The 131,894-nt window shown below is 37.6% G+C and overlaps 1 protein-coding gene and 1 long non-coding RNA gene across 2 annotated transcripts; one reads left to right on the top strand and one right to left on the bottom strand.

The window, feature by feature from the left end:
• Positions 1 to 13,453: 13,453 nt before the first annotated feature.
• Positions 13,454 to 124,222, bottom strand: SCEL (sciellin). The gene is made up of 34 exons (XM_007960628.3): positions 124,119 to 124,222; positions 104,314 to 104,375; positions 103,512 to 103,629; positions 100,397 to 100,456; positions 96,466 to 96,534; positions 92,587 to 92,655; positions 91,973 to 92,011; positions 90,879 to 90,959; positions 88,280 to 88,345; positions 71,065 to 71,145; positions 68,834 to 68,899; positions 66,723 to 66,782; positions 62,672 to 62,716; positions 60,871 to 60,930; positions 60,513 to 60,572; positions 58,104 to 58,163; positions 57,509 to 57,568; positions 57,083 to 57,142; positions 55,785 to 55,844; positions 51,401 to 51,460; positions 50,392 to 50,451; positions 49,379 to 49,438; positions 46,593 to 46,643; positions 45,579 to 45,638; positions 42,104 to 42,163; positions 41,900 to 41,959; positions 41,699 to 41,758; positions 31,800 to 31,862; positions 24,824 to 24,916; positions 24,059 to 24,130; positions 21,324 to 21,398; positions 17,929 to 18,037; positions 15,918 to 16,020; positions 13,454 to 14,468 (listed from the first exon to the last, which is right to left on the bottom strand). The coding sequence occupies exons 2-34, from the start codon at positions 104,354 to 104,356 to the stop codon at positions 14,452 to 14,454; spliced, it is 2,160 nt and encodes a 719-aa protein (XP_007958819.2). The 5' UTR covers positions 104,357 to 104,375; positions 124,119 to 124,222; the 3' UTR covers positions 13,454 to 14,451.
• On the top strand, positions 52,910 to 60,506 carry LOC119627544 (uncharacterized). Its single transcript, XR_005243721.2, has 4 exons — positions 52,910 to 53,014; positions 55,810 to 55,929; positions 57,977 to 58,086; positions 60,241 to 60,506. It is a non-coding gene; the product is annotated as an uncharacterized lncRNA (long non-coding RNA).
• Positions 124,223 to 131,894: the final 7,672 nt, after the last annotated feature.

Raw genomic sequence — 131,894 nt, 5'->3', positions numbered from 1 at the left:
GCCTTGCCCTAGAGCCCTGGGAGATAACTTCTAAGTCCTTGGAATGTCCCGTCTGCTAAATGTGGCTGTTTACCTGGGAGAGTCAGGTCCCCAACTCTCTTCATCTCCAGATCCTGTAAATTGAGGACATCAGGCCAGAATCATACTAAAATCACCACACAGATCTTAAATCCTTTCTTCAACAGGAAAAGACATTATTAAAAATCGTTGGGAGGATTGAATCACAGTATCTTTGTATGCAAAGAGATGTTTCACAGGAGGCTGTGGGCTACTGCCTGCTGATGAGCTATCACAGGGGCCAGGTCAGAGGCCCTGGCTCACAGGAATCTATAGCTGAGACTATTACCAGCTTCCATAGTCTTTCTTTAGTTATAAGACCCTCATTTTACTAGGCATGTAGTTAGAAGCTACATTTCACAACCTCCCTTGGAGTTAGGTGTGAAATGGGATATAAGTGGCCAATTGGATATGAGTGAAAGGAATAGGGCAGCTTCTTCATCACATCCATTATTTTTCTCTTCTCATTGGGGCAATTACAGAGCTAGTGAGCCGGGGTTATTTTGTTTTGTTTTGTTTTGTTTCCTTTTTTGAGACAGGGTCTCATTCTGTCTCCCAGGCTGCAGTGCAGTGGTGCGATCTTGTCTCACTGCAACCTCTGACTCTGGAGTTCAAGTGATCCTCCCACCTCAGCCTGCTAAGTAGCCAAGACTACAGGCATGCACCACCACGCCCTGCTAATTTTTGTATTTTTTGTAGAGATGAGGTTTCGCTATGTCGTTCAGGCTGGTCTTCAACTCCTGTCCTCAAACAGTCTGCCCGCCTTAGCCTCCCAAAGTGCTGGGATTAGGCATGAGCCACCACACTAGGCCTTCAGCTTTGATCATGAGATACTAGCGGACGGCAGTGTAACATGTGCTTGGGACACTTTCCTGGGCAGAGCCTACTTTTGTTTTCAAGTGAGAAATATGTATTTTTTAAAAAAATTCTATCTTGTTTGAGCCACTGTATTTTAGAGGTTTTTGCTACATCACTTAGCTCTGCCCTAATTTATATACAGATTGCTCCTAGGAATCATGTGCTATCAAACAGGAGCATAAAACACATGCTATTAGTTAATTGTTTTTGTAATATGAATGAAGAAATAAATGTTGAAAACTAAAAGTTTATTGACTCTTGTTATGCTGTGGCAAAATATTTGGCAAAATTCTCACTTGCCTTAGCTACCTACAAAGCCCATGCTAGAAAAAGAGACTGGGAAAACCTAGAATATTTGTATATTTTAGCTGTTTCTTACTGAATGGTATGAATCAAATGTTTGTATCCTTCCAAAGTTCGTATGTTGAAAACCTGTTATCCAGTGTGATGGTATTTGGAGGTGGGGCTTTTGGGAGGTAATTAGATGATGAATGTGGGACCCTCATGAATGAGATGGTACCCTCAGGAAAGAGGTTGCAGAGAACTTCTTTGTTTTTCTATCGTTTGAAGGCAGAGCAAGAAGTTTCCATCTTTGAACCAGAAAGTAGGACTGCAGTAGAAACCAAACCTGCCGGCACCTTGATCTTAGACTTCGCAGCTTTCAAAACTGTGAGAAATAATGCTTTGCTGTTGATAAGCTACCCAGTTTATTGTATTTTGCTATCACAGCTCAAATGGACAAAGATGCTGCATTTACCATGAGAGAGATGAAATAAAGCAGAATTTAGTCAGTTCACAAGCACAGATGCCTACATGTTGCAGTTCAGTCCTGTCTGAGACCTGTAATCAAAATTGACATTTACAGAGCATTTCATTCAAATGTTATAGAATACACAATCTTTTCATCAGCACATGGAACATTCTCCAGAATAGACGCTATCTATATCTAAAACCATATTATTTCAATAAGTTCTGAAAAATATTCCATAAAATTCAACATCCCATTATGATCAAAATCCTAAAAAACTGGTTATAGAAGGGAAGATATCTCAAGATATCTCTTGTCAGCCCACAGCTAACATTATCCTGAATGGGAAAAAAGTTAAAAGCCTTTTCTCTAAGATCTAGAACAAGAAAAAGATACCTACTTTTACTACTTTTATTAAGCATAGTACTAGAAGCCCTGGACAGAGCAATCAGGCAAAAAAAAAAAAAAAAAAGAAAGAAAGAAAAAAAGGAAGGAAGGAAGGAAGGAAAGAAGGAAGAAAGAAAGAAAGAAAGAAAAGAAAAGAAAAGAAAAGAAAAGAAAACAAAAGAAAAGAAAACAAAAGAAAAGAAAACAAAAGAAAAGAAAAGAAAGGGCATCCAAATTGAAAAGGAAGAAGTAAAATTAGCCTTGTCCACAGATTACAAGATCTTATATTTTAAAAATCCTAATGATTTAACCAAAAACTGGGTAGAACTGATAAATGAATTCAGTAAAATTGCAGGATGCAAAATCAACATACAAAAAACCAGTGACATTTATATACACCAACAGCAAACAATATGAAAAAGAAATCAAGAAAATAATTCCAATTACAGTAATGACAAAGAATGTAAAATACCTAGGAATTAACCAAAGAAGTGAAAGAGCTCTACAAGGAAAACTATAAAACATTGGTAAAAGAAATTGAAAAGGACACAAAATTTGGAAAGCTCTTCCATGATCAGGGATTCGAAGAATTAATACTGCTAAATTTGTATGTCAATACTACTCAAAGCAGTTTATAGATTCAATGTAATCCCTATCAAAATACCAAGGCCATTATTCACAGAAATAGAGAAAACAATCCTAAAATGTATATGGAACCACAAAAGACCCCAACTAACCCAGGAATAGCCAAAGCAATCCTGAGCAAAAGGAACAAAGCTGTAGGCATCACACTTCCTGACTTCAAAATATATTACAAAGCTATAATAACCAAATCAACTGGCATATAAACAGGCATATAGACCAATGGGACAGAATACAGAACCCAGCTATAAATCCACACATTTACAGCTAGTTCATTTTCAACAAAGGCACCAAGAACAATGGGAAAGAACAGTCTCTTCAATAAATGGTGCTGGGAAAACTGAATATCCATATGAGGAAGAATGTAAGTAGATACCTATCTCTCACCATATACAAAATCGAATCAAAATAGATTAAAGACTTAAATCTAAGACATGAAATTATGAGATCACAAGAAGAAAACATTGGGGAAATTCTCTGTAACATCGGTTGGGGCAAACATTTTTTGTGTAGGAACTCAAAAGCACAGGTGACATAAGCATAGTTAGATAAACGGGAGTAAACCAAGCTAAAAAGCTTCTGCACAGCAAAGGAAAGAGAACAAAGTGAAGAGACAACCCACAGAATGGGAGAAAGTATTTGCAAACTATCCAGCTGACAAGAGATTAATAACTAGACTATATAAGGAGCTCAAACAACTTAACAGGAAAAAAAACTAATAATCTGACTTAAAAATGGACTAAAGATCTGACAAATTTTCAAAAAAAGACATACTAATGGTCAATAGGTATATGAAAAAATGTACAACATCACTAATCTTCAGAGAAATGCAAATTAAAACCACAATGTGATATCATCTCACCCCAGTTAAAGTGGCTTTTATAAAAAAAGACAGGGACCAATTGATTCTGCGGAGGATGTGGAGAAAGGGGAACCCTCTTACATTGTTGATGGGAATGTAAATTAGTACAGCCACTCTGGAAAACAGTATGGAGGTTCCTTAAAAATTTAAAAATAGAACTACTACATAATTCAGCAATTCCACTATTGGGTACATAGCCAAAAGTAAGGGCATCAATATATTGAAGAGATATCTGCACTACCATGTTTACTGCAGCACTATTCAAAATAGCAAAAATATAGAATCAGCCTAAAAGCCTATCAATGAATGAATGGATAATGAAAATTATATATATATATATGATATTATTCAGATATAAAAAAGAATCAGATCTCGTCACTTGCAACAACATGAATAGACCTGGAGGTCATTATATTAAGTGAAATAAGCCAAGCGTGGAAAGACAAATATCACATGCTCTTACTCATAAGTGGGAGCTTAAAAAGTGGTTCTCATGAAGATAGATTGTATATTGGTGGTTACCAGAGGCCAGGAAAGGGTGGGCAGAAGGGGAGGATGAAGAGAGGTTGTTTAATGGGTACAAATATACAGTTAGATAGAAGAAATGGTGTTTAATAGATCAGTAGGGTGACTATAATTAACAATAATCGGTCTTTGTACATTTCAAAAAGCTAGAAGAGAATAATCCAAATTTTCCTCACATACACAAAAGATAAATATTTATGATCAATACCCCAATTACCCTAATTTGATCTTTATAGGTTATATGAATATATCAAATTATCACATGTACCCTGAAAACATGTATATCTATTATCTATCAGATATAGATAGATATAGATATAGATATAGATATAGATATAGATATAGATATAGATATAGATAGACTGGGAGTCCAGTGATTGAGGATTTAACCAAGCTAGATTATATGGTTTTGATCTGTGCCCCCACCAAATCTCATGTTGAAATGTAACTCCCAGTGTTGGAGGTAGGGCCTGGTGGGAGGTGATTGGATCATGGGGGCAGTTTCTCATGAATGATTTAGCACCATCCCCCTTGGTGTTGCCTTCAAGATAGTGAGTTCTCATGAGATCTGGTTGTTTAAAAGTGTGTAGTACCTCCCCACTTTCTCTTTCTTGCTCCTGCTCCCACCATGTGAGCTGCCTCACTCCCTACTTACCTTCCTCTGTAATTGTAAGTTTCCTGAGGCCTTCCCAGAAGCTGAGCAGATGTAAGCATTATGCTTCCTGAATAGCCTATGGAACTGTGAGACAAACCTCTTTTCTTTATAAATTACCCAGCCTCAGGTATTTCTTTATGCCAGTGCAAGAATGGATTAATACACTAGGAAATCCAACTGTAGCTTTATGACAAAGAGCAAGAGATATCACTGTTTCTCAGAAACTCTTGCAGGGACTTCCATCTAGTGCTTTTCCTCAAACAGTGGGAATCAACTCACCTGCAAAGATCATTCAATTGAGGGAGAGAGGGATGAGCCAAGCATGGAAGCCAGTAAATAAAAGAGAAAAGTCTGCACATGGAAGAACTATGACCACCTAAGGCCTTTGCTAAGGTTGCCTTCATATGGAACTGACTAGAAGAAACAGACTAGAAGTCTATTACATTTTTGAGCAGATTGTACTGCTTAAAAATAAAACATAAACCAGACTTACAGAAGCTATAATAGTTTGCCATTCCCTCCTCTCACCCTGAAGTAACCTTTCTGTCCCCAAACCCACACCGGTAGAAAGCAGGCCATAAAAGCTGTGCAGCCACAACGTCCACCTCAGGTGCGACCATAGAGGCAAGTGGACAAGGGAGTTCCTACCAGAGAGCAGAACCAGGTCAAACCCAGGAACTTAATACCAGAGGAAACTTTTCATAATTACTGGCCGGCAAAATTGTTAGCTAACACAGACCACAGACTGCTAATCTCCATCCTTCCCTTTTCTGAATGAGAGTTCTCATTGTGATTATCTTTTTCCTACTCCACAGTGATGTATTGGACGCCTGGGAGGACAGATAACTCACATTTCAGTCTGTAGGTCTCTGGACGGGAAGAAGTCATATCAGCACCTAACAGAGGGCACTAAGGGTCAACCAAAATCCCTAGCCTCTTAACTGGATGGGTAATTGAATGGGATTTAGAGATGTCCTCCTTGAGGAGTGTTCTGTGTGTAGGAAGAAAAGTGGACTTGGGTACTTGAACAAGCAACTCTAGAAACAGTTTTTTTTTGATAGATGCTGCTCTTTATTTCCAATATTCATTCTGCTTTCTTCCTTTAATAATAGAAACTCCTTCAATGTAATGAAAACTTACACCTAGAGACTACATTTCATTCTCTTGTGCAACTACACCTAGTCAAGTGTCCCAAGGTGTGTCAAATGAGATGTGAGTGGAAGTCATGTGCAACTTTTGTGTCACATCCTTAAAAAGGAAGATGGCTGCTCTCCACTCCCCCTTGCCTGGATGCTGGAAAGCGGAAGCAAAGCTGGAGAACCTGCTTTGACCTGGTATTGAAAGCAGCTTGCTAGGGGATGGTGGAGCAAGAAGACAGAAGGAACCGGCATCCCTGGATGACCTAGAAACAGAGCTGCTTGCCTTCCCTGGACCACAACCTAATTCTGGACTGTAATGCGGGGAGAAAAATAAATTTCTATATGTTTGGAGCCACGGTCTTTCTGAATCTCATTGTTATAGAAGCTTAGCCTGTATTTAACTAATACAATAGCTAACATTTGACAATGTTTACGTGCCTAGCAATAGTGAAATGGCATAGAGGTTTTCGTAGTAGTTTTTCAATTTGATTTATTTATTTTATAGTAGTTCTTGACATACAAAAAATATTGTGAAGATAGTATAGAGGTTCTGTATACCCCACACTCAGGTTCCCGTATTATTAACATCCGACATTAGTATTGTACATCTGTCATAATTAATAAACCATTATAAACTCAAATCTATATTTTATTCAGATTTGTTTAGTTTTTACCTAATGTCTTTTTTTCCCATTCCAGGATCCCATCCAGGATATCATATTACATTTAGTTGTCGTATCTCCTTAGCCTCTTCTTGGTTGTGACGGTTTCTCAGACTTCCTTGTTTTTAATAACCTTAATACTTTTGAGGAGTACTGGGCCCTCAGTTAAGATATTTCTGACATTTATCTCATGATTTGACTAGAGTTATGGATTTCAAGGATATTTATCTCATGATTAGACTAGAGTTATGCATTTCAAGGAAGAAGACTGCAGAGGTATAGGGCCACTTTTATCACATCATATTGAGGGTATGTGCCAGTGACACAATTTATTACTGTTGATGTTAATCTTGATCACTTGGCTGAGGAAGTGTTTGTCAGGTTTCTCCACCATAAAGTTACTCATTTCACCCCTCTTTCCATACTGTGCTCTTTGGAAGGAAGTCACTATGCACAGCTGATACTTCAGGAGTGGAGAGTTATGTTCCATCTCCTTAAGAATGGAATAGCTAGATAAATTATTTGGAATTCTTCACATGGGAGATTTCTGTCTTCTCCTCCATTTATTTATTTGTTCCATTATTTAACTTACACCATCACAGCCTCATGGATATTTATTTTACACTTTGGATTATAATTCAATACTACATAATTTATTTTGTTGCTCAATTTTTTCCCAGGTTTGGCCATTGTGAGCTCTTTCAGTTGACTTCTCTATGTCCCTTTAACATATTCACATCATTTTGTGTGTGCATGTGTGTGTTTGAGCACTTCCTTATTTTCTGGCACTATACGATGCTCCAGGTTTATCTTATGTACATCCTGCTGTAGTCCAAGAACCAGTCATATTGCCAAAGAGTGCCGGTTCCTTCTATGGGAGATGGTATGAGAAATCAAGACCTGAATGCAAGGTATGCTCACTGCTACTGGAGTTTCATTGCTTCTAGGCATTCTCATCTGAGAGAGCAAGAAAATATATATATGTATGGTAACTGATATAGATATTTATATACACATACCTACAAATGTTTCTATATATAACCATCTGCATCTGTATTAAGCTATCATGAGTTCATACTGATAATTCCAACTCTTTTTCATTGCCACATGAATCATTCTAGCCAGCCTCCTTTGCTTGCTTATCTGTAACCATTAATTGCAACAGTGAAAAGCCTGGCTCCCACAATCTGCTGTCCATTTACTTAATTGTTCAATTCCAGGATACCTGTATAGTGGTTTCAGAGTTGTTAACCCTTATGCCCATGGGAAAGAACTTTATCAACTAGAGTACAACGTCTGTATACAGTTGCTTTTGCATTTAGTCTTACAATCTTTACTCATTTTCAAAGTTACGGAGGTCAAGACCTTTTCCCCCTTTCCTCTTTAGTGATACTGTATCATACATTTGTAATACAATTAGACTGTTTTGTCACATTCTGCATTTCATGTTGAAATCCCTTGGCCCTGGCCTCCTAAATGATATTTTTAATTTGCCTACTATTAGAGTTCATTCTTTGTACTGTAAAGTTCTGTGGGTTTTGATAAAGGCATAGTGTCATGTATTCATTATTACAGTATCACACAGAATAGTTCTATTGCCCTAAGAAGCTCCCTGTGCTTCACTTACTTAGCTCTCCATCTGTACCACCACCCCCAACACACACACACTTTCCCTGAATCCCTGGCAATCATTAATCTGTCTACTGTCTATGTTTTTACCTTTTCTAGAATGTTATATAAATGAAACCATACAGTATGGAGTCTTTTTCAGACTTATATAAATGAAATCACACAGTATGGAGTCTTCATTCACTTAGCAATAGGAAGTTGAGATATATTCATGTTTCTATAGACTAAGTAGTTTATTCCTTTTCATTGCTGAATATTATTCCATTGTATAGATATACCATAGTTTGTTGAGCTATTTCTTTATTGAAGGACAACTTGATTTCTTCCAGTTGTTTATGATTATAAATAAAATTGCTATAAATATCTATATACTGGTTTTTGTATGGATATAAGTTATCAAATCATTTGGGTAAATACCTGGGAGCACAATTGCTAGATCATATTTTAAGACTATGTTTAGCTTTTTAAGAAACTGCCAAACTGCTTTCTGAGGTGGATATCTTTGTCCATTTGCGTTGCCATAAAGAAATATCTGAGGCTGGGTAGTTAATAAAGAAAAAAGGCTTATTTGGCTTGCAATTATGCTGACTGGAAGATTGGACATCTAGTGAAAGCCTCAGGCTGCTTTCACTCATGGTAATAGGTGAAGAGTAGCCAGTGTGTGAAAGAGCTAATGCAAGAGAGAAAGGAATAAAAAGAGGCAGGAGGCACCAGGCTCTTTTTAACAAGCAGCTCTTGTGGGAACTAATAGAGTGAGACACAGTTATTGCTGTAAGGATGACACCAAGCCATTCATAAAGGACTTTCCCCAATTACCCAAACACCTCCCATTAGGCCCCAGCTCCAACATTGGGGATCAAATTTTGACACACGATTTAGATGGAACAACTATCCAAACTATGGCAGTGGCTACACAATTTTGCATTCCTATAACAATGAATATGAGAGTTCCTATTGCTCTGAGTACTTGCTAACAACTGATATTATCAGTTTTTAGATTTTAGCCATTCTAATAGGCATATAGTAGTATCTCCTTGTTGTTTCAATTTGCGTTTTCCTAGTGACAAATGTTGCTGGGCATCTTTCATACGCTTTTTTGACATCTGTGTATCTTCTCTGGTGAGATGCCTGTTCAGGTCTTCTGCCCATTTTTTTTAACTAAGTTTTTTTTTTTTTTCCTTATGTTGAGTTTTAAGAATTATTTTTACATACTAGGGACAAGTTTCTAATCAGATATGTGTTTGCAAATAATTTCTTCCAGTCAGTGGCTTATATTTTATTCTCTTAACAATGTCTTTCACAGAGTAGAAGTTTTTAATTTTCACAAAGTTCAACTTATATACAACCATTTTTTATAGGGCATGGTTTTGGTGATGTATCTAAAAACTCATGTTGCTTTTCTCCTGTATTATTCTAGAAGTTTTATAATTTCACATTTTACATTTAAGTCTATGATCCACTTTGAGTCAATCTTTGTGAAAGGTGTAAGGTCTGTGTGTAGGTGTTGTTTGTTTACGTTGTTTTTGCATTTGAGCATTTATTTTTCCAACACCAGCGCTATTTTTGAAGACTATTTCTTTCTCCATTGAATTGCCTTTGTGCCTTTGTCAAAAATCAGTTGACTAAATTTGTCTTAATATAATTTTAACCTGTTTGTGAAATCAATCATACTCAATAATATTTTAATGATACAAATCTAAAAGGTATACATGAATTCTACCAAATTTCAACATTCACTTAATGATGTATATCTTTAATGATCCATTATGGATTTATGATGACCAGAATCTTGCCTGCTTCTTCAACCTCATCTCTTCATGCCCATTCCAGCCTAATTCCAGCCTCCTGGCAGTCTTTCTATGTATTTAGTCTTTTCTAAGTCACACTGAAGTTTCACTGGACGTAGGGCCTAAACACTTTCTTGTGAGAGACTTTCAATTTGGTTTGTCTTTATGAGCTGAAGGACCCCTAAAGCTCACAATCTTTCCTTTTGTCTTAGGAAAATAGGTAAAATTCTATCATTTTAGCTGTTAAGAAAGCTATACCAGGATCGAAAGTTTCTTTCTTCCAGATGCATTATTCATATTGCAACAAAGGAAAATAACACATTTATAAAATTCCTATGAGAAGTCTCCTAAACATGAAATGATGCTGCCTTACTGTTTAATGTTTCTGTTTGGAAAACAGAAAGGGATATGATCCTTAGGGCCTCAGATGAGGAGAGGAAATGTCATACAGGATCCATTACTTCCCCTCAAGATGCAGGTTGGTCCAGATCTTACTCATCCCACCTTTAAAATAGTCACCAGAGCCTGCCTGGGCCCAGGTGAGCAACTTCAGCCTAAAGTTCAGGACTCAGCAGGCATTTGGGTAACCCATCATGGCAGAGAATTGAAAGCAGTCTGAGTAACATCTGATTTTTGTCTTACGTGGTTCCCTGTGGAACCATGTAATAGAGGAAACTTACAAATCTTTTGACTGGTCTCTGTCTCCTGGCAGCTTTGAACTTCCATCTCATTACATTTAAAGAAGCAAGGTTCAGTTTAGCCCAGACAAATGGCCTGATTTGGGACAATTCTAAGACATCTTTTCCTGGATAGCTTTTTCCCAGGCTGATTCCGTCCCATCATCCAGATGATTTGAAATATTACCTCCTCACTTGACCACCTTATTTCTAAAACTACTCCTTCATCTAGTCACTGTGTTTCACTCGTTCATAAGTCTTATCAATTTCAGAATTATTGTGTTAATTTGTTTTCTGACTTTCAAACTCCTTCTCCGCCTCCTGCTGGTTTTAGAATGTAAGTTTCATGAGGTCAGGAACCTTGATTGTTTGGGTTATACCTGGGAACTAGAATGTAGGTCTTTTTTTAAGTTATTGAATAACAGAACAAATGAATAAATGAATGAACAACGATAGATGATAAACTATGCATTTTTTTCTAAGGAACCTAGAATAATTGGGCATTTAGATGTATTAATGAGAAGAATGTATCAAAGAGAATACAAAGATCCTTTCCAGAAGGCATTTACAAGGCAATGATCATGATCACTTTCCTCTCTTACAGTGAAAACATTGAAATCACTACCTACCTCATACATTTGAGTATTTCATTAATATCTCTCAGAAGGCATACTTTTTTTTCTTTTTTAGATGGAGTTTTGCTCTTTTTGTCCAGGTTGGAGTGCAATGGCACGATCTCGGCTCACCACAACCTCTGCCTCCCAGGTTCAAGCGATTCTCCTGACTCAGCCTCCCAAGTAGCTGGGATTACAGGCGTGCGCCACCATGCCCTGCTAATTTTGTATTTTTTTAGTAGAGACAGGGTTTCTCCATGTTGGTAAGGCTGGTCTCGAACTCCCAACCTCAGGTGATCCGCCCACCTTGGCCTCCCAAAGTGCTGGGATTACAGGCATGAGCCACCATGCCCAGCCAGAAGGCATACTTTCTAAGCAGGACAAAGATCCAGTAAATAAGGGTCAAAATGGTGCCTCAACTTGTGTTGGGATAAAGTCAACATGCAATTCTAAAGTACATACAAAATATTCAACAACTCTTATGCATCTAATAAAAGATATCATCTAAGAACTGGGTAAGTAACAGGAATAGATTCATAGTCATATGATGGTTGAATTGGTGGAAACATTCGAAAGTCAATATTTTAAACCCCATAGTTTAAACAGTAGGGAATGTGTCCAAAAAGGAACATGGCTTGCCCACGTTATACGCATATTTATAGGTGGCTCTGGGAACTGTTGAGCACTAGCAAATAGCTGGAACTTTAACAGCAATTTATTTACATTGTATCAAAATAACCAGCAAATTCAGTAGTACAAAAAAAAAAAAAAAAAAAAAAATCAACATCCTTGTTAGTTTGCCATGATGTAGACCCAACAGTCACTTGTTCTGGTAGAGCTCTTTATCAAGCTGAATATTCCAAACACTCACAATTTTCCATCATAGTAAACAAGTCAGGGAATGCACAATAGTGATAGCTGGACCATCTCATCACTTATATCTAATAAGTTGAGTGATTGCAACCAAACCATTAAGATATACATATTACTTCTTGAATAAATTCTTATTTCTTGGCCTTATTAAAAGAAAGAATATCATTTTACACTCACTATTTCTGAGATTATTATATGTCTTTGACTTATTTAGAAGGACATTGTCATGATGAAGCTATTCATTCTCTTTTAGAGACATCTTTTTATTGGTGATAGAATTCAGGACCTAGTATCCCTAGATTTAGGCAATTGTGCCCAGGAAAAGTGTCAGTCATAACATAATTAATAGCCTGCAAAAAATGTGAGATCTTGTAAGTTGTTTTGGGAATCTGTCACTTCTATAGTGAAAATAAACCCAGACATAATGAAGTGATCTTGATGAATCAGAAACATTTCTCTCTCCATTTCATGCCTATTCCATTTTTACAACAGCTTTTGGTTTGATTTAATACATTATTATAGGAGAGAGGGCCCATTAAACAGCTATAGAAAATGAGAAATGTGTTCCTTTTAGGTTTTTATACTTTTTAAATGATATTCAGATGATTTTAATTACTACAAAGGCATTGAGATGTTAATATACTTTAGATGAAAGGGAGGGATACTATTTCATCCATCCTTTTCTGCAGTGAATTTCAACTCTGAGAAAATTATTTCTTTTGATCACTCTGATAGCATATAATAAAAGAACAATAAAACATGTGGCTCAATTACCACTGCTTCTCATCAAGCATGAATTAATGAATATAAAATTATTATTAATTGTTTTTCCTGGCTCCCTCTTCATTGGACAACAATTATACATTGCTTTATTTTGATAAGCATTTTGTGTTTAACACTTTGTGAACCAGGCTTTAAGAGGAACACAGGCATGAAATTATTACACAGGAGAATAATTCTTTGAATGTATTAACATTTGGAAAATGCATGATATATTTTAATCTCCCTAGTTTATAGCAGTTTTCCACAACTGCCTTAATTTCTCTAGAATTCTGCCCCCACTTCCATGTTCCATACATCTTTTTTCTAGAAACAGTTGCTATATGCACATAAAATGGTTTAAAAGTGCAATTTCCCAATGTTAATAATACCAGTTCCTCACATGATTATTACATGTTCAATTTCTTCAGAAAACTTTCTTAAAATTAAAATCTATAGCTTGAGTAGTTAAAAATAAGTTAAACAGCGCAACAGAGAATATAATAGATTGTGATCACTATCATTGACAAAATTAATGTTAGTGAATTACATTTACAAACACTTCACATAAAGATTCTATGTAACTGATAGTTCATTTTATTTTTATAAGCCTTTTGTAAATAGGTGCTATGTAATATGAGTATATATAACGTGCTAAAGAACATATCTTTTTAGTCCATAACCATTACTTCTAAAAGATTATATGTATACCCAGATTTTGAAATGCATACAAAGAAAATTTAACAAATAATTACATGTAAGCTATACATGTCGTATGATTTTACCTGTTACCCATCAATCTGTTTCTGTTTTTTAAAACACAATTTTCAAACACTATGTCTGTGATTAAACAATGACACTAAAGTTAAATTGTTTATATGTCCTACCTAGTTCAATAGGCTTAATAAACACATATGCATACATGTTTCCAAAGAGCAAACTAAAACCTGCTTTAGAATCAGAGAATTTGGGAAGCAAAATGAACCTTAGAAATCATGTTATCCAATGCCCCTTATGTTACAAATAATAGCACAGAGATCTGGAAAGTTTAGTGATTTTTGAGGTCTATAAACTTTTTATGTTAACATCTTTCTGCCCAACTGTATAAGAAAAGTGTTGTTAGTATTTCCTTTGCAGATGGAGGAAACATATCTTGCTTTCTTGACAGTTCTTCAGGATGTCAATGTCTATGAACCCGAATTCTTAGAGAATAAAAGGTGAGGAAATGAGAAACTCAGTTTAAATGGAAACCACTCACAGCCAACATATGGAGCAGGGATGGACCTGGCTGGAGAGTAATGCTCACTGCCTATCAGAAGCATCATTCCTTTGACATTGGTATCCGGAACGATTTGAACTTTTTATTGCTAACTCTAACCAGAGACCAGATGGCTCTTTTTATGTGTGTGACCTTATTGAAGACAATTAGATTGCTTATGCAATAACAGAATTATTAATTTTGTATAAGAGTTGATCTTCAATGTGAAAGCTTTTCTAGATTACATATTATTAAGATAAAACTTGTAACTTTTAATTCCTTAATGAGTGCTTTTCATCTTGATTTCCTTGTGCCAGAGTTATGGAATCCACTTTGCTGAAAATTAAAAGAAAAAAGATATGCAAATTCAGTACAAAAACAAGCTCATCATTAAAAATTTCAGACAATTATTCGCCCAAAGGGTAGTGGTAGATTAAGGATTCCACTTTTCCTTCCACTTCTGAAATAATCACTGTGGCTTTTGGTCATACTGTGTATATGATGTACCAGACGCCTGGTATGCATATTTATGAGGTGTCTGAGAGTCATCTCCTGACAACTTATAGGTACTATAAAACATGCAATGCCTATGGAGTACATATAGGGGGAAGACACAAAAACTTCTGAGTCTTTTGGTAATCACACCCGCTAAGCCACATCATGAACTCTGGGAGAATAAAAATTTTAGAGCTACCACCATGCACATCAAGACCCATGATATAACATTAGATCATCATAAGATTACTAATTCAGGAAGAAAAGTGAGTATGAGAACTCTCTGGGGGAAGCAGAATATAGAAGGCAAAGTATGAATATAATTAGGTATGTTCTTGTAATTTATTCTGCAGCCTGATGGAATGTGGGTTTCTGATATTTTTTCAGAGCATTTTCTAGATGTAGTCTCCCAGTGGCTCATTAATATCACACATTTGTCATTAAATTCAATACTTTGGATCCCACATAGGGGTCCCAAGTGTTCCTCTTTCATTCATCATACCAATAAGACAGCAGGAAAAAGTGCCTTTCACATAGTACTGTTGACCATCTTCTCAATATCATTTTGGTTATTTTATCTACTTACTACTGAATCTAAAAGTAAAATGTGGATAGTAGCTTTTAAAAACCAGTCAAGTTTCACAGGACTTAATTTTGCTAATTTATGGTACAATGTGCACATCTCTTAAATCAGCTTTTAAACCTTTCATACGTAGCTTATAAAAAATGTTAGTTAAAAACACAAGTCCTCAATATCCTTTTCTCACATTGCATATGCTAATTAAGAGTACAAATTATAGTAATATTGATCTTAGATGGATAAAAAACTTAAATGCTACATTTTTGTAGAATTACATAGAATTAACTAAATTTTCAATTTAAAAGTAATATTCAAAAGCATTTAATGCAATAACCAAATTTAGTTAAAAATTATACAATATTCAAGTGCAAGCATAAAATGTCATTTACGAATATGAACTTCAATTTAAACAATTATGTGAGTAGAGAATATCTTTTTATGTTTGGAAAAAATGGAAAATTTTCTAAAATGAACGACCTTTTGGTTTAGTTGTATCTATATCTAATCTGATACCAGAAGACAATATAAAAATTGATTGATTTCACACCATTAAACAAAATACTACCATACTATAAATATCTGCAGCTGAATTATTAACTAAATATAATTCATAAAATGTTTTACTTTATTAAAATATATCATTTTAAATGATACCAAATGCTCATTAAGGTTAACAAAAGTGTTAAATGCTTACAGAGTGTAACACTTACCCATAATTTTAGAGTAGCAAGGTTCACAGTGTATTGTCTGTCTATAAATCCAAATACTATCACCCGCTTGTAGATTTTCCAAAGGCCGCTTGCATATTTCACACTAAAGAAAAAATATATATATAAAGTTTCCATTATAAATGAAGTCTAGATTATTAGAGGAACAGACATCATCTCTCTACCATCGAGGCGCCTTTAAGGGATGTCTACCACTGAGGTTTTCTACTTCACTCACAGTGGAGTAGATATAAATGTCCAGAAATTGTTTATGCCAAGGACAAGATGACCATTCAGTATCTCAAACAAACACAAAAATGTGCATTGTTTGCTAACTTAAAGGAGAGCTAGTTACACTGTCCAGGCACAACCTAATGGAGAGAAATAAACTGCTGATCTGACTGGGTTTGGGAAAAAGTTTATTTTGAGTTGTGCTGGTTTGAGGTAGGAAAGGGCTGACCTCTGCTTCAGACCTATCCACTGCTGATTGGCTGACTTCAAAGCATGAGGCTGTCACTGATTGGTTGGCTTTCAGAAGCCAATTCATGGAAGTAAACTGTCATTGATTAATTGGGTTTGTCTAAACCAGTTCATGTGGCTCTCTATTGCTATGGCTATAGAACAACCAGTATTTTTCTAAGAGAGTGAAGATGTTTGTTTTTATTCTCAGTAATATTTTATTGAAATTACACTGAAAATAGAAATAAATGATCTAAAATGTAATAAATGAAAATATTTCTATTTACTAAAAGCAATGATCAGGAGAATATTCTTGCTTTAAATTTTTCTGCATAGTAATTTTAAATAAAAAGCTATAAACTAAGTTTTGTTTAATAGAACATATTTCATAACTAAAAAAACTTTGTTCTCATAACTATACAACATGCAGATTATATCTTTATATAGAATTCTGTACATTATGCCCTAAAATAGAAATGTTTTGCTCAAAATGAGTTACTACATTTCTGATTGCTATGTGTCACTGTTTGAAAGTAATAGAAATAGAAGCAATCAATTGACAAAGTATTGCATTATTTGACTGGATTTGATCATTCGTATCAACCGTAGAATGTTGCACTAGAAAGAAATCATATATTTGACCCATTGTTTCTCCAACTGACTGTACATTAGATTAATCAAGGAGCTTTTTAAAAATACCAATGCCCAATAATTGCCTCTAAGATTCATGATTTAACTGGGGCTGGTCCCAATCATTCTATTTTTCTCTTCATCTCCCCAGATGATTATAATATGCAGCCAGGATTGAGATCCACTGGTCTAGTCAACACCTTATTTTACAGCTATGGAAACTGAGGTCAAGGTAATTTAGATGGCTGTCCAAAGTCACACTGTCACAGTTACAGGCAGAGGCAAAACCAGAACTCAGGTCTTCAGATTCCCATTTAGTGCTTATGCAGTTACACCAAAAACAATGATGTCGATCCACCCAATGCTATGGTGAGAATGCAAAGAAGCATCCTATGAAAGCACAAACTATGAAGTTTTAGCCTACTAATGAAAATTTTATTATTATTTATTGAGTCACAATTAATTACAACTAATTATGCTCTCAAAAGCAGACTGACATTCACCTATTGTTAAACCCATTGGTCCTAATTTCATAAGGTAAGAAACTGCTAACTTTCTTCTCAACAATTTATTTTCTTGTTTTGATTTCATCACATATTTTCTGTAATGCATAATTTAGTAAAGTGTTGCAAAAACTTTTATAAAAAGAACAAGTTGTTTTTTTTTCCCCACTGATTTAAATCTCTAGGGTAAGAGTGAATAAATGTGTCAGTAATCAACTGTAAGTCTAAAGCCAAGATGGTAATTACAAACCTTTGAGGTTTAGGCTGCAGAACTCAGAAATATTTAAGTAGTGTACTATTAATGTGACTGATAGTGCTTCTGAAAGCTTTTGCTTCATCTCATTTATTACATTAAATTATTATTTTTATTCCAGTCATTATGCAATTTTTTATTTAGTTAAGTGAAATAAACACATCCTTACCTTAAAGCAAGTAGAATGGCAGCAAATTTGTAATTCATCTAAAATCATTTTAGTTTCTACACCCAAGGGTTTTCGGCAATAAGTGCACATATCTCTTTCAATGACAGACCTATAGAGATGTAAGCAATTAAAAACAAATTTGCCATAATACAAAAGACAGATATATTCCCTATAAACTCACATAGAAACAGTATGTTAATTTTGATGACACTTTAGAAAATTTCACAAAAATCAAGGAAAGTTTGGAGTTTACTTATTCTAATAATAGAATTGACTCTTCTAGTTATCTCAAAATGATATCAAATAACTAACATGAGAGAAAGTCTAAAATTATTAATTCATCAGAAATCAAGAGTACATCTGGGTGGGACAAAGATGCTCAGTTTCCTAATTAGGAAATATCTCAAGTACTCCTCAGAAGTAGTTGAGGGCTTTTATTTATTAATTTACATATATCGTGTTACAGATTACATGGAAAAAATATGCTGCAGATTAATTTTTAACTCTCAAAATATTCAATAGACCCAAAATAGAAATCCATTCAAGAGCACGTAGATAAACTCGCAAAATGATGAGTCTGTAGTGCCTGGGACTGTAGGGGCCAGAGTCACCAAAACACTCCTCTTGGTGCCACTGTAAGACTCAGGATATAAGGATCCCTATTGTGACAAAATTTATACCCTCCAGCAAGATATAACCCCACCACAAATTTGATGGGGAAGAAAAGAGAGTTTTGTTTATTAAATAACAAATATTAAATATTTGTTAAAATAATGTTCAATGATAAATGATCTGCAGATATGATCAGCAGAATCCAAAATATCCTGAGTCACACCAGAACCTTAAGAAAGGATCCTTTTCCTTTTGTAAGGTCTTAGGACAGTCTTACATAGCACCCTGCAGAGTGTACCAGTTTCAGGGTATTACCATGCAGGCCTGACATTTCCAGAGTAGGATATGCAATGGGATAGTGAAATTAAGCAGCCAATATTTAAATAGTGCTTTATATGATATGTGAAGTGCACTTTTCTCTGCACTTTACTTACATAAACTCACTTACTCTTCACAACATTCCTGACAAGCCAATATTATTATTTTTATCATCATTTTATGAAAAAAGAAACTGAGGCACAAAAGGATAAGTAACTTGCCACTATCATGAAACCAGTGAGTGGAAGAGTGAAGATGTGAATGGAGGCAGCGTGGTCCTAACACAATGAATCCAAAGATCTGTTGCACTCATTGTGTTGAAATAAGTTAGTCATACCCAGGAACCACTAATCTATTACCAAGCCCAGAAGTAGGAGCAAAGAGGAGAGAGAATGGAAGGGAAAAGAAAGTGGGAGAAGAAAGGCATTATAGCAGATAAACTTTATCTAGCTTTATACTTTTCATCATTCTAGTAACATCTTTCTAGGTCTCGTGTATATAAATGAATATTTTCTGCTTTTATCTGTTCTGTACCCGCTTGCTTATAGCTACCTGGCAAATATTTTCCTATGGATTATCCATAAACACACACACATATGTATGCATACACTTAAATTTCCCATTTAAGACTGTAAGCACTTTAAGAGTAGAAAATAGGTGCTCTATGTCCCTCATGCATTCTGCAGGCACTGATCTAGGTGCTGCAAATACAAAGAGTGGTGAGACAGTCTCCTCTGACAAGATGCTCTTTCCACTGGGGAAACCAGATGCATGATATTATGATCACAGTGGAATACAGGTACGTGCACAGAGTGAGGAGAGCAGAGCCAAGAGAACCACCAACCCCTGGGGTGACGTCAGGAAAGCCTTGTCAGAAAAAAGTGCTATATGCATTGTTTGAAGAGGAAAGAGCTCTCAAGGTGGGCTTGGTGGGGTAGGGATGAGGGGATGGTAGAGGAATTCCAAGCAGAGTGAACAGAACATACAAAGGATATTCTGCAGGAGCAGGTTCTGCAGGACCACGGAGAATGTGCAAAAGAAGTTGGACTTTATCCCGTTACATGGGAAACCACTTTAAACAGGATTGACCTGCTTAAATAAGAACTGTAAGAACATCGCCAATTTCACACACTATCAACAGCAAAAGGTTGTGGAACTGACTGGTCTCATGGAGAATCGACTTCTGCACTGATGACTAAGAAAAATTTCAAAGCCACTTTAGGAATAAGGTTTAAAGTGTTTCTATTAAAAGCAATACTTCTATGGAGAATGTTTTCCTCCCTTAAGTTAATAATTGAAATACAAGCTCAGGAAATGCATTGATGTTGGTATTATCTTTATTAAGATCATACAGTTAGTCAAAGATCTTTTCGAAGCATTATGAAAACCTAACTCTGTTTTTTTTTTTTTTTTTTTTTAATTGGTTATCCAGATATTTGTAGTTCTAATGCTGGTGTCGATGAATTTACTACTCAAAGTGGTGTGACTTATAGGCAAGACACTTAGCAAAGCATTGCTAGTGGGCAAAATATTGGAAAAGTGACAAGAAAGGGATATAATTTTGATGTCGGGTTCACCCATGTTTCCCTTAGAAAATGGAACATAGGTTCATGTTCTCAAAAAAAAAAAAAGTACTAAGTACACATTAGGTACCAAGCACTGTGTTAGAAGCTGAGACTACGTAAGAAAATAAAGTATGTCTCTACCCTCAGTGAGTCATATCTCCAGCCCCTGCTATAAAGAAACACCATCAGTGGAACATCAGACATTTGCATGATGGCTTGTTTCCAGGGCTTGAGTTGAAATGCTAATTATTTATTTTCATTTACTTCACTGGAAATCTGCAGGCCATACTCTCGTAAGTGTCACCTAGGTGCCCCACTAAATGTTAAATGGTAAAAGAGGATCATTAACAGCAAAAACCTGGAACGGGGCCAGTTCACCAGCACTCAATCAATCCGCATCATAACTCCACTCCTGGGAACTGAGCTTGGGCCCAGAGTGGGTCACAGCAGCATATGTGCATGGCTGTTTGAAAGCCAAGCAGGTTGCAGAAAAGCACAAGAAGCGGGTGTTGAGCGTGCAGTCTATGGATGCAATGAAGCCTAAATGCTAATAATGTGGTAGCCCTGGGGCCTCCTGGGGATCACCAGGGGCTGGCCTGGGAGGCAGCTGTAAGGCACAGAAAGGTCTGTTGATAATATGCATCAAAATCAGACAGCAGCAACAGCCAGGAAGCCGAGAAACAAATTCCTGGATGCAGAAGTTGTTGTTATTGAGATGCACTTCTGTCCATGCACATACATGACAAGAAACATCAGCAGAACCATCTCCAAGGACAAAGGACAGCATGAAATATATATATATATATATACTCGTATAGTTTATATATACATATATATAAAAATGTGTGTGCATGCATGTGTGTGTGTACTTTTTATGTATGGAAATAAAGACATACTCACCTATCAGAAGTTGAATAAACAGTTTGTATGTATTTTCCGGAGATATTCTCCTGATATCCATCCTTGGGTGGTTTACTAGGAACAAACATATACAGGCATGTGAGAGTCAGGCAATTTTCCTTATGTAGATAAGAAAACACACTCACACCATCTCATGAAGCCTCATAATATTTTATCTTTGTGTATGTTACAAGCCAGGATGATGTACTGACACCTTTTTTAATCTGTAGAAATATTGATACACAAGTCACCCCCAAACTGACATATATACCAAAATAAATAGAGAGTAGGGTAAGGAATACAGGAACAAGTGTGAGCAGGAAAAGAAGTCCTCATCTTTCATGAAATTTATACTTGCACCTCATCTGTTTACTAAAGAAAGCTGCGCAGAATGTAACGTAAAGAAAATACTCAAAGCACAAACAGGGCAAGCACACAGACCCACCATTCACAGGGAGAAACTGAGATTCTTGAACTTTTAGAAAAAGCACCCAAAATTTTTATTTTTACTTGAATATATGCAAGAAAGAATAATTTAGAACGAAAGCAAAAGAAGTATGATTTTTAAAAGTCTTCTCTTTTCTATTATGTAGATTGTCCCAGCTTTTAAACACCACTCTTTCCTGGAGACAAATAAAATCTGTAATGTCCTAACCAGCTGGTTCCCTTAATTGCTTCCCAAGCACTTATGCTATCTGGGCATATATTAAGAATAGAAGCAATATGTTTCTTTATTTCATACAATGAGTGATAACCACATGGCCCTCACTTGGGATTTTTAAATGAGAAACCTATCTCTCTCTCCAAATTTCGTGGAGGCAGACTGCCGTCAGAACTAAAATCTACTTTATGAAACCCATAATCCCACAATGCTACATAAGAATTTGCACATATTTATGTAGGACGTATGTCATGATTCCCATTTTATTGATGAGGAAACTGAGACTGGAAGAGTAACATCACTGAGGCTACATGGTTAGGAAACGACAAAGAAGGATTCAACCTCAAATATAACTCTAGGGATTCTGTACTGTATCACACTGTCTGTCAATGTAGATTTTAGGGAACTTAAGGATGTCCAAGGTACATCACCATCCTTGCTAGGTTAAGGTACAGGAGGCAACCAATCCTTCCAGAGGCTTCTGGCCAACAGACTATTAGCCTGATACGACACAATATTAATATTATCTTTTTATAATGACGGTGCTCAAACTCAGATGCACATTAGGAACATCTGAAGAGTTTGTTAAAACACAGGTTGCTGGGCCGGAGCTGTAGAGTTTCTGATTTAGCAGGCAGGAGTGAGGCCAGAGAATTTGTATTCCTAGAAAGTTCCCAGGTCATGCTTATGGTGGTGGCCCAGAGACGATGCTTTGAGAATTACTGTTCTATATGTGAATATGATACACATATGTACAGGGTATATACAGTATGTACTTTAAAAAAAAAACAACCACAGTCATCATAATAAAATAAGTATGTTTTAGTCTTGGTACTTCCAGGAATCAAGTTAATATTATTTTATCCAACTATCCTATTAATCAAAAAAATCTAGAGCATGATGTTTAGCAGAATATTCCTCATTCTTAAATAAATTATTCATTATGCAAAAATCAATATTGTGGTTGTTTGGCATTAGTTCCCATAAGAAATTTCTTGAAAAATCAAAATGTATTGATGTGACATTCTGTAAGGATAAAAATGTGAGAGATTATGTAAATATAGAAAAAAAGCCTATGTTATTGCTCACCAATATTTCACACCTTGCCTTTACTATAATACTATTTGATATTACTCATCTTTTTACCAATTTATTTCAGATTCAGTAACTACTTGCTATTTTAAAGTTTACTCTGAAGTGTTTTAAATTTTAGTTTAATTGAAAGACAGCAGAAATCACTGACTTGAACACACCAGAGAGTGAGAATTAGATTAAGGAAAAAATCAATCTTGATGTTGCATTTTGCAAGGTAAATTATGCATGGGTTTGAGAAACCTTTTTTGGAAGATCACTCACCTCCTGACATGTATTGAATTTCCTGGATCCCCATCACGACTGCCTTCCACACAGAAGGCTCCCTGAATACTCTTCTCTTAGACCCCTTTGAAATGGGCTTGTCTTAACATATGGGTCATGTATAGCAGCATTTGTGTGCCCCACCATTATTGTACTCCACAATTGGGACAATTCTTGTTTTATATTCCTTGAAAACCAAATGAATTGTTGAGCCCTGACCTTGGTTTACATTTTCCCCAATATCCATCACTCCAAGCAGCAGATTTCAATTGAAACATCAATATCCTACAACTTGGGCCAGGACGCACTACTCAAATTTATACCCCTTATTTTAGATTGGCAGTAAACAACTGTAGATAGAATCAGTTAATTCAAGTGGAACTCCAAATTAGTATAGGAATAGTTGTGCATTTTATAAAGCTTATTTTAACCATATAGTTATATGCATTTATGTGAGGACTTTCAAATGGCAACCCTATTATGTATACATGTGTTATATTAAAATATTATTGAGTTCATCTAATGACTACAATTATTTATAGCCCAAGTACATAATATCAGAAACATTATAGAGAATTATATATGTAGAACTCAGTGTACTCATAAATGGTCTTCTATTTGAAAGAAGCACACCCTAAAACAATAGCATCTCTTATTAAACATAGATCCTTTCAAAATTATAAAATGAAGCAAAATATTTGAAATAAATGTTGAATACCTATTCTCCACATATGTCCTTGTGTACACAACAGTATCCTTTGGTCCTGCCTGCTTGGCTCCAGTGTTAGAGCTGCAAAACAAATCATTTTACTTCATGTTTAAAGTTTATTTGCAAGGATAACATAAACAAGGCTATTTTCTAATTCAAAGCAAAATGTAATGCATGTATGTTCCTTCTGAGCTATAATTGTTGAAACATGATGTTAGAGTGGTATTAATACAGCACTGCAAAAATTTTTTGTCTCCCATTTTGTTTTTAACTTCCACTGTCTTGGTTTACTTCCTAAGTATTGTTACAAAACTTGATCACTCGGTAATTCTTTTATAGAACATGAGGATTATTTTTGAATATTTGTGTAATATGTTATAGTGTCTCTTTCTTTGATGTCTCATTCATATTTCCAAACCATAACTTTCTTCATGAACCTCAAACCAAAAGTAGACCTTAATTAGCTATCATGACAATATCTGATTTAACCAAGCCTTTAGATCTACCTAAAGAATGTCACACTAATGTCACAATCATGCTTTTTTAAATTGCAGACTTTTTAAGGGAAAATCACGTTTGATATTTTCCTACCAGATGTCACACAATGACACATTCATGAACTCAATACTTTTGAGTAAAGCTGTTTATACAGGTAACCCCACATAAAATTAGAAATTTCTGCATTTCAAAGAAAGGGTCAAGTTGGGTGTGGGGTATCTTTATAAAACAAAAGGAGAATAGTCCTGTCGTTTATTCTGCAGTTGGCCACAGTACCTGAGATTGTTCCTGGCTTCGTAAGAATGGGAAGCAATTCTTGTGGACTGGTTGTGCAGAGGGTTGGTGAACTCGTTGACTTGGGCATCTAGCCTGATAAAGCAAACACAAGTATTTGGCACTTCAAATCAAGGTCACTAGAAGTTTTTTGTGTTATTAAAATTCTTCTCAATTAACATTATTTTACAATGTGAATCTTTTTGTGTTTGCCTGGCTTCTGCACAGATAACACAAATAGAATGCATGTACTATTTTACTCCCTCTACGGAAACCTCTGCCTTACCTTTAAGAATAATCTGTACGTATGTGCCACATTAGCTAACATTGCTCTTTTTTTTTTTTCCCCGAGATGGAGTCTCGCTCTGTGGCCCAGGCTGGAGTGCAGTGCCGTGATCTTGGCTCATTGCAAGCTCTGCCTCCTGGGTTCACGCCATTCTCCTGCCTCAGCCTCCCGTGTAGCTGGGACTACAGGCGCCCGCCACCGCACCCGGCTAATTTTTTTTTTTTGTATTTTTAATAGAGACGGGGTTTCACCGTGTTAGCCAGGATGGTCTCTATCTCCTGACCTCGTGATCCGCCCCTCTCGGCCTCCCAAAGTGCTGGGATTACAGGCGTGAGCCACCGCGCCCGGCCTAACATTGCTCTTTTTATCAAGGACAGAAATCATCTGAAATTGGTTTCTGTAACATTTTCACACCAGTAATGCCATTATAGAAAGCTTCCCATGTATAATATATCTAAGAATTTATCAATTGCATGAAAATGATCCAGGGGTTGCTTTGAGAAATTCCAGTCTTCATTTTGTTTTTAATGGAAGGCAATATCTTGAAGATGGCAGAAGAACTCTGACCTAGATTTCTGCTCATCTAAAAATGTCATGATACTTAACAAAATGTAAGCATATGTGCTTTTTCCTATGGAAGAGAGGAGATTCTTAATGCAAAAATAGAGAAAATTTTAGCTCCTTTTGCTCCTCCATGTTAATAAACTCTGACATAGAAGAGATATGAAAACCTAAATGAGAGTTTAGGTCTTAATCAAGCCTTATCATTCTCAAACAGGCTGATTTCCAGATAGCTCTTAAAGAAGAAGAAAGCGTTTGTTTACATATTATCTCTGGCATACAGAAAACCATCTGGTTTTAAGGCAGATGTTTCACAAAACATCCAAGTGAGTTAAAATTTTACTAAGTGATGAGAAGGTGGAATTAATATTATTAGGTTTTCTAACATGATTGCTAGAATATGTCATCCCAAGAATCACAAACCTAGCTAAGAATCGTTTGAAAATGTTCAGATCATATAATATACAATACAAAACCCAACTTTAACAAGTAGAGAGCTTCAAAGGACAAAGATTATCTATGAGTTTGAAATGCATTTGTATTGTCCTCAGCAATAGAATATTAATTTTAGATCTTTCCTGCTTTCTCTTGTAGGCATTTAGTGCTATAAATTTCCCTCTACACACTGCTTTAAATGTGTCCCAGAGATTCTGGTATGTTGTGTCTTTGTTCTCATTGGTTTCAAAGAACATCTTTATTTCTGCCTTCATTTCGTTATTTACCCAGTAGTCATTCAGAAGCAGGTTGTTCAGTTTCCATGTAGTTGAGCGGTTTTGAGTGAGTTTCTTAATCCTGAGTTCTAGTTTGAATGCACTGTGGTCTCAGAGACAGTTTGTTATAATTTCTATTATTTTACATATGCTGAGGAGTGCTTTACTTCCAATTATGTGGTTAATTTTGGAATAAGTGCGATGTGCTGCTGAGAAGAATGCATACTCTGTTGATTCAGGGTGGAAAGTTCTGTAGATATCTATTAGGTCCGCTTGGTGCGGAGCTGAGTTCAATTCCTGGATATCCTTTTTAACTTTCTGTCTTGTTGATATGTCTAATGTTGACAGTGGGGTGTTAAAGTCTCCCATCATTATTGTGTGGAAGTCTAAGTCTCTTTGGAGGTCTCTAAGGACTTGCTTTATGCATCTGGGTGCTTCTGTATTGGGTGCATATATATTTAGGATAGTTAGCTCTTCTTGTTGAATTGATCCCTTTATCATTATGTAATGGCCTTCTTTGTCTCTTTTGAACTTTGTTGGTTTAAAGTCTGTTTTACACTGTTAGTGGGACTGTAAACTAGTTCAACCATTGTGGAAGACAGTGTGGCGATTCCTCAAGGATCTAGAACTAGAAATACCATTTGACCTAGCCATCCCATTACTGGGTATATACCCAAAGGATTATAAATCATGTTGCTATAAAGACACATGCACACATATGTTTATTGCAGCACTATTCACAGTAGCAAAGACTTGGAATCAACCCAAATGTCCATCAGTGACAGACTGGAGTAAGAAAATGTAGCACATATACACCATGGAATACTATGCAGTCATAAAAAAGGATGAGTTTGTGTCCTTCGTAGGGACATGGATGCAGCTAGAAACCATCATTCTCAGCAAACTATCGCAAGGACAAAAAACCAAACACCGCATGTTCTCACTCATAGGTGGGAATTGAACAATGAGAACACTTGGACACGGGAAGGGGAACATCACACACTGGGTCCTGTCGTGGAGTGGGGGGAGGGGAGAGGGATAGCATTAGGAGATATACTTAATTGTAAATGACGAGTTAATGGGTACAGCACACCAACATGGCACATGTATACATATGTAACAAAGCTGCATGTTGTGCACAGGTACCCTAGAACTTAAAGTATATATATATATATATATATAAAGAATATCAAAAATCACCAGTTTGCAAAATCCACAAACAGGAGAGATAAGTGATTTGCCAACAGTACTGTTATGGACTGAGATGTATTCCCCCAAAATTTATATGTTTAAGCCCTAACCTTCAACATGACTACATTTGGAGACAGGGTTAATAAGGAGGTAATAAAGGTCATCTGTGGTTCCACAGAACTGGAATCCTCATAAAAAGAGGAAGAGTTACCAGAGATGTCTTTTCTTCTGTGTACAGAGGAAAGGCCATGAGAGTACACAGTGAGAAGGTGGCCATCTGCAAGCCAGGAAGAGAGGCCTCACCAAAACCAATCCTGATAGGATCTTGCTCTTGGGCTTCTAGCCTCCAGAGCTGTGAAAAAATAAATGTCCATTGTCTAAGCCACCCAGTCTGTGGTATTTTGTTAAGGCAGCCCACGCTGACTAATACTGGTATCTTTTCCCAGTTGTGTTTATAATGTGATTAATGACAATGACTTCATGGAAGATTTAATTTTTAGAACTGTGAACAAAAACCAAATGCTAGGTTTGTAATGTGGTACAACAAACTCTTTGATGGATTTTGCTCCTCATGTAGACTTTAAGGATGATAATTTAAACAAATAAACCATTATTTTGGAGTAACTTTAAATGTACAGAAAAATTGCAAAGATAACACGGAGAATCCCTGTACACCTTCACCCAGATTCCCTTAAGGTTAATATCTTATGTAATTATAACAGAGTTGTCAAACCTACAGAATTAATATTTGTACCGTACTATGAACTAAACTACAGATTCTATTCATGTTTCACTAGTTTTTCCATTGGTGACTATTTTCTGTTTCAGAATACAATCCAGGATACCATATCTACATATCCATCATGTCTCTTTGGCTGCCTAGGGTCTGTGATAGTCTGCCAAGTCTTTGTTTTTCATGGGATAGTGATAGATTTTATGACAGAAATTTTATCTTAATGACAATTAAGTTGTAAGACCAATTTTTTCTTATTTAGAACCAGAGGAATAGAGTTGGGGAGACAACACTTCGGCAACCAACAAAACAGCCCATGGTGCCTTTTAAAATGCTACTGGGCCCCATATCCAGATATTTTAATTTAACTGGTTTGGGGTACAGCTTGGTCACTGGGAACCTTTAAAGCTTTCCAGTGAGTCCCTTATACAGTCAAGGTTGAGAATCACCGCCTTAGAGGTTGGGAAGTCCAACATCTTACTCAAAAGAGCATTGATTCTCAAAGCGTAGTCCCTGGAATAGCGAGTGAATCTGATGTACCCAAAAGTTTGAGAACCAGTGTAATAGAAGAATCTCTGCCAAATTATTCCTCTCAAATGCCTTGAATAATCCTTGTAAAGGAGAATTCATGACTCATAGCATATGTCACTTGACGGCTTAATTGTTAGGAAGTTATCCTCCATTGAAACAAACTGCTGAATTGTAATTTCCAATCAATGGTCACAGTTTTGTTTCTTAATTAAGCAATGACTCTACAACTACAAACCCAAACATTGTATTGAATCTTATAGAATTCCAAATGGATTTACACTTGAGAAAATGTTCCCTGCAGTGGAAATTCACCTTGAAAATTTACCTAAAACCCTCATACACTGCATATGAGAATATAAAATGATATGGCTGCTTTGAAAGCAGTCTAGCAGTTCTTCAAATGGTTAAACATAAAATTACTCTACAATCCATCAATTTCATGCGTGGTATATACCTAAGAGAAATAAAGACACATTTTCACACAAAAACTCATATATGAATGTTCATAGCAACATTATTCACAATAGTGAATTAAAACCCAATATTGAAACAATCCAAATGCCATCAAGTGATGAATAGATAAATAAAATTGTCTGACCACCTTATCATTATATGATTTGAAAAGTATTACGGTCCTTAAAATCTGTGAAAGGGCTCTATGAAATTAATTTCACTCACAGTCACAAACCATTTAGTTTAGGGAAAGACTTTATCATTTAGAATTGAAATAAAAATACTTAAACTTATTCCTGTTGAGTCCAGGAAAAAAAAAAAAAAAAAAAAAAAAAAAAAAACCAAAACTAAAGCTTCAGAAGTAGACTCAGAAACAAAAGTTTTTCCTTGACCTTCTCCTGCCCTCCTATCTCAGTTTCATTCTCCCGCAAGGATAGCCAAATAAACTAGAATCCCTCTTCCCCAAGGCAAGTCATACAAACCAAAACCCCTTTTCCCCAAAGCCAGCCGTAAAACCTAAAATTATTACTCTACCTATCCCTTCACCTTTCTTTCTACATAAAAACTGGCCATAAAGAAATTATCTGACATCCCTTGTTTGACTGTAGGTCATAAGACCCCCATTCCAGAATGATTCTGCCCCATGCCCAGAAGGAAGGAATGCATGCTCAAGAGGTTAAGAAGAATCTAGGGACACAGGCCTTGCTGGCTTTCCCCATTCAGTCTGTTGCCATTAGGTCATATTCTTTTTGTCCAATTGTATTTCTTCATGGCTCTCTGTACTTTATTGAACCTAAGTATTAAATGGACAATTTCCCCTATATCTTTGGGTCTTCATTCTGAAGGCTCCCATCACAGGTTAAATAAATTTATATGCCTTTTCTCTAATTACTCTGCCTTTGATTTTTCAGCAAAGCTTCAGAGGGCAAAGTGGAACTTTCCCCTTTGCTCCTACCTTCTTAACGAATCAAATTAGAAAACATATATTTGCTTGCGCATCCAATTATGATGTAAAGTGAATACATTCATAAAATGAATCACGTCTCAGTTTAGCAGATTTTCCTGGGATGCTTATTTAGATTTTTAATTTGATTCATTAAAGTACCTGAAGAGGTAGAATAAGCTGAAGTTACAAAGTAGCCAAAACTGAGAGGCAACACAAAATTTTGGTTATCAAACAGAAGACCAGCAGAGAATAAGGAAGCCAATAGGTACAGGGAAGGATAGGAAAAAGATGGACAAAATCCAATACTCAGTGACTAGCTGAGTTGCATTAGTGACAAAGAACTCTAGTTAATGTCCAAAGGTTCCAAACTTCTTCAGGTCAAGAATGAACAATATTCCAAGTGAGATCTTTCTGAGGCCTGGCAAAGCCACCATTCCTGCTCTTGAACTTCCATGAAATTCCATTTCCTCATTAATCCCTCTGATAAAATCCCATTTCATTAACAAGTCCAATGGAACTGGAACACTTCTTAAATTAAATGGGAAATTCCTTAATTATACTTAATAATTTACTTGTAATTTTTTTTACCCCAATCACTTTCAAATAATACTTGAATGAGATTAGTTTAAGTGTAAGCCCAGTCCTATTCCCAAAAGAATTCATGTATTTCCAGGATAAGCAGATCCTACTGAAAATTTATCCTCTGTCATTCTCTCAAAGACTTCCTCAAGGTCACAAACAGAAGGAAGAAGATGATTTGGGGAATTAAAGGAATGGAAAGAAACTATCTACCTGTGGAATTCAGGAATCTTTTATAGACAATATGAAAAAGAAAAGTGAGCCAGCTCTTTTGCTAGCTTTTCCATTCTCTGCAGATGAAATCAACAATATCATTTCTTTACATAAAAAAATTAATACAAAAGGCAACTGCACCTTATGAAGCTGAAAATAGTAAGCTATTGTGTTTAGTATTCCCTCATATATAGGGGTAAGAATTGCTAAACATGGAAAAGTTAATTTTTCCTAAAGTATACAGTCTGTGACAAAAATGAAGTATAGCTCCTGTCCTAACCTTTCTTGTAATGGCCAATAAGGTGTCACAGTTTTAAAGCTATTATACCCTATGGTGTAAAGAAATTTCAAAATTAGCTCCTGTTTTGTGACTGTGATAAATTCATGCATTCTTTTAGCACTAGGCATCCAGGGAAGAGATTCCCAGAGTGCTTTCTGCACTGCTGAGAGCTTACCAAGCAACAGTAAGTAAAAATAAATCTTCACAGCCCCAAAGAGCTTTGAATTTCCATGATGCCATTTATACTAAGCAATAGAACAGCAGGCCCTGAGTCAGAAATTCTACAGAATTAGAATTATGTTAATTTTTTCACTATTAGCTATTAAGCACCACATAAATTTTTGTATTTGGATTATATATATATACACACACACACACAATCCAAATTATATATTATATAATGTATAATATTATATATCTAATCTTCTAAGGCTATACAATATATGCAGATACATATGGAATTCATAAGAAAAAAGTGAATTATAATAAGCTTTACCTTACATTCTTGTTTTCAGAAACATGAGAATTTACTTCAATTAATTTTTCCAAGTTCTGGTCTCTAAGGAAAAAAAATATGTTATTTATATATACATGTATATATGATTTAGTTACAACATAATGACAGGAAATAAGAAAATACTGAAACATCTAAAAATCAGCACATAATCTTAGACACAGTCATTTGTGACCTATCAGGCTATGGGAGATTGAATATCTAACATTGAGCTATTTGATCCATACAACTCATGGATCGAACATGGAAGTATGGATTACATTGTGAAAGAGAAATAAAGAACTAACTTTTTGGAAGGTTTGGGAAATCTGATCTGAAAAGAAATCAATAATTTTTATTCACATTCAGTTCATTTTTCTTTTCTCATTGATGTATAATAGATGTACATAGTTTCGGGGTACGTGTGATGATTTAATACATTCATATAATTTGTAAAGATCAAATCAGTGCACTTGGGCTATCTATCACCTTAAATATTTATCTTTTCTTTATGCTAGAATCATTCAACATTTTCTCATCTAGTTATTTGGAAATGCATAATCAATAATTGTAAACTATAGTCATCCTACTGATCTAATACTACGTCTTATTTCTTTTATCAAACTGCATATTTCTACCCATTAATCAACTTCTTTTCAGCTAACATTTAATGAGTATTATCTCTGTGTCATGAAGTACTAACTGTGTTTTCACATGGATTATCTCATTCAGATCTCACAAAAGTCCTGCAGAACAGTATCTGGATCTCAGAAAGGCAAAGTCAGTTTTCCAAGGCCAATTAACGAATTTTCAGAAGAGTCAAGATTTGAGATGATGTCATCTGCCCACCTGAAATCAATTCTTAGATGTTTACCCAGAGACCTTATTTAGGCTTTGGGGATCACAGAAACAAGGGAAATCAACTCAAAATTTGAATAAATAATTCATTATGTGGGGGATAAATGGAGTGATTTGATTCTTATATCTTGGCCTGCATTAATGATTTGACACCCTTTTATGAGACACAAGATCCTCTGGTATGTTATTTATATATTAGGTATAACATTGATAGTTCTTTTTTTTTCTTTTTTCATGAGTTATGAAAAGTCTTTGTCATAGGGTAGGAGCACTGTTTAGAAGTCAAAACAATGAGGCCCAGTTTTTTCCTTACTTCTGTGAGCAAGTTAGGCAACCATTCTAAACTTCATTTTGCATATTAGTCTGTTTTCACGCTGCTATAAAGAACTGCCTGAGACTAGGTAATTTATGAAGAAAAGAGGTTTAATTGACTTACAGTTCCATATGGTTGGGGAGGCTCTAGGAAACTTACAATCACCGCAGAAGATGAAGGAGAAGCAAGTACCTTCCTCATAAGGCGGCAAGAGAGAGAGCCAGGGGGAACCAAAACTACTTTTAAACCATCAGATCTCATGGAAACTCACTGACTCTCATGAGAACAGCATGGGGGGAACTGTCCTCATGATCCAATCACCTCCCACTAGGTTCCTCCCTTGACATGTGGAGATCATAATCTGAGATAATATTTGGGTGGGGACACAGAGCCAAACCATATCATTTTGTAAAGAAGGACACTAATGTCCAAACTCACACAATTGTGGTGAGAATGAGTAAGTTAATGTAAATAAAATTCATGGCACAATGATACGGTTTTGCTGTGTCCCCACCCAAATCTCACCTTGAATTGTAATAATCCCTATATGTGAAGGGTGGAGCCAGGTGTAGATAATTGAATCATGGGAGTGGTTGTCTCCACACTGGTCTTGTGGTAGTGAACAAGTCCTAAGAGATCTGATGGTTTTTTAAATGGGAGTTCCCCTAAACAAGCTCTCTTGCCTGCCACCATGTAAGACATGCCTTTGCTCCTCCTTTGCATTACACCATGATTGTGAGACCTCCCCAGCCATGTGACACTGTGAGTCCATTAAACCACTTTTTATTTATAAATTACCCAGTCTCAGATATGTCTTTATTAGCAGCATGAGAACAGACTAATACACACACAGTGACTACAGTTGTGGGTGAATTGAATAAGCATTAAAAAAAAAAAATAGAAGTGCAGTGATCCTGCAGTTGGCACTATTGATTCCACATTTGAGAGGCCACTTTCACATTTTTATTTCTGTTCTAAATTGTCACATCTTTGGAATTAACTCTGTTTTTTAAAAATCTCCCCTCTCATGGTCCTAAATAGTGGGTTCAAATAAGGTTATTATACATGGAATCAGTATATAGACTCTCACTCACAAATATTGATAAAGATGCAAAATACAGTAAAATGTTCTCATGTTTATGTGGGGTAAGATTTAATACTCTTTTTACATAACATCCAAGCTGTCAACATTGGTATAATATGCAAATTCGGCAGCATTCCCTAGCCATACTTAAGCCGCACATGTAAAACACTAACTGCATACTTTTGAAACTGTAGAAAATAGGGTAAATTACTTTTTAAGTGAGTTACAGTGGAACTATGCCAATTAATGTAGGTAGAAAGTACTAGGTTTCAGAAGTAGCTCGGAAGTATCAAATTATTGGCTCTGCAGTCCGAATGATATAAAAATCAAAACTGAATTCTTCTACGTAACTGCAAGAACTGAGTAAGATAATCTACTACCCTAAATCCTGCGAACTTAGAAATAGTGACTAGAATCTTTGAATTTGCCTAATCCTTGATGGTCTCCACTAATTACTAGAGCCATCTTCTTGGCATAAGGGGCCACTAAACTATTTTAACAACCTTCGCCATTAAGAGATCTTCCCCTTAATGTTTTAAGTAATACTTTACTAAATATTTGGGGATAGTGGAATAAAATTAAAGGGAGTATCATGGTATTCCATGATCCAGTTTCCTAGAAATGTCAAACTGGGATGGTGGGCAGTGGTAAATAGTGGAAGATCATCAGGAGGTGTGAATCTTGGGCAATTAGAACTTTGTTTCTCAAAGCGATTCCCCTTCCAGTGCTAATGCTGGAGGAACTGAGTGCTAGTTTTATAGGGAAACTGGTGGCTTTCATTACAACTTGAGAGTAGGGTCATATTATTATGGCCTAATATGGCCTTGCACATAGTAGCTGCTCCATAATTTAATTTAATTCCACAAATTAATTCCATTTGTGGAATCAATTTAAATTATTAATTTAAATTATCTTTTCTTTTTTGGGGAAACCTCTTACAACCTTACCCAGCTCTGAGAAAAGATATTAAAGGAACCCCAAGGGAAAGTATTAGCCTAGACCATGAACCTTTAAGATTGTCTGGTCTGTCTATATCTAGGGACATAGTATCCACCAAATTCATGTGGAAAAAAGACCAGTAAAGCCAGTTATGGACATTTCACCTCCATCTCTGTCCATCACCCAGCACCTGCCTTGCTTCACCCCTGAATGCACGTATTATATTTATTTCCTTTTTGCACAGCTCCCAGTCCTGGCTTTGTTTCATTATCTTTGGTGCTTGTTCTGGGTTGAATTATATACTCCCCCAAATTCATATGTTGAAGTCCTAACCCCCAATACCTCAGAACGTGACCTTACTTAGAGATAAGTGTCCTCAGAGGTAATCAAGTTACAAATAGTGTCTCTAAGATGAAATTTGGACTCAGACACACACAAAGGGAAGACAAAGTGAAGACATAAAGTGAAGACAGTTTTCTGGCCGGGCGCGGCAGCTCACACCTGTAATCCCAGCACTTTGGGAAGCTCAGGCGGGTGGATCACAAGGTCAGGGGTTCCAGACCAGCCTCACCAACATGGTGAAACCCCGTCTCTACTAAAAATACAAAAATTAGTTGAGCGTGGTGGCAGGTGCCTGTAATCCCAGCTACATAGGTGGCTGAGGCAGGAGAATTGTGTGAACGGGGGAGGCGGAGGTTGTAGTGAGTCGAGATCGCACCATTGCACGCCAGTGTGGGCGACAGGGCTAGACTCCGTTTCAAAAAAAAAAAAAAGTGAAGACAGTTTTCTACAAGCCAAGGAGAGAGGCCTGGCACAGATATTTCTCTTTTGGCCTGAGAAGGAGCCAGCCCTGTGGAAGGAACCAACCCTGCTGACAGCTTGATCTTGGACTTCTGCCCTCCAGAACTGTGAAACAACAAATATTTGTCTTTAAGTCACCCAGTCTGTGGTAGTTTGTTATGCAGCCCTAACAAATAAATACAGGTCTGCTTCTACCCTCACAATGTGATTACATGTATTTTCTCAGCCTTATGGGGAACATCCTCAACTCCTCCTGGCTTCGAACTCCTGGCTGCTATAGATACTGCCCACATACTGCTCAACCTCTTTTGTACCTTAGTTTTCATGAGAGGGAGAAAGAATGGGTTTGGATCTGAGAAAGGAGAAGAAGCCAGAATCTTAAAAATCCAACAACTACGGATAGATAACTCAAAATTGCAACCTATGCGTGCCTTCAAAGAAACACATTTCCAAAGAGGAAATACAGTTGCAAATCACCAAGTAAACTATATTATTATTTGTTTCATAACATTTTTCTTATTTTATTAAACACTACCACATATCAGGTGTGGTAGAGTAATATTTATTTATTTAAGGCTAGTCAAGTGAAGCAGTGGACGTGGAAAAGGAACAAAGAAATCTATAACTGGTGTGAGCAGTTAGGAGTAAACACCACTGCACTCAGAGCAGCCAAGATTTTACTCTGAATAATCTATACCAATATTTAATGCAAAATAGAAAGTTCCAGATGAAGAAAAGTACAAAATGTGTATTTACTTTGGCTATTCACTCTGATTGATGCCATCAGCTACATTTGAAGATCTAGTAAAAGAAGCACAGACTGCTCATAAGCTTTCCAAGTTAAAGGAGATAAAAATAAACTTTTGTTCTTTAATTAAGACCACATCAATTGCATGGTGACTTTTACACTGTGGTATAAGATGAAGAACTGGGAGTCAAGTGTGAAAAATAGATTTTTATAGAAATGCAACCAAATGCTGCAGGGTTAAGCAGAGGCTTGATTCCAATCCCCTTTCATGGGAGTGGCATAGAAGGCAGGCAGACCTTAAAATATTATACATTGATGGGCAGGTGGAATTAATTCTAAGAAAATCACCAACTTTCTGTAGTTACAGAAAATTGTTGAAGAGCAAATTGTTACTATTGAAACTAATAATGTTTTTTGTTTGTTATTTAGAGACTGGGGTCCAGCTCTGTCTCCCAGGCTCGAGTGTAATGGTGCTTTCATAGCTCACTGCAGCCTCGAACTCCTTGGCTCAAGCAATCTTCCCGTCTTAGCTTCCCAAGTAACTGGGACTACAAGTGCATGCCATCACACCCAGCTAAATTTTTTTTATTTTTGTAGAGACAGGGTCTCACCATGCTGTTCAAGCTGGTCTCAAACTCCTGGCCTCAAGCCATCACCTCACCTCAGCTTCCCAAAGTACTGGGATTATAGGTACCTGGCCTAATAATGTTTTTTAAATGTAGATTTCAGAATATTTGGGGAGAAATATGAGTTATCTATGACATAAAGCCACAGGACAATTTTTGAGTAATTTATCCATGTTATAATAATGTCATTTATTTTCTACTACCACATCAAAAACTATAAACTCTCTTACAAAGCAGGTGAAGGAAAAAAAATAAGGGATTCTGGAGACCCAGGAATTACGTCTTTTACTATACAACTTTTCCTAGGAGAAGTTCTGCATATGAGAAAGTTATTAGCCCACTCCTAACTGTTCTTCCTTTCTCATGTGGGTGTGGGAGGTATTTATTAATAGGCAGCAATATGTTTCTCACCATACAGCTCATTTAAATTGCTTTTGTAGAGTATCAAACATATTTACAAAATTAAGAGTCTTCATATAAAAAATGTACTATGGTATTCCTTTTATGCCAGGAACTAAATCTTAGGCATTAGGCGTAAGTTCAAAAGGAATATCTGTCTTTCTGAAAGGAATAGAGAACACAGTGAGAGAACTAGTATAATTCCTCAACTTATTGACATAGCAAAATGGGCCCAACTCTTTATATTTTTACATATTTTTATAATTCTTTTCAGTGAGGGAGTCTTAAAGATTTTGTATTAAAGAAATTAACAGGTCCATAGAGCAGTTAGGCAATTCAGGTATTTTAAATATAAGATGTGACCAAGAATTTCAGTGGCTCCAATTCACTATAGTTTATTGAGATTATGTCATGAGCAAAAGATAGTCATTGGCTCAAGCAAGGAGACCAGTCACAAGAAATCTGATTCTTTTCATTTGATTTCCCTCATAGGGGCTCAGAATGTCACAGCTGGAAGGCTAGACTTTCTCTAAGTGGACTATCACAAGGCATTGATGAGGTTGAGATTTATCCTTTAATTCAATATTTACTAAATACCTAACATGTGCCAGGCATTGCATTATGCACTATGGGTAAAGAAATAAACAAGGCAGACCCAGTAGTTACCCTTAAAGACCTTATAGTCAAAAAGGGATGATTAAATAATAACTCTCTTGAAGAGACCAACATTATGGGACAGAAAAGACAGATCGAGAACATCTAGAAGAAGCATCTGATGCAGACGTGGTGGGTTAGAAGGGCTTCCCAGAGCCTGAGTGAGAGACACCTAAGCGGATACCTAAAGGATAGGTAGAAGTTAGCCAAGCAATAGCGATGAAGGAGGAGTGAGGAGTATGCAAGTTAGAGGGTGTGTGTGGGTGGGGTTTGCTTTTGGGTGGAGAATGAAAATAGACTGCAGTGGGAAAGCCCATAGATGCCAGATCATGGTGGGCTTGAAGACCAGGTTAAGGAGGATCATGGCCATTATGCAATAGCAATGGGGAACCACAGAAGGAGTTTAATCAGAATGACATGATCAGATTTGTGTCTTAGGAAAACCACTCTACAGGGTGGCAAATGGATTGAAGGGCAGAAGGGGAGATTGGCAACAGAGGGGCAAGTTAAGAGGCTGAACAATAATCTGGACTACAGAACCAGTGAGTATGATGAACTGTCTTGGAACACTCCCTGAGATTAGGTGATGCATCCAAAGTGATTGATTGATTGATTATGGGGAATGAAACACCAGAAAGAGTCAAGGTTGTCCCCAAGTTTATGTTAACAGAAATATGAAAAATATGCAATAGGTAGTTAGGAAGGAACTCTTCTCTTTTTGGAATACTAAAAACTTGGGGATGTCTTAACAAATAGGAAATCTTTAAGAAGATGGAAGTATAATGCCACAAACAGTTAAGAGTATTTTTTTTCTACGTTAGATGAAGGATGCCTTTTCTAACTGTAGAGACGGTGGTGTCACTAGATGCTTTTCAAATATTCATTCAGGAGCAGATATTTAGCATTTTAATAATCAGTCTAACAACAGTTTATAGGCTACAGATAACTGAATATCTCTCTTTGATACTGGTTAATGAAAATGTGAAACTGTTACTACCAAAAGTCATGCAAATTCTTACTGAATAAATGAAAATTTTGTGCACATCTGTATTTTTTCCTAGAAGAAGTTCAAGGATGCCTGCTTACATTCTGATCAATGGCAGTAGTTTATTCAGCCCCTAACTATGAATTAAATATACAGCTGCTGGAAATGTCAGCAAAGTCAGATGAAAGAACTCTGATTCACGGCTGTTACACTATTAAATAATCAGTGCTCATGTCACATTGAATTGATGTAACAGTGCCTTGTGACTGTTCTTCCTACTGAGAGGCACTTTTAAAATACTCTCCTTCATAGAGGGCAGAATGGATAGATTATAGATACGGGTGGCTGAACCAATTGAATGAAGTCGCTTTTTTCAAATAGATGGTTCAGTCTTTCCTGTTTGTCTGCTTTGTGATAATTCTTGAACATCCCAGCTGATTCTCATCATATCTGTCATACTACTAAGGAATAATTAGACATAGGTTAGGTTAGATTTGTGAATCAAGCCACCATCTTAAAACAACACGATAGCCAATATTTTTTAATTTTTTTATAGTAATCATATCTGTGTATGGAAAATGTCCTCTTTCTATGGATATTTGATTAGGAGTTGCTGAAATATAAACTACCTTTTTACCAAATTGGCCTCTTCTAATAAAACAACAGGCAAAAAACCCTTCTGAGAAAGTTACTGTTGTCAATAAAGCACAATTGTCAGAGGGACTGAGGGAGGAAAGAGGTGGAGGGAGGAGATGTGGGAGAGAAAGTCAGAGACTACGTTTTTCACTGTCAGTTATTACAAAACGTGGTTATTAAACCTAACCACTTTCAACATGATTGGGAACTTCCTAAAACTGTTACTGATAAAAAGAAAAATCCACCCAACAAATGCCACTATAAAGAAAGGGTTCTACTTTGCAAAGATATTTCCGTACAATTCTCAGCAGCAGAGTCCACTGTTATTTCAGTTATTAGAAACTCCACATGCAGCAAGGTTTTCTTTCCTCCCTGTCATTTTTACAATAATCCTCCAGAATAAATATATCTGATCATTGTCCTTTAACTGTGTATGAGCAGCAGAGGATCATAGGGAATATGAAGAATGGAAAGAACAAGAGAGTCTGAGCTGATTTTACCACAGATCTTTTGTTTTCCCTCTAGGTAGTGACATCAGAAGTCCCTGAGTTTAAGTCCAGGGTGTATTTTCTTTCTTGAAAAGGTTATTTAGTACCTTTGAGCTCTAGTTTCTTCTTCTACAAAATAGGGTGCATGAATAGATTTCTCATGGGATTGTCGTGAAGATTAAATGTATGTGAACTGCCAGTCATATCCTAGGTGCTCAAAACAGCAAGAACACAATATGATACTCAGATAGAAAACAAACTAGGAGACGTAAGAGTTAGGCCAATCATGAATTACACTTTCCTGTTTCTCCTAATGGGTTCAAAGTACTTTATCATATGTTAGTTTCTTTTTGTCATTTTAGAATATTGGACTACTATTTCCAGCAATGTATTTACTATAATACAATTTCAGGTCAGGAAAGCAATTTGGACCTCTGATACAGTGCACTCTTTTGCATTGTCTATTACTTTATTACAGGTTAATAAAGCAGTTTATGTGAAATATATCAAATAACAAATTATAAGATATCGTAAGAATGTAAAATGGAAGTTTATGGTTAAAATCTGTAATATTTTGTGGGCCCACACTAGCTGTGGATCTAGGATTTTGAAGACCATGAATATTCTTTGCAATGTTCTACAGACATGCATTCTAATGTTTTACAGACATCCACAGAAACCATTAGTTTGGTTCAACTTCTTCAAAATATCTTTTTTCCTTATTTAATTGTATTCATTTCTTTCATTTCAGTCCTAAAACTCTATTTTCTGTAGACAACAAACACTAAGTTGCTTTAGTGCAAATAAGAAGCCCAGAACTAATTCCAAAATAGTGCAATTGATTCCAGAAGAGTGTGATACGTTTCCTTGTTGACAAGAGTCACATGGGATGGATCGTAAATGTATCCTCATTTAACACACCAAAGAAAACTAAAAGTCTTCAAAAGAAAGGCAGGAAGGAAGAAAGGAGAAAAGAAGAAAACAAAAAAAGGATAGGAAGAAGTGGTTGATGCCTGTAATCCCAGCAATTTACAAGGCTGAGGCAGGATTGCCTGAGCTCAGAAATTTGAGACCACCCTAGGCAACTAGTAAGATCCCATCTCTAAAAAAATTTTTTTAAATTTACTGCCAGTTACTCAGGAGGCTGAGGCAGGAGGACCACCTGAACTCAGGATTTTGATGCTGCAGTGAGCTACGATTGTGCTACTGTGCCCCCACCTGGGTGATAGAATGAAATGGAAGGAAGGAAGGAAGGAAAGAAAGAAAAAAGGGAGGAAGAGAGGAAGGGAGGGAAGCAGGGAGGCAAGGAGGGAGGAAGAATTTCCTACCCTAGAAACTTGTAAACATGTCAAGATAGTCAAGGTCATTTACCGATTAGTGTTTCTAAGAGCTGAAGGTTTCACTTTGATAAGATTGTCCAAGTCTTGGCTGCTTAAAAGAGGGAGAGAAAAAAGTTCAGATTAGTAATAGGTTTTGGGGTTGTGCTAGGTCAATAAAGCAACATTATAAATCTACTTCATCCAGGGGCAACAGACAAATAAAAACATGAATTGACTGCTTCTATTTGATTACCTCTGATTGTTTCTGATTACTGCAGGATTTACTTTGATGAGGTTAGCAAGATCTTGGTTTCTTTAAATCAAACAATAAAAAGAGAGCAGGTTAATTATGAAGTTCTTTTGGTAATATCATTAAGGTTATAAATCTGCTTGAAGTAATAATAAAACTTAATATTCTTTCTGACCAAAGCACATTAAAACAACATAGTTTTATTACCTTTGGTTGTTTGTGAAAATTTCAGGATTCACTTTGATGAGTTTATCAAGATCTTGTTTTCTTTAAGTGGAAAAAATATTAAAGCAACTTGGATTAGAGATAATCATAGGTTTAAGGTAATTGGAAATGGAAAGGATAATAGTATAAGACATATTGTTTTAGTATTGACTAACCATGAAATATGTTTTCTAAACAATTTAGGGGATGAAGAATTACGCTTTATCAGAAGAAAACTTACTCTAATTTCATACATTTTATTGACAGAGCCTATCTACAAGGGCATGCTGGTTAAGTCACCATAGCAAACATTTGGTAACTGACAATTGTTCATTCTTGAATGTATTAACATTATGAAGATACCAACTGATTTTAATCCTTATTTTTAAAATCAGGTTAATCAACTAAGGATATCAATTTAAAAAAATAAACTCTAAAATGGGGATTATTGTTAATATAAGGCTTAGCAAAGAGAGTTCCAGCAATCCATCAATTTCAAAGTGTTCCTCTAAACCCATTTTAATACTTATTCAGAGAAATACATGGCAGTTATCATGGCAAGAGATTGCAGAACTGACAACACCTGCTTCCAGTACCATCTGGGAAACAATCTACATGTACCTCTCCCTGCAACAGTGCTTTTCCTTACATAAAAATAAAATACATTTTATTCCTCAAAAAAAAAAAAAAAAAAAAAAAAGGATGCGAAGTCCGGGACCAAAAGAGCGTCATTTAGAGATGAATCATCAGAACGTCTGAGAAAAGGTCTGCATTTTCTTCCCCAGCCTTCAACCTTTCCATAGACTGTTCAAGGCTTCATTTAGTTTGATTTATTCTTCATGGTTCTCACCTCTCCATAGCCTATGGAAAGGCTCTAACTGAATTTTCCCTATTTTGAGCTTTATTCTGTGATAATGTTCTCAATTGAACATCATAAATTGATATCGATGAATATTATTAAAAGAATGATTGACATATGAAAACTATCCACAACATAATTTCCTTGTGTAAACTGATGACAAAATCTGTCACAAAACTAAACTGTGTCAGAAAGACAACAGTCTTTAAAATGAGGTTAATTTCACATATTATTATAAAATACAAAGAATAAAACTTTGTAGAGTGGACAGTATGTTCAAAAGCCACAATTGTAAAAAAATATACAATTAATCACAATATTGGTTAGTGTAACTACAGATAATATTTATGTGTCAGCAAAATTAAGAGTAAGTAACATTAAAAAAAAAATCCACTAGAACTTCCATTTTCACTGTCCTACTGAGCACAAAACTTTAATTTACCTAATAATCTAGAACAATGATATACTAACCACTGTTACATAAAGCCCAATAAGAAATACATTTTACATCACAGCCTAAAACTGTCTTTTACCGACAGCCACACACACACACACACACACACACACACACAAAGACATACATTTTATGAAATAATATTCTTACTACATAAGAACTCTCATATTTTCTGTTCAGTTCATTCTATTTAATTAAGAGAAAAATGCTGATTGCCATTCACTAAATTAATTACAAGACCCTTTAATGGATTGCAACCCACATTTGAGAAACACTAGCTCAGAAAACATAAATATATGCTATATTCTACCACCACTCCTATAAAGACAACACCATGTGTTAATAAAACAAAAATCTCAGGAACAGTCTGGAATTGCCTTGATTGCCAGCATCATGCAATTTTTGAAAACAACAAATATGTAGATTTTTTTCAGGCCCTAGATCCTGCAAAGCAAGATGTCTAAATTTTATCCAGGAAAATGTAACATTTTTTCTCTCAAGTTACTGTTTTTATTTATTTAGCTTTAAGAATGTAATAAAGGATACATTAGGATATTTAGGTTATTATTACTTTCATGCAGTTTAAAAGCTGTAAAGTGTTTTGCAATCATTTGCACATTTGTGCCATTTTAATCTATGAAGCAATCTTTCAAGTGACCCTGTAAGAACAGTAAAAAACACCTCCTGGTCATCCCACAGCAAGAGCAACACTCCTATCTTTACAGCCTCTGCTATTTCCCATGGTGCTTAATTAATTTTTATGTATTTTAAGATCAAAGTCTGTGTGCTGTGATGTAAAGACTAGGAGTTGGGCTGGGAGTTAGAAGATCTCACAGATGACTGAGATTTTCGCCCCTGGTCTCAGTATTCTCATCTGTAAATGAGGAGGTTGGATTGGATAATCTCCAAGGCTCTGTCCATCTCCAAACATCTCCTCCTAGGACTCCATGAATATGAATTTTACTGCCTCTGTGTTTATTAATTAGCTCTTCAATATCTCTCCTTTTTAAGAATGCAACTCATTGACAATATATTCTATATTCAGCAAGCAGTACATGAGTGCTCCAAAATGTAATATATTAAACTGACAACCTATTATTGTCTTGGTGTAGCATCTCTGTGCCCCTGGTACATAATTAGCTTTAATCTATGTTAATTGCCTGCTGTTAATAAGATTGAATATGCCTACTGAATTCTCTTTTTGGCTTCCACAACCTATAATTATACCTAATGTACAAGTAATGATACCTGGTTGTAAGCTGTGAACCCAGTAGGTGCTCAGTAATTATTCACTGCCTAAGAGATGATAGAACTACTATCAGTCTTCCACTAATTTTTTCTGTGGCCTGCTCAAATCACTTAACCTTTCTGAGTCTTAATTTCCTCTTCTGCAAAATGAGTAGATTCATCTGGAACACTGGTTTTCAAAATTATTCAAATGACTGGACCAAGATATCCTAAGGTTCCTTCCCTCCATCTCCAAAATTTTACAATTTGCATACGTACCAACAGAACTTAAAAGGGGAAATCATGAAACCGTTCTTAAGATATATTTATATATAAAACAGTAATGTGTAATGATATTAAGTCTTCAATTAACTATAGACAAAAAGTGAATTTCATTATCTTACTGACATTACTTCAAGAAGAATTATTAAACTTTAGGTCCATCACCTTGCTGAGCGCAGTAAACCTCCCAAGAATAATGAACCTCATAAAATTTCCACTGACTACCAGAAAACTCTAAAATGAGGTGAATGATATTGCTAATGATTAGTCTAATGAAGTGTCTAGGTCTTTTTTCAAAAAAATTAACTACCATTAATAAATTCTCATCAATTTCAAAGACAAAAGTATTAATTTCAATACGATACAAAACAAAACATCAACAGCTCCTAGACTACCTATGTTCCTTCCTGTCCATTTCTCCAACTGCTCTGTTCAATTCCTTTACTGGAGGCTTAGAGAAGAGAAAGCACCGCCATACATTGTTTCCAGCTGCCTCTCTTTCTTGCAATTAACAAATATTGAGACGTCTAGGTTTCCAACTGTGATGATATTTTGAGATTTGCATTCAATTTGCCCATAGAATAATTCTAAATCATTTCTATTAATTTTGGGTTTACTTAACGAGAAACATAACAAAACTCACATCCATCTCTTACCCATCAGTGTTTTTGACAACTTTGGGGCTGACATTAATGTGTTCATCAAGACCTTGTTCACTGCGAAAACAAAATTAGAGGAAATTGGCAAATTTCATACCGGCATTTCTTTTTTTTTGTTTCGACAGGTGTAAATCATTCAACAGAATCCTAGTGTAAAAAGTCATGAGTTTACTGAGTTTCCAATTTATATATATTAGTTACCTTTTTTTTAATCCTCAAAACAACTCAGTGACATCAACATTACCACCCCTACCCCCACCCCCACTGCCTTTATAAACAAAGATATTGCACTTCAGAGGGATTAAGGCATTCCCTGGGGCCAGATACCTAAGAAATGGCTGAGGGTGAACCAAAATTCCAACCACAGGAACTGGACCGCAAACTCCACACTCCTTTCCCCAACATCCTCCCTCTGTCTCGTGTTCATAACAATCCCTCACATCCATACAATGCTTTTCACCTACATTATCTTCACAGTAATTCAATGAGTGATAGTTTGGGGTTTCTCTGCTACGCTTTTAGTAACTTTTGTCCAGTGTATAATGGGTCTTAATTTCTCAAGAACAGAAGTAAATTCAATGTCATGCAAAAAATATTCTAATCAAACATAAGAATATTATGTTGTCAGTTTTCTTGCCAGTCATTTAAATATTAATCTCTGGGTTTGTGAGAGAATAGAAAGCCAATATTTACTGATTTGTTCAGTTTTATGAACTTGTCATTTACTATGAATTTGTGATTATAATTTAGTTTTGCTATTAGTGTGTCAAAGGGACTTCTAAAGTAGTAATTACAGAATTACCTTCAATCTTACCATCTTCAACAATAATATAATGAAATTAATGAAAGCAATAATAGATTAAAAAAATCTATCCAGCGTTATTATACATCAACTTGTTCTCATTTTGTTTCATGTCCCCTTTCAAAATGTCTTTAGTCAATAATTAATCTTATTTTGGGGCATAAATGGGAGACTTGCTAAGAAGCCTTCAATAATCTTAATAAGCTTACCTTCTGTTTACTGAAGGGATCACTTTGATAAGATTGTCCAAGTCTTGGTTCCTAAAAAAATGTTAAGTTTCAGTGACTAGGTCAATTAAAATCCAATAATTTGTATATTTTTTCAGCCTTAATATTAACCAAATGATTGTTGCTAATTTAAAACTTCATCTATACTTAAATTTTTAGCCTTATGTAAAAACAGGTAGCTACTATCAATTCATTTCTTACATTTGTGTATATGATAATTTAATTTAGTTTTATTCTTGTTTCTTTCAAGTCAACCTCAAAGCAGAATTATTCCTAAACTCTTTATTTTACATACTTTATCTGTGTGGCAGAATTAGACCATTTAGAATATTTTCTGGAGGTTATAATGAGCGAGAGAAAATATAAAATTATTCATTATATCCATATGTTCCTTGCTCCCCTTCTTCCACAACAAACAGAAGCTGAGATTTTTTGTAAAAAAAAAAAAAAAAAAGAAAAAGAAAAAAAAGTCATTTTCTGATTCTATGTAGGTAATATATATAATATAAATATGTAATATTCACACTACCCCAAGATATTAAATCACTTCAGAATCACACTTCATGCAAAGCTAAATTAGAGCGAGCGAGGCATCAGTTTATATAATTTATGTTTCTATTCTAAACACTCAAATAGGCAGTCATCACTCTACAGAGATGCTGCTGTTATCACAGTAATGATGCCAACCCTAACACCAAAGACCTGAATAGGAAGCCTAATTTGATATACTTTATTATTGGATGATATGTTATATATCCTGGAGAGAAAATAATTGGAAAGACTTAAATCTTAACTAACCCTTAAGACTAATCTATAGGTTCATTTTATCATGTGCGTATTCTTCCATGTAAATTATTATATTCTATTACATTGAACTGTTTAAAATTGCCATTTTGTTGGTCAAAAATAGTTGAATGTCAGTAATTTCATAAAATTCAACCTCCCAGGAAAATTTATTTGCTATCTTCTTCACATTGAGTAGTGCTATGGGAAATTAACAATAAAGAAAAAATTGTTAAGAGTAATAATAATACTAATAGATAATGTGTAATAAGCACGTGAACACTAAGTGTTTTACAAGCATGATCATGTTTAATTTTTGTAGTAACTCATGAAGAAATTAACTCTTACAATCCTGATATTACATATAAAAAAGCTGAGGTATAAAGGAGGTTAGGCAATTTGTCCAAGACTACACAGCTAGCAAAAGGTCCTCTGAACTCAAAAAATCTCACTACCAAGTAAAATAAATAGACACACAACCAAATGCAATACATGGCAGCATGTGGCTACCAAAATACAGCCTCAAACATTATGAAGGAAAAGTCATGAATAATCAGGCCATCTTCACCTTTAGAAACTAAGTCATCTTGGGAGAGGGAAAAGGCAACTGTCTTTCACTGAATCTTAATCTGTAATGTAATTATATGGTTTCTGGATTTAGTGTCTGACGCTCAATAGTAAAACTAAAGTTGTATTAATATATGCCAAATCAGGGGGGTAGTACGGTAGTAGGCTGTATTTCAGACTCCACCTCAACTACATTCAGATTTGACTCTCTTCACCCGCTCAAACAAAATACTATGTAGTCTAGGGGTCAGCAAACTATGGACCTCAAGCTAAATCCAACTTGCAGCCTGCTTTTGTAAATAAAGTTTTATTGAAACACAGCCACGCCCATTTGTTCACAAGGTACTTATGGCTGCTTTCACACTATTGGCAGAGATACTTAAAAACAGAGACAATTTTGGTCCCTGAAACCAGAACTATTTACTATTAGCCCTTTAAGAAAAAGTTGCTGTCCTCTGATCTAGTCTAAATAAGCTGTTTGACAGCCACATACTGTAAAATAGACCGTATTCCAATATGCAAAGTAAGATAGGAAATCTGCTGAGAGAAGATAGATATCTTGGTATCTTTTATATCTAACTCATGTTCAAATTCATATAACAATATACATTTACAAGTTGGTGATTTTATTATGCCTGTTTATTTACTTAACATGATATGCCTTAGATAAAATTCTTTCTATATAAAAGAATAATGTCATTCTTTTTTCAATGAACTGAGAATAATTTTTTAAATGACTTCCCAACTTTAGGAATTGTTTGGGTGGTAGACAATAAGAAGAGAGGGAATACGTGATGGAAGAAGAAGGAGGAAGAATTTTTTATCATATGAAGACCTTTCTTTAGGCTACTTAGATCTGGGAAATTGGGGTGATGTTTTGTCTCATGGGGAATTCTCATTAATTTTTAAGGAAATCCTCAGCATGGAACACAAATCTCATACTGGTAAGAGATCATTCCTGTATTTCAAGGAATTCTCTCTCCCATGGCCAGAGAGCCTTGAGCACAGGATCTGCTGATTTGGGTCCCATCATTGGTTGTCTCTACGGTGGGACGATGTAATTTATTTATTTATTTATTTTTGAGACGGAGTCTCGCTCTGTCACCCAGGCTGGAGTGCAGTGGCACGATCTTGGCTCACGGCAAGCTCCGCCTCCTGGGTTCACGCCATTCTCCTGCCTCAGCCTCCTGAGTAGCTGGGACTACAGGCGCCCGCCACCACGCCCTGCTAATTTTTTGTATTTTTAGGAGAGACGGGGTTTCACCATGTTAGCCAGGATGGTCTCGATCTCCTGACCTCGTGATCCGCCGGCCTCGGCCTCCCAAAGTGCTGGGATTGCAGGCGTGAGCCACTGCGCAATTTACCATGTTTTTAAGTTGATTAGGAAAAAAACGGGGGAGAAGTTCCATAAACCTTACCCTTGGTTAGTTGTGTTTCTTTCAGGAGCCACTTTGATGAGGCGGTCGAGACTTTGGCCCCTTAAAAACATAGAAAACCAGATCAGTGGTAGATTTACCGCTGACTTCAAGTATTTGTTAATGGTTTCAAGTATTTGTTAAAACTGAGAAATACTTTTATTATAAAATATTTATCAAAATAATAAAATTAGAGATCATCTCAGAGGGCTGGGGTTTTCAGTGTTGACTGTGAATATACATATAGGGACCTAACTAAAACTGGAGAGAAATAATGAATAAGAACTTTTAGAAAATGTTTGATGTGCCAGGCCAGGCACTCTTCTTAGTTATTTACATGATTTGTCTACTTTAATCCTCACATCAATCCTATGACATAGGAAGCATTCATAGGAAGTATTATTATTCCAGTTTCATAGAGGGAATAACTGAGACACAGAAAGCTTAAGTAATTTTCCCACATGGCTAGTGGTAGCAGAGCTGGGATTTAAAGCTAGGTAATCTGGCTGCAGAATGCCTGTGCCTTATCATGATACCAAACATCTACTGGAACTTAGTCACTGAATTAGACTTGGGAGTATTGAGAGAGCTCCTGGTGCAATTTCCTCACTTTGCAGATGAGAAACTGAAGCCTAAACAGAAGTGACTAGTTTGAGCGCACACAGGTAAGAGGAGCAGAGACAGGCCTATACCCACAACTATGGGGTCCGGTCTAGTTCTCTTTCTCCTTTACTGTGTCATCGCTTCTGCTTGAGAAAAATAATAAATCAATGAATAAAAATGTCCTGTCCATGGTGGGAAAACAATTTTATTCCTGATTAGTCAAAGAGTACTCTCGTTGTATCAGAAACTGGTGGACCAAAATTTTTAACATTTCAGATGTGAAGTAGGCAGGGTTACATGGCTTCTCTTGAAGGATCATTGGGTTCAGCATTAGTCAGCTGAAATGAGGCTTTAATTGTACTTTTAGGCATTGGTTACTATGAAACAAAAAAAGGGAGCTTACTAAATCTTACCCTTGAGTACTTTTTTCTGTTCCTGGATTCACTTTGATGAAGTCATTGAGGTCTTTGGAACTTCAAACAAAAAACAAAAAAACATGATAAATAAAAATGGAATTAAATAAATTGGCTGTTTCGATTTAAAGGATATATGTACTCAAGATAAATTTTACTATTAAGCTTTGAGATAAATTGGTACAAGACTATGCTCTTAATTTAAAAGACTAAACTTTGTGACCTTCCTACCAATCACTGGTACACTGACATAGTTTCTCATTTACCCCCAAAATAAAACCATACAATTAGGGCAAGACTCCATTTAAAAAAATCAGTTAATGAATGACATAATAATCTGCTAAAAACTCTCACCTGGTTCCCCTAAGCATTCCATCTAATGTTACAGCTATAACTAAACTGTTTTGTTAATCATTTCCATTTGTAATATCCTTCTTTAAAAAATGGATTTTATACCCATTATTTCATTCATTCCTAACAACTATGAAGTGACAAAAACCAAACATCATTATTATTATTATTATTGACATGGTGTTTGACTCTGTCACCCAGGCTAGAGTGCAGTGGCTGGATCTCAGCTCATTGTAACTTCCACCTCCTGGGTTCAAGCGATTCTCCTGTCTCAGCCTCCTAAGTAGCTGGGACTACAGGTGCACTCCACCATGCCTGGCTAATTTTTGTATTTTTTATAGAGACAGGGTTTCACTGTGTTGGCCAGGCTGGACTTGAACTCCCAACCTCAAGTAATCCGCCTGCCTCGACCTCCCAAAGTGCTAGGATTACAGGTGTGAGCCACTGTACCCGGCCAAACAAATATTATGATCCTCATTTTATAACTAAGGAGGCTGTAGCTCAGCATTCACAGGACTTGTTCAAGGACACCAAGCTAGTAAATAATGGGGTTCAGACTTTCTGATCCCAATCCAAAGGTTTTTCAACACATCTTCTTTCCTGAGTGCCACAAATGGATGAGGAAGAGGAAGGAAGAGAGGTAAGACATAGTCCTCACCCTTGGTTACTTCTGTTTACTTCAGGGGTCACTTTGATGAGATTATCAAGACTCTGGCCCCTTTAAAACATTGAAGGAATGGTAAGATTAACAACACGTAACAACAGTAGGCCGACAACAAGAAGATAAAGCTGTTCATTAAAACTCAGAAGCAGTGTAAAAACTCATTGAGATCATGCCAAGGAGTTGAAGATTGAAGATTGTGAAAGGTGACTGCAGAAGTATGTAGGGATTTGTACATCTCTGAAATTCACTGAGACTCAGGGAGACAGTATTTTAGTCTCAGAGCCATTTGGCCGCTAGCAAGTACTGCACTAGGATTCTCTCTACTTTTATGCACTAAATGCTACAATTTTAGCTTTTACCAGGTGCACAAAACATTTTTGTAACTTAGTCTATATACTTATTTCATGAAACATTCCAGAAGGGATACTCTTTATCAACCTCCAACATGTAGAACTTTAAAACCAGCTTTGGAGAATCCATATTTTGTAAAATTGGCATTCATTAGCAGATTTTTTCTATCACAAAACTGTATTAATACACCAATTTGTTAAAAATCTATGATATGCAACCCAGTAATTGCTTCTGGTGCTTATAACTGTGTTAGAATTATGAATTTTGACTAGTTGTATTTGGCAACAAACAATAGGAATATTAAAATCTACAGAGTTCTGAAACATTCTGAAATGTAAGATCTATCAACTGTAATATAAAGGACAATGCTCTGGCTGGGCATGGTGGCTCATTCCTGTAATCCCAGCATTTTGGGAGGCCAAGGTGGGAGGATCACTTGAGCCCAGGAAGTCCAGGCCAGACTGGGCAACATAGCAAGATCCTGTCTCCACAAATTTTTTTTAAAATTTAGCCTGGCATAGTGGTGCACACCTATGGCTCCAGCTACTCATGTGGCTGAGGTGAGAAGACCCCCTTGAGCCCAGGCTTTTGAGGCTGCAGTGAGCTGTGATTGCACCACTGCACTCCAGCCTGGGACAGAGCAAGACCCTGTCTGAGAAAGAAATAAAATCAAATGAAATAAAATAAAATAAAATAAAATTCCATGCAGTCATCGAAAACATTTTAGTAGTTTGCTGTTACTCTTTAGCATACGTCGGTTTCTGATCTTAGTGGAATTTTGCTTTTCTCCCTGCATCTACATGTGTTTTCTGCATACCAGTAGCAGCAATAAATGCTGCTCTGATCTACAGAGGATGCCACATAGGGAAAAGAATATTCACAGGAAGGCCTTTTTGCACTGCATCTCCATACTCTGTGACTCTATTAAGGCCATGTCCAAAAGCCCCAAGGTTTTGTCTATACAACATCAAAGATACAGATATTTGAAAGCAACTAGATGTTGATTCAAGTCTTTTATTTGTATCCAGATGTCTGAGAATGTGATATACAGACTCAAAGTAGCAATAATTACTTTGAACCTTTGTCATGCAAATAATGAAACAATTAGCCCCACAGAAGCAATCACTCCACTCCAGATTACTCCTTGTTGATTTCTGCCCAAATGAAGTATGTGGGATTTGAAGGCCAGTGACAGAAAAAAAAAAAATTCCCGGGATGCTATTTCCAGACTTGTGTATTCAAAAAAATAACAAAACGGTAAGCATTATAACTCCTCCCTTTGTGTTGGTTGTGGAATTTGCTTTAACTATATTTTAGGACTTGATCTCTTTAAATATTAAATAAAGCACATAATCAAATAAGGTTATTTAAATCTCATAGTTCATAAAGTCCATAAAGAAGAGTAGATTAATGTAGTAATCTACTATTAATGTAATAATGTAAAATAATATGTGAGTTTATGTAAAGCAATACCTCATAGTATATATATCTTCAGTATTATGGGTTACTTCAATCCACCCTCATAGTATATATATCCACACCTCATAGTATATACCTCATAGTATATTTATCTTCAGAGTATATATATGTTTGGGAAAGCCCACCATGGGCCAGACCCTGCCCCAAGCTCTGGGATAAATGTGAACAATATAGACACAGGATTAAACCTCACAAGGCTTCCATTTCAGCTTCAGAAGAGTCAGGCAATATACAATTAAACAAATAAATGAATACCACAATTCCAAATAACAATATATGTTATGAGGAAAATAAAAAAGAGTTGGTGCCTGCAGTAGTGGGGGTGGGGAACAGGACAGTGACTTAATTATATTCTGTGGTCAGAAATGACCTATTGGAAAAGGTGACGATATGGGGATTGAGCATTCTAGGAAGTGGGAACAGCATATGCTGAAACCTTAAGGCAGGAATGAGTCTGGAATAGAAAAATATCAGCTTGGCGAGGCTTTACTGAGAAAGTAAAAGGCTATTGCTTTATTTTTAAAAGATCCACAGACTTCATTATGTTCAGAAAAAGGAAATGACAACTACTATTCTCAAAAGCCCACAGGAAGTACACACATACAAATATAGACACATGTGCTACGTACACGCTCACACACACACACAGGTACGTTCACATACATGTACATATGCACTCATATACACACAAAAGCACGTGTATATTTACACATATACTCATGAAAACACAAGCAACATGCATACATATGCAATCACGCACATGTACAATGTACACACATGCAATGCACAGACTCATGTACATAAGCAATCACATATGCATATAGACATATACATATATGTATGCACATGAATGCACACATGCACAAAAACATTTGCGTGCATGCATACACACATGAGCATAGGCATGCCCACATACACACACACCAATACATGAAGAAAAATAAGTCCTGATTGGAAATATTATTATCATTATTTTTTGAGACAGAATCTTGCTCTGGCACCCAGGCTGGAGTGCAGTGGCGCCATCTTGGCTCACTGCAACCTCCAACTCTCCAGTTCAAGCAATTCTCCTGCCTCAGCCTCCCGAGTAGTTGAGATACCTGGCTACTTTTTTGTATTTTTAGTAGAGATGGGGTTTCACTGTGTTAGCCACCATGGTCTCGATCTCCTGACCTTCTGATCTGCCCACCTTGACCTCCCAAAGTGCTGGTATTACAGGTTTGAGCCACCGTACTCAGCCTGGAAATATTATTTTTAATAAAAATTAGAAAAGGAAACATGGATTTTTCTTGGAAAGTCGATATTAAATATTTGAACACTAAATTATGAAGAAAATATAATTCACTTGAATCTTTATTGTTGCAACAATTACTTGTATCTACTATATGCCTGGCATGAGAATCTTATGATCCCTCTTTTGTAAATGAGTAAACTGAGGTACAGGGACACAGTTAGCAAGTGATAGAGCCAGAATTAGAACCTACGATTTTTGGATTCCCTGCTCGCATTCACTACCTCAGGTTACCTCCCTGAACCACCCAGGTACTGAAGGAAATCAATGCTTTCTTCTCCATCTATGGGTTGCAAGCTTGTGCAAGCCTTGAACTCATTGGGTTGCTGTGCCTCTGACCATGCCACAACTACACAAACAGGGCAGGCTTGACAGTGTGCACACCAGCTTTTCAACTACCTAAGCCTTTGCCCTCTCAACTGGCCTGCAGGCATCCTTGACACACGTTAGAACTGACAAATAATATCATGAACTGAGATAATTGAATGGAAAGGAATTCAAGGGAAACTACATGCAATTATATGTTACTGTTTCCAGCAACATACCAACAAATTCAGTTTCAAAAATATTCCATCTGCCTTATAAAGAACAAAAAGCAAGAAGATATAAGCTCTCCAGACTTACTTGACAACTCAGGGGTAAGAACAAAGTACACTTTGTTAAGCTCTTCATCTTTAAATACACAACACACTACATGCACACACACACACTAAACACAAATACACCACACACGCACATGTAGATCATACATATACACATCCACACATGCACTTACACATACACACACACGCTTATACACACACCCATTTATACACACATGCACTTAAATCCACATGCTACTGATACACGTGCACATACACTCACACACACTACTTACATCTACATACAAATGCACTTACACATACATACATGCACTTATATATAAACACACTACTTATATATTCACACACATACACTAATACATGTACTCACACTAGCATACAAAGAAATAAATCATTTAGTTCAGTAGAGAAGGTCAGCCCAAATCTCATTTAATTTCTCGAATTTATTTGATAACAAACTTCGCCCAAGAATAAAATGCAGGAGATTTAGGTGTATCACTTGCACAGAATTACTTAATATAAGGTGTTTAGAGAAAAAAGAGCTCAGTTTGTTTTGGCCTGAATTCCAATTTACTGTCCTGAATACCAACACTAAAAATTCTAATATGCTTCTAAATGCCAAACAAAGGGGAGAGGGGAACTTTAAATGCCTTACCTCCTAATATTTTTATTTGTTTCAGGATCCACTTTAATAAGCCCATCGAGGTCTTGTTTTCTTTGGAAAAGGAAATTAATTTTAATGAATGATGTTAAAATATAGCACTAATCAGATGAATCATGGCTGGAAAAATTAAGAAGTGGTAAATATACAAGTTTTCTATATCAATGTAAAATTTTAAAGCTCTACATGAAAATGAAAATTATTCTCTTGTAACTTGAGCTGAAGACCATTTAAGGTTGGTTATTTGTTAGTGATAAATGTGATTTTTTGTTTTGTTCTCAGAATGCATAAGTATATATGAAACTTGTTATTTAACAAAATCAACTTTGTCTTCAGATACATCTTGTTAGAACACTCCAAGCAGGCAGCATTGAAGTAACATTAAGTTAGATTAAGTTCTACACTGGACCCAGACAGTATAAATTTCTACTCAACAAACTGGATACAATTGCCTATTCTGTTTTTAAGTAGTAAGAATAATGTTGAGAATCATAATTTCATAATAACAATAATTTAACAATATTAACTAAAAGAATAAGAATGTATGCTTTCATATAAACTCAGTTATCTACCTAGCCCAAACCCTTTTAAATATCAGTTCCTTCAGAGTAGATTATGGTGAGCAAAAAAGGGCAAGAAAAAACAGCTCACATAGTAGAAAAATTAATGATTCACTCCCCAGGGGGACACAGGCCACCCCATTAAAATACTTTGATACCATAAAAGGCAGAAGCAGAATCTAAAAGGGACAGGAGGGGAAGGCAGAAGCACTGTGATTGGGTGCCATTGCTATGTCAACACAGCTCTGAACAGGAGACAAAGTGGTGGGAGGTCCTCACTACCCCTGTGTGTGCCAGCCCAGCCTCCCCTGGGCTGCCTCCTGAGACCACCACCCTTAGAGAAGTTGAATTAGCAGAGCTTTAGAGAAGTTGAATTAGCAGAGCTTCAATGATGGCTCACTCTTGGCCATCTCTGTCATTTTGGAAAGACGCTTTGACGATTTTGTCAAGACTGTGCATTCTTTTAGGCACAAAAAATTCAATTTGATCACTTACTCTGAAGACAAATCAAAGCCCAAAATCTGGGCAAAAAGGCAATTTACTATCAAACATAAGACAATGCTTCAAAAGTTAGTTGTTTTATTGAGGGCAAGGAGGGATGGTCGTGAGGCCTATCTTTATTGTCTAATTCCATGCTAATAAAATGTGGTTATGTAGCTAAAAAGTCAAATTATTTTATCTTCTGATTGACATGTAACAGAAACCATAATTAAAGACATCAGTTATTCTTACCCAGTGGTATTTTCATTTCCTTTGGGATTTACTTTGATAGCATTATCAACGTCTTCACTTCTTTAAAAGAAAAGGTTTATATCAGTTTCAAAACATTCCCATAATATCAGACACATACATCTTCTGTATTCCCAATGATTAATTCAAGCTTTTGGAAAAAATTATTATGCTGACATTAAATTGGGTTTTAGGATAAAAATTGCCTATCAATAACTTAGTTTAATTAATCCTTAGGATTTTATTGGGTTATATGTAAATGTAAATTTAGATCGAATATACTGTATGTAGATTCTTTGAAGTGAAGATCAGGGCAGCAGGGATTAGACACAGAAGAGAGAAGCCAAACAAAGATGTGATGCCCTCAATATCACATAATTAATAAGAGAGAAAATAACCAATATTTAGAGACATCTGTTCAGTTCTCACCTTCTGCTCGTTTTATTCATCCTGGCATTCACTGTAACAACAGATTCGAGATCCTGTCTTCTTTGAAAAAAAACACCAAAACTTGTCAGTTAGGTTACAGTACAATTTTCTCTGAAATCTGTATAATCAAGAATGTCCCTGAATGTGGTGTCAGGTGTTTTCAGGACAAAATGACCAGGAAGAGCTTTGATGTAATTATCCTTAACTTACCTTTATTAATTTCCACAACAGCATTTCATTTAAACGAGTCTAAATCAGTTTAGAAAAACTTCTCAATGTGGCTCTCACTGTGCAATTTTGTCCTTTGTATTTCTTAATTTAAATTAAAATTTGACTCATCTCTTAATTATTTAAGAAAATAAGGAATAAGAGATTATGTAGCGGGTTTTCTTGCACCTACTTCAATGTAACTCAAATCAGAGGTCCTATGAAGGAAACAGCACTCATCGTATTCCTTTTGCCTGCTAGGTCTGATGGGTCAAAGCAGTGCAAGAGTTCACTGTCACAAAGGAAAGCATAGCACTCCCATTCTTAATGAGGTATAAAAAGCTAACCTGAATAAAAAGAGCCCCATCAAGGTAGGAGATTTACTTACCCTTTCTCGTTTTTGTCAGTCCTTTGATTAACTTTAATTGGACTTCCAAGGCTTTGGGTTCTTTAAAACATTGGGGAAAAAAAAGAGAAAGAGCAACTCAGTGGTATATTCAGAATCTTGTAATGACAGCAGCAGATTTCCCACAAGAGAATCTCGTAAGATGTAATCAGTGCCTAAAGGATCAGAAGTCCTTGGAAATATTGAATTCAAGTGGCTCTATCCATCATGCAAAATGCATAAGCAGCAGCCTGAGACTAAGATATCAACCATTACTCAGTTATGATAGAGTCAACTTAAAAGTTTTAACCAACGTCTTGGCTTCTGCTTTCTTGGAGGTGGGTTAGTGGGAGGCTTTTAATACATATATTGAGATACTGATTTTAATACATATATTGAGATACTGTCTTATTTAAGCATGAAAATCATTTACATCAGGGGTGGAAATCAATTGATCAATATTTTAACTCTAAATACTTTGAGAATTTAGGCAAGTCATTTCTCCTAAAAAGTTAGCAGATGTGTTTAAAGGGTCTGAAGTCACCTTGGTAAAGTCAAAATAACTGTTATGGTCCCAGCACTTTATATAAATGAAATAAAACTCTCACATGCCAGTGACTGACAATCACTAGCAAATATGAAAGCTAATCTCTTTAAATTCCCCCAAGCTTCCAAGTATTATGCTTTGCCATTTTCACCTCTCTCTGATTTCTCTGTGATAAGACTGTCAATATTTTAAGTTATTTCAACGTGAGAAAGAAGGAAGGGAAGAAGAAAAAAGAACTAGGACTTTTTCCCTACCACGCAGACAAGATCAGTTATTACTGCACCAAAACTCAGTTGTTATCAAATTATCCCAGATTATAAATCTTTTTCCTAGCCCACAAAATGATCTACTTATGATGCTCATCCTACTTTTCCTTTCGTCTACCACTTTTGCAGAACTCTCCAAACTGTTTTTGAAAAATATCTGGAACCTCATCTATTCCTAGAAAGCTCATATATCCATGAACAACAACAACAGCAAAAGACTGTTTTTCTACTTCATCTATCCCACATTTGAAAAAGTCACCTACAATATGTTGGCATGTTTACATTATAGTCATAAGTTGTTAATAAGCATTCAATGCCTGTGTGATGGTTACTGCCAACGCTTTTCATCATATAGACTTTGTTAAGTGTTCTATATCAGAAAGGGTTAAGAATGCATCGCCAAGATTGGCTTGGAAAGCTAGAATGCCATCCTGGGCATAGACTGGCACAGATAAATGGCTTTTAAAAATAACTGTGACAACAGAAATAATTCTCATGTTAGAAAGGCAAATTTCATGACTAACCAAATACAAAGTAAACAGCCAATCTGGAAGGCAAAAATAGTAGAGATCTCATAAATCCTTGCCCTTTGCCATTCTTTACTATTCTGGGATTTTCTCTAATGAAACTGGCATGGCTTTGGTTTCTTTCAACAAGAAAAATAATATCAGTCATGTAAGTCAATTATCTAGTGTATCAGTCAGGCTAGAACTACAAGATAACCTCTTAAATGCTATCAGCTCAGTTACTAATAATTAATTAACCCATTTTATGATTTAAAATAAATAAAAGCCTAGTTTTGCATTTAAAGATATTTACAAATATGTATGAAGAGATATGCATATGAAATGACTCAACTAAGATTCCAACTGAGAAGTGCCTTATACACTCTAAAGACTTCAGTTGTGGCCAGGCGTGGTGGCTTATGCCTGTAATCCTAGCACTTTGGAAGGTCTAGATGGGCAGATCACATGAGGTCAGGAGTTCAAGACCAGCCTGGCCAACATGGTAAAACACCATCTTTACTAAAAATACAAAAATTAGCTGGGCGTAGTGGCGGGCACCTGTAATCCCAGCTACTCGGGAGGCTGAGGCAGGAGAATCACTTGAAACTCAGAGGCAGTGGCTGCAGTGAGCCAAAGTAGAGCCTCAGAGCAAGACTCTATCTTAAAGAAAACAAAAAACAAAAAACAAAAAACAGAAAAACAGAGAGACTTCAGTGGTGAGGGACTATGCTCCTAAATGCCTTATTATAAATGTATTTAGTTTATAAATCAACCTATTCTCCACTACTCTTAACAGCTAGTTGTGTTTCTTTCCATTTTAGATATAAAGGGGAACTGGGAGATCATCTAGGTCATATCCTTCATTTTATGGAATGAGGAAACAGAGATGTCCAGAAATTACACAGCTTGCCCAGAGTCACCCAGATTGATGTTGGTGGGAGAGCCAGCACCAAGACACACGCTATCTCTGGACCCCAGTCTGAGGCTTATTCCACCAGCCTGCCTGACCCTTGTCCTAAGCAGGAGGTCTCTTCCAGAAAATAGTATACTGTCTGGGACTCAATCAAAATGGTCTGTCTTAATAAAATCTTACCCTTTGCCATCTTTATCTGTCCGGGTACTCACATAGATGAGACTTTCAAGGCTTTTGGCTCTGAAAACAAAGAAATTCACATAAAAGACTGCATATTGAAATGAAATTGTGTGGTAACTTGAAAGGTCAGATGCAATAAAAATTCTCCATGAACTGCTCATTTACTCTTATTGAATGGAAGAGCAGAAATCCTTCTTGGTAATTATGTCTGAACTAAATGTACAATGCTGAGAGCACTACCCCATCTGCTAGTACATTTCCATGCCAGAGGATTCAACTCCCTCGCAGCTAATGTCTGAAGGAATAAGACGAGCAATCTGCAAGATAAGATTTTCAGCTTTGAGACAGATGCACTTACCTTTTCTCTCTTTCGTCTACCTTTGGATTTGCTCTGAAGAGACCATCAAGACCTTGATTCCTTTAAATGTATTGATTAAGAAAAGCCTCATCAGTGACAATGACCAATGCTTAACCCTATAAGAACATAGACCAGTTTACATCTAAGACAGGAAACAGAAGCTTGTTGGGGAAGATGAGCCACAATTCTGGAAACAGGTATTTTCATAGACTCAAATTTTAAATTGTAGTGGGCCTTAGAGAAAATAAAATAAAAGATATAAACTGGGGATCTGTCAACCACAATAGGTCCATAGAGGTGTTGCTTAGATTCACGGAGCATTTCTATCCTTTTAGCTTTCAAGCATGGGCTTTAAAGTGAGCCCATGTTTACAGTGATGGTCAGGACACACAGAAACCTGGATTTTCAGGCTGGGTGTGGTGGTTTATGCCTATAATCCCAGTTCTTTGAGAGGCCAAGGTGGAAGGATCACCTGATCCCAGGAGCCCAAGACCAGCCTGGGCAACATGGTCTGACCCCATCTCTACAAAAAATTAAAACTTAGCCAGGCACGGTGTTGGTGCCTGTAATCTCAGCTACTTGGGAGGTTGTGATAGGAGGATTGCTTGAACCCAGGAGATGGAGGCTGCAGTGAGCTATGATTGTACCACTGCACTCCAGCCTGGGTGACAGAGCGAGACCTTGTCTCTAAAACAAACAAACAACAAAACTGGATTTACAGGATCTCCTGAGAATGTCCTGCTGTCCTGCAACACTAGACTCAGTGGAGACCCTCAGCTGGAGCTGAGCTGAGAAGCAGCTGTGTGCTTAGACAGGGCATTTGCTCTCCTTTTGGCCCCAGTTCTCTCACTGCCTGTGTTTCATATAGTCAGTCTCCTCACCCACTCACACCTGCCTGGCCTCAGTGGGCCGTGGAGTCTGTGACTCCTGATCTAAAACCTCCTCTCCTTGTAAATGAGGAAACTGAAGAGCAGCAAATTAAGTAAGCATTATTGCCAGTACAGGATATGAAAAACACATCCCATGATCCTCTGATCAATTCATTTGGCATTTGCCCTGTTTTCTCCTTCTCTTTGATCGCTGTTTAGTGGGTTAGTATGCAAAATAATAGAGAGCTTGCTTACCTCATACAGACTACAAACACAAGCCTTGATTATTGATTTTTCTCTCTTGGCATATTTCAAGTTATACAATTATAAATGATTCAAAACAAGAAGATACAGCCTGGGCAACATAGTGAGACTCCATCTCTACAAAAAATTAAAAATTAGCCACACATGGTGGCACATGCCTGTAGTCCCAGCTACTTGGGAGGCTAAGGCAAGAGGATGGCTAGAGCCCAGGAGGTCAAGGCTGCAGTGAGTTATGTGTGCACCACTGCACTCCAGCCTGGGTAAGAGAGTGAGACCATGTCTCAAAAATAATAATAAACAATATAACATTAACTATGATAATAAAATGTTTTTTGTAATGGTTAAACTAAAATTATTCCATGATCAAACCAAATTCTGTTTACATTCTAGTGATTTAGTATTTCAGGAAGAGAAAAGTGGTTATTTATATAACTGCCTTAATAAACAAATGGAGCATGAAAATCAAGGACACTTTCATATTAGTATCTTTAGACTTCAATAACCATTCATCATAACAATGAAATGATGATGATTGCTGCAAGCTTTTATTCAAGATTTGTAGGATATTTTTGACTATGTATGTGGGTCCTCACGCTCAAAGACTGGAAAGGCATAAACAGTCACAATATGCAACTCAGTAGTAAAAAATAAACATTTAAAAATCTTACCTATTCAAGCTTTTGTTCATTTTGATGAGATTATCCAATTCTTCACTTTGGGAAGAGAAAAAAATGTTTAATGTTAGTAAAAAGCTTGCCCAGGGTCAAAGGGTAAATTTGCCTTAAAATAACAGTTCTCTGAAATACAACACATGCCACTTTTATCATCTGCGAAAATCCTGATGATCCTCAAAGCTCTCATCAAACACCACTTTCTCCAGAATGCCTTTCCTAGTCCTCTAACTGAATAGAGTCCTCTACATTTTTGGAGCCCTTGCAGCATTTGTTTTTTCTGCACCTCCTTTATGACAGATCTGTTACTATACTTTGAGTTACAGCCATTGCACACTGGTCTCATGTTAATGCCCCTACCTCTGCACAGGCACACGTATGCACACCACTTAAAATTTAGAACTGTATTTTACATCAGACACATTTCCGTGTTTTAATACAGTGTCTTTCATACAGTAGATACTTAATACCCACTTTTAATTGAGTCTACACATAGGTACATTGATTAATTACAGCATTGCGCAATGTACTTGCACACGTAGCTTCTAGAAAACATTTGTTCATCAGTAAGTCTGGCTTCCTTCTTAAGCTCTGCTACTTCATTTCCAGGTCAGCTAAATTTGCTAGCCTGTTTCCACATCTGAGAACTGCAAAGCCCTTTCTGGCTGCTGCTTCAGGAGCAACCTATCTAAACTCTTAGGTTCAGGAATTCTGTTTAAACCACATGGGTTCAACTTTCTCTCCCAAGCGGGCACCCTAGGTGAGGTGGGGTGGGGGTTTCACCACAGTGCTATTGGTTTCTTCCTCTAGTTCCCCATCACAGCATGTCATTTCTCTAACTTATCTATTCATGACCGCGCCCCCCCGCCCACACACACACACACACACACACACACACACACACCCCTTGCCCCACCTCTCTTGCCTTCCTCAGCAAGTTTTTCTGTTCACAAATCAGTAGTTACGCATTCAAGTTTCCTCGTTAAGGACACCTGGAGTACGATCCAGGATTCATCACTTATTCATTGGTGAATCTGGGCGAGTTACCTAACCTTCTGTGGACTCAATTTTCCCATTTGTAAAATGAGAATACTAGTCATACCCACCTCAGAAAAGAATCATAAGCTCATGAATATAAAGTACTTAGCACGACGCCTAGTCAGTCATAAATTCCTGATTAATTTGGGCCATTATAATAAATAATGCCCTGCCAACACTAAATTTTTTGTTTAATAAATGCTTGCTTTACTTTTTTTTTTTTTTTTTTTTTTTTAAAGGCAAGAGTTTCACTCTTGTTGCCCAAGCTGGAGTTCAATGGCGTGATCTTGGCTCATTGCAAACTTCGCCTCCCAGGTTCAAGCGATTCTCCTGTCTCAGCCTCCTGAGTAGCTGGGACTTCAGGTGTGCACCACCATGCCCAGCTAATTTTTGTAGATTTAATAGAGATGGGGTTTCACCATGTTGGCCACGCTTGTCTCGAACCCCTTACCTCAGGTAATCTGCCAGCTGCAGCCTCCCAAAGTGCTGGGATTACAGGTGTGAGCCACCATGCCCAGCCTAATAAATGCTTGCTATACTTATTTTTTAATTGCACTTAGAAACACCAAGACTTCGACTTAGCCTTCAGAGAGATGCAATTGCTGAGTCACTTATGTGCTTGAAGATGCCTGGCACGATGACACTAAGGCAAGAATAGCTGCTGAGGGTAGTCCTCTTAGAGACCCTAAATTAACAGCCAGTACATAGATGAATCCTTTCAAGTAGTTTTAGGTATCAATGGTAGAATTGATGCCTGATAATAAATACTGAAATACAAAAGTTGCCACCTCTAACCAAAAAAAAAAAAAAGAAAAAAGAAAGAATAAAAGAAAAAATAAAAAGATTAATGCTCTATCCTTGCGTGTGACAAACACTACCCAGTCCCTTGATACAGTAACCCATTACTGTTTCTTGCTTGAAATTCTACCCACTAACTCTGAGATTAACAATCTGTTCATATCCCCAAGGGAAAGAGCAAACCCACGAGTTCTATAAATCTTAGCCCCAGACTTTTCTGACTGGCATGAGTCACAACGATGAGATTATCAGGATTTGGAGTTGCTTTATCCCAAGAAAATTAGCATAAATCATGAGAAGACGCTCTGTGGCAAATTAAATAAAACGGATACTGTATTCCAAATAAAAGACTTAAGCTTTCAAAATGACTTTAAATTGATGAAAGCTTTGGATATTAAGTTTCACCATTGCATTTGTAACAAATTAAATGCTCTTAATCAGATAGCAGTAACATTCCATTTCACAAAGAGCAGCTCAGATAACGAAAGCCATTTCTACTCCCTGTGGATGGCCCAAAGTAACAATACTCTATGATCACTACCATGAACATTTTTCCTGATCCCTGTCAGGCAGCAACTTCTCTCTATGATAAATGTACCTGGCTGTGGAATTTGAGCATTATGGCCAGGGAGCAGGGATGGGAAAGTTAAACTAACTGCCTCTCTCACGGTTTTTATTTGGTTTACACCAAACCATAATTTCCCTTCAGAGTCACTCGCTTATCTGTTTCTCAGATATCCTGATCACCCACCAAACCACTGTCTAATCCCTACTGGAAACAAAATATCACCTGCAACAAAAATAAATCAATAAAATTAGAGATCTAGACACCTCAGTGAGAGAAGACATGGAAATGAAACATTCAGGACAATTTCTATAGACTCCGTCTGGATTCAGAGCTCCTATTTTGTTTATGAATTTGCACAGAAAAGCCAAGTGTCATATTTTCTTCTCTGCAGTTCTTTTGACAGAGACTGCAATCTCTAACAACACTCTTAGCATTACTAAAATCTATTAAACAAGAAATATTTTTTGAGAGCTTTGGATTTAAACAATGGAATATTATGATTTTATCATAATCTATTAAACACCTACTTTGTACAAAGCATCATGTCACACAATGTAAATGGCAAATAAGACAAAACACCTGCCCTGAGAGACTATAGAGATGATAGAGAAGGTAACACATTTATGCAAATAACAGGAAACAAAACTGAGTATGATTCAGTCTTATAAAATATGAATAGTGCAACTCTAATTGCTTATAGAGGCAGAAGTCACATCTCACTGGATCACTCAGGGAAGACAACAGAGAAGGTGCCACTTGATCCGGATCTTGAACAATGGGCAGGACTTGGATGGACTGGCATGGTGGCTTGAGACTGGGAAAGGTTACCATGTGGTATAAACAAAGCCAGAGTATTTGGAAACTACAGAGAGAAAGTGGTTTCCTTTGATATGAATGTGGGATAAATACAGGAGTGAAAACAGAAATAACTGGAATGTGAGGCTGGAGTCAGGTTGGCAAGGGCTTTGAATGAGGTTATATGCCATTGAATGGGCAATGAGGATCTGGTTCAGTGATTGAGCAGAATCTTTGGAAAAATTCTGGCATTGATGGGAAATAATAGTTTAGTGGAAGGAAAGCCTGAAGAATGTAAATAAAGCTGGATAGCTACTCTAATAATCTGTGCAGGAGTCAGTGAAGGTTTAAACTAGAGGAAGTCTGTGTACACATGAGGAACATTTTAGATGTTTAATTCAAGCATGCATGATACTACCTAGGGGGAAGGAGAAAGAAGAATCAAGAATTATTCCAGAAAGGTGAGTCTGCAGGAATGCAAGAACAGAGAAGTCAGGAACAGCACATTTGGGAAGGAATTTGGACAGCCTGAGCGGGGGTGCTAGGAGATAAGTAGAGATCTGGACCAGCAACAGGACTGGATATGTGGAATAAGGCTTGACAGCTGAGGTCACTGGGTGAATAAAATTGCCAGAAAAAGCGGCAGAGTTGGAAGAGTGTCCGTAAATGTCGGCACCATCCACTATTCAGGAGTACTTATCTAGAGAAACTGACGCTTTCTTATTTTAAATTATATACAGTATAGAGCACTAGGATTTTGTTCCTATTTGGAACTTTTAAAGGTATGGTTAAGCATTTTTGAAACACAAGAGAAGATAAAACCCAAGCTCAAAAGCTCGGAGATCTTACCCTTTGTCAGTTCTCTGAAGTGAAGTGGCCACTTTGACAATGTTATCAAGATCTTGACTCCTTCAAACAATGAAAAATAAATACAGGTCAGTGACAGAGGAGCTATTTTTTGAAGGAGCTAAAATTTCTCATTTGTTTTCAGTAAATAAAGTAAATAGTCTAGGTGGTGTTCAGGAATTACTGAGTTTAACAGAAAGACAAAATGGTTCTGTTATGTCAGCTCATGGCACACAGAGACACGCACATCCCCCATTCTCACACACACACACACACACACACACACACACACACACTTCCCTCTGTTATTCCACCTGGCTGTTGGCTCTGCCATCTAGTGCTCACTGAAATAACTACATTTTCTCCTGAAGGCTGGTATTGCCAGCTCCCAGGTTCTATGTTATAAAAAGGACATAGAAAACAAAATCCACTTAACTAACAAGTAAACACAGAAGTGAGTTCAAAAGGTTTTCCACCAGAGTCAAGCAGCATTAAGTATCAGATACAATTATTTATTCCTTTTCACCCTAAAACGGTGAAAATGTTTGTCTTCTCAGACTCTAGAATAGGTGGAAGTACCTGAGCACATAGATGGCTGTGTATTCCAAATCAGATCAATGCCGATATCCCTGGATCGTGAAAGGAACAGTTAGGAAAAGTCTTATAGTAATTAAGAACTGTGGGCTGGGTGTGGTGGTCCACACCTCTAATCCCAGAACTTTGGGAGGCCAAGGAAGGAGGATTCCTTGAGGCCAGAAGTTCAAGATTAGCCTGGGCAACAAAGAGAGATTCCCCCATCTCCACATACAAATTTCTTTTTAAATTAGCTGGGTGTGGTGGCCTGTGCCCGTAGTCCCAACTACTCAGGAGACTAAGGCAGGAAGATCTCCTGAGCCCAGGAGTTTGAGGCTGCAGTGAGTTATGAGTTCTCTGCTGCGCTACAGCCTGGGTGACAGAGCAAGATCCTGTCCAAAAAAAAAAGGAAGAAAAGAACTCAGCATCTCATAGACAGAAGATTAATAAGGTTCCATGAAGAAAGGCTTCTGTAGCCAAGTTGGGAAATGTAACCGACTTTTGCTGATTTGGAATACACATAAGCACACTAAAGATTCTGAAAAGTTCTGTGGCAGAAAACTCTATTTAATTGTGTTTCCTAAATGTAGTGAAACACTGAACTCTTCTTTTGCAGAACATGCATTGACATCCTGTGGCACATAGAACACAGGCTGGGGAATGCCAAGAGTGGTGCTGTCAGCTCCTTGGAACAAGGGAAACATGACTTTTTCCAAAGAAGAGAATCCATGTGATGTGTCTTTTATAATGGGACTCTTCTGAGAGTCAAACGGGGATAATATAAAAAATGAAAAGGATGTAAGTTTTAAATTTCAAAATAATTTTTCATTGATAAAAATCTTTTGACTAAAAAAAAAGTTTATCACATTGATAGACCTATAAAATAGCACTGTTTCAAAACTATTTTCAAAAAAATATATTTTTTTCCTTAAAAAAGGGAGAAAAACAAGACACATCCAGAACAAATGGTAGACTAAATAGGATGTGCAAGAAAACAAGTATAAATGAGAAGTGTAAATCGGGACACCAGACATTTGGGGAATGCCACCTTACCCCACCCAAGACATTTGGTGAATGTCCCTTTACCAAATGGCATCAATGTGCTTCTTCCTGATGCTGCAGGAGGAGTTGGACATGCCTATGTTCAGCCAACACTAGACAAAGTTTTTGTAGCACAAGTTCAACTGAACAACTCTATTTCCACCTCTTTATTTATACATCCACACCAAGTATACGATAGACCTCAGAGCAGGTCCTGGGAATGAAGAGGTGAGCAAGCTCTCCTGCCTTTAGTGGGTTTGATCTTATCCTGTTATCTTGTTCACACCATTTTGGTAGTTTTCTTAATGGAAAGTTTGGGATAGAATTAAAAGGAACAAAATTCTGAAAGTGCCTACAAAAACATCTATTGATATTTTGGAGTCAGTTGGAAAATTGATTTTGTCAACCTTATTATTAATTGCCTTGCAGTTTTAAATGTGCTGAGAAAGCATACTTTATCATTGCTACAGTTATGTAGATATAGATAGAAATCAGTTTACCTTATATTTCTTTCAGCAGATCTGTTGGTTTCTGTATATACACCAGATTTAGGTGGATGTATCTGCCTATATTTTCAAAATTCAAGATTATATCAGTCAGAAAAGAAGACACTTTTTTGATAAATTTAAATTTATTTTTAAAAATTTATGTACAAAAAGATTAGTGTTTGTTGGAACCACACCTGAGATAACAAACTTAAACTCTTTGGGTCAGCAGGAACTCCAGTATACTGAGTTTGTAATTTAATCTATCTTTATCGCATATTTGTAAACCACTGGATATATCTAGACTTATAAGTTCTAAATACATTTATGTTGATTTTTTGTTCTCCATCAATAAAGTATTTTCATACTTATCTCTATTAGATAACGATATAATATTTTAAAATATTAATTTTTGTTATGGGCATCAAAGAGATTTTGTTTTCTTAAAGAATTATCCCATTTGAATACTATCAAGAAATGTATTTGTTAATATAAGGTGGAAAAAAAAGTCTATGTTTCAAGTACACCTACCACATTGGGAATGACCATATTAAGCTGACAGAATTAAATTTTATTATGGTAGGTTCTGGCACAATTTAAGACTTTTCTCTACTCTTTTTAAAAGTATCTGGTTGACCTACTTATACATTACTACTTGTTCTCAAGAAGCTATATTCAACTATTTTTTGTACTCCTGAGGACATGCGTTAATTACATAGGAAACACTTCCATTTCATATTCTTTCATTAAAATCATCTTGCTGTGATTAAAGTAGTCAGGATTTTAAAAAACATGCAAGTTGTCCCAATTTTATTTTTTAGATCGTTGGTGAAATAAAGAAATTTGAGTAGTAAGTTCCTGTGAAATTTGGCTTCCTTTAAATTTAAACAAGCTAGTAGTTCTAGTGACGCTGATTTTAGATTAGAATGTCGGTGGTACTAAGGCCAATTAATTTTAGCCCCTTAAAAATTCTATTCAAATTGGTATTTAATTACTCAATACTAGAAGTGTTAGAGGAAAAATAATATAAGATTAAAAAGCTTGAGAAGATATTTTTAAGAGATCATTATAACCATCATACAAACAAAAAGTTATAAATCTAATCTATATTTTAATTAGTTCAGTGAAGAAATATTCTCTTGACTCAATTAAAAAATTATGTTCTCATCCTAAGGACAAAATTTCAAACATACTGTGCAGTTTCATGGAACAGAAATTCAAACCTGGAGTTTTAACACCTATTGCTACATAGTCCTGCTGCCCAGTCAAAGCTTTCTAACTGAAGTTACCCTCTTAATGAAGAAAATTTCTAAAATTGTGACTACTGAAAAATAGTTCTATAGTTGTGTGTCTTATTAAAGAATAGTTTCATAATTGTGTCTTACATGGTGTCAAAAAAATCACCATCAAAGAGCAAAAATACAAAAGAAGCAACAGTAGGCTATCAAGCAGATCTAATGTAGTCAATCTTCATTGAGTTACCATTTTTAATCTCACAATAATAATGGAAATGTGGGGTGTACATCTCGAAAAATTGTTCAAGATATATTAAACAGTTTAAATGTAACACATGGGAAGAGTTTCAGATCTCTGAATTTGTTTCCAAGTATTAATTATAGAGTGACAGAGAGTCAAAGCTGAGAAGCAAGTCTATTTTTCCTGATTCAGAGACAAGTCAATTAGAACATCTTTCAAAATTTGTGATAGTTTTGAAATAAATTACAAATCCCTTCACTAAAATAAAGATTAAAGAACTACCCAAAGGTATTTCTAACATAAGCAAGGATTTGAGTGGTAACACAAAGTTTCAAGAACATCTTTCATCAGAATCTGTATCTCTTAGTGGGAAACTTAACTTGGAGCAAATATGAACAAAAAATATACTTTTAATATGGTTTATATTTATATTATATATAATACATGCCAAATACATATATGTATTTATATTTTCATATTAGGAACTAATATATAAAACGCCTGTGCACAAACACTTTCTGAATAGGAATATTGTTCCATTTCTATCCTGAAGGTGTATTTTCTTAAGACAAGTTAGCCATTAGTATTCAAAGGCAAACATAAATAAACATATGTGTTGGGAAATAAAATTAGAAAAAGTTCTACAGGTGCTTCTTTAGGGAATGTGCACACAAAACATTCATGCTTTGCACACAGAAGGTCACAATCCATTTACTTTCATTTCCCTTGAACTTCATTTCGTCAAGGAATTCTGGAGTACTAGGTCTTACCTATTATCCCGTCTCAGCTGGTTAGGAGAAGAAACAGGAGAACTGGGCTTTGGAGGTATTGGAGGGTGAACACCTGGTTCCCTTTAAAGCAGAAAACAGCGTTCATTTCCCCACGGAAACATGGCAAATTTTAGATCTATTAACTGAATGCATTTATTACCTACATAAAAATATCCTTTGCATTTTACAACCCCCATGTGTGAGGTACCTGAAAGGTCAGAATCCATGGAGCACTAAACTTTAAAGAAGTCAAATATTTAAAAGATGTGTATTTTAAAAGTTTGTTTAATCAGGTTCTTGAAAACCCTATCCTTTTTCACTATAATTTGGACTATCCTATGTTCTTTAAATAGCTCAAAATTTTGCTAGTATATCTAGCTCTAGTCATGGCATTCAGGTCAGCAGTGCATGAGAACTGTAAATGGTCCTTGGGTATTAACATAAGCTTCTTTGGGGATTATGTCAACTATCAGGCTGCTATGGAAACAGCAAAAAAAGGCTTTAATTTCAGAGACCTCAAGGTAGCATTGATTTGAAGCTTTTAACTAAATCTGACTTAAATATTGTCAGCACAGGCCAGTTTGATGCTGACAAAGCATGCATATAATCTACTGTCAGCCTAAACTTTCCAATGAAGCACCACGGCAGTCTCTGAGTTGGCAGGACTTAATGACGTAGGAACTGGAGATGGGCAATTATGTGTACATTTTGGATGGAGTCAGCACCTTACTAGGGTATGTCACTCCCATGTGTTCCCCACCACTACCACCCCAGCAGTTCTCTATTTGCCCTCAACATAAACTCTGTACCTAGTGAAAGAACCCTCTGATCCTGTGTACCCTTCTGGCTTCCGTAGCAAGGTAGGTAAGCATGTGAGTAGGAGTCAGGCTGCCTGAATTGCCAGCTGTGTGGTAACGGGTTAACTTGATTCTGTTTCTTCATTTGTAATAATCCTTCTAATAGGATTGTTGGGGTATTGTCAGGACTGAATGAAATTGTGCTTTTATTCAACAAACATTTATTGGTAGCTTTCTATGTGCAAGGCTCTCTGTGAGCTGGATAATGTCCTCATTCTCAAAGGCTTTCAATATACAAATAAATATATGTCAGAAGAAGAAAAGTGTTGTGCAAATAATAACAATAAAACAGAATAAGGAGATATAGACTGATGGGGTGGGAAGACTATTTTATTTAGAATGGACTGGGAAGGCCTCTCTGTCAGGTGAAATTTGAACCAAGACCTGCAGGAAGTAATAGAGTAAGCCATGAGGCTATCTGGAGAAAAAGCATATAAATACAGCCATCATTAGTTTAGAGATGGTATTTAATGCTTTAAACTGGCAGAGATCACTAAGGATTTCAGTGTAAGTAGAGACAAAAAGGCAGCCAGGGGTTGGACCTTCAGGCCCTGCAATATTTAGAGGTCAAGAATATGAGATGAAAACAGCAAAAGAATCAGAAGGAGTGGCCAAGAAGGAAACAAGAGTAATAGGAAGGCGTGGTATCCCAGAAGCCAGGAGAGAAAAGTTTCCAGGAAAGAGTAATTGGCCATTTCAAATGCTGCTGTTAATCAAATAAAAACAAGGACTGGGAAGTTACCCTGGTTTGGCCAACAGAGTGGTCTTTGGTAACTCTGATAAGAGCAGTTTTGATGGAACAATGGTGGGGGGCGGAAACAAAAACAAAACAAACAAACAAACCATTATACGAGTGGATTTAGGGAAAAATGGGAAGCAAGGAGATAGAGGCATTGAGGCAGTTTGGCAGTAAAGAAGAAAGAGAGAAATGGGTAGCTACTTCGAGGTTGATGGATTGAGGAAGGTTACTACAGCATGTAGATAGGATGATGGGAATGATCCAGTGAATCACTGATGCAGGAGAATGAGGGGAAATTACTAGACAGATGACTTTGAGAATTGATGGGACCTAAGGCACAGTGGAGTGGCCGATCTTAGATGGAAGTACAGAGGGCTCATTCACAGCAGCAAGAGGGAAAGAACTAGATGGGTATAGCTGGGGTATGTTCATTGACTCAGAGTGGAGAAGATTCTCTTTTGTTTACTTCTATTTTCTCAGTAAAATAGTAATCAAGATCATTGATTCAAAGTGAGGAGGTTGAGTAGTGGTTAGGGCTGTGAGAGAAAGAAAGAGGGGGAGAAAATGTGTGAAATGGTTTTCTAGGCAAGCAGAAGAGTAAGTGGACCCAGGAAATGTAATAAGATGATGATGATGATGTACCATTATATAGGGTCATTATGTGCCAGAAACTTTTCTAAGCACTTTACGTATATTAACTAATATAATCCTCACTACAATCCCAGACATAAGTATTATTCTTCTTCCCATTTTACAGATTAAAACACTGAAGCACAGAACATAAAGATAAATATCTCATGATGGTGCAGCTCATAAGGGGCAGAGCTCGGAATCTAAACTGGAAAGTCTGGCTGCATAAACTCTCCACATGCTGTGCTGTCTCTTGAAGGATCCTTGGGCCATACCAATTGCTCAGCTGAGGTTAGTACTCATGGGCTTAAAATCACATTATTTGGCATTGTTTCCTCTTGCCATATTCAACTGGTTGGGGAGGAAGAACAGAATAGACTGAGAGTTGGATTTACCATTAGCCACGTTTACAATTCAGCCAAGTGAGTGCAACAAAGAGAATGATGGCAAGGGAGTGGAAGGGGTCTGCAAGGAAGGGGTTACAATGGGGGCTGTGGAGTTTGAGATGGGCATAGAGGGAAATGAGAATATGAGTGGTTGGGACTGTGAAAAAACTAGTAGAATTAATGGACTGGTGATTGTGGTGGGGCTGAGGAATTCCTGGAATCAAAGGACTGAAGAGAGTGAGCTGGACAGATAGAAAGCAGGAGCCAGAGAGGGAAAGCTTTGAAGTAGAAGTCTTGTAATTTTGTAGGGTGTGTGGTTATTTACAGGGCAAGATCTATCAATGGCTGCAGTAGTGGAAAGGACAAGATCATTGGGGAGAAGGTCACGAAAGTGAGAGATTGGGGAGGGGAAGGATCCTCTGCATGGATTTTGAAATTGCCAAGCATTGTGACAAGAGGAGGGTTTGGGAAAGATGGTGAACCTGGTGCTCAAGTATTCAAAGAATAAGCATGAGTGTCTCAGAGACCTTCAGATGACTCCAGCGAAGAAGAGAAGCTCACAAGGGCGTGACTTCAAAGGAGATGGAGAGTTTCAGGGAGGCGGGAGTTAAAATTAACAGGAGGTGGTGATGAGAAGAAACCAGACCCCTCCCTTCCTCCAGACCCTGTGATAGGTCAGTTCAGAGGGAAAACAGCCCTTGCTGAGAGAGAGGCTGTGGAAGCAGGGTCCTCTGGAAGAGCACAACAAAAAGGTGGGAGATCATTCAGAGGGGAGGCTGAAGAGTGGAGGATTTTGGCAATGACAAATGACATGCTCAGCAAGGTGGAGTGGAAGGGTCTGAGAGCTCAGTGTGATATTAGGTTGGGTCAGGTTCAGGGAGGTACAGAGCTCTGTGGAGATGGTCCGGGTGATAAGAAATGACCTGACTGGGGTTTCAATGAGGGACTATGGACATAGGGATGGAGGACATGATGAAATGAGTCCTGAGACCTCTCAGCAGAGTAGTAATGAGGCTGTGGGTGATGGATAGTGGAGCACCAAGCATGGTGGGTCTCTTGGCTCTCATGTTGAAGGTGACATTGAAGCCAGAAGAGGGTGTGCATGCTTGGCTTCCACACAGGAAATAGTAAGTGTCTTTCGCTGTAGTGGTTGTTGTTTTCACCCCACACGACCCCAGAGCTGCAGATGTGACAAACTCTTACCCTTCCTAACACATCCCACCATATTCTGTCCCCGCTGTGGAGCACCTCCTTCTTCCCTTCCCCTGATTCTCTCCTTGCCCTTCAGACTTTGGCTTAGGAGTAACTATCTCCAGGGATATCCAAAGCCATGCTGCGTACATCCCTACATTCCCCCATAACAACCCTATTTACAGCACATATCACACTATTCTGGATTACACATGATATTCTGTTCCCACACTGGACTGAAAGTTCCTAAGAGGACAGTTATATCCCAAGTACTAGGATTGTGTATGACATAAGAATGAAGGAGGAAGTGATTGGCTGTATTTCTTCGGCAGGAAGGAAATGGGTACCAAAGAGGGATTTGCAACTTTCAAAATCTGTGCAAGCTTAGCTTCCTCATAGGAGAAATCCACTGTCAATCCCATTACAGAACACCTACTAGGTGCCAGGTACTTGGCTGAGTCATTGTGTTGTGTGATATTTCTGGAAGAGCAATTTACATGGAAATAGTCTTCCCATCCTGGCTTAGTGGCAGATTCCACCGTATGTTGTTTGTATTGCTACCATCTTCTTTTCTCAGAGAATATGCTTGTGTTGGGTGTATGTATCAAGTGATCTTTAGTCTTTAAAGTCTTTAGTATATCTATGTGGATTCATTGGTTACATGCTTTCCTTCCAGAGGCAGAGGAAAGAGGGAAGGAGACGGTCAGTCCTGAGTAATAATGAGGCTGTACAGAACACTAGATGTCTGAGGACATGCAGGAAAGAGGTAACAAGGTGGAAAGGAGGATTACAAAAAGTAGAAATGGGATGGTGCCAAGCTTTACTTATGTAAGAGTCATGTTAATGACATACTCAATTTCTTCCATTTTAAAATGTCTAGGGCCTCAAAGAGGTGGGTAAATATGCATTGCGTGGATCAGGGCAGTAGAGGTGAGTAGAAATAGATCTGAGATGGTCTGGAGAATACACAGGAAAGAGAAAGATGGATGTGCAGTTATGAAGGCCAAGAAAAGCGGAGGAGTATGTTTATTTCCGAGGGTGATGCATTTACACCCCTGCTGGGCCAGGAGCCAGGCGATGCCATGTTGACTTCCATTTACCTCAAAGGAGCTTTCATTTGCATCACTGCAATGACAGCCACAGATGACAGAACTCAAGCCCTGGGGTGGGGCGGGCAATGAGAAGAGTCATTCATGTCATGCCAGGAGCATGATGTGATGCCAAGCAGGGGGATTAAAATGCAAGAGTGAGGCAGGAAGCTGTGGCCAGAATATTTTGAAGAGAAGGAAACAAGAGACATTCATTGGAATGATCCTCATTGAATTCTGCTTTGAGATGCGATGTTTAAGCTCGGGTAAGTTGACCCTGTCTCTCCCCTTCGCCCATTCCCAGACACCTCAAGGCTCCTGCAGGATTTATGCCACCACACTAGTGGCTATCATGATGAGCTTTCAGGAATATAAAAGGTGGATTTCACGAGAAATATGTGAACACTTGCAGACTGTAGCTCAAAGGCCAAAGCTAAAAGAAATAACACTATAAAGAAAGCTGTCTATATTATTTCATTTCCATATGCTGCTGCAAAGATCACATCTTTCCTCATGGCTTTTTTGCATAACATGCTTCGCTCTGTGACTTTTGTTCTAGTCTGGCTGTGTGAACATGTCTATTACTGAAGCACAAATCTAGGTTGAACAAAGAATCATTGTCTCTAATATTTAACTGTGAATTTTGTTTTCCCTTTTCATTGTGCTTAGCCAGGGTTTCAAATTTGTCTTTCTGATGTTAAATCCTTGCTTTTCTCTCCATATCATACTGTAGACAACCAATTCTCTTCCAGGTATTTTCACTGCAAATCTATTAAAAACTGATTGATCTGAAATATTTCCTTGCCCAAGGAAGGAGCTGTGTGCTCAAAAAGCACTTACTCCACAATTGCCCAAGTTATAATGTTAGGACACATAACAGTATATGAGATGTAATTAGCCAGTCAAAGACTAGAAAAGATGTAGTCCATGCCTTCAAAGAGCTTGGAGAATGCAAGGCACATGTTCAAAAAAGTGGTTACTGTGATGATGCCTCGCTTTCTAGTGGCCAGTCAGTAAACAATAACCTAGTAATGGAGCATACACTGGACTAGAATTCTAGAGATCTAGATTCTAGATTCTAGACTAGCTTTGCCACCAACTTTCTCTTTGACTCTGGAAAAAGCTCTGATTCCCTCCGAAACTCTGCTTATTTGCCTATAAAAGGAAGAGATTGGCCCAGATCTGTGGATGGTAAACCACTACATGACTAAGGGAGGGTGGCGCTATTGCAAGGAATCCTCAACTCCACAAGTACCTTGACGTTCATGTACCGTGCTTTTCAAATGTATGTAGATGCTGTTGTGGTTAATAAAATTTAAATTTAAGTTGGCTCTATAAGAACATGAGTCAACTTTTATTGGTCAGTAGATACAAAGATACACAAATTCAAGTATTGATAAGTCATAGCAGTTTTTTGTCCTTAGACGTTTTCTCAAAGACATAAAAATATTCCAACTATTACTAAGTGAACTAAAAAAAAGTTCACATTAAAAAGGAGTCTACTCAAAATGGATCACACATCTATATGTCAAACATATAACTACAAACTTTTAGAAGAAAACAGAAGAAATTTTTGTGATCATTAGTTAGGCAAAGAGTTCTTAAACATAATACCAAAAACATAATTTATTTAACAAAACTTGATAAATTGGATTTCATTAAATTAAAAAAACATGTTGGCTCTGAAAAGTGCATCGTTAAGAGAATTGAAAAACAAGTCACACACTGGAAAAAATATTTGCTATTCACATACCTGAAAAAGGACTTCCAAGCACAATGTATTTTTTTCAAAATTTTAAAACTCAACAATAAGTAAACAAACCAGCAGAAAAAAAATCAGCAAAAGATTTAAGATACTTGGGCTGGGCAGGGTGGTTTACGCCTGTAATCCCAGCACTTTGGGAGGCTGAGGCAGGAGGATCATCTGAGGTCAGGAGTTCAAGACCAGCCTGGCCTACATGGTGAAACACCATCTCTACTAAAAATACAAAAAATCAGCCAGGAATGGTGGCACGCACCTGTAGTCCCAGCTACTCAGGAGGCTGAGGCATGAGAATCACTGGAACCCAGGAGGTGGAAGTTGCAGTGAGCTGAGATCACACCACTGCACTACAGCCTGGGCAACAGAGTGAGACTCCGTTTCAAAAAAAAAAAAAAAATTAACAGATACTTCACCAAGAAAGATACACAGATGACAAACAAACACATGCAAACATATGAAAAGGGTGTATGTCATGGGTGATTCCATTTATATGACATTCTGCATATAGCTAAGAGAGGAGACGGAGAGATGAGAGGACAAAGACAGGCTGCCAAGTATGAAGACAGTCCCAAGCAAAATGCTGGTCCTTTCACCCCCATCCCACATTCCCATTGTCCTCTCCCAAACCCTATGCCACAGCATGTCCCCATCACCTATACTTCATAGTCAGGCCTCCCTGCCTCCCAGTCTTCTTCCTCCAAAGCCATCTTCCACTCCCCTCCACACAATGCAAGCCTCCATTCCCTCAGGATGCTCTAATCCTGCCCAGTTTTAGCAGGAAAGAAACCTGATTTATATAATTGACACTAAGATTTGAATGACCAGAGATAGCCCCTTTAACCTGTAATGCTTCTAATTGAGGTGAAATTTACAATCTCTAGTTGATAGAACTTTCAGCAATACTACTAAATGGTGAAATAATTTTTTAAAAAAAATCAAATTATTTGTTTTTTATGATCAGAGCAAGGTGACGTTTTTGACAGAGTGCTTGACCCTAGGTATCCTGATTCTCACAGCTTCTTTCTCTATCCTACTTTTGAACCTGGAGCTTCCCTGCTTTCTCATATTTCCAGGAGCTCCCCTGCCAGGGGCAGAGGCAACAGGGGCTCCAAGAGAGGGAGGGGAGGTGGGAATCTGGGTTGGGCAAAGCAGGGATGCTTTGTACTTGTTGTTTGAATGTATGAGTTACTTCAAACTAGTGTTAGGAAATCAGGGACTGTCTAAGTTGTTCCCATAGGACTGAAGAAAATATAATTCATGATAAAGGTTAAGACCTCCATTTACAGATTCTGAATTAGGTTTCTCCTTGTTCTGTTCAAACTACACATTTAAAAATAATAAACTTAAACTCAGGCTAATATTTTAATTACTTTGAATGTTTAGAATGAGCAATCTAGGCATTCAGGTAAGATTTTTAAATTCTGTATTTTGATATTTTATTGCATGTCATAGAATCTTAATTTCTACAAAAGAGATTCCAGTTAATATAAAGATTTTTTTGTTGAGGTAAAAATGAGATGGATGTATTGCTTTTATTTAGCATGACATCAAACTTTGTAGAGGATTTGGTACCAATAGAGTTAAAAATGTTGCAGCATAATTAGAAAGGTTACATTTTACCATTTATAGTTACAGACAGAAAAATATAACTGTAGTGCAAGGTTGCCATGGCAACTCACTTCTCAATCAGGATATTTTTTTCCTCCTCCAAATCTACCAATCAGCTAACAGGAAGTGAAATAACCACTGAAGGAGAAGAGGTCGAAACAAATAAGGATGAGAAATTATGTAGAAAATATTTATATGGTAATTTTCCTAGATGCGTTTCTACTTTAATTTTATCAAATATTATTTCCTTTTCTATCTTTAAAAATGATTCCAGAAAAATAAAGCACATTCATTTCTAGTGGTGGCTTCATTATTGTTCCTAAATGAGAATAATGAATAACATTCATAAATATTCATACTGTCTGTTAAGCAAGTGCTTTAGTTTGGCTTCCATGAGGTTCTTAAATGAGCTTTACATGCCGTTTAACCACTGAATCTCCAAGTCACCTAAATACACAGTCAGAATCATTTGAATTTATCATAAACAGAATACAAAAATTTAATGGTAGGTTCTGAAATCAGGAAGAAATTCGACTTTCCAGAACTGTTATTTCTCTAGTTCCTTGTGATGAACCTGAATATTTCTCCAGATGGCTCCTATTATTCCCTCCATTGGCTCACGTCCGGCAAATGTTACCACTCTTTTAAAAGTCTCAGAGACAAGAAAGTGTTTAAGAACTTGAAAAATGAAGACATCCCCAAGTGTTTGCTGACACACTGCTTTGCCTCAGGCTTTCAGGCATATCATAAAACAAAAGAAGTGGGAAGAGGGGAACATGGCTCTGACTTTCTAGTAATTTTCTACATTGATGACACTTGCACTTTCTTTTGTACATATTCCAAATCTACAGCATATGGTCAGAGCTCAAATTACATAACAGCACAACATTAACTCTTAAAACAGAAACATGATATTCTAAAAATGTACTTAGGCTCACCACGAATTATGAGTGGATATGTGCATAGTGTCTTACATTAAAAGACATTTTCCCACATAACATTAGATTTGGAATTACTGGATTTCCTGCTATCACTAAACATAATTGATAAAGGATAAATGCAGAGAATGTTCCATGGATGGGAAGCCCATAGTTCTACGCTTACAAATACACTCACATACACATGCCCATATACCCCGTATTCTCTGGCACTGGAACTTCGCTCCTCCTCTCCTTTCTGCCTGAAACGCCTCTATCTATACCTCCCCCTTGCTTCTGGCTTACTCTTGCTCATTCTTTAAGGCTTACCTCTGGCATTGCCTCTTTTGAGCCTACTCTACCACACTCCACATATTTTGTGGCTACCTTGACCTTTGTGTTTATCATACTCCTGAGGACCCTCCCTTGGTGAGGGCCAGCCTTCATGTTTAACAATTCTGGCTCAAAATGACTCCCTGCTAGAAGTTGAGTTTTCTCTCTGTACTTCTTTTTGTACTCCTGGCATCTAGCAAAGTGTTTTTTTAGCACATAGCCAGAGCTCGACAATTGTTTTGGAAAGAGAAAGAGACAGAGACAGGGAGAAACAGAGAGGGAGAGAGAGAGGTGTTACTTAGCACATAGAATACAGCACAACTACAAAAAGACAAATAAGATAACAGGTTGAGGGAAATTCATTGTCTAGTAGATACAAAGAAATATTAAAATAATTGATCAGTCAATATGTACTTATTGACAAACTATTATGGATAAATTTACTTGATGATTCAAAGAGTTATAAGATGATGCCATTTAGTTGATGAGTACACTGCAATAGTAATCGATGTGTCAAAGTAATGCACAGTTAATTGCTAAATGAGAATCGAAGATAATAAGCCTTCTGAGTCCAGATGACAAAAGTCACACCTTAGGGTGTGAAAGCTTTGGGGAGGAAGTAAAATTCATGCCAGACTTTTTGAAGGATGGCTTGGTTTGAGATGGTAGAATCCATTGATCCACACTGCCTTCACCCTATCTACCTCTCATTACACCTTACCTTTACCATGTAACCTTAGTCCCCCACCACACCTGATGTATAGACACACATCAAAGTTCCACTTCCATTTTCTTTTCATTTAATATTTTCTTAACAGGTGTCTTTACTCTATAAAGATACTACATTTTAAATCCTTGGGTTCATCCCCAAATTGGATCTTCAGAAACTGCCTTTTACCTGAGCACACTCCTTCCTCCCCTCTAGGTGTTGATCTTTGCTTGGGAATCACTGATACAAATATATCCCGCCAGTGTCCCAGACTCTACCTGCTCAACACAAAGCACAGTGTCAGCTGCTTAAGACCAATTGTGTACTCCCTATTCTGCTCCTATTTCTTCCCACATTGATACATTGATTAGTGGCATTACTATGCTTAAAATCACCCTGGGCTTGAAAACCTAGCATTGTGTAATTTCTTTCCTTCCCCCAAATCCCACACCCCTATGGGGACCTGATCTCTGAGTTCCCTGCTAGAAGCTCTTCCTACAACATCAGATTTCCCAGAGAAGACTGATGTTCTTCTCATGCCCTCACAGTTGATCTTATGGTATGGTTATTTGTACATTCATATGCTCCAACTTTTGGGGCTATAAAGCTGCTGCCACTTTTTAGAGTTCTCTGCTCTGGGACTCCCATCATGATGCTGAGTGACATCACCTGGACATGAAAGCCCTTTCTCTGATCCCTCCTCCCCCCAGAGTCCCTTCACCCTCCTCCCTTGCTGGGTGGTGGTCTCTTTGCGGTTGCCTTCGGAGGTTCTCATGTGGCGAGTGACTCCCTCAGAAGCAAAGCCTGTGAAAGCACCAGGCAAATTAGGCTGGTGGTATGCCTCTGCCATCTCATGGTCATATCTTTTTTCTCCATCAGCACCCTAATCCTTGGAACTCACTGCAATGATGATCAAATAAACACAGTAAGGAACACAAAGAGGTCCATGATAGCTTTGATGTTTTAAGTGTGGGTGTGGCTGAATATTCAACTTATGATAACACAAGAAAAATTTAATTTTAAAAAGTAGCATAGAATGCCTCTCAAAAGTGAATATGTCATCATGTTTGGTTATGACAATAAGATTCTCTAAGGATAGGCTAGTGCAGGAAGAAAGGAGCTAACCTCCCCAACGTAAGTAGTTAACAGGAACTGGGGGATGGAGAGCGAAGGTGGAAGAAAGGGGCTGTTGAGGAAAACAGCAGCAGGTGAAGGCCTGCAGAGAAATACCAGCCAACAAGAAATGCCCAATAACAGGGATGGCCAAAGAATTTATGAACAGGGATTTCCAATATTTCATTTTACGTAGTTTGGTGTAGGCTTCTGCAACATATTGCTACCACTCCCACCATCCCATATCTTTACTAAGACTTTATCCAAGTGGCATTTGGACACATCAAGGAAACTATAGCTGGTTTAGTGTGGAAGTGAGAGAACAGGACAGAGGTAAGTCAGAAGTGAAATACTGAAGGGAAATCAGATCAAAATGTGGTGATGTGGTTTGCCTCTGTGTCCACACCCAAATCTCACCTCGAATTGTAGTACCCATGGGCCCCTGAGTCAAGGGCGGGACCAGGTGGAGGTGATTGGATTATGGGGGCAGTTTACCCCATGCTGTTCTAGTGATAGTGAGTGAGTTCTCAGGAGGTTTGATGGTTTTATAAGTGTCTGGTATCTTCCCCTGCTTGCCTTCACTCCATCCTGCCACCCTGTGAAGAAGGCCCCTGCTTCACCTTTGCCTTCCTCCATGGTCATAAGTTTCCTGAGGCCTCCCCAGCAAGGTGGAACTGTGAGTCAATTAAATCTCTTTCCTTTATGAATTACCCAGTGCCAGGTATTTCTTCATAGCAGTGTTGGAACAGACTAATACACATGGCCATGCCCTTTCTCACCAGTTCTATTCAAGAGAGTATTAGAAGTTCTGACCAGGGCAATCAGGTAAGAGAAACAAATAAAACATATTCGAATAGAAAGAGAGGAAGTCAAATTGTTTTTGTTTGCAGATGACATGATCCTATATCTAGAAAACCCCGTCATCTCAGCCCAACATCTTCTTAGGCTGATAAGCAACTTCAACAAAGTATCAGGATACAAAATCAATGTGCAAAAATCACTAGCATTCCTATACACCAACAACAGGCAAGCAGAGAGCCAATCATGAATGAACTCCCATTCACAATTGCTATAAAGAGAATAAAATACCTAGGAATACAGCTAACATGGGAAGTGAAGGACCTCTTCAAGGAGAACTACAAACCACTGCTCAAAGAAATCAGACAGGACACAAAAAAATGGAAAAACATTTCATGTTCATGAATAGGAAGGCTCAATACTGTGAAAATGGCCATAGTGCCCAAAGTAATTTAGAGAGTCAATGTTATTCCCATTAAACTATCATTACACGAGAATGAGATAGGAGACCGGGTTAGGATGAAGAAGGATGGATTTCGTTTTGAACACATTGAGTTTCTCGTGTCTTTGAGACAGTGGGCAGTGGGCTACCCAAAGGCAACTCAGAGAAGAGATCTGGAGCAGATATAAATGAAGAAGTGGAGCGCACACAAATGGCCACTGAAACCCTGGATCTGGATGCTGCTGTCAAAAGGCAGAGCACAGAACAGGAGGAGAAGAGAAGAGGGACTTGGAGCCTTTAGGAGCATCAACATTTAATGGCTTGGTAGAAAATGATGAGGAAGCTGAGGAGACTAAGGAAGAAGGGCTGAGAAATCGAAAAAGAAAGAAAATCCAGAAGAGTGTGTTGGGAGAATGTGCTGGTTCTCAAAACACAATAAGAGAGATTTGATAAGGGCATAAAGAGTCAGTGGTGCCCTTTGAAGGGTGACGTGGTCATGCAGACTGATATGAGCAATGTCATCAGTGACTTAGGGAAAGCTGTTTCCATGAACTAATGGTGATAGGAACCAGCAAATGGAGATGAAAAGCAGCATCAACTCTTCTGAGAACGTTGGCTAAGATGGAAAGAGAGGAAAGGTGTCAGCTGAGTAGGTTTGTAATATTAGGCTATCAAATTTTTAGGAGCTATATTTTTTAAGATGGAAGAGGTTTGAACATGGAAAATGGGGAAACCAGTGAAGCAGGACTTTGATCAGAGAGGTAGGAGGTGAGACAGAGGAATGTAACAAGGAACAACAGTTATAAAGCTAAAATTCTGATTCAGTATTGATTAAAATGAAAATAAAACATGCTCTGATAAGAAGACTTCAAAGGATAATCTGCTTGGCATATCTTGATAATTCAAAACACTGTATTGGTTATTTCCATTCTTAGCAAGAGAAGAAAAAAGACAGAAAACATCAATATCCCAGTGGTTGAAATCACAATGACCAAGAAGCAAACTTGGAAATCAGCTAGAAGGGCCAAAGGTTTTATTTAAGTTAAAAACTTTACATGCCATGTCTTGCTGTCATGAATTACAGCTACTCTCTTGAACATTTACAAAAATAGGACAAGAGGCTTTCAAAGATATTCAAGTCTTAACTCCAAAATTTTGTTTGATCACCCAGGTCTGAACTCTCTCATTGCATAACTAATGTATACCATACATAAAATGACACTTCTCAGAAAATTTCATTTTTTCTTTAGCTATAAAATATGATAATTTTAAAAAACTCTCTTTTCTCATTTCAGCTCTACTTAACCTCACCAGCCTTGTGTTAATTATAAACATATAATTACACGTAAGTATAGGTATAGATGTAGATATAGGAATAGATATATTAATTATAAAGATAGACTAACATAGTTATAGGCATAGATATACATTTAAACAAAGGTATGATATTATGAGCTCTTCTGTTGATAAAAAAAAGTTTAAGGCCTTTTGGGTATGGTTTACATTGTGCTTGTAATAGATTTTAATCAAAACACAATATAACACAAGTTTTTAATCTGAACTTGATTTCTTCCATAGTATAAATTAAGAAAGGAACAAATGAGAGACGGGATAACCCATGGTGTTAAGGGCTACAGAGAGGTCAAGGGAGGAAATTCCAGGAAAAGGACTCATTCCTGGATGACAGAGGAGTTTGATGGTCTTTTCAATTGTGCTGCACAGAAAAAGATATATGGGAGAAAATGAAATTTCAGGGAAAGATTAGGTGGTGAAAAAAAGCTTGCAGAACTAAGAACAGAAAAAGTGAGGGTGTCAGTCTTAAGTGAAAATTCTTCTGGAGAAGATGGGAGGGGAGAGAAAAGGGGGAGAGATGAACACCAGTGTATTAGTGAAAGATAAAGGGAAATGTTTGACATTGAGCTATTAGCTAGTGTTATCAATCATAGCCCCCCATTTTTATCTGTTTTTGACCTATTTTCATTTTCTTTGGGCTCCTCTGGGAACAAAGATATCTTTGTGAAGCCTTTACTCCCTTTCATCATTTAATAATCGCTTCTATTTTTCAGCATTTACTAAAAAGGCTGTTTCTCAGCCCTGGGAATGCACTGGCATTAAAGGTGAGAAACAGAAGCTGTACTTTCCGCTCTTCCAAAGAAAAGCACTTCAGAAATCAAAGGCATTGCTATATTGTTATTATTCTCTCCTTCCCCTGAAGGCTTGGCATGACGTATTTTTGATGCTCAAAGAGAAGTCTTTTCGTTTAGCCATTATGTTAATAATCTGTGACTCTAAAAAAGGAATGGATATACAAATTGATCAACCTAGCCTAATAATCTCCTCTTTCCCTTAGTTCCAGAGCTATGGATCTGAGCCAAGAATCAGAAATAGGAACATTGTAACTCATTTCATCTCCCATGTAAATCACATCCAGCAATGCATAATTGTGAGGGAGGGCAGAGAGCCAAGCCCCATCAGCTCTGTGAAAACAGATCCACAACCTCAACAGGCATTGATAGCATGAGATGTTAATTCATGAATAATCCTTCCACGTTTTTACACTGTTATATAACCAGTTGCTTTTTATAATGATATTGGAATAATGAATAATTGGAATGATGAGTTGAGGACAAAATATGAAGTTATTTTAAAAATAAGTAATAAATAGATCTAAGAAAAGTACCAGTTATTCTCTATCAAGACAAAAATGGATGAATCTTAACAATACTCAGAAAAAATAATAACTAGGAGAACTCCTAGTTAACATTTTCCCCACTTAGATAGCTCCTTACATCAAAAGTATTACCCATAGGGAAGTATCTAATAACAGCCTGAGGGGAAAGAATGTTTTAAACTCCAAATGTAATTCATACATGGAAGTTCATGTAATTGGAAGTCATCTGTAGATGAGCAGGTTCTAAAATAAAACATTGTAACAGTAGGTGAATGTGACTCCAAGTTGTGACTGCTCAACATGTTATAAAAATATAATTTGACTTAGTTATAGATAGGTAGACAGATAGACAAACAGATAGACAGAGATAGGATAGATAGATAGATAGGTAGATAGATAGATAGATAGATAGATAGATAGATAGATAGATAGATACATACATACATACATACATACATAGATACATAGATACATAGATACATAGATAGATGTAATGATAGGTATAAAAAAAGTAACTCGAGCTCTTTCTATTGACCAACTAGAGTTTATTTACATCCTTATAGATCTCACTCAAATTATTTCAAAATACGTGTATTTCTAAATATATTCATTACTTGGAAATGAAAGAGACATTAGAAGTCTGCACGGTAGATGAAAATTTTATAAAAATAAACCAATCTAATATTAAATGAGCACATAGTTTAATAAAATTTTCTTTTCCAATAGTCAGAATTAGAAAAACTGATCCCATTGAAACATGAAAATATTCTAGAAGTTTAGACATAAAAACATCTTTGGATACCTGAAAAGTAAACTAAATAGAAGACCTGTTTTTGTTTCTGAGTTAGTGATGATATTGATTATAGAGCACGCTTCTTTAAAGACCAGAGTGTAGGTTCCATGTTTTGTTCACTGATATATCCCAAGATCCTAGAATAATATCTGGCACACAACAGTGTTTATTAAATATTTATTACATTGAATTGGTGCTGGCATTCCTAGCATGAAAATTGTAGAATAAGGTGTCCTCCACCTGATCTATCATTTAGTTATAACTATTACTCTCAACAACAACAACAACAAAATTAGAAAATACTCATTTGTCACTTAACACTTATGAACAACTTGCCACACATAACCTCATCCAGTTCTCCAGGTTCTGCACAGCCTGGAGACAGCTGGGCACCAGGAGCCCACATCGGAACCCTGTCTGATGCCTGACTCTGTTCTCTCCTGCTGTCACTGTTAAGGATTAAGTTGTGTCCCCTCTGCCCCCAAAATTCACATGTGAAGTCCTAATCCACAATTCCTCAGAATATGACCTTGCTTAGAAATAGGGTCATTGCAGATGTAATTAGTTCAGTTAGGATGAGGTCATACTATGACCTACTATGACCTACTATGAGGTCATAGTAGGATAGACATGATTAGCTGCTTCATAACAAAGGGAAATTTGGATGCAGACGTGCACACAGGGAGAAGGTCATGTGAAGATGAAGGCAGCAATCAGAACAATGCTTGTACCAACTGGGCAATGTCAATGACTATCAGGAAACCGCCAGAAGTTAGGGGAGCCCTCACAGTCCTCAGAAGGAACCAACCCTGATGAACCCTTGATTATGGACTTCTGGCCTCTAAAACTGTGAGGCAATAAATTCCTGTTGTTTAAGCCACCCAGTAGTACTTTGTGGCAGTTTGCAGCACCCAGTTTGTGGCACTCATTTCTTTTGGCTGTAAGTAACCCTAGCAATCTAATGCAGCCACCTTCTTACTCCTAGCAGTTTGTCAGATGTCCTACCAGGGTACTTGTAGCCCTGACCTTACTCCCACTGGACACCCTCCAGTACAGAGCTGAGAGTTCACGAGATTGCCTCCAATTTATCCCAAAGCATCCACAATTATATGTTGTAGATGTCTGACATGTTCTTCCATCTAATGGCACAGCAATTACGCCCGACACCGTTCCCTTACCGTCTCCTGGCTCCTGTGCTTGAAGAGGCATTGTAACCTGGAGGGGGCGGTGGAAACCAGGACTGCCTGTTAAGAAATGACACAGTAATAAACACGATGCTTGAAAGGCTGATCCCACCCACATGTCTGAAAATAATTTGACAGTTAAAAAGACAATGAGATTATACCAAGCCTTGGAAGTAAAATGAACACTATTTCATAAATGAAGTAGGAAGTAACTGTCCTATATTCTAGGCTATCTGTTCCTCCAAGTAAACTTCTTTTCTTATTTCCTTTGGCACTAAGTAATGTGGACATTTCTTTTAAAAATAAATCTAAAGCAAGCCTGGAAAATAATGACAATTGCTAAATCTAGATAGTAAATTCACGTATGTTTATCATGTTATTCTCCCTATTTTTTGCATGTCTGAACTATTCACAACAGAAATAACAATCTTATACTCTACTCAAAATATATATAGTTTTATTTTTATTTTTATTTTTGAGATGGAGTTTCGCTCCTGTCGCCCAGGCTGGAGTGCAGTGGCGCGATCTCAGCTCACCACAACCTCTGCCTCCCGGGTTCAAGCAGTTCTCCTGCCTCAGCCTCCCAAGTAGCTGGGATTACAGGTGCCCACCACCACGTCCGGCTAATTTTGTGTTTTTTAATAGAGATGGGGTTTCTCCATGTTGGTCAGACTGGTCTCAAACTCCTGACCTCAGGTCATCCACCCACCTGGGCCTCCCAAAGTTCTGGGATTACAGGCGTGAGCCACCACGCCCAGCCTCAAAATATAATTTTTTAAAAACTGTGGGCCAGGTGCAGGGGCTCACGCCTGTAATCCCAGCACTTTGGGAGGCCAAGGCAGGTGGATCACCAGGTCAGGAGTTCAAGACCAGCCTGGCAAAAATGGTGAAACCCCATCTCTTCTAAAAATACAAAAATTAGCTGGGCGTGGTGGCATGTGTCTATACTCCCAGCTACTCGGGAGGTTGAGGCAGAGAATTGCTTAAACCCGGGAGGCAGCGGTTGCAGTGAGCCGAGATCGCGCCATTGCACACTCCATTTCAAGAAAGAAAGAAAAGAAAGGAAGGAAGGAAGGAAGGAAGGAAGGAAGGAAGGAAGGAAGGAAGGAAGGAAGGAAGGAAGGAAGGAAAGAAGGGAGGGAGGGAGGGAGGAAAGAAACTGATAGAAAACTCTGACAAGTAAGAATATTGAAAGCGTAAGTGAATATCATAGCAGCACTAGCTTCAGTTCTAACCTCAATTAGAAAGATGTCCTCACATCACTAGGTCATAATTTTAGTTGGTAGCAATAGCTAAGCAGAAAGACCAAGATACGAATGAAAACTGAAGATATTCAGATGAGAACGGTATGCACTACAGAAGAAAAGGCAGACAGGAAAGCTGGCTTTAAATTGTTTAAGTAGGTCTCTTCTCTGAGCCACTGCAGAGCTGAACTAAGACAAGTTACGAGTCACTCAAGGCAGATCCCAGCTCAAGGTAAGGAATAGATGCTACCCAGGACAGCAAGTCAAAGATGTGTCCCAAAATAATAAGAGTCTTATTGCTGGCTTCAGTGACCCTGAATTATGCCCAAAATGTCAGAGGAAAGATTCTTGCACTAGGTAGGAGATTGAACTGACTATCCTAAAATTTCTCTTTCAAACTTAGGAATCTGTTTTTACTAGGCAAAGGGTCAAGGGGCATGAAATTTAGGTTCAAGGGAAAGATGAATCACATTTCTGAGACTTTGCAGCCTCAACCAGAATTTTGTTGAAGGAAAAAAATAGAATCAGTCATTTTTCTCCAGCAGCACCACGGCAATGTCAGCCGGTCCATCAACAAACATTGAGTACCTACCCCGTACAGAGCATGGACCCAGGTACAGACAGGGAAATTGAGAAAATTTTAAAATATTGATGTTTGTAAATGCTTATTTTCCATTTGCATCACAATTCATAGCCCTGGGGTTTTTTCAACATGCAAACTTCTCTTCCACCATCATGTTCTGTCTCATGAAGAATATTTGGTCACCACTGGTCCAACTACTCCTCCGTGCCTGCTAATTACATAGGACTCAGCACCAGCAGAATGTGGGAGACCATGCAGAGGAGGTCGGTGGAGGAGGCAAGAATCAAACAAATACAGATGGATGTCTCCAGAAAGGGTCTTTGACTCTGCATTTGGAAGCAAGACCAGCCCAATCCACAGAGTGGAGGTGGCATCTCCACATACAGGCCTGTTTCAGGAGCATGGCAGCATGGGGCACATTCATCGTTATTTCAGGTTAAGATATTCCCAACAGCAACACTCCATGAAACATGCTACCTCAAGCAGTTCGCCATTTAACATGCGAGCTCTATCATCTAAAACATTTCCTAGAAATTGAAGGCCCTAAAGGAACTGAAAACAAGACTCTATATTTGAGAAAGAGATTGTTGGGGGAAAGAGCTGAAGTTTGGGAAGAGCAGAATGTAGATGCTGGATCCCCGCCAAAGAGAGGAGGAAGCTTTCTAATGCTGCCTGGGAGTTTGGTGGATGACTTGCTTCAGAAATTAATAAAGAACAGTCTTTCATAGTATATCAGCAAGAGGCAGACACAGTGAGTTCATTGTACCTCTTCTTCTTTACAGGAGTAGTAGCAGAAGTGGATGCTACTGTGTTGGAGGTGTTTGCATTCAATGAACCGCCAGGTTGCCTGTTTAATGACAAGAACAACAATTAATCACACTCTCAAACTTTTTCATTTCAGCCTACCTTTGAAACATCTTAAACTCTACTCATATTCCTGCCTGCTCTCTGTTCATCATAAAGTGTTTCACTTGAGGATGGAAAAACAGCCAAAAATCTTCTCCCTTAGTTGACATATTTTAGAAGTTGTCAGGTTCTCATAGAACTAGCTAAAACTAAAGGAATAAAGAAGTGATTCATAAAATGACATTAACTGTCTGAAATTCACACCAATCAATTCTGACATGCTACAGATTCACATTTCTTTTATTCCTGTGATTGTATTGTGACTGATTATGTTGCAGTTTTTTGCATTAGAAAAATTTTTAAATCATACCATCTGAAGTCTCTATCTAGCATTTATTCATATATGCAGATCCTCAAAAATGGAAGTGACCCAGGCCCGTTTCAAGCTCTGAGAGGTGTGATCCAGTGTATAAATCACCTTATACATAAATAGGAATTTAAAAATAAAATAAGTTTACAAATATGTCTGATTTGGGCTGCTTGTAACCACCAGTAGTGCATTCCAGGGAAAATGCATTTCATTTAAATAGATTTTTAGCTCACCCCATGATTTCCCAATTCAATTTTCTCTGAAGGAGGAGGCGTAGATGTGAAGGGTGGGTAGGGAAGGAAGTGAGGTGTGGAGGAAGGGTTAATTATTGTGGGAGTAGAGAGAAGAAAAGTCCTGTGGGGGAAAAAATAAGGAATCTAGATTTTAACAAAGAAGAAGAAAGAAAGGATCACCTAAGCTTTGGTGTTTGATTAGAGTAATGACTGGAAATCTTTTTTTCTGCAAAAGTCCAGATAGTCATATTTGGACCTTTGCAGACCATTTTGGTATTGTCTTCTACTAATCAACTCTGCCAGAGCAATAGGGGCATGGCTGTATTTCAATAAAATTGGCCTGAGGTGGTTTTCCCTGGTTTTTCTTGAACACGTAAAAAGAAATATACTACAATTAGAAAGAATACATACAACTTCGTTACTTCCGGTGATCTAAACATGGACATGCTCCTGGTAAGAGAGAAAGAAAGCAAAGTGTGAACAATGAAGAATGAACATTTGCATCTATTTGGAATTATTCTTGAATTTAGAGTTATTAAAAGTTAGACATTGGTGAGAGAAAGAAATAGAAAGCATCATATTTTAATAAATTTCATAAGATGATTTCATGATTTTGTCTCTTGTACTAGAGTCCAAAGAATTTTTTTTCTTCTGAAAATTTAGTGTCGTTTAAGTCCAGTATTTTTATTTGTTGGATTCAGTAATTTTCCTTAACAATAATAATGTAAAATTTGCATTTGCACCTATTTCATAATTTTGCCACCAGGACAACTTAAACAGAAACATAAATGTGGTAAGAATGGTGATTTGGAGCTACTAGTGCTCTTTTTAAGCTAAACAACAAGATTTTATTCTAGCCATGCACAGGAGTAATGATTTTTACTCCTGAATTTCTGCAATAAAAATAATAGACAGTAAGAATTTACAGAAAGATATCAAGTAGGACTGAAGAATTGCAAGTACATAGGTAACACTTAGAAAAATATTATACTTGAGCCTTTCCCATAGCTAGTAGATACTGGTACCTATTGGTTAGTTGTTTATCCAAGGTATTGGCCTTGTACGTTTTAGCAGCATCATTTCTGTCTGAGATCCTTTATAAAGAAACAAGACAAAAGTCTGAATAAACATTTAAATTGTCAAACTCCTTTCAGACCATTTTCTTGCTAGAATAGCTTAACAATATAACCTTTCTCTCGTAAAGAGAACTATTTTTCAAGTGTTACATTTTAGAAAATTTTTAAATAAAAAGAAACTACTTATGACAAAATCTATTTATGAAGTTGTTTTAATAGAGTTTGAAATTTTATATTATTTTATTTTATTTTTTGAGACAGAGTCCTGCTCTGTCACCCAGGCTGGAGTGCAGTAGTGTGATCTCAGCTCACTGCAACCTCCGCCAGCAGGGTTCAAACTATTCTACTGCCTCAGCCTCCTGAGTAACTGGAACTACAGGCACTCACCCCCACGCCGAGTTAATTTTTGTAGTTTTAGTAGAGATGATGTTTCACCATGTTGGCCACACTAGTCCTGAACTCTTGACCTCAGGTAACCCACCCGCCTCCACATCCTAAAGTGCTGAGATTACAGGTGTGAGCCACTGCGCCCAACCTGAAATATTAAAAGTGTTATGCCTTTTGCCTGTGTGTCTTTCTGACTCATCAAGCATTTAACTCATTAACTATTTTCATTTTCATTATTGTCTAATGATATATCTTGTCAATGACAGTACTTCCTAAGTCAGTGAAAGGCGTCAATGAAATACTTTTTTTTTTAAATGGTTTGTGGCATAAACAATATTATGTGTTTGCCAAACACATTTTCTTTTCTTTCTGAGCAATCAGGGAGACCACATTTCCCAACCTTCATTGCAATTCAATTGGGAGCATATGATTGAGCTCTAGACTAAAGAGTGTGGGCAGACATGTTATCTGCCACTTCCAGACCCATTGTAAAACCTCCTGGTGATCTTCCATGTTCTTTCTTCCCCCTTCTACTATGGCTTTGGTATGCGTGGCAGAATAAAGATGGCAGCATTAAAATATGGAAAGAACTTAGGTCCCTGAGTCACTTCATGGACTCCAGCAAATCACATTGGACTCTGATGTGTCAAGCAGTACCTTATAGTATGTTAAACCATCTAGATTTGGAAGACAGGAAGCAGACTTGTTAAAAGTTACTCTACCTTGACAAATTAGTTTACTTTGACTAATACATGTAATAAGTCCAAATGATCATTAGAGATTTTAATCATTCTAATCTCATAAATCTAGAAAAGCTGTGTTCATCTGCTTCTTGAGTTAGAAAGGACAAATAAGGAAGGTTATCATTCTCTACCAATGGTGGGATCTCATAACTTCAGCCCCGTTCCTTCTTTCCTTGTCTCATACCTACTACTGTTTGCTGGTCATTTGATATGCTTTCTCGACTCTCCAGAACATCCCTGCCATGTAGGCATAATGATTTTCATTTTATAGATAAAGAAATGGAGTCTCAGAGTCATTGTGTGGCTTTCTCTTGGCAACACAAATAGAAAGTAGTCTATCTCCCAAGTCATTCACTGGGATCCAATGTCATATATTTGATTCTGTAGTATGATTGTTCCCCAAACGCATATATTAGGTTAACACATCTTCCTTTAGTCTTTATTCTTCATCTCTCACAATCTCTTTCATGCTACCTAGGGGATAAGTCTATCAATGGTAATGGAGAGAACTCTAAACCACCATTTCAATATGTATGTTGATTTCATATTGCTGGGGGATATTAATTTTGTAATTATCCTGGAAATTAAATTTCTGTCAACTAGTGATATAAATTAGGTTATTTTAATAAAAATCGGTTTTGGAGACTTGAAATACCCGACAATGTAATTAGCAACATGATCAGAAAAGCTGAAGGAAAAGTTATACTTTCACAATGGAGCACTAGGGGGCCTCCTAACCTAGGTTTTCCAAATTAGTTATAACCCACTATCTCTGCATGCTACATACATATTTGTTTATGTTTCTTTTCCACACCTCGTCTTTTACACACATAAGTATATTTTAAAGGGAACTTTTCAAATGCAAACCCAGTACTTTTCTCATATTCATTAAAACAATTCATCTGCATCATTATTAAAATGCCAATGCACACATACTAGATATATTTGATCATCCTCCTCCTAAAATTATTTCATGTCTTACATTTTGGAATGGTCTATATTACAGAAGTTTGGCTCCTGCTAATAGGACTTGCCTTTCTTTACTGACGCCTGTGTTCTCTTCCTCAAATCTATTTCCACATCGAGTGCCTTGGGAATGAGCTGCCAGAATACTTTTTCCAAACATACCACTAAAGTGTATAAATAAATTATGTAATCTCTGGGCCTGCTTTCGAGGGTATAAAATGAAGGGCTTGGGATATATTGGTGGTTCTGAATCTCAGCTGCACATAGAATTACTTTATAAGCTTGAAAAAAAATGCTTGAATTCCACCTCAGGCTAATTAAATCAGAATTTGAGGAGTGAGGGGTAGTAGGATAGAAGGCACCAACAAAGTTTAAGAGCTCCGTCAGTGGTTCTGATTTATAACTAAGGCTAAGAATGACCTAACTACATTGCCTGCGAGGTCTAGTCTATTTCCGGCATTCGTAGGCTGCGCCTCAGCTGACCTGACATAAACGTTCAGACACATAGCCTACAAAAGCTTATGTCTTCCACCTTACTTGAGGCTCAATTATCTCACTTTAAAATTCATTCCTAGAAATAAGGTTTCCTTCTTCAATTAGCCATCTGCAAGACCAGGATGAATGGACAGAGGTATTTTATCTACCTCTTCTCTATGCACCGTTGTGGAGATGAGATCTTGTACATATACTACAAATTCATTTTTGACAAGGATGATAATTTTTAAAAGAGAAAGACCAACTCTTTAAGATATCAGTGTTGATTGTCCTCTATTAGGGTGACTGACTTGAAAGCCTAGGAAAAGTGCAGAAGGTATATACATTTGCTACATTAATCAACACTGGCACAGTCTGAGTTTAGAATCTATTGGATGCTGAAAGTTACCATCTATTTTCTTAAAACCAAGTAGGTGCCATTTTTGCCTACAATTGCAGCACATCTTTAGCTGCAAGGAATAAACTCAGCTAGCACTGGCTTTGGGTATTCATGGTGCCTATTTAATAGGAGTCCAAAAGACTCCTATTGAAGATGCTAACTTTGTCCTTTACTTCTGCTTACTAAGCATCTCTACCAAATCTAAACTAAAAATGTGATTTGTGGCACTTATACTTCAACCTGAATAGAAGTTGCCCTATTTTCCCTGTAGAGATGAGTGCTTTCCCTCCATGTAAGAAGGAACTAACAGCAGGCACACACGTTGGACTCATTCTATCAGCCCTATGGAGACTCCAGTGTCGAAAGACTATTTTCACTTTCTAAAGAGAAGTAAAGAGCTAATGTCTCTGTCCTGGAGTGTATTGAAACTATTGTATTATTAAAATTTACAGTCTCTCCATAAAGCAGTTGCACGGACTGATGTTTTTCCACCATCAGTGTGGAAGAATCAAATGTTGGAACAAGGATTACACATATTCACAAAAAAAAACCCCTATATTCTTCATTTTAAATTGAACTAACAGATTCCATGCAGTACCCACCCTAGCTGTACTCAAATCAGTGTCACTAAGAATTGTTCACATCAACCTACTATTAGCAAGATTTTAGAAATGCATCTAGTCAAGATTTAGTGAGATTTGAAGAAAGTAATTCAATTCTTAGAGCCCTCCATCTCTGGGAATAAAATACCAGCGATTCAAACCTTATTTTGGTAAATGTTTAAATTCTTCATAACTTTATAAGAAAAGGAATTTCATATGTTATGCATTCTACTTACATGGTTCAAAAGAACCTTACCTGTCCAAAGTGTCATCAGAACTATACCGACTAATTGTAGCTTTTGACACATCTCTCTCATTTACTTTCCTGTAGCAAAAATAATTACCAAAAAAATCAAATAAATTATAAAAAAGTTTATAAAACCTATCATACATATGGCAATATTTTGACCTATTTGAGTAGGAAATATACATGTTACCAAGGAAAGATAGATTTAGAGTACCCAAATCTTCCAACTTGGATGGAATAAATTATGGAAAATCCAATATCCTATGCTAATAAAAGATTCTTCTCTGGCTTCAATTATTTCTAACAACAATGTAACATATTCAAATTAGGGATAAGGATTCGTAAATCATACAACACAACAAACAACACAACACGCAAAATGGTTAATAACTAATGTGTACTCTTGTCAATGTTGTTTATTTCTACATAATAGGAACTCAATCTTTTATACTCAACTATATTTTGTTTGCAGAATTTTAGCAGTGCCATAAACCAGCACCATGGACTAAATCCGTAAATACTTTGTTTAATATTCAGCACCGTGGACAGGGTTGAAAGAAGGGAACTTACAGGGAGAAGGAGGGGAAAGACAGCAAACAAAGGAAAGGAAGGAAACAGGAAAAGCTGGGAAAATGAAAAGGAGAAAGTGGGAAATGAGAGAAGGGAAGGATAGGAGGAAAAGAGGAAGAGAGAAGAGTGATAGGAAGAAGGAGAAGAGAGACAAGGGCAAAGAGAGGAGAGCAAGACATATGAGCAATAATGGGGGGAGGGATTTAGAAAATAACAGAAAAGAGGATAGAAGGCTCAATAGAAGGAATCGTGATCATGGAAGCAAAAGAAAGATCTTGCTCAAACACGAAAAAGTCTGTTTAATGCCTTCTATAACCCTATGATATAAAGCAAGCAAGCTTTTTGGAGAATTCTCTATTATTTATTGTGTTTGTTTTTCCAAGTATCATTTAAAACCATCCTATCCAAAGTATTGCATTAGAATAAGTACTAAGCCTAGGTGCTAAAGATTTAATTTTAAACTTGATGTGGCATATTTTCACTAAGCAACTATTTGGATGTATTCAATATAAAAAGTACTACAAATAGTGCAAAAAGTATATTTGCTGTATTAGTAGTGGAGAAAGTAACATTTGCTGTATTAATCAACACTGTTGTACTAATAAATATAAGGAAATCTAGAATAAAATAACTATAGCTGCCATCTACAGAGTAAGACGGACAAATCAGGTATGCACCTCCAAAGACAGAAAGTAGTGAGTGCCATAAAAGAGGTTTAGGTAAGGTGTAAGGAAGTTCTAAGTTGAGAAAGCTGATTTCTAGGTATGCAAACCAGAGAAGGCTTTATGGAATGAAGTGCAGTTTGAGCTGGGCCTTGGAGGGGAAATAGATGTGGAATAGATGTGAACATTTTCGAATAGAGGTAGAGGGAACAGTATCAGTTGAGGCAAGAAAAAAAGTGAAGAAAAATGCCAAATACAACTCCCCCAAAGTTTAATACAACCCCAAAGTGAAATCATGGCGTGGTTCACCATCGTGTGTAATGTTTAAATGCAAGCAGGTGCTGGAGGGCCATCTGACCCCTTCCAGAAAACAGCCCCTCCCAAGACACGATCACTATGTCTCTAGGTGGCCATTGTCTTCCTACTACTTATCACAATAAGACATGTTTCCACATGTTATTTTCATTCTCTCTCCTCCCTCACTTTCAACTAGGATGCAAGTTCTGTGAAAGCAGTGACTTTCCAATTGTGGATAATATGAAGGTATTATCTAAGGTGATGACAGTATATTATTTATTTTCCTTTATTTTCAGACCCCACTCATGTCAGCTCTCTGCACACATTGTCATCTCTGCGGGAAGTGCTTCTTTCCTTGCTCCATGCCCAACAGCCAGCCTTGCCCATTTGGGAAATTTTTCCTCATAATCCTTCAAGCATCATCACCAACACCAAAGACCACTTCCATAGTGAGGTCTCTGATTATTTAGGCAGAGTTAGTCTCCCCTCCTTTCTATTCCCATAGTGCACTCACACACCTCTACTATAGCACTTTCCATGACAAACTTTAGTATTTTCATTTGTGGATATTTTTTCATGAATACAAGAGCTCCTTAAGGTCAAAGATTATGTTCTATGCATCTTTGTATTCCTGGCACCTGGCATAATGCTGGCACATAGCGGGTGCTCCAAAGTGGCTGTTGAGTGGGCATCAAGGTAAAGACAGCCTCTACAGAGCAGAAAAATGACAAGTGACACCCTCTGAGCAAGTATCAGGAGAAAAACAATCTGCCCTACTCTTTTAGGGAGATTGATTCTGTGATGTTAGTTATAGGTCAAGGGGGAAATGTCTAGGGCTTACAGATTTTTGTTCCTTAAAAGATTGATATGCTACTTTAGCCACAATGCTGGCCACCACGAGGAAGGGTTCAGGAAACCAATACAATTTAAAATATGAAATAAGCATGAAAAGGATTATGCTCCTGTTAACCTAAAACACATTGTATGTACATTAAGAATATGAAGCGTATTTCACACTTAAAAAACACAAGGGTCTGTGTTCTTTAATCATTCCAAAGGTGAATAACATACAGGCAGCAATTTCCACGGGTGGCTGGACTCAAATGATGAGCCTCTCCTTTGTTGGTGAGATCAGAGCCAGCTGAGAACCAGGCTCTGATCTTCAAAACCATAAAGACTAAGGACAGGGCCTCGGTGGAGTCTGCCAGATCACAGAACAGTAAATCAGATGAACGAAAGCTGGCATCAGGAAAATGAAACGGCAACTCTGTGTAGAGGGTTATATGCTCAGCACCCTTAAAACAGGTCAAAATTATTAAAAAGTTTAAAAGGGTTGAGAGAAATTCATAAACAAAAGTTTCCAACATAGACATGTCCCAGGTGTCTGCTTAACTTTTTAAGATCCACGCCATAGAAGATATCCACACTCCCTTTCTAATTACATTTTAATGACAAACAGACACAAGCTACTAGACCAGATAAAACTTGTGTCTGATAAATAATTAGGTTCTTCTGATGGGTGTGGTTGTTTGTATGCATGTGAGTACAGCTGTGTTTTAGTAACAATATTCTCTATTTTTTATCAGTCCGAGATTATTTACATCATTGTGATTACTGTTTTGTCTTAATATTTCTGCTAATGTGCTTTGATCAGTCTATTTGCCACTGAGGATCAGTTCATGTTTTCCCACTAGCCCAGGAGTTTCCAAAAAGAAAGGTACTGTACCATAAAGCAAGTGAACTCTGGAGTTGTTATTTCTGTGTTTTAGGATTCCTTTCCCTAAGGTTCAGAGATATCTAATCTGGTCATGTTGCTGTTGTTGTTTGTTTGTTTGTTTGTTTGTTCATTTGTTTGAGAAACAGGGTCTTCTTCCATCATCCAGGCTGGAGTACAATGGAGCATCACTGCCCACTGCAGCCTCAGTGTCCCAAGCTCAGGCAATCCTCCCACCTCAGCCTCTGGAGTAGCTGGGATGACAGGTGTGTACCATCACAGCTAGCTAATTAATTTTTTGTTTTTTAAGACACGTTGCCCAGGCTGGTCTCGAACTCCTAGGCTCAAGGAATCCTCCCACTTTGGCCTCCCAAAGTTTTGGGATTACAGGCAAGAACCATGGCACCCTGCCTGATCTGATCGTGTTTCTATGAGAGCCCTTTCTCTGCCTGTCAGGAGGACTACCTCCATGGGATGCACAGAGGGTTGGTTATGTTCTGCCTCCAAGTCATGGTTCTGGAGAGGCAGAGTTTTCTTGTGGAAACCTCTGATGATATCACAGATTCTCCTTCACATGCCCAGAACATCGGGGAAAGCCCGAGGCATGCTGCAAATATTCAGCTGTCTTGAACAAGTCTTCTCTGAAAACTACCATCTTTGTGTTTCTGCTCATGATGTAACATGTCTGAACACCCACCTGTCCAATGCATCATGGGAATTATGTCGGTTGAGCACCACCCTACCATAATTTTCATCTCTGCAAAGAAAGAACAAAAGTATGTCACACAGAAAGTTACCACAATATTGGCTAAGCACCAAATGAGAGAGACATGAGGGCGAGCTCATAATTTTTGGCAAGGTTAATTCATTTTACTTCAGTTGTGAGAACGCAAAATTATGTATCTATTTTAACCAGTCACCACTTGAAAGAGCATGAGAAAAGAAACAAGTTTGTCAGTACAAATGATCATTTATCCCATGAGGTTTGCACATGATTCAACAATGAATGAGTGTTGTGATGTGTTTTGTTTTATCAGACTGTGGGAATATGAGCCCATTTGCTTTATATGTATTAGAAGAGTCCTTTTTGGCTTGAAATCCAATACAAAAGCTTTCCACAAATTGTGTTTAAATTTAAGCAAGCCCATTATGTCTGGATATGTTGGTGGACTTGACAGTTCTCCTTCATAAAATGTGGGAAACTCAGTACCAAAATTTGTGGTTAAGGAGATTTATAATTCACAGGAGACCTAGCCCACTTTTGATCCATGAGAATACAGTTTGCTCTAGTTAATCATTAAAATAATCCCATGAATTAGGCAGTGAAGACACTGTCACATCCAGTTCACAGATGAGAAAATTGACTGGGGATTTTGTGGCTTTCCTAAGACCACAAGGTTAGCAAGTAACAGACATGCGTCTAGGACCCAGATCTTTTCATTCCAAACCATTGCTATTCCTACTGGTCAACCCTGCAATCAACCTTCATATGTAAAATCTCAAAGTAATATAATTCTTGTTTTGTACAGTGGAACTGAAAGTGCAGGCCCTTTCAGGAAATGTCACAACATGTAGTGAAGCCTTTGGATTTGAGCCAAGGCAGAAAGTACTTGAACCTATTTCATGTCAACCCAACCAAACCTGAAATACCACATTTTTCCTGGTTGTGCTCCAGTAATATCACTCAATCCTCTGGTACTTTTTTTTTTTTTTTTTTTTTTTTTTTTTGAGGGAGTCTTGTTCTGTCTTCCAGGCTGGAATGTAGTGGTGCAATATCTTTGCTCACTGCAACCTCTGCCTCCCGGGTTCAAGCAATTCTCCTGTCTCAGCCTCCCAAGTAGCTGGGATTACAGGTGCCCGCCATCACGCCCAGCTAATTTTTGTATTTTTAAAGTGGAAATGGGGTTTCTTCATGTTGGCCAGGCTGGTCTCGAACTCCTGACTTGCCCACCTCGGCCTCCCAAAGTGCTGGGATTACAGGCCTGAGCCGCCACGCCCGGCCTCTGGTACCATTTTTAATGAAGCTATAAAAGAACTGTAGTAGACAATTAAATAGAAAGATGAACAGTAAAAGTGAAACAATGCCAGCAAATATATACTCTCAAAGACCCCAAGAGAACTTTCCTATCTTCCTCCGTAACTCTTACTGAAATTTTTCAAAGAGCAGCAGATACCAGGCATATTTTTATCTGAGGCAGAATTATAACACACAGCCCAGAACTGGGCCAGGGAAAAACAGGGAAGCATCAAAGCCAATTTTCCCTTCATTCAGCAGCTCCTATGCCATCCAAGTTGGCTTCCCTGGGTTTTCTTGGGGAGGCATGCCTGGCATAAAAGCAACATTCCTCCCAACTGTGATTTGTCTTATACATTCTATCTTCACTCGTCTGTGTAAATATTGGCAATCCAAAATGTATGGTCTACATTTGACATGACACTATCACTACAGAAAATTGGAAATGCTCTGATAGAAGCAATAAATGCTGTTTCATGGAAGGAAATAATTGTTGTCCAATAGTGCTAACTCCAAAAGTTAGTGTGAGTCTCTAAATCTCTAAACTCCTGTATATTTCCTTGAAATAATAATATTCAATAACAGAAATTAATAGATATTTTAAATTTAACATTTACACGAATGACCCTTAAATAGCCATATCTGCAGAGTTTGTAGATAGTTTAGAGTAAGTATCCTATAATGCAGGATTTCCCAACTTCAGGACTATTGACACTTTGGGTTTGATAATTTTTTGTGTGGGAGCTGTCCTGTGATTTATAGGATATTTACCAGCATCCCTGTTCTCTGCACATTAAATACCAGAAGCACTCCCCAATTTTAACAACAAAAATGTCTTCCAACCTTGCCAAATGTCTCCTGGAGGTAAAATTGTCCCTGGTTGAGAAACAATTGTGTAATGGAAAAACAATGGACCATGTTAAAATCTCATCTCTACCACTAAATAGCTATGTGCCATTAGACAAGTTACTTAGCTTCTCTGAGCTCAGATTCCTCTTCCGTAAAATGAGGAGACATAACACCTACCTTGTGTTTTATTGTAAAATTACTGGTGCTTTATACATAAAGTATCTAACACCAAGCTTAATAACAAAGAAATTATAAAATGTCTACATAATTTATAACATACACACAACACGATATATATCCAGGCTGGACAAATACCTATTGCAAATCTATATTGGCAATGAGGCTATATGCCTATGGCCATAGTTTTCAAATCTTTAAACCTCTCAGTTAGTAGAAGTAATGCTCAAAACAAACAAAATTTTGTTGGTGGTAAGTACTTACAAAGTAATACCATATATTCCACCTTCCCAGTACCTAGAAGTAGATGGCACTAAAATAAGTCGGTAATTTTTTAAATTTCTCTTGTACGTATCAAAATTTTATATATTAAATTTGGAATTATACTATTTTTGTTTATTTCAACTGACATGATCAACATAGCAGGAATTGTCTGATCATGGATAAACTGTTACCTTTTTGGAAACTGGAAAGTCATGTTTTCTTTTCAATTTACCAAGTAAGCACAAATATCTATCCTAGGTAATAACCAGGCTCTCTCTCAGTAATGACTCACATTCTCTTATGTATGTGGATTTTTAAAATGACAGAGATATTCTTGAAACTCTGGTGCGTAACCTATTTATGCTTACTAAGTCTTACCAAAAATTAGACCATGCAACAAAGTGTTTCAGGAGAAAAGTATTCACTTTTCAGATGAGCATTAGCTTCCCAAACAGAGAATGCCTCTCTCTGCCCCTCCATCCACCCACCACGATCCACATCAGCTTACTTTTCTTCTTCAGGGCGTTTCTTTATCCAACTGTTATCCTGTAAGAAAGTTCTTCTTTTGTTCACCTCGTGAAAATCCTGCTGCTTCCGTGTGGTTCCCAGAGTGGTGCTCTTCATCTCTATCAACAGAAACATGAAAGACTGGAAGATGTAATAGTGTGGAGTTGAGCGTGGGCTTGTTAACCTGAAAATCCTGAGAGGCACAACTGATTGGCCAGCATCAATCTTCTAGGCTGGCAAGTCCAGTACTGATTCAAAGTAGGATGCACCAGCAAGAAAGAACAGATCCCACACCCTATCACCAAAGATAACACACAAAGCTGCTCAGGTGCCAACTGAAACTGCCAGTGCCACTTATGAGGCCCCATCCAGTTCCTGGGAAAGGAGAACTCCCAGCCTGGGATAAACTGAGCCAGGATTTAGTGGGCTGGCCATTTTACCCCACAAGAAATATACCTTGGAAGCCCACAAAAGACTGTTTTTATAATACCTAGTAATAGTCAATAAGTCCTGGTCATTTGATTCTAAGTAACTTAATTCTTTTATCCTGTAAGAGCCAAACACAAAGAAGGTCATATTTTTTTTAAAAAGATATTTTTATTGATTTTTTTAAAAAATGAATTCCAATTGCACGACTAAAAGCTGTGGCATGCATACTTTTTCTTAAGCCTAACTTTGCAATGCTAATTAAATTAGACTGTTGTTTCTCAGCATTCAATGTCTGTATTAAAGAACTGAGATCTGTGAGTTGTTTTTCTAAAATTTTAAAGTTTTCTGAGTAAGAGAAACATCATGTACATTACCATTTCCTGTGGGAGACATTTTTCTCAAGGTAACATTGGACATGCTGCCTTCTAGTAAGGACCTAAAAGAAAAATGGGAAATAGAGAAAGCACAACAATGACTTTAAGAACCTGTAAGTGACTGTTTCATGACTGAGATTCACTTTTCAATAACAGTGACAGTCACATGGTCTGTCATAACAAATGCATGACATAAAATGCCCCTGAGAGTTCATCTCTTCCAACATATTTGTTTTACAGATGGAGAAAATGAGGCCCAGGGCGTTTTGTGATTCCAGCGTTATATCATAAGCAATTGGTAGAATCAGGCCATCAATTAATTCATGTGTTCAATCAATAATTACGCATGGAGTGCTTACACTGTCCCTGGCACTGAGCCTGGTGCTGGGGGCAGAAAAATGAGTTAGACAAGTGTCTGGTCATGGTCAAGAGGGAGAGAGAGAGATTGTGCTGAACCCACAGCACACTGTGAATGCCCAAAGAAGGGCTCCTCAGCTCCTTCCTGAAAAAAGCCAAAGCAAACTCAGGAAATTGCTGTGTAATTAGAAGGAAAGCAACCAGGCACATGGAAATCACAGGCTTTGAGAAGCATTGGTGATTTTAGGCAACCGCCACATGGAAAACTCAAAGTTTCTGAATTACTCTTCTGGTGTTAAGGGGTTAAGGTAACCCACAGCACCAGTCTGCCCAGGACTGATCCAGTTCCCCAGAACTGAATTATGACTTTGTGGGTCCTAGGCACTTTTGCTTTCAGGGTCCCTTCTTACTCACACAGACATACACACACACACACATTTAAAATTATATCTTATGACTATGTTAGTATGAATATGATCCTGGCTGGCTTCCTTATTATTATTGTTATATCAATATTTTTCTTCTGTTATTGAAAGAAATAAAAATTAGAATGCTTTTGTGGATCATAAATGTATTGTGGGCCTTTGTGCGCCTGAGTTAACCCTGCGTTTTCCTGAAAGTGGAAACCAGAAAAGTCCTGGGCAAACCTGGATGGCTGCTCACCCTGGGTGGGGTTATTATGTCCTTTCCAGTGTCCATCTCACCCAGACTGTGCATGGAACATAGGAGGGGCATTCAAGCTCAAGTTGGAAGCAAGTTTTAGGTCCATATTTATCACACTCAATGTCTGGAAAATGAACCACTTAATCTCCCTGCAAAATGAGGCTATTGAAACCTGCCATCTACTTCCTAAGTTGCTGTGATAATCAAATGAATAATGTACACAAAAAAACCACTTTGTTAAACGATCAATGCTATTGGACTTAAGGAAATATTATTGGACAACTGTCTATAGGTATAACTTGGGGTTCTAAGAGCCCCCACTTCCTATCCTCTAATGCGAAAGTATTTCCTGCAACAACTTGCCATAGGACCTGAAGCAGGAAAGACACACTTCTCTGGGTCAAGGCATTATTTTCCTTGGGGTCGCTTCTTAGAATGTCAGTAGCACTGCAGAAGATCAGAGGTGGAGGCTGTAAGTGTCCAGACCAGCTCCCCCTCACCAGTCTGAAGCTTGGCAGCTACAGCTTCATGACTGCACCTTCCCTGAGGATTTGCCCTTCACTTCGCCTGGCTGGTTGCACAGCCTCCCCACTCACTACAACCTGGAGCCAGTGGCTGACTGACCGGGATAAAAAAGGTCAGTCCCTTGCCTCAAGATAGAATCAATTTTATCCAGTGACTTGCACTTCAGAGCTGGGATCTGGCTGTAGATCAGCCAGCAGAGTACACATCCTTGCTCACTTCCTTCCCTGGCCTTTCCCTGCCTCTCTCCCTTCTCCTGAAAGCACACCCTCAATAACTCACAAGCACCCAAATGCCTCTCAGAAATGGCTTCTGGGAAACCTAATCTAAGACGTGGATTAAGAACCAATGTATTCATCATGACCATTACCTTCACAGGGACCAGCAGCTGTTCACTGCATGAATAGCTGATTCTGAAGGTCTTAGTGGAGTTAGAAAGAACTGCATCTAAGTGATGCTGTTTACTGACTGTGTCACCTTAGGTATGTTATTAGCTCAGGTCTCTTATTTGTATAATGAGATGAAATAGGAACATTATGAGGTTCAAATATTACTAGATAACATATGTAAAGTGTCTAATTATTGCCCAGCACACAGTAGGTGCTTGATAATTTTTAACTCCATACTCCATCACCTTGGCAAGCAGAGAGCAAAGACATAGGAGAGGTATGGTTGGATGTGGGATGGGATGGGACAGACTTGAACTTGGGCAGCTGGGCACACCAGGAGTGTCAGGGATCCCCTGGCTGGCTATGTTTGGAGGCTGCATAGATAAACTCTGGTAAAATGAAGGTAAAGAAGCCCCTAAAGGCAAACTTAAAGCTCAACTAGTGACTATTTTGCCTCTCTCTGGGAGTGTGTCTCAGGACTTTTGGCTAACCTTTTTCCTGTTTCTAAATGGGTTCTGATGTATTTTTTTTCCTCTTAGCCGATAAAGACCTGGAGAGTTCTCAGTTGATTGCACTAGAATTCTCAGGTGGTCAAAATGCTGATTGCATAATTAGTGATACATCTGCAGAGACAGTAATGCAATTGTGAGACAAAAGACAGGGTAAATGGAGGAAGCGTGTTTTACAATTACCTGTTTATTTTTCTGTCCCCCTCCCAAGAGACTGTGTTTCTAGTGGGCAAGGCCTAAATGTTTTCCTTCTATTCCCAGCATCTGGGAGAGAGTAGGTCTTCCCCGGGAGCTTGTTACTGGCCAAGTCATGTTCCTCCAAAATTTATATGTTGAAGTTTCCATCGCTAGTATCTCAGAAGGTGACTATATTTGGAGATAGGGCATTTAAAGGGGTGATTAAGTTACATCCATGCCCCTGAGCAAACTATCACGAGAACAGAAAAACCAAACACCGCCTGTTCTCACTCATAGGTGGGAATTGAACAATGAGAACACTTGGACACAGGAAGGGGAACATCGCACACCCAGGCCTGTTGTGGGGCGAGGAGAGTGGGGAGGGATAGCATTAGGAGATATACCTAATGTAAATGACGAGTTAATGGGTGCAGCACACCAACATGGCACATGTATACATATGTAATAAACCTGCACGTTGTGCACATGTACCCTAGAACTTAAAGTGTAATAAAAAATAAATAAATAAATAAAAAAGAGGTGATTAAGTTAAAACAATGCCCTTAAGGTGGGCATTAATTCAACCTGACTGGTGACCTTGTAAGAAGAGAAAATTTAGAAACACAAAGAGACACCAGAGGAAAGGCCACTTTGAGGACACAGTAAGAAGGTGGCCATCTGCAGGCCAAGGAGAGAGGCCTCAGGAGAAATCCAAAACTGCCAATACCTTGATCTTGGATGTGCAGGCCCCACAACTGTGAGACAATGATTTTCTGTTATTTAAGTCACCTATCTGTGGTATTTTGTTATAACAGCCTGAGCAAACTATGGAATCCTTATGAAAAAAGTAATTTGAAGAGCTATAAGATAGCCAAGTCATTCAAAGAGCTTTGGTCCACACTGCACCTGATCTGTGCCCTCCATGTCTTCAAATGGTTTATTGCACAGGATAATTGCTATTAGAATAAAGATCCACTGGTCAAGTCCCTGCCCTGAACAGGGTACCTCCCAGGCATTGTCTCTCATTTTTCACATAAACTCTGTGGGGTGGCTCTTGGTACCTCCAACTCCCAGGTGAGACTACTGGAGCTCAGAGAGAGGATGAAACATGTCCAAGGTGTTAAGGGGCTGTGTCGGACTTCTAAACCAAGCCATGCTCTCCTCAGCAAACAGCACTAATGCCCATCAGTAGTCACTGCAAGACTAGGCTGTTGCCCTGGTGTTAGAGCGAGAGCGGGAACGTGGATGCAGGGGCTTGCCTGGTGCTGGGCATCTCACTCCTTGGAAGTCCCATGACCTCCGTCAAGTGCTTGGTACCAGGGCAGCCTCTCAATGAACTGCTGCAGCAAACAAACCTTCACAGGACAGGCTTCTCTGTGTATTCCCCAATATTCCTTTGGTTAAAAACATGTCCACACAAAAACTTGTACATGAATGATCATGGTAGCACATAACAGCCAAAAAGTAGAACTGACCCGAATGTCCATCAGTGGATGAATGGATACACAGTATGGCATCTCTGTGCAACAGAATATTACTCAGCATAAAAGGGAACAAAACACTGATTCATCCCACAACGTGAATGAAACTTGAAACATTAAGCTAAATGAAAGAAGCCAGGCACAGAAGAGGACACACTGTACGGTTCCATTGATATGAAATGTACAGAACAGTCACATCCATAGAAAAGAAAGTGGATTAGTGTTTTCCAGGGGTTAAGGGGAGAGGTGAATGAAGAGTGACTGCTAAAGGGAATGGGTTTCTTTTTGGGGTAAAATTAAAATACTCTGGAATTAGATAGTGGTGATGGTTGCACAATCTTGCAAATAGATATATAACATAATAAATATAAAATAATATATAATATATTATATATTTATTAAATAATATAATAATATATATTAGATATATAATATATATCTAATAAATAATATATATGTTATTATAATATGATAAATATAAAATAATATGTCATATTATATATTTTATATTTATGATATAAATAATATCTCTCTATATATATATATATATTTTTTTAGACAGAGTCTCACTCTTCACCCAGGCTGGAGTGCTGTGGCACGATCTCACCTCACTGCAACCTCTGCCTCCTGGGTTCAAGCAATTCTCGTGCCTCAGCCTCCTGTTAGCTTGGACTACATGTGTGTGCCACCACGTCTGGCTGATTTTTGTATTTTTAGTAGACATGGAGTTTTGCCATGTTGGCCAGGCTGTTCTCAAAGTCCTGGCCTCAAGCAATCCACCTGCCTTAGCCTCCCAAAGAGCCGGGATTACAGGTGTGAGCCACCGCACCCAGATGTGAATATATTTTTTAAAAAGCACTGAATTTTACACTTTAAAACGGTGAATTTTATGGTATGTAAATTATATCTCAACTACAAAAACAAAAACTGGCAGCAGGCCAGGCCGTCTTTGAGCTAGAGAGGCGGAAAAGACACTCTTATATGTCCCGTGTGGTTTTGCCAGAATAAAATGCAATCAGATTATATTTCACAAGATTATCCCAGTCCCATGAGGATTTGTGCACCTCCATACACTGCTAACAATTGAGCCCTCCCTGGTATGCATCTGTATCAACTCCTAAATGTTAAACTGGTGCCATGAGTGACCCATGGATCATTCATCATTGTGGCCTGAAAATATGCTCTCTGACCCTGAACTATGCAAGAAGCTGTCAAATTTATACAATAGAGACAAGCCGGCCTAGGCTTCTGTGGAACTCACAAACAGAAACCACATAAATAATATAAACACACATATTCAGGAACATCCTAGTTTAAAACTTTCTGTCTTCTGATTGGATCTTAGTTTCCATTTGTGGTTTAAGAAGAGTCACACTATTGTACAGGAAAGCAGAATGAGAGTTGCAAGGATAAAGTCAATCCCAGGCAAGAGCATGTCTATGTGAATTAACAATGGGGTATAGCAGATTATGTGACAATAAGAGAATGTGATATTCTACCATGTTACCAAAACATGGAACCATTGGGTAGTGTGTTCTGTTATTTCAATTGAGCACATGCTATTTTAAAATATATATTACATATAAAGACATACAAATAGTTAACAGGTAAAATGCTCAACACCACTAATCATCAAAGAAAGGCAAATCAAAACTAAATGAGATACCATCTTACCCCAGTTAGAATGACTATTATTAAAAGGACCAAAATGACAGATGCTGGCAAGGATGCAGAGAAAAGAGAACTCTCATACACTATTGGTGGGAATATTAATTAATACAACCTCTATGCAAAATAGTGTGAACATTTCTCAAAAAACTAAAAGTAGAACTACCATATGATCCAGCAATCCCACTGCTAGGTATCTATCCCAAAGAAAAGAAATCAGTATATTAAAGGGATACCTGCACTCACGTGTTTATTGCAGCACTATTCACAATAGCAAAGATATTGAATCAACCTAAGTGCCCATCAACAGACAAATGGATAAAGCAAATAGGGTATATATGCACAATGGAACTATACACAGTGGAATACTCTTCGACCATAAAAAAGAATGAGATCCTGTCATTTGTAGCAACATGGATGGAACCAGAGGACACTATGTTAAGTGAAATAAGCCAGGCACAGAAGGACAAGTGCTGCATGTTCTCATTCATATGTGGGAGCTAAAAAACTTAATCTCATAGAAGTGTAGAGTAGAATGATAGATACCAGAGACAGGTAGGAGTATGGGTGGAAAGGGGAATGAAGAGAGCTTGGTTATGAGTAATAGCTCTAATGTTTGATATCAGGCTAGGGTTAGTAAGCAACAACATTATGTATATTTCAAAGTAACCAGAAGATTCAAAATGAAGCTAATGCATAAAAATGTTAAACATTCAGGTGATGGATACCTTGACACGATCACTATACACCCTATGCATGTAACACACACGTATACCACAAATATGTAAAATATTTTATATCAATAAAAGATAAAATACATAAACTATATATGTAGTATATAGTTAGTAAATACAGTCTATATATAAATAATTTACTTATAAGTATACAACATAAAGAGCTATCCCTATAGCTATAAAATTAGAATTCAGTTTTTAGAAAACATACTTACACTCATTAAAACACATAAATTTATCTTATGCATGCCATATTCTTCTACTCATGCTACTTATGCCAACCTCCCTGAACAAATATCCTCTGCATGTGAAAATTTCCCTTATTTTCTTTTAGAAAGTGTATTAGTCTGTTCTCATGCTGCTAATAAAGACATACCCCAGACTGGGTAATTTATAAAGGAAAGAAGTTTAATTGGCCCACAGTTCCACATGTCTGGGGAGACCTCACAACGATGGTAGAAGGCAAATGACAAGCAAAGTCACATCTTACATGAGGGCAGGCAAGAAAGCATGTGCAGGGGAACTGCCCTTCATAAAGCCATCAGATCTCACGAGACTTATTCACTATCACGAGAACAGCATGAGAAAAAGCCCACCCCCATGATTAAATTACATCCCATCAGGTCCCCCCCCCACGACATGTGGGGACTCTCACAATTCAAGGTGAGATTTGGGTGGGGACACAGAGCCAAATCCTATCAGAGAGTTAAAGATACACGCTGATCTTTATACAGACTTCCTGCCCATCTTAATGTCAACACCCTTCTTTTCCCCATTACATCTTATCCTTAGCTTCCCTTTATGCTCCAGAACTTTCCGTCTCCCTCAAACCCTCAAAATTCATCTGACCCTCAAGGCCTCAGAATCTTTCTGTCTACTAGCCAATCTGAAGTAAAATGTGCCTGAACAGGTGACAACTTAATGTGTTAGCAGTGGCATAGGAGGAAAAGTGATTGACAGCCCTTGAGCAAGAAAGTCCCAGATTGTGTGTGTCCCAGCTTCATCACTCATTAGCTACTTGGACCAAGTCTCTGCTTCTGCCTCTGCAAAGAGGAAGTTATAGCAATCTTAAAAGATTGTTATGGAAATTAAATGAGATAATGCTTTGTAAATTACAAATTCCTATAAAATCATCTAAAGCATTTTATTGTTAGAACTTTCCTCCCTACCTCGTAGACCCTAAAAGGGCAGCAGAAGCCTAGGTCAGAGGAGGACTGAGGTGGGATATGGGTAGAATATCAAAGAAAATTTAAAACACAGAAACCATCTGGGTTTTTGGCCAGAGAGCTATGTACTATGGAAGAGGCAGCTGGGATGTCCCAGAGAAAGAAAGTGGGTTTACTGGAAACTATTCCTAGGGAATATCCCAGAGGTTTTGGGATGAAGCCAGTGGGGGTGTTTATAGGATACCTGAGGCTAGTCATTAACAGAGAGAAAGAGGGTAAGGCCCATGAGCTTGTTCAAACGTCTTATTTCACTGGTTTTCATTTAACCAGGTCTTTTGGAAAACACCTAGCTGACAAAAGCATGAAAATATCAGACCCTATGGCAGAATGTTGGGTCTGATTGGAGCTATCCCTAAACATAAAATGATGAAGAGATACCTGTTTTCCTCTACACATCTTTTTGCAGGAATTTCTGATGATCCAAGAGTTGATTAAGACTTCAGCCCTCCCAGCATGGTACATAACCCTGGGTGCAGACCTCCAGATGGGCAGAGGATGAGGGAGTGAGGGATGGAAGGCAGTGGCACTGGGTTCATTGCAAAGGGTCTGCTTGCAAATCCTTCTGCACTCAGCATCCAAGCATTTTTACACCAAATCCATCATACCCTTTTGTCAACCAGTAAATTACTGAAAATATAATTAGTCTTACATGTAAAACATCATGAATTTTTTTATTTTAAAAATGAATTTTCATTCTTAAAACAGTAATCATTACTGTAGATTTTGGGGTAAATCTAAATTTTTATTTTAAGAATTATTCCAGAATGCCATGCCTCTCTCTTTAAAATTACAAATGTTACTCACATTTTTTTTAATGTTTAAGATTTATCTTAAATTTTGGGGAGCTGGGGGCGGTATGTTCCAATGGGAGAGGACAGTAAGGAAAGGTCCAGTCATGATGATCTGGAGATTTGCAAGTAGAGACTGATAGCAGACAATGACGGCATATCTGATATCCATTCTCCCCTTCTTTCTTACTGATAGCTAAAGCCACATTTCTCAGGCTCTCTGAAGCCAGCAGTAGACACATTTGTAGTTCTGACTATTACAACTGAAGTGGAAGTCCCTGGGAAGAATGTGTGCTTTTGTGCTCCCCCACTCTTTTCTGAAACTAAGGTGGCTTACAGGAGGGAGGAGCAGTCCTCTTGGACCTTGGGGACTGTGGGCAACCATAGGGACTAAATTCACACACGCAAAATAGCAGAGCAGGAAGTTAGAAGGGACCTGGTTCCTTGACAGTGTCATAGAGTTGCCACAAGAGCCCTGTATTATCTATCTCTGAGCTTCTCCTTCCAAGAGAAAAATAAACCTCCTCATTTGTTTAAGAGATTTATTTTCCTTTTCTTTTTTCTTTCTTTTTTTTTTTTTTTTTTTTTTTTTGTTACTTAAGCCTAATGCTCTTCCTCCACGTCACTAAGCCATCGTGCAGCAAATAAAAGGTCCAAAAGTTGACAGGAGTCTACAAATGATATGTGTGAATCTTTTTTTTTTTTTCTAGTTTTGGTAGTGGTGAATGTCGCTCCTCAAAATTCATATGTAATTGGTAATTGCAAGGATGTGTGATTCTTGTATCAACAAAACATATGTGTTCAGTGTTCCTAGCAAGAAGGGTTACATGTTAAGCCCCTACCATGTACCACCTGCTGTACCACATGTTTTATGCACATTATCTTATTTAATCCTTCCAGGTCAGTACTATTATCTATAATTATGGGAGTCCAAACCTCGGAGAGGTGAAATAACCTGCCCAAAGTACACAGTTAGAGGAAGAATCAGAAACTGCAGTTAGGTCTGTGTGACTGCAGCACCAGAGCTCTTTTCCGTAAGTGATACTATATGTACCTCAAAGTGCCATGTGATATGACCCATATCAGGCACACAGAGAAATGCTTGGAGTCCCAGATGATGGATGCTCACGGGAGAACAGGTGAGAGGAACAGCAGGAATGAACGACGGCCCCAACATTTCCTGACAGCTCAGCCTCAAAACTCACTTTCCGATGACCACACTGCAGGCAGAAGTGGCTTGACACGGTTCCCGACTGGACTCCGGTTCAGCTAATTGGATTTATTTCTAAGTGCCACATTTCAGTTTCATTCCAATTAGGTTTTTAGCTTCTCACAAAAAAAGATGAAATTCTAATCTTGGCTTCTCAAAAGACTGTTGCCAGTACATATGCCTACTGATTACAGACACCAGCAACTGTGTTTTAGAAGTGCAATATTATGAGAAAAGATGTGTGAACGCTGTCTCTCCTATGCTGGGAAGTAGAAAACCATTTACCTATGAAGCACTGAATGCATGTGTTGAAAATTATGATGTGAAATCACAAAGTCAAAGTCTATGAGGAGAGAGGGAAAAAATATTTTCAATTACTGGCCCATCTTTCATTTCCTCTTTGTGGCCAAACACCAGAAACAGCTAGTTTTATCTGCTGCCTACTGCTTCTGCCCAAGGACATTTGTCTTTAGGTTTTACATGAAATCACTGCTCAAGTTCTAAATCATGAAATCAATCAACTTTCTTAGCTCTTTTCGTATGCATTTGAAACTATCAGCATCTCCTATTTCTTACATTTGTCTTCTTTTCAGCTTCTCCTCATCTCTCCATGCCCTTAATCAATTTCCTTCAGTATTTTCTATCTCTAATAAGAGCACTTCCTCTGGGAGCATTTACGTCCATTAGGTGACCCAACTGCCGCTCCCCCCACCAGCCCAATCTGAGCCCCAGCTCCTCTTGTCCCCATGCCAATAATTCCCTGAGCCAACTTTCACTTCAGTCCCCCAGCACGATCGCAGCCCCAGCTCTTCCTGTCCCAGTGCCAAGAATTTCCTGGGCCAGTTCCCAGCTCAGCTAGAATCTTCGTCATCTTTTGGGTTCTCTCAGCATGAAGACTTTTAAAATCTCACTCTTCCCTTCCCACCCAAGGACATAATGCCTCTTGGCTTACCTGAGGAAGTCTTTAGCACTCCCTGCTAACCTTCTCTTAAGAAAGATTGTATGAACAAAGAAACTAAAATTGGTTAAAGAAGGGCTCATAGAGGAAAAGGAATAGGAGAAATAAGGCAGGAAAAAAAAAAAAACGTGCAGCAGAAACTAAATTAGCAAAATAAAGGATGATGGAAGAAAAGAGAAAAAACGAGGACTTCAATTCTGATTGTTTAGATTTGGGGTCCCACAATAATAATAACTATTTTGAGCTTATATTTCACAGGTGTTGTCTCATTTAAGCCTTACATGCCTTTAGGTTGTTACTATTATTATACTTGTTCTTTACATGAAACTTAATGATGAATGGTTTCAGTGAAGTCAGAGTCTTTTTGCAGAAGGATAGGGCAGGAGTTGGAAATGTGGGCAGTGGGCGAAATGTAGGCAGTTTTTTTTTTTCTGGAAAGAGTCTCAAGATGAGTAGTTTGCCTGAGGTTACATAACTAGTGAATCGCCCAGTTGGGTTTCAAACTCAAATCAACCTGACACGAGAGTACCTATCTCAGAAGCCCGAGAAACAAAAAGGAATTAACAGGAAGAAATTTACTAGATTAAAAAGTGGTGAATAAAAAAGAATGAAACCATGTTCTTTGCAACAATATGGATGCAGCTGGAGGTCATTATCCTAAGCGAATTAATGCAGAAACAGAAAACCAAATACCAAGTGTTTCCCGTTATAAGTGGGAACTAAACATTGGGTACTCATGGACATAAAGATGGCAACAATAGAGATCCATGGTGGAGCTCAACAGAAAAGAAGAATTGGAGCAGACTTTCTTTGACCATTTTACCAAAGTATCATGAGATCTGCATACAGTGACATTTGGATATTTTAACTAAACCAAAATCTTTCAATCAATTTATCAAGCTTCTAGTATATTTTTATAAATTACTATCGTTATGAAAGACCAAATGTCAACAGTTGCCCAGGGCAAATCTCTTTAGTGATGGAGAATACAAAAAAGCTAAAGTAGAATAAGTGAACAAATACAGAAAAGGGGTCTAGAAAATGACACAGGGTGGCAAATCGCCCTGGTGGTATTCACTTTTGCTTCTGAAAATATCCTGAGGGTTTCAGGGCGCAGTAACAGTGCCAACCCCACCACTACTTGTTTCCCGGAAATCAATGAAACAGCGAAAATCCCTAGGAACTGGAAAAGGACAAATGCCATAAAACCATTTTCAGTAGAAGTATAAGAGGGGCTCTATAATTACAGACCAATAAACAGAAGCATTATTTTTTGGAAGATAAATAAAACAAACCATCAAACAACTAATTACCACCTAAAAGTACAAGAAATATATGTAAGGGGAAAACAAACAGTGCTTCATGAAGTGTAATATTAACAAATCTATTTAAATCCATTTTTAAATGATCTCTCAGAAACAAACAACTGTGTTTAGCCTGAATACACAGCCTAAAAGGAAATCCAAAAATCATTAGGCTGAGAAAGATTCATTTAGCCTTCTGTGATGGTTAGAAAGCAGCTATTTCTTCAGTCACACAACCTCACAATCTAAGCTTAGCATTGGGAAACTTGTTTACTGATGGTGAAACAGAGTCCAGAATGTAGCACAAATGAAAGACCCTACCATACAATTTTCTCACTGTTGATTCTGGGTTTGTTTGTTTGCTTGTTGAGACAGAATCTTGCTCTGTAGCCCAGGCTGGAGTGCAATGGCATGATCTTGGCTCACTGCAACCTCCACCTCTGGGGTTCAAGCTATTCTCCTGCCTCAGCCTCCTGAGTAGCTGGGATTATAGGCACGCACCACCATGCCTGGCTAATTTTTGTATTTTTAGTAGAGACGGAGTTTCACCATGTTGGTCAGGCTGGTCTCGAACTCCTGACCTCGTGATCCGCCTGCCTCTGCCTGATTCTGGTCTTTAATATGCAACCCTCACCAGTTCTTTTTCTTATGGCCCATCTTTTCTGCAGAATGATAACAGTAAGCTTTAATGTGAATCGTGACCTATAATTATTTATTTCATTTTACAAAAAACACTGGTCTAACATTCATTGATAAAAAAGCTATCCAATAAAAGTTATCTACCACCTGAGCCCCACGAGGGGCTATTTTCAGTTCTAGCTGAAAATACAAGTTAAATGACTAAAAACTCAAATTTTGACCATATACTATGAGCCAAAACCCTGTTAGTTATCTTAAATACTTTACTGGATTTCATATTCACGAAAGCTCTGGCATGTAGCTATTCTCTATCCCAGTTTTACACAATATAAAGCTTTCTCACTATATTTAGAACTTATGTGGAAATACAAGAAAGTATATATAAAATGTGGAAAATACAAGAAAGCATAAAGAAAGAAAAAAAAAATCAGACACCTTTAATCAATCACTGCAATTTTCTTCCAGCGTTTTTCTTTGCCCACTTAGAGCCTACTGATATGCATTTTTCCAATGCCATTTAAGAATATTTAAATATTTATTTTGCAGATACAAAATATCTCATTTTATTTATCTATTTATTTATGTATTTATTTTTTATTTTATTTTATTTTATTTTTTTTTGAGACGGAGTGTTGCTCTGTCACCCAGGCTGGATGGAGTGCAGTGGTGCGATCTTGGCTCACGGCAAGCTCTGCCTCCTGGGTTCACGCCATTCTCCCGCCTCAGCCTCCCGAGTAGCTGGGACTACAGGCGCCCGCCACCACACCCGGCTAATTTTTTATATTTTTAGTAGAGACAGGGTTTCACCGTGTTAATCAGGATGGTCTCGATCTCCTAACCTCGTGATCCGCCTGCCTCGGCCTCCCAAAGTGCTGGGATTACCGATGTGAGCCACCGCACCCAGCCCATTTTATTTATTAATGTAACATCATTCCTCTGTTGTTTCTAAAAAACCATACAAAAGTCTTTCACCAAGTGTCTGATTATTTTCTTTGAATGGATCCTAGAAGTGCAATTACTTGCCAAGATGTATTATTTCTAAAATATTATCGATCCCTATTGTCCAGTTTCTTTCCATAAATCGTATAGTAGTTTATCATCCACCAGCAGCATGAGTGTGTATGCATTTGCCAGCATTTAGAATTATCATTCATTAATCTTTTTAATAACATAATAAGTGAAAGTAGAATCTTTTTGTTTTACTTGCATATTTGTCTTCACTTTACAGGGCATTTTTTGCTTATTTTATAAATTATCCATTGACAATTATTATATATTTCTTACTGATTTCTCATTTTCTTTATATGTCAGGAACATTCATCTTTACTTTCCTAGTTTTTCATTTAGCTTCTAATTATAATTTTGTATCAGGAGCTTTCGATTTTGCATTCCCTATTTTTCCCTTTATAATTTCTTCCACTTTCACTCTTTAAAAGCCATCTTTGTAGACCATCCATCAATCTTCTTTCTGACCTCGAAGTACAAGCAATCATCAATTCCTATAACTCAACATCTCTTGTTATGTATCTTTCTATTTCCAAGACACCAATTCAAACTACCGTAATCTCCTGACTATTCCAACGGCTACCTAGCTACATTCTCAGTCTCCAGACTTCCTCAATTTTAATACATTCTCCTCACTGGTGCCAAAGTAGTCATCACCTTGCTTAAAGCTGTTCAGGGGTGTTCCATTTCTGTCAGGATAAAACCGAATTTTTAACAAGGTTAACAAGGCCATACTCTCCAGCCTCATTGCTTCCCGCTCCCCACTCACACTCTGGCTTCAGCCACAGCAACTCCTTCCAGTGTCTGGTGCTCCATCCTTTTGATCACCTGTGAGCTATTGCTTATTCTATCCATGCCTGAAACACTCTTCTTTCTGAACTTCCCTCAACCCCTCCTTTTCCTTCACGAAAGACTTCCATTCACACATTCTATATCCTCCAGGAATCATTTCATGATACCATCACCACTTGCCCCACTCCTTCCTCCCCAGGCTAAGTTATGAGCCCTACTGTGTGTTCAAATAGCAAAGAGTTTCTTTCCATAACATCACCCAAGACTGTCTGTGTGTGTGGCTGAATAATCTTCCCCCACCCCCAACACGCGCATATACACACACACTCACATACTCACACTCGCACACACTCACACACTGTACATCTTAAGAGTAGTGGCGAAGCCCATCTTCTCCACAGTTGATTTTCAAAACTTATCACAGTACCTGGTACATAATCAGTTCTAGAGGAATATTTGTTGAACAAACATGAGGTTAACTAAATATTTACTTTTAATTTTACAATATATTTACAATATATTTTGTTGTTTTATGTAATCTCTCTAATCCATGTGGATTTACTTTGGTAATGGGAGAATAAATCCCTTTCTCATTGATGCATGATTCGTCCTTTGTCACACTTTAAATACTTACATATTCTCAAATGTGCTTTGTGGCTGTTTTTCTCAAGAAATCTGTCTTTAGTTTCTTATAATAAAAACAAACTACTTTTATTATTGTGGTTTTTCTGATACACACATTTTTAATATCTAGTAGCACAGCACCCTTCATTAATTTCCTTTTTAGAAATTCTATCAGCTATTCTCATTTATTCATTTCTTTAAGATAACTTTAAATTATTGTCTAAGGTTCCAAAATAAATATTCTTGGAACTTTTGACTAGAATTGTACAGATTCTGTAAAAGAGTTTGGGAAGAACTGACATTTAAGGTCAACTTTGACCTTTATGTCTTACTATAAAATGTTATTTTTTAAATCTGGATTTTAAATTTTTCTTGTAGAGATTTTTTCTAGATTTCTATATTTTTGTGCTATTGTGAGTCATATTATACATATATGTCCCATTATGTAATATGCTATGTATATTATAAAATATGTATATAATATACCATTATATAACTTTATGTATCTATTAATTATTCAGCAAGAATCCTAGTTTTTCTTTTTATCTGCTAGTGCTGTGAGTTAGGCATACTCATACACGTCACCGTTTGTCCACATGAGATCGTGGTTCAAATTCAAGTCTATCTAGATTTCAGATCCCTGCATGCATTTGTATACAAATTTCTTTTAAACTTTTACACACAGCATTTCTAATGACAAAAGAGGGAACCCTGGGGAGAACTGGCGAAAGGGCAGGGCAATAGGGATAGTTTTCTCCAAAGCTTTTTAACTAAAATTAGCTCCCCATACAGACATGTACCATGCTTATTTCATAATTGTATTGCATTTTCTAGAATATTGACATAGTCTTCTGGGATGTATATATCTCAATTTGAAAAACATGGCTTGTAGTTCACTGTCTTTCCCCAGGAGGTTTCATTTGAAGGCTACGTAATCACATTTTAGAGTCAGGGAAACTTGGGTCTAGAGACAAAGAATAAATTATTTAGATTTTTAGAGCTCTCAATTATACGATTACAATGAGGATTCAGGACGATCAGTTCTTGTATCTAGAAGCAAACCAGTTGTCATTTAATAGATCGCTATAAAATTCACTCTTCCAGTTAAGTATTACAATAAAAAGATGACTCATATCCTTAAAAAATTTAGTAATCAACATGAAATGAAAGTCTAGTAAATGTAGCTGTCATTTGGCAAAGCATCCATGTAAGGAAGAGCTTCTCCCGAGCCCCAAAATCACAAGTTCATGGAAAAATCACAGTTTACCATTTGTACAGTGGTAAGCTGGAAACACTTAAGGAATATAACTGATAAAGACTTTTGATTAAGGCCAGGTGCATTGGTTATGCCTGTAATCCCAGCACTTTGGGAGGCCGAGGCGGGTATATCACCTGAGGTCAGGAGTTCGAGACCAGCCTGGCCAATATGGTGAAACCCTGTCTCTACTAAAAATACAAAAATTAGTCAGGTGCACACGTGTAGTCCCAGCTACTCAAGAAGCTAAGGCAGGAGAATCACTTGAACATGGGAGGCGGAGGCTGCAGTGAGCCAAGATCGTGCCATTGCACTCCAGGCTGGCGAAAAGAGCGAGACTCCATCTCAAAAAAAAAAAAAAAAAAAAGCAACAACAAAAATGACTTTTGATTCAGAAGTGAACTTGGAACAACTCCAGCTATGTATGCAGCAATTAATATATAAAATCTTTATTTCAAAGTCCCTAGCCAGAGAAAATGGAAAATGATCAACAAATGGTCTAGAAGCAGGATAATGACAGAAAGTGAAGCCAAGTGAAACCAATAAAGATTTCCCTTGGACTGCAGGGCCAAAGATTTGATCCCCTCACTCTTAAGAAATGGTGGGAGTTGATGCCTGAACCATATAGGATGCTCTCAGTTAAACAATGTTTGCTTAAGTTGACTGCTTAGTTCATTCCACAGTATGAGCTCAGCCATTCAAAACATATTCTTTGTTTTGTTTACATAGTCCCCAGGAATATGAACCTCTCAGTTATTTCATCATAATTCTGGTAGTCTGAGAAGGCAGTCAGGTAAGCATCACCTACAGAATGGCATTCGGGGCGAGGGTGTTCTGATTGCACAGACCACAGCTAACACACATACATCAGATCCCCTCCCTGCTGAGGGACTACTGGCTCCTGAGATGAAAATCTCATAAATATAATAAATGGCAACACTGATTCCACAAGCCACACGTTGGAAACATATGTCTATGTCTTCCATTATGTCTTAGTCACACCATACACAGTATAATATTTCCACATATTGCTGGATAACCACAGTCCGTGATGGAGTGTGGTTCGTTTATTGCTACTACATATTTTATAATAAAAAGTATTTGAAAAAAATATTAAGAAAATTCAGTAAGACAAAAGACAAGCAATTTGGCTTCATGTTCTGGTTCTGCTACTCTGATCTTCACAAGTTACTTAACATTTATGCTTTGTTTTTCTCATCTAGAAAATTCAGGCATTAGACTAGATGGGCCTATGCTCCATTTCAGTTGAAATATTCGGTCAATTAGATCTAAGATTTACATGAAGCTAACATTCCAATAAAAATTCTGACCTGTTGTTGGCATTCTCTGCATATCCCAACATTTAGGATCATCTGAATGTTTTACTAAAATTTTTACTGTTGTCATTTCTCAGTTTTCTCAAATCAATGTTTCTGATACTTAAACAATGGAGCACCGCAAATATTAGGAAGGCTATATCTATGTTATAAACTGTGGAAGTGAAAGACAGTTTTTTTTTTTTTTTTTTTTTGTTTTTGTTTTTTGTTTTTTGTTTTTAAAGGCTTCTTATTTTTAGTTTCTTTTTTTTTTTTAATTTATTTATTATTATTAAACTTCAAGTTGTAGGGTACATGTGCACAACGTGCAGGTTTGCTACATATGTATACTTGTGCCATGTTGGTGTGCTGCACCCATCAACTCGTCATTTACATCAGGTATAACTCCCAATGCAATCCCTCCCCCCTCCCCCCTCCCCATGATAGGCCCCAGTGTGTGATGTTCCCCTTCCCGAGTCCAAGTGATCTCATTGTTCAGTTCCCACCTACGAGTGAGAACATGCGGTGTTTGGTTTTCTGTTCTTGTGATAGTTTGCTAAGAATGATGGTTTCCAGCTGCATCCATGTCCCTACAAAGGACACAAACTCATCCTTTTTTATGGCTGCATAGTATTCCATGGTGTATATGTGCCACATTTTCTTAATCCAATCTGTCACTGATGGACATTTGGGTTGATTCCAAGTCTTTGCTATTGTGAATAGTGCTGCAATAAACATACGTGTGCATGTGTCCTTATAGCAGCATAATTTATAAAAATCCTAGAGGAAAACCTAGGTAGTACCATTCAGGACATAGGCATGGGCAAAGACTTCATGTCTAAAACACCAAAAGCAACGGCAACAAAAGCCAAAATTGACAAATGGGATCTCATCAAACTAAAGAGCTCCTGCACAGCAAAAGAAACTACCATCAGAGTGAGCAGGCAACCTACAGAATGGGAGAAAATTTTTGCAATCTACTCATCTGACAAAGGGCTAATATCCAGAACTTACAAAGACAGTTTTAAATGTAATCACATTTTATGAAAAATAAAATTACCCACACATGCTATGCTTTAGTTTTCTGGTTACTATAAACACTTGAAAGCCAAGTTATAAAATTATTCGGTAAACCTCTGGGAAATGAGCACTGAGCACTGGTGTGTCTACACCCCTCTCAGACTGCAGGTGACCTGGTCAGCAATAGGAAGCCATGAGAACTCAAGTACTAAAGATAGAGCCAAGTATGCTGTGGGGGCGCCTCTCTGGAGGACACAGACCTGCAATTTGCAAGCTGCGAGTGGCCCCTGCATTTGAATTCCACAGCTCTGTATCATAAATAGAAATGATAAAAAAAAAAAAAAATACACAAATCAGACAAGTCAGCTTAACTATTAATTACAAAAGAACTCTTCTATCCTTACCAAAAGTCTCCCAAAACTGGTTTTTCAGGACTAGGCTATGAATAAAGTTTGAAAATTGTCCCCATATATATTAATCACTCCTTAGTTTAGAATGCAGAATATACTGTAGAGAAGTTGGCCAGATGCCCACAGATCCCTGTAAGGAACCATATACCCCTATTCTGCCCCCACACCCTGCCTTTACTCCTTGGTACTTTCAAGTAAGAAATGGCAATTTTCTTATTTGGGGAAGATAGGGTGGAGACAAAAACCTCATAAAAATAAACCTCTCTCTCTCATAGCTCAACAACTTGCAATATTTTTAGCAGTAGAGAAAAAATATGACTTATTAACTATAAAGCAATATTTGAGTTCACTATTTCACTAAAAGCATCATTTATGAAAACAGAAAGTTCCTTTAAAAAATGTTTGTATAGTCACTTGAGAAAATAAACTAGCAGGTGCTGGTCCCTTCGCTTAAAGAATTTATTATTCTTTGTGTGGCAGGATTCACCAGCTGACAGCTCCCACCCAGAAAATCAAATAGGTGCTCATTTCTGTGATGCCCGTAATGTGTAAAGTTGCCAAGAAGTTCAATGCAATGTGGCCTAAAAGTACAGCAAGGAAGAGCACAGCTAACAGTCAGCTGGAGGCTGTCAAAATTTACAGGTAGAAAAGACAAAGATAATACAGTAAGTTCTGATTTTAATCATTTGAAAGGAACACAGAGAAAGCTGTGCACATACAGCAGATGTATTTTTGTTTGCAAGTATAATTCAACTTACCTCTATTGAGCAGAAAACCAGGACTTTTTGGCTAACCGGCCTGTAGTGATTCCCTGGGAGGATCTGACTGAAAGAAATGGGAACCTAGAGTTTATTCAGTGGAGTCTCAACCTCTACCTGACTGTATTAATGAACAGTTCAGAGGTTTCTTTCTCAGCGGCTGAGTCACTCAGGGAGGAGGTCTGTGGTATGCAACAGGGTGTCACCTTGTACAAATACCAGTTCAATTAAAACAGTCTCACTCGTGAACCTACGGCCTTTGTTTAGTGAATTCTTTAACTTACGGCCTTGTTATGCAAATATATATATATAGATACGCTCCTGTGATTGCCCTTTTAACTGATATCAACAATATGCACAACCATATCATTGACAAGGTGGCATAGGACCCAATCTATTTTGCATTCTCTTTCAAAAAATAAAACTGAAAACTCAAGATAGAAGGAACCCCCATATGCCCACAGTACCTGGAAGGCAGGGGCACAGACAAGCATGCAAGGAGTACATGGCTTAAAGGAAACTTCAAGACAAACAAGTTCTCAGAAACCCAGGAACCCTAGGATCAGAAAACATGAAAGAAGTCTGTTCCACACATTCTACACCTAGAATATTTTGTAAAACTATCAAAGGGAAAATACACCTAGCACATAAGAATTCTAATCTCTATATTATTTATCCATGTATAAAAAAAATGTGAAAAAGGGCCAGGCGTGGTGGCTCACACCTGTAATCCTAGGACTTTGGGAGGTGGAGGCAGGCAGATCACCTGAGATCAGGAGTTCAAGACCAGCCTGGCCAACATGGTAAAACCCTGTCTCTACTAAAAATACAAAAATTAGCTGGGTGTGATGGCACACACCTGTAACCCCAGCTGTATTTAATAATGGTAACATATCATGATAAAGTCATAGACAGAAATTTTCAATGCCAGGCATCACATAGGGGAGAGAAGGAAGAACCTGGAAGGTGATGTTGATGCAGAGTTTTAAAGTCTTAGTAGACAGTGATTAGATGGTCAAGAAGAACCATTCATCCACTCTGGCAGGAGGAGGCAGGAGAATCACTGGAACCAGGGAGGTGGAGGTTACAGTGAGCCAAGATTATGCCACTGCACTCTAGCCTAGACAACAGAGTGAGACTCTCTCAGAAAAAAAAAAAAAAAAAAATGTGAAAAGGATGGTTGAAACTTCTCTCATAACTGAGGGCAGCAGTAGACCCAATGTCAAAGGCTGCTTCTGGCCAGTTGCAGTGGCTTTCATTTGCACTTTGGGAGGCCAAGGTGGGAAGATCACTTGAGCCAAGAAGTTTGAGACAAACCGGGCAACACAGTGAGAGAGATCTCATCTCTACTGAAAATAAAAAATCAGCTGGGTGTGATAGTGCATGTATTTGTTCCCAGTTACTCAGGAGGCTGAGGCAGGAGAGTCTCTTGAGCATGGAAGGACCAAGCCACAGTGAGCTGTGATCACACCACCGCATTCCAGTCTGGGTGACAGAGTGAGACCCTATCTCAATAAACAAAAAACAAAACAAACAAACAAAAAAAAACAAAGGTTGCTTCTACTGGGAGGAAGGAGTAGCACTGAAGAGCCATCCTAGGTGGGGACTCCTGTTACAGGTTTTGAAATGCAACTTCCATAAGTGCCGAAGAGGCTTTGAGGAAGCTTAGCAAACCCAGAACATTGCCGAGAGAAGCCACGTCATCAGAACTTTCTGGGTCATCGTCACTCATATGTCACACCAGCAATGAACCAAATCCTCCCTGAACAACTGCTCCTGAAAACTACAAAGCAGCTGAGTGGTGCCCACTGAAATGACTGTAACACGAAGTAGAAACCCAGACTGGAGAGCAAGGCAATTGCAGTATGTGGTCATTGTGACTGGGAGACCACTTCCTTTACGTTCCCTGATGCTCCCTTATTCTGGGCTGAGGAACTTGAAATCTAAAATGGAAAATGTTTTTTCAAAGTAAAACATATATACGTGTCTACTCTGCCTTTTTGTGGAATTTTATACATGCAAAATATTTTTAAAATATGCTTTAAGTTTCTGTGATGCCCAAAAATCTTGGTTTGAACATTAATATTACAAATGATAAAGTTGAAAAACAAAGATATGATTTAACTCAAAAGATAAACTAGAAGAGATCTTCAGCCTTAGAACTTAGCCAAAATGAAAGGCAAACACAGTTTAAGAGCTCCCTTGTAGGGATAAGTTGTAATTTACATTACAGAATGTTGAAATATATTACTTCATAAAACACAGAACCTGAAAGATAAGTTTTTATCTTACAATGAAGTAAAGTGCAGCTGCCAAAGTTATGGATTTTGAGCTTCTAAGCAATTATTTCTGCATGCAATTAAGGGTTTCTCTTGCTTTATACACTGGACCATCCACACTGCTAAGCCAAACCAGTGTTTTTTCATTTAGAATCAAATCTCTGGTATAAAAAGGGACAATTCTAAACCACTGAGCAAAATTCAGACCTCTTCATGCTAAGCAGACATGACTGTCTAAAATTTAAAATCTCAAATGTGAAGAGGTTGAATCAAGAACATTTTCAGGTGTGGAGGTAGCCAAATAGGCTGGGCATTAGTTTCACTCAGGTGTTTAACTGGGAAGCCTTGGGCATGCTTGGAATAACTTGGCTTCACCACACCTGTTCACTTTCAGTGTCGGAGTTCTTGAGATCTCTCTAGAACTGTAAGCTCAGAAGCTGAAATGGCAAATGGTTTTTATCTCGGGTACAAAAGCCAATTGATTGGTGATGGCTTCCTGGAGGAATCTTGAGGTTTGTAAGCAAGTTGGGACTCAACAAGGGAATGTCATGGTCGATTAGCAATATCCACCACAGGTCTTGGATGGGGGAATGTTTGCTGACCCTGTCTCATAAAATTAGATGTTGCAACATCACATTGTTTTGTCTATGTGTTATATCCAAAGAAACAACCAGCCAAAATGAGCACCTTTTTTTTAGTTTTAGGTTCACAGCAAAATTGAGAATAAACAACAAAGAGTTCATGTATACCCTCAGTGTCCCCACTATCAACATCCCACATCACAGTGGGACATTTGTTACAATTAATGAACCCGCATGGATGCATCACTAACACCCAAAGTCCATAGTTTACATCAGGGTTCATTCTTGGTTTTGTATATTGTTTGAGTTTGGAGAAATGCATAATGACATGTATCCACTATTATAGTAACATACAGAGTAGTTTTGCTGCCCTACAAAATCCTTCGTGTGCTGCCTATTCATACCTCCCTCCCTGCAACCCCCGTTAACCACTGATCTTTTTACTGTCTCCATAGTTTTGCCTTTTGCAGAATGTCATATTGTTGGAATCATGTAGTATGTAGCATTTTCCAGACTGGCTTCTTTTACATAGCAATATGCATTGAAGTTTTCATCATGTCTTTCCATTTAAGTTTTCTCCATGGCTTGATGGTTCATTTCTATTCAGTGTTAAATCATATTCCAAGGCCAGGCATGGTAGGTCACATCCACAATCCCAGCACTTTGAGAAGCTAAGGTGGTAGGACTGCTTGAGGCCAGAAGTTCAAGACCAACCTGGGCAACACATTAAGACCCTGACTTTAAAAAATAAAATAAAATAACAATAATAATAATATCCCATTGTCTGAGTGTACCACAGTTTGTTTATTCATTCACTTCACCTACTGAAGGACATCTTGGTTGCTTCCAAGTTTTGGCAATTATAAATAAAGCTGGTATAAACATGTGTGTGCAGTTTTCTTTTTTGAATATTTATACTATATTTTGAACCCAGTAATATATAACATTGTTTGGAAACTAAAAGGTATAAAGTGGAATACAATGAAAAGTCTTCCTTTTCCTCCAAACCTTTCTTTTCAACAAAAAAGTAGTTATTAGTTTCTTCTGGGTCCTTCCAGAGACATTTATGCATATACAAGCAAATGTAAGATGTGGATATATTATACTGTTCTGAATCTTGCTTATTTCCTCTCAGATTGTATTCTGAAGATCTTTCTATATTGATTTTTCACAGCTGCTTGGTATTCCACGATACGGATAGTCCATAATCTATGTCATCAATCCACTGTTGATGGGCATTTCCATTATTTCCAAACTTCTGCTAACAATGCTGCCATTGATAACATTGTACATAAATCAATTGGCACATGTGTGAATCTGTAAGATAAATTCTTAAAAATGTAATTGCTGGGCCCATGTGTTTGCACATTTTAACTTTGGTAGAGCAAATCTTGCCAAATCGCCCTCAGTAATGGATTTACCAACTTATCCTTCTTATTCTCATTTGTCTTCTTTCAATCATTTCTTCATTTAACAAGCATTAAATACCCATAATGCTCCTACATTGTTTCCATCCCAAGGGAAAGGAAAATTCATGAGACCCAGTCTTGCTCACCAAGAATTTACAATTTGTTTGGAGGGACAGACATTGAATTAAATAGCTATAACACACATGATAAAGTCATACGCAGAAATTTTCAATGCCAGGTATTACATACTGGAGAGAAAGAAGAATCTGGGAGGTGATTTTGATGCAGAGTTTTAAAGTCTGAGTGGACAATGATTAGATAGTCAAGAAGAAGAACCATTCATCCATTCTGTCATCTTCTTAATGTTTTCCACATTTCCCCTTAATAGTGAACCATTTTGCAACTTTCCTGCCTCCTTTCCTCTACCAAAAGAGCAACTTGGCAGCCCCAGCAACCCCAGCTCCTCAGGCTGTTATGGGTCCACATTTTCTGGAGACAGTCATGAGCCACACTGCAAATACAGTGTAATTCCCCTGACCACAGTCTGAAATAAACCATTCCATGGGGATTAGAAGCAAGAATTGTTTTTTTTCCCCATTGAAAAACTAATAAAGGCCAATTTTTGTAATTAAAATCTTACTTTTAAGCTCAGATTATTTCATAATTTTCCTCAATTTAGTTAATTCTCCCACTTCATTCATGTCTCTTCATCACCAAATACTTACCAGTATTACATCATAAGCTCCTTGAGATCAGAGACCAGGCCTTCACATTTGTTTTTACGCTAACATATAGCACAATTCTTGACTCATATAGATATTTACTCATATATATACCTATATGATCCATATAGTAACATTTAATGTTTGTTGGTTGAATGAAGGAATAATAATCATAAACAACAAGTGTGCATGCATAAGGTATTTATTGCTTACCTAAAGTCTGGTTTATCTGGTTTATAAATCTGATTTTCTTGAAAGACTACAGTATTCTCTTCAATTCACCTGGAACACTCACTGATGTTTCTTTCTTTGAGACAGAGTCTTGCTCTTGTTGCCCACGCTGGAGTGCTGTGGCATGATCTCAGCTCACTGCAACCTCCCCCTCCAGGTTCAAGTGATACTCCTGCCTCAGCCTCCCATGTAGCTGGGATTACAGGCATCTGCCACCACACCCAGCTAATGTTTTTGTATTTTTAGTACAGACGGGGTTTCACCATGTTGGACAGGCTTGTCTTGAACTCCTGACCTCGGGTGATCCACCTGCCTTGGCCTCCCAAAGTGCTGGGATTACAGGCATGAGCCATCGTGCCTGGCTCACTCACTGCTTTCTTAAAACAAGGGAAGAGTTCTCTGCATTTTACAGAGATTGCTCAAATAATAATTATCATAGCTAAACTTATTGCCTAAGGTTGGAACCTCCATCGTCATTGCCTCCTGCCTCACCCTCTCCCCACTGCTTTAAACTACATCCAATTTAGTTAGTCACTCAACCATTACTATCAATTCTACCTCCTAATTCAGTCTCCCTTCCACTTGACTCCCACTGCTGCCTAATTCAGGCCCCCATCATCCTAAGAAAACACTGCTTTCATCACCTGCTAATTAGTCTCTTCCCAATTCAACTCTAACCCCTGCTCAGTCAGTTAGGCTCTTTCAAGTTGTACGGATCAGCGATAAGTTCTGGAAACCTCAGCTAATGGCAGTAGAGTTAAGCAGAGCATACCCAAAGAATCCAAAATGATGATACTTAGAAGTCTACAGTTTATCACAAGAAAAACATAAAATGTAACAACTGCATTAAAGTAAGAGAGAAGCATCACAGCTAAGGGCTGTCTCATAGCAAAAAGTCAAAGGAGCCATGGGCAAGCTCCAATTGTCCTTTCTCCACAAAGTTCTTCTCAGGATCCACTTTCTCCCTCAGGCTAAGAACCACTGACTCATGAATGGAACACCCAAATGGAGTTTCAGCTGCAGTATCTTCTACCCTGCTGATCCCATAGACATATCCTGCTATGGACCATGCCTCCTGGGGTTTCAGCAGACACAAATCGTCAGTTTCACTGTTATCAATAAACAATAACGACTAGCTGGTAAAAATCACCCTGAAACTCTTGGGGTGCTTGGTTACAAAGCCATGCGACCAATCAGTATGTTTCAGATCAGGGCTGTGCAGGCTCATTTCACATTTCAGCAGAACAACTCAGGCTAGCTTCAGGCCTGCTAGAATAAACCTTCACAGCCTAGAGGGTTTAGTATAAAGATTTAGGGGTGGTTAGGAAGACAGAATATTGTCTCAGCAGCCTTTCTTAGATCTTAAATATACAAGATGCTGGTTACTTTGCAAAACCAACACTAGTTGGCACAAATCTGGGGACCCAAGGACAGCTCTGAGTCTCACATGCTCATGACTCAGCTCTTTAACCTTGATTCTCTACCTGCTTCTTTCTGCCATGCTACCAGTTTGTCACAGTCTCTATATGTTTCAGTTTAAATCCGAGAGAGATCTGCTTGAGTTAGTCATCCACCATCCCATACTGGGTTTCTGTGGGAAGAGGTCTTGCACTGGGCCATCTCTTGGGTCTCTGGCTAGTCATAGAAGGACAGACACCTACACCATCTCAATTAGCTGTGACTAAGGCAACAGCACTGATGGTTTAATGCATGGTTCCCCTGAGCCTTGGAACTGCTAAAAAGTGGAATACAAGCATGGCCTTGCATCCAGTTGTCAATTTCTCTCCAGTAAAGACAGTCCATTCCCTAATGCTATTTTTCCAAAAGACAGATATAATCATGTCACTCCCCATCTTCCAACCCATGATAAGTTCCCCGTGTTGCATGAAATTCAAACATTTTAGATTAATACACAACTCTGCTGTCAAATGTAGCACCTACTTAAAATTTTTTCTATTTAAAATTTTTATACTAATTAAAATTAAATAAATTTACAATTCAGCTCTTCAGTTACACTGGCCACATTTCAAATACCATATTGGATGGAGAAGATAGGAAATACAGAAAGTTGGTCTAAGATGTCTTGTTAAGCCACTTTCAACTATTCCAGGCTTATCTCCCACCACTTGCCCATGTGTGCCCTAAGCTTTAATCACATCAAAATCCTTCCTGTTGCCCAAACATACTATAATATTTTAGGCTTTTAATATCTGTATTAATGCCATTCCTGTGACTTGAATTGTCCATTTCTTGTGCACTTTAGTGATCTCTTACTCACTTTCTCAGTCCCTGCAAACACATAACCTGATCTATGGGGCTTTTCCTACCATTTGGGACCTCAAACACAGGTAGCTTCCCCCTTTCTCTCTGCTCCAAGGGAACTCTGTACATTATTTTATTATAATACCTAACTGCATTATATGATAATATAATTGTAACCAGCATACCATATGCTATTCTAGAAGAACTTAATAGCAGAAGCAGTATAACCATTGCTTAAGAGCACAAATTCAGGTGCCAGATGGTCTCTGCCAATGACTACTTGAGTAACCTT

This window comes from Chlorocebus sabaeus, chromosome 3 (genome assembly GCF_047675955.1).
Source record: "Chlorocebus sabaeus isolate Y175 chromosome 3, mChlSab1.0.hap1, whole genome shotgun sequence".
In the NCBI taxonomy this organism is placed as follows: Eukaryota; Metazoa; Chordata; class Mammalia; order Primates; family Cercopithecidae; genus Chlorocebus; species Chlorocebus sabaeus.
This window is presented reverse-complemented; position numbering and strand designations above follow the sequence as displayed.

Bases quoted from the DNA above. Each gene is read 5' to 3' on its own strand.
- SCEL (XM_007960628.3), bottom strand. From the start codon at position 104,356: ATGTCCAATGTTACCTTGAGAAAAATGTCTCCCACAGGAAATG. The intron at 96,535-100,396 runs GTGGGTGTTCAG...TTTTTGCTACAG, and splicing joins TCCCATGATGCATTGGACAG to GAAAGTAAATGAGAGAGATG. The intron at 16,021-17,928 runs GTAAGGATGTGT...TTTTTTCTTTAG, and splicing joins GCCATTCTACTTGCTTTAAG to TGTGAAATATGCAAGCGGCC.